Source organism: Mus musculus, chromosome 5 (assembly GCF_000001635.26).
Source record: "Mus musculus strain C57BL/6J chromosome 5, GRCm38.p6 C57BL/6J".
Taxonomy (NCBI): Eukaryota; Metazoa; Chordata; class Mammalia; order Rodentia; family Muridae; genus Mus; species Mus musculus.
Window position 1 is genome coordinate 103,189,120 of NC_000071.6, and position 144,179 is coordinate 103,333,298.

The 144,179-nt window shown below is 42.0% G+C and overlaps 1 protein-coding gene, 1 long non-coding RNA gene and 1 pseudogene across 13 annotated transcripts in view; 1 reads left to right on the plus strand and 2 right to left on the minus strand.

The window, feature by feature from the left end:
- The window catches only part of Mapk10 (mitogen-activated protein kinase 10), a 304,058-nt gene extending 280,573 nt beyond the window's left edge, over nt 1-23,485 (minus strand). For 8 of the 12 annotated variants that reach the window (XM_017320886.2, XM_006534950.4, XM_017320889.2 and 5 more), the window contains exons 1-2: nt 21,771-23,485; nt 16,707-16,821 (exon numbers count right to left, since the gene is read on the minus strand). The gene's annotated coding sequence lies outside the window, so the exon portion shown is untranslated. The remainder of the gene's footprint in view (nt 1-16,706; nt 16,822-21,770) is intronic. The other 4 variants (NM_001081567.2, NM_001318102.1, NM_009158.3 and 1 more) reach the window with 1 other exon arrangement.
- A 17,770-nt stretch (nt 23,486-41,255) lies between these two features.
- 4930429D17Rik (RIKEN cDNA 4930429D17 gene) lies at nt 41,256-109,910 on the minus strand. The gene is made up of 7 exons (NR_040699.1): nt 109,839-109,910; nt 99,053-99,181; nt 97,907-98,046; nt 93,365-93,465; nt 65,265-65,307; nt 51,601-51,680; nt 41,256-42,314 (listed from the first exon to the last, which is right to left on the minus strand). It is a non-coding gene; the product is annotated as an RIKEN cDNA 4930429D17 gene (long non-coding RNA).
- Nucleotides 84,754-85,377, plus strand: Gm18702 (predicted gene, 18702; annotated as a pseudogene).
- Nucleotides 109,911-144,179: the final 34,269 nt, after the last annotated feature.

Sequence of the window (144,179 nt, forward strand, 5' to 3'; positions counted from 1 at the left end):
ATCTATGAACACAGTAAGCCTGTCTAACTGCCTACATCTCAGGTCTTACAGTGACTAAGGGGAGCAGCAAGAAAGAGGAGAAGGGATTGAAGCTAAACGGGGCTGGAAGAGATGGTTCAAAGCCCAGTTCAACCCTTTCCTCTAAACCAGCTTTTGGTCTTGGTGGAAAGCTGGAGTATTCCCTGCCACACCCACACTTGTCTCTCTGTTTTAGTTCTTATGTTACTAGGGATTCTTCATTTTAAAGACTGGTAACTACCCCTACAGTTAGGGACTAGAAGAGGCCAGGACACAACCAAAACCTTGGTCATTAGACTAAGGGTCAAGTTACATTCTGCAAATATTACAATCAGATCTGGTCATTATTTCCATTGAGCAAAGCAGCATGAATTCTATTCTACCACCATACCCCACCCCCAGTGCTTTGGACCTTCCCTTCTGTGCCTAAACTCATTCATCTATAAAATAAAGACAAGGTGGGCACTGTGCCACAACAGGCAGGGCACTGGACTTCAGAAATAGGGGCAACAACAGCACCCTGTTCATAAAGAGGAACTGTGAGAGACTGTGGGGTGCAGAGGAATCCCTGAGTGAATATGTGCTAGTGACGGATAGGGCCGTGCCAAGGATCCCTGTGCCTCAGACCCATGGAAGTGGCAAAGCCTTCCCCAGGTGAGGCTCTGGATAGCAAGGCTTTCCTCGGGAACAAGTGCAAATGTTGGCAGTGTGTGCAGAAAATGTCTATGTTAGCTTCCTACCCTTGGGTGTCACAGCCTGAAGGCTGTCACCCTACACACGCTGTTCCCACTGAGACTAACTAAACCTGTCTCCTTGTTCACTGTATGCAATAACCCCATCCCCTGTTCAACTGTGTACAATAAACACTGGGAGTTTCAAGGATGTGGAGGCTTTCCCATGTGAGATCCAGATCACCCAATCCCATCTTTTCTGTATCCACATGTCTGTCCTTTCTCATTCCTTCATCCTCCTAGTTAGAGCTCCTACAGTGAAGCATGCAAGGACTTGGCAAGACACAAATGAGGTCACACATGTGATAACCTCAGATATCACCTGCCGCAAAAGTAACTTCTACAAGCATTTTTTTTCTAATTACTACTTAACAATCAGCCTTCAGGAATGCAAAATTATCTAATAATCCCATGAGAAATTAGACCAAGCACTTTCCACCTCTTCCTCCTAGGAAGGCTGTGAAGAAGACATTATTACTGCTATTTGTAAAATTATTTCCAATTTTTCAAAAAGATCACAAAGGACACTGAATTACCAAGGCAGCAAATGTTTTAGGCCAGTGGTTCTCAACCTGTGGCTCACAACCCCCTTGGGCTTCAATGACCCGTTCTCAGGGGGTCAACTAAGACCGTTTGGCTATCAAATAGTTATATTATAATCCATAACAGTAGCAAAATTGCAGTTATGAAGTAGCAACAGAAATAATTTCATGGTTGGGAGCCACCACAACATGAGGAACTGTTCTAAAGGGTGGTATCATTGAGAAGGTTGATGTTTAAACAGTAATCAAGTCTAACTCTATGCCCAAAATGTTAACTTGTTACCTCATGTTATTATCTCTTTTGTAAACTTATGAGCTACAGGAAACCCACTCAGATCCACCTCTCATGGACCAGATAGACTCCATCCGGATAAGTACATCTGCCTAAAATTCCCACTTATGACCTATTACAGACGGTGATTCCTCTGATTTTCAAATGTACATCTTAAGAAAAAAAATGTCTTTCTTCCAAACGTACTTAATCTCTATCTATAATAAATACGTATGTGTGTTTCAGCATCTTGTCAAGTCCAGGCGCTTGCTACATCTAGGACAGCTCCAGAGAAGCAGACTCCAGATGCTCCAGGACCTGTTCCCTCTGACCTGTCCTCAGATGGCTCCACAGACCCTGGACAGCAGGAAACAGCCAACTCTCCTAAGACTGGACAAGCATCCCCCATACCCATTCTTCTAGGTTCCCTAGAGACATGTTGCCCTCCCAAAGCCAGCTGGAAGTAGCCAGATATCACAACGACCCTATTCCTGCTTTGCCATCACTGCTCTTCCATTTTTTTTCTTTTTTAATTAAAACAAAATGGGGGAATGTTAGCATTCTGTCTAACACAGTTAACTATCTAACAGTTACCTGGCAACAACCAGGTAGGCCTGACCCACTATAAAAGGGGCTGCTTGCCCCTTCCTCCCTCTCTTTTTCTCTTGCTCTTTCCTTCTAGCTCCTACTCTGTCCCCTCACCCCTTCCCCATTCCATTCCTCCCTCTCTCCACATGGCCGGCCTCAACTCCTCCTCTACTTCTCTCTCTCTCTCTGCCTTCCTCTGCCTAGATACCCTGTATCTCTCTTTCTTCAATTAATTCTTTTGAAAGTAGTACAATTAATGTTCCTATTTTACAAATGAAAAATAAAGAAAAAGAAAATGAGAGTAAAACATTAGGTAACACAGCCAACATTACACATCTAGAACATGGTCACAATATCCTCATCTCATACAAAAAGGTAAATGAAAGCGAGGTCCTGGATTCTGACCTCTATGAACTCCCACCAGAGACAAAGGATCACGATTTACTGAGTACTCCTGCCTCGAGGTTCATCTCAAGTCTCTGAGCCAGCATGACTAAGAGAAATACTGAACTGCAGGAGCCTTGGAGGAGGGGGCAGAAGAAATGCTAATGCTTCTCATTAGCATTCCTATCCGATCTTCCTGCCACTTTCACTAGCAGCTGTTTTCAGTAGCCCTTTTCAACCCCTCTAGATAATTTAAAAAGGATATGATTTACTGTTAACAAAGAGGGATCAACTTTTCATGGGAAGCAAACCTTCATTTCACTCCTGTCCGCAAGAAGTTAGATATAATACAGACAAGGTAGTCACTCACCATACAGCGGCTACAAAGAAGAGAACCTACCAATCATGTATTTAGGCAAAACCCACAAGAAAGTAAGACTATCGCCTCCCAGTGCCTAATGGCTAGTAACTGATAGGATGCTCAGTTAGAACACTCACTGGCAGAATTAGTCAACTCTTAGCATCTTTGTGCAGATTAGGAAAATGAGCCTTGACTTGGTAAGCAGAACTAAGGTCGTCGTTGGAAGCCTAGTCCCACCAAGCCTCAATGCTACATACCAAGGACATGGTATATGTCCCATGGAGAGCTGGGTGGACCAGTCATTGCATAGGAAGGTCCTTTCAACATTTTAGAGACGCTTGATCAATATGGAGATGCATACTATTGTGGATCTTCAAAAAGAAAATCACAGGACTCAAAATTGAAGGTTCCTTTGCCAGCAAAGGATCCAATGGCACTCGATAGCTGCTGGAAGGAGAAAATTAGCTTTTGTTTTAATCATAGGTTCAACGCAGCATACGGTCAGTGCCATACTCAAGAGCAGTTGGGCAATACAGATTGGACTCAATGGTTTTCAAAAACAGAGAAAGAGAATGCAAAGTTGGGTGGGTAGGGAGTCAGGGGATCTGGGAGGAGTTAGAGAGGTGACTAAATCAATACCACATATGAAATTCTCAAATTATTAATAAAAAATAGTTTTTAAAAGAAGGTAGAAGCAAATTTTCTTCATAGGACAATTTTGTGGAAATCTACTATAGGAGGGATAACTAGTCAATAGAGCAAAGTTATTGGATTCTCTATATTCATGGCTGAAACAAGTATCTGTTTGCCTTTACTGGATGATGAAAAAAAGGCCAACTAGAACACATGAAAAGATAAGTAAAATGTAAGAATCTGCATGTATTCTTCAGAATGTTGATGTTCAAGTATGAGGCCCTGAATTAACTACTGACCAATTAATACAGAATTCATATATATATATACACACCCACACACATACGCACATACTCACATAGATACGCATACATACACACATGAACATGTGCATGTGCGCGCGCACACACATATGCACATGCACACACATGCACACATACACCCACACATACCTGCACACACATGCACACATACACACATACATACATACATACATACATACATACAATGCACACAATCATGCAAATACACATGTACACACATACACATGCACACATATACACACATGCACATACACACATACATACATGTGCACAAATGCGCTCACACACATGCACATAGACTCAAACACAGGCACACATACACACATACCCCCTCACACACAAATAAGATTCTGGGAAAAGAGGAAGACATCTTAATATGGATAATAAAATGCGACCACTGGGTCACATTGAGAAACAATGTGAAAGCCCAGCATCACGGCACAGTGGGCGGTGTGGCTATCGTGCTCATTATTCTCACACAACTCTGAAAGCATCACTAGCACAGCTACACGTGTTAGGACACTGAAATTTCAGAAGTGTGACATCACCAGGATCTCTTAAAGTGATGGGAATTAAGGTAACAGGCTAGCTCCAGGCTCTACAGAGTTGACAGGCATGCTATGCACAGTAGGTTAAATTAATGGACCCAAGCAACAGGGACAAGCACATGGGACACAGCAATGTCACTCTTCCTGTACACAGGGAGAGTAACGGCACGTTTATGGTAGGCATGGAACACCTGACAAATAACCCGAAACATTGAAGCTTAAACACTATGGAAATGTCAGCTCTACTAACTGGGCAATTCCTTGTTAACCAGAAAGCTTCATAACAAACAGAACCTAATGGACTTTCATGCTTGGCTCCACCTTCCCTCTTTGGAAATGACTAAGCCCCGGGGTTGCTGTGTAGGCATTTTGTGGTAATGACTACCGTTATCAACAGTGGCAACAGCCCTGTGTTTACACAGCAGCCCTCAACATAGGAGCAAAAGCACCTGGCAAACATTTGCATTTTTATTATTGATGGCTTAGTTTAATAAAGTGACTTTCTGTCAAAGAGCTTATTAATCATTACACACACTCCTGTGACACACATGGGCAAACAGTCCATTTCTACATGATGTATAGAGAGAATCCAAAGCCCCAGAGCTGGCCCATAGCGGCTAAACAAGACTGACTGAGCCTAGAAGAAAGCCATAAGGAAGCCAGTTTTGTTCTTACTGTGACTTCCAGCTTCTTACTCTGAACCACCTGAAATACAGCCGCTTTCTTGCCTACTGGGCCCTCTCCACACTTTCTCACTGGATTCAGTCTTCCTCCTGTGACCGCTTACCCTGCCTCCTGGTAACACTCACACACACACACACACACACACACACACACACACCACAGCACACATACACACACACCACACCCCTCCACCACACACCCCCACCTCCATCTCCAGCCACACACAGCGTTGCTGGCAGGACGATTTTCTTAAACCTGCTCAGAAAAACCACAGCAGCCCATCATCTACCAAAACAGACCCAGGTCCTTCCCAGCCCATTTGAGGCTCCCTCCACCCGGATTCATTTATCTCCACAGCCGGATTCCTGACTGTCATCTCCTGTGAAGGTCACGCAGCCTAAACTTCTGAATTCCAAGCCCACTCTGCTCCTGTACATCCAGTTCCTCTTCCCAGAAACTGTCTTTCTAACTTTGGTACTACCAAAAATATTGTTAGTCCACCATCTGCTGCCACAGCCAACGATGCTACTCATAGACAAAGAGAGCGAGTTAATATTCGACTCACAGTTTGGGAGGTCTCAGCCTATGATGGGTGAGCTTTTCAGCTTTGTGCCTGTGAGATCATCTCATGGCAGGGGCAAGCATGAAAGCAAAAGCACTCGTTCAATGGCTGTGAAGACAGAGGAAGAGCCAGGGTCCCACCCACCACCCCTTCAAATACTGGGAAGACCTCTTTCTTACTCAGCATTACCTCTCACTCCTAAACAACAGGTTTCGGGACCCGGGCTTTACCACACACAGCTTTGGGTGACCGTCCGGGTGGAAACTATAACAAATATGTTTACAGTTGCGTTAGAGTGCTTGCTCCTTTTGTGAGCGCAGTGGCCTGGTGCCCTAAAATCCTAAGACATTCTCAGGGGTCACCCAAAAATATTCCAAGCCCCATCTTCTGAGTTCAGGACTCGACGCTGGCATGCTCCTCCTCTGGCAAAGGTGCAGCCACCTCCCAGAGACAGCATAGGGGATGACGTGAAGACAGCAAATTGCTGAGCAGTCAAGAGGACTCCACTGGCTCTGGTTAAACCAGTCATTAAACAGATTTGCAGAAAAGGTGAAGCAGTCCACTTTTTCCTCAGATGGTTTTCATTCCATAAAAAAGCAGCTGGTGTCATTTATGTTAGTCTGAAATGGGCTTCATATTATTGATTTCTTCAATGAATTAAATGTACAAACTTGATAGTTTATTTTAATTTTTAATGTGGAAAGCACCAAGAGAGCACCAAGAGTCCCTTTCAGTTACTCAATAATTTTTCTAAGTGTGAAGATACCAGGAAAACTGGTACCTTAAAGCAGAGGGCACATGGCCCTCTACAGAACCCACGTAAAAATGCCACTAGAAATAGAGCCAAATGGTTGTACTGTTTCCCGAGCTTTAACTCTGTGAAAGAAACTGTGTGAGAGGCATTTGTCACGTGTTTTCCCCCACTTCCTATCTCACCCCCAAAGGTCTAGCTTTGACAGCAATATGTCTACAGCAGAGACAAGTTAAACATTATCTTTGCTTCTTTAGTGCCCAGCACGGTATATGTTTAGAAGAAGGAGGTGGGGAGGAGGAGAAATTTAAATAATCTATTATATCTTGGTCATCCTTCAGAGACCCTGCTACCTTAATCTGGTGTCTGAAAGGGGCTGCTAATCTTCATGCAAGCATCTAATATTGATGGCCTAGCCTAACTGACTCAGATGTCGATAACTGGACCTGCTATGTTGATGAATCTCAGCACAGCTGAGAAATCGTGTCTTCTGAAGGTAAATGTTAAAAAGTCAATCTCACAAGTAAACTGGTGAATGACCATTTGTGTACACCAGTCCTTTAGCCGAAAAAGATACGGATGTGGGGAATGGACCGAGTCAGTTCAGTTGGCTCTGCCTAAACTATCTACCTGTTATAAAGGATAATGAATCCTCAATAATTAAAAATGACTTCTTGTAATTGAACTATCACAGGGGTTATACAAGGGAGAATAGGATTGGGCACAACTAAACTAATTACAAGAAAAGGGGTCAAGGAAGAAATGCACTTTGGCAAGTGCATCTTTGCGTCCCCTCTAAGTCTCCACTGCCCAGGAGTCTGCTTCTCATCCCCCCAGAGTCCTTTACCAGCCACCACCTCCCTCATTGTGGCACTTCACTGGACCTGAGCCTTAGGTGATATCCCACGCTTTGCTTCAATAATTAGGAAGAAATTTAAATAATCTATGACAACCCTTTCATACACTGTGGAAGTTCAGCTACACAAGAACCCACACCAGACAGTATTAATTTAGGGGTGAGCTATGGTAAGAATCCAGCATCAGGTTCTCTTCCTTATGACTCTTTCATTCTAGGCAGCATTGGAGCACTCACTCCCCCTATGCAAAACATTTCCTGTATATGCCATACTCAAAGTCTCTGGCTTTCTTAACGTAGATTAGCCATTAATCCACAGGAGGACACTGTCTGTGCAAAGCCTGTGGTCCTCAGTTTGCACTGTGGGTTCCAGGTGTTCCAGACAATCAGTTTGCTGAACGGAGGTCTATTTTCACAGAAAATGTTAACACTCCTTAACCAGAGGGATAAATGGAGATGTCACACTCAGCTGGGTTCAGAAACAGAGATGGTTAGCAAATTGAGGGTGCCTCCATCCGAATTCAATGCCTTGCATGTATGCAAGTAGAAAGCTAGAAGTCTGTCCACTAAAGGAGGTCTTATTGACTGACGTTCCCTGTTCCCAGCCTGAACTGTTGTGGGAAACAGGATAGTCAGTGGGCCCACAAAAGGTTATACTGATGGAAACTCACAAATTTTAAAAAGACTTTAAATTGTTTTCTGGTCAGTATCTCATGGTCTCACTCCTTGGCCCCAGGGTACCAACAAGATAGATCTGTGGGTAAAGGTAATTGCTGCCAACCCTGATGACCTGAGTTCAATCCCAAGAGTACACCTGAGGAAATGAGAAAACCAACAGCCACATGTTGTTCTCTCTTCCTCACACATGTACACACACACACTCATACATACTCACACACACCCTTGCTCACACTCATACACATTCTCACATACTCACACTCTCACTCATACCCACACTCACAAGGACACTCACATGGACACACACACAGACACACACTCACACATGGACACAAACACACACTCACACATGGACACAGACACACACACATTCACACATACACACATAAACACACACTAAGTTGTACTCCAAAGTTGAATTATGTTGAGTCTCAAATTCTATCATTTTTCTAAAAACACGACCATCAAGGTTGTTCATATTCTAATCTGAAGCAACTTAAAAGTGGGTCACAGAATTTAAGATATCCACAAACTACACCCCAAAAAAGGATAGCTAGAAAGAAAACATTGAATCATCTAGCATGTATACTTTTTTATACTCTGATTATAATTAATAAATTGGTATGTGCAACAAATACTACTAGATTACAAACCAAATTCTTCAAATCCTAATGTGAAAATAATTTCCATGTTACACAAACTCTTATTAGCATCTCAAACCTTGGTTTCAATAATAGTTCCTCTAATGCCAGTTATCAGAATACAAAGAATTTTTCATGAAACCCCTGAGAGATAATGAAAGCTTTGGAGACACTAATTTCCTCTCTAAATCCGAGCCAGGGAAACCCAGCTTTCCCTGAAACAGTAAAGCATGTGAGCTGGTGTGGATTATTTAGGGACCTTCAGTGACTCAGCATCCACCATCCTTAGAGGCCCATAGCCTGAGGGGGAGTATCAATCAGTATAAAAACCTCTCCAGATTGTGTGCAGAACTGGGGAATCTTGGTCCACTTGAGCTGCCCTAACAAAGTAGCATATGGTAGGAGCTTGTGAAACAAACAAACAATGCTGGCAATTCTGCAGGCTGGCAAATGGATACAATCAGATTTGGTGTCCTGACTCATTGCCAGAAGAGAGTAGAGGATCTCTGGATTGTCTCACAGGAACATTTTTCTCAGAATGAGGACTCGCCCTTTTGATCTAATCATCTCCCAAAGGCCAAATCTCCTAACTGTGGGGCAATGGGCTATGCATAGACAACCTGGTCTCTAGTTGAGCTGAGGTCTTGAACCCCAGTGGTACCCAATGGGTGGTAATTTCCCCTACATGGGACTGTAGGCGTTCGACCATGTCTCCTGGACCCCCAGCTCCTGTTGAAGTTACTGCCCCCATAGCCCCCCACAAGAGAAGTATGTGGCTAGCAGTCATGTAGACAATGTCCCAAGCTTCTGGCCTTCTGGCTAGACTCTTTCTCACAGTTACCTAGCAACAGTAAGATAACACTATAGTCCACTATAAGAGGGGCTGTTTGGCCCCTCCTCGCTCTCTAAGCTCTCTTACTCCCTAAGCTTTTACCTCTCTCTCTCTCTCTCTCCCTCCCTCTCTCTCTCTCTCTACGCCTTCACCTTTCTTACTCTCTAACTCTCTTTTTCTCTTTCCCTTCCCCCCTCTCTCTATGTGGCCATGGTATGTCTCTCTCTCTCTCTCTCTCTCTCTCTCTCTCTCTCTCTCTCTCTCTCTCTTTTCTCCTTTCTCCCTGCCTTTCTATAATAAAGCTCTAAAACCATAGACTGTCTCTGGCCAGGACTAAGTACTCTAGCCTGCATGGGAACCACCCAGTGCCACCCTTCTTTCCCCCTGCCCTCTCTTCCCGAATCTCCAGTGCCTAGTGCCGCCCCGGATCCCCTATTGTGTTCTCAGCTCCTCCACCACTGCCATATCTAGCATGGAACTGAGAACCTGGTGGGGGGCTGCCCCTTGTCCACCCACCCCCCGCCGTGTGGGGTCAGTGGCTTCACACAGCCAGACGCTCACCAGGGGCCATGTCTGCCCACCCAGAGCAGCGGAACTCTGGCAAGACGAGGGCATTCTCCCACTCCCCTCTTCCCCTATACCCACAGCCCCACACCTGACAATGTCAACTTAGGAGATAGGACTTAATATATGAACTTGGGAGGAAAGCAGAGCATGGTGGCACAGGCCTTTAGTCCCAGCACTTGAGAGGCAGAAGCAGACAGATTTCTGTGAGTTTGAGAGCAGCCTAGTCTGCAAAGAGTTCCGGACAGCCAGAACTACACACAGAAACCCTGCCTTAAAAAGCAAGCAAGCAAGAGAGAGAGAAAGTAAGAAAGAAAGAGAAAGAATTTGGGAGGGAGAAATGAGTATTCTGATTGGAATACTTCTCCCAGTTTCATGGAGTTAAAACAATCCTAAGAATTTAGTTTGCCATCTCAGTTGGTTGGCAGTTATTGACAATCGAGACAGAACAGCACTCAGCATGTGAAACTTCAGAATAGTCCCTAATCTATCTCACTTATAAGGTGTTTGGTTCCACAAATTTGTGAGAATAGTGTCTCTTACTTTAATTATTATGTATTGTTCCTTGGAATTCTTGTCTCCGTGTTTACCCAGAATTTAACTCATCAGTGCTTTAAGGCTCCATTCAGGCCCAACTTTCATCTTTGTATTTAGTTCAAAGTAAAAGTCACTCAACTCTGCCACCACTACTGCCATAACCTGGGGAAAGTCACTAAATATTTTACACTTCCTTGTCACTGTTCGTGAAATCAGTGTGTTCAGAAGGGCCTCGGGGAGGACGGGATGCTCTGGCATAGACAAAGCACTTCATGCAGTGTTTGGTATGAGGTAGTCAGCCATGACAGCTGGCATCTTCATTTTACTGTGGCTTCCCTCTTCCTGCTCTTGTCTGAGCAACTGTAATTCTGGGGTCCTAAGGATCTCACGGCTCAGAGGTCCTTGACTTCCTTTTCCCACACAAAGCAAGAGAACCCCTAACAAGCCCTTCATAGCTGGTGAGCTGGTGAGCACGCCCCCTGGGAGGGACATCTACTCTCTGTTCAGCAGGCTGTTCTCCATTTACAATTGAAAACCAATCCTGTGCCTTCTAACTTCTCCCCAAAAGCCCTCACAGTATTTTAAAGCAGCTACCCAGTCTCAACCCCCATTTCTCTCCTCCAGACTAAACCGTGTAAGGCCTCCTGATTATGTATCGTATCTTAAGGCACACTTTCTCAGTCCTCACGATCCTCTCTCCCATATTCAAGATCCACTTCCTTCCCAATACTCCCAGGTCCATATTCCTTCCCATTAGCAGCTGCACCTGACCTTCCAACAGCCTTCAAATAGTAAAAAGAACAGTGGGTACTTGGTTTAGGAAACAAAATCAACTTTCGCAAAATTAACCAAGGTGTATAGAAACGAAATTAAAGTCATCCGTTCTTCTGAGAGATGTGTCCAACAATGCAGGTCATCACATCACCTATTTAAATGAGACTGGGACTTTTCCCAAGCCATTTTCCAGATTGTATCGAGGTACAGTTTCCGATGCTTTTATCTAGCTTGATTATGTCTGTGTGTAAATGTATACTTCCCCCCTCAGTCTTCCTGGGTCCCGCATCTGTCGCTCTGTATGTCTGTTTCTGGTATTGCCTGTTTCTTTTTCATTCATATTTCAAGAAACAATCATTCAACAAGTATGAACTCGGTGCCTGTTATGTACAGAGCAGCAAATACTGGGCTATATAAAGGACCTTCAAGGGTAAGCAAATCTGGCTAGGATTGCTCCCTTGTTGATGCAGAGTCACGAGGAAGAGGCATAATAAGGCACAGTAGAGACATGGCGAAGGGATCTGCTCAGATTGCTCCAAAGGAACCGGGAAAGAACGCCAAGTAGAAAAGAGAAAAGATCGCCTCTAAGAGAAGACACCAGAAGAGGGCTAGAGCCAACGTACACAGTATCTCTTAATGTTTAATGTGTGTGAAACCACTCGAGTCTTGTTAAGGTACATATTCCAAGTGAGTGAATCACAGGGGGACCTGAGTTGTTGCAATTCTGTTCAGCATTAGAAGAGGCCATGCTGTGCCTTCTTAATGTAGCAAATGTTTGAAAGGATAATGTCCTGGTTGGAGTTTGGAATGTCCCCCACAGGGCCATGGATTGGAACACCTGGACTTCCTGCACTGGACTTCAGGAGGTAGGTCACTAGTGCAGACCCATGAGGGTAGCATTCCAGCGCAGCCCACTCTACTTCCTGATCCAAACACCATGAGAAGACTACCGTTCTGACGTTATGACTGAAGCTCTTCCAACATCCTTGCATGTTACGATGGACCCTTCCTCCTTTAAATCACGTCTGTCAGGGGTGTGGTCAGAGTGATGGGAAAGCAGCCAACACAGTAAGCATGGGCCAGTGTCCATATTCTTCTGACAGTGATGACCCCTCCAACAAACTGATTGCAAGCCAACACCGTCAGAGGTCCAACGCACCCTGATAAACCTGACCTTCCAAACATCATATCTTGGCTCGTCTCATCTTACATGGACTCAAGATACTTCTATAAGCCTCTAGTTGGCCCAAGTCATCCAATTGTGAAGCCTATTTTATAATAAAATGTTGTGTATCTCATGCAGCTAACTGGGATCCGAAGATTCCTGCTGCTTTCAATCATCACAATTAAGAACCCTACAACATACCGCCAGCTGGGCAAAAGATCAAGCCTCAAAATCTGAAGCAGGGTTCTTTTTAATGACTTGTTTTGTTTTTTAAATTAAAATATAATTACATCATTTTCTCCCATGTAACCTTTGCTCTCTCAGATTCATGATCTCTTTTTCTTTCATTGTTGTTATACACATACATAAATACATACATACATACATATATATTATATTTTATGTATGTATATATTACAAACACCATACACATACATATATATATATATATATATACATATTTCTAAGTATATAAATGTAACTTGCACAGTCTGTATAGTGTTACATGTATGTATATGCTTTCAGGGATGACAACTGGTACCGGATTAGCAATTGGGAAGGTTCTTCTCTATAAAAGACTATTTCTCCTGTCTCTGCATTTCTTGGTTTCTGAAACAAAGTTCTTAGTAGATATATACTGTATATGCATTAATGTGAGGCAAAACAAAAAACAAAACTCATAAGTCAATGCATTGTAAGTTGGAGCCATCTGCAAGCAACAAACAGTGAATACAGTCAGAACTGAGAAGATGCAGCAAACCACAGAGGAAAAGGACCCCTGGGTATGGGGTGGATTGAGACACATTGGAGACCCCAGCACTGTTAGGTGTCAGGAGCCTCTGAGATGGGCCTGGGCAAGAATGTGGTGTTCTTTAAGGAGAACAGAAAGTATTGCATTGGCAATAGAGTATAATGAAGAGCCCTTATGCAGGCAGGTCATATAGAAATAACTGTAAACTAAATAACACATGTGTGGTTTCATTGGTAGAATCATTGGCAAAAAGATATGACGGTGCCAAGCTACTTGAATAAGTCCAAAAAAGATGACAGCGCCTACTTGGTAACAGAGATACTAGACTTAAACCAAAGGGTCCGATCCTGATGAGCATTTGATTTTAGCTTCACTTATGAATTTTAAAACTAGGCAGTTGTGATTTGGTCTTTCTTTGCTTTTTTTTTTTTTTTTTTTTTCAGTCCTAGCGTCTATCCTTAACATGATGCTTAGTGATACGTGATCTCAAAAAAGCCACCTGCTTTCTATTAGCAACTTGTACCACATTCTTTAGAAAGTAAAGAATTAGCCTAAATAAACACTGTGGTCTCTTTTTAATCTTAAACTTTAAAACCCTACAGGCTTTCATTAATTTCTTATTAAATATCACAATCATAAGATATATGATTAGAGGCTCTAACTATAAATCTATAAAGACTCTAAGATTATAAGACTATAAATCTATATATATGGCTGATATGGGATCTGCCTAGCCTACAGATACGGAAACCCGCAACATTTCCCATCCCTACCTTCTTCACCCCTGAATGACACTCATCTTCAGGGCCACTCCTTTGGTGTGTAACCACGGCCAGCCATTCTTTGCTTTACGCTCTCGGTATTTTTGCTCCTGCAGCATCCCTTTCAGAGTTCCCTCTAGCCTCAGCCTAATCTGCCCCTGAACAAACTCTGAGAAACTAAAGAATTTGCAGGTCAGGAAAGCTTAGTGTTGAGCACTAAGTCCATTGCTTCTTCACTGCGCATCTATCTTAAGTTTTTGACTCCTAAACTCTGCCTTCCTCCCCTGGTCTGTAAACCACAGAGATGACTGAAGATTAATATTTTTAAAGTGTTCGGTATAGTGCTTATTACACAGTAAGAATTCAAAAATGATCCAATTTTGAGAGATAAATCTTAAAAAGGCTGGAGCAGGCACTTCACAAAAGAAGAACATCAATTGGCCGCATCAAGAAAAATGGAATGATATTCATCGTTAGTAATCAGCAAAATGCAAATTGATACTTATATGAGTATAATTACACATCCACCTGATTAGGAGAATATAAGAACTTGCAAATGAAGAACAGGGGAAAGCTCTGAGCTTCTCCTTCACGATCGCCGTGAGTACAAATTGCTGTGTCCAACTTAAAAATATTTTCTGAATTATTTATTAAAATTAAAGGCACATATGCATCAAAACTTAGCAATTCCTTCTCTTGATATTTATTATTCTAGATATACGTGATACAGTCTGAATGTCAACGGCAAAGGGACAAGCAAATTTTTAGTATATTCCTACAATAAAATGCTGTGCACCAACTCACATAAATATGCTCTATGTGTGAACGTTATCACTAGAGGATTAAGACCGCAGAAGCTCTAATGACAATAATGTGGAACTGAAGTGTAGACAAACTGAGATACGTATTGAAAAGCCACGTGGTTATACATTCTACAAAGAACAGCAGCAGGTGAATGACAGGTAGGACTACTGTGCTGTGGAGGGACAGGCACATGATCTGGAGTGCGCAGGGCTTGCTGGGAGCCTGTGAAGTATGACGCATGATTATCTTTGCCTTCCATTTCTGATTATAATATATGTTACATTATATATAATAGAAGATATAATATATTCTTCTAGTGGATGAAATATCTACAATTTTAGAATAAGCCAGTTGCATCCCTCTCTGACTTAAGATCTCCAAAACTATTCATTTTAGGATAAAACCCAAACACCTTAGCTTTGTCCAAGAGATCATGTCTGCTGTAACCCTCTCTATCCATGGTGATCAGTGTCCCCGCCATGTATTGATTGTGGGTTTTCCTCTGGCTAACCTCTTACTACACATAAACATCCACCAAAATATCCCTTGCATGAAATCTTCTTGACTAATTTTCTCTGTATTTGTGAGATTCTCTCTGAAATCCCTTTGAACCCTATGTCTGTCTATGGAACCACACTTCACAAGTATACAATCTTGTCCTGATAATAGCACATCATGTAAGTGACACATTCCTTAAACTGAGAAGTCCTGTAAGACAGAGAATTCCATCTAGCCAACAAATCAATAGCATATCTACACAATAGATTCTCATTAAGTATTAGCTTAATAAATAAATGTTTAACCTGGGGATAGAGCACACCTTCTAACTACATAACATATAGCAACATATTATAGTCAACCATATAAAACTGTCATTGTTATAAATCATAAGTGGTTGGTTATTGGCAATTATCTATGATTCTTCCTTCATAATGAACACACAACACATTTTTGTAAAGCACCCTATAGTGGACCTTGGATATTAGATTTGCATCTTCAGTGGAATGGTTGGTAGATTGTAAAAACCATAATGTAAATCACTATAGAATTAATTTCCTCAGATTTCTGCAGCTATAAGAGCCACATTAAGGCACAGGACAGCCTTGCTCTGAAGGAGCCACCAGGCAAATGGACATGAGACACTGATCGCCAACACCAACAGCTTCCTTTCACAGAGTCTTCCAGGCACTGATCCTGCATTCTGTTCCTCAAAGATGTTATTTGGCAGACCACAGCTTCCTTATCTCGACTTTAGCTTACTAACTGCTGACTTTGGTGACTGACTATGAAGCAAGTGTAGATTTGACTTTAGATATTGAATTTGGGTGCGCTAATCTTTTATAAAATAATACATTTTTTTCAGATTATTCTAAGTAGGCAGAGCAACTAACTATACCTTTAATGTTGTTTCCTGAGCAGATGAATTTGTAGCTGAAAATATCCACAAATGTGATGGAGTTCTCTTCCCTGTGTGTCTGAAGAGCTAAATGACGTGTGTGAGGGGGTGTGGGGGTGGGGTGGTGCATGGAGGTTTGGTTCTGGAATCAACCACTCACAATTTAGCTCAGAACCAATTTATCTACTGAGAGAGTTTAACCACTAGAGTGACATGCTGCCTACAAACAAGGCCACTTAAAAGAATGCTACCCAACCTTTACTCTATAACATGGAGTTATTAACCGAAGCTATCCTATGTAGACTGGGATGGCTCATAGAGGAGATTGCTGTGGTGTATCTCAAAACCACAGAATAATGCAGAACAGTATTAGAAGCACCACACCATCAATTAATATACATGTTCTTTTCCAATGATTTTTGCCTAGATCGACTCCATTTTGAGCAGTGCTTCTTCAAATCCATCTATGAGGCGATATGTGGCAATATGGTAAACGGGTCTTGTTGACTCTCAGCATCCTACTAAGGAATACTTGAAGATGCTTCACTTACCACTGCTTCTGTGGCTTCTCATCTATGGGAAAGGGGTCTTAACTCAACAGCGTCTTGCCTGAGTGGCCATAACCAAGATCTGCGATGATCCTGCTGGTGCTGTTCTCACAATAGCCTAAAACCAGAGCAGAACGATGCTTCAGTTGCATTTTAAGATTCCACACTCAACTTCATCTTCATGACTAAAACCAAAATACTAACATCAAATACAATAGAACAGTTTCCCCGGGGTGGCAAGGAAACAACATAGGACATTTGAGGTAAGAGTTTCTGTTAGAATCTGTTGCAAATGAAGAAACTTTTGGTGGCCTCTGTAGCAGAACAGCTAGAAGTTTGTAAACTCTGACCATGGAACTCAGTTACTAAGTATCTGAATGGATAGGATATTTACTTCTCTAACTGTGGACTTTCAATCAGTTCAGCTTCCACTGGAACACAGTCTTCTTTTTACAGCACAGTTCACTGGAAGAATGGCTACACAGCTACTAACAAAAAGAATCCCCTGGTATCCACAACATAAAAACTAAGCAGATGCTGTTCTGGAGGCAAAAGAGGCCACTATAGTAATCTGATCTTATTACAGACCCACTCCTTATCCTTGCTGCCTTCCTTATTTTAGAGCAGAGTCTCAAGGCCCATGCCAAGTTTTTAATGTTCTTCCTACTGTCAAACCTCAGGCTTGATATCCAGCTTAACAAATATGGCCGCCATCTTGAAATTATCTCCCTTTCTGGTCAAATAAGGGTCTCATCACCGTCCCTGGTGTTAATTTCTAGGAATACTTTCCCCACCATCCTCTCATCTACTTCTAACATCCAGGCATGGTCTGCTTCATCATACATAGCCATTTTAAAGCAGAGTGTATCTTCCTCTTCTTCATTCCTATTGTACTGACCATCAAACTGTCCTGTCTTCACTGTTTAAGTCAACTCCCCACACGAGCATTGACTCCAACACCTGAAACCCATCTCACCGTCTTTCATGCATTGCATTTTTCAATTAACAGACAACTATTGTGTGCCTAGTGTGCCCACTGTGTGCTAGGCTGATATGACACAGTATCTGAAGGGACAGGAAATTACTGTTTGGTGAGGTGGTTGGTGTGAAGAGAAAAGCTCCCCCTAGAGACACAAAATAAACACAGCCAAGTAAGTAGTCCTAGGAGCCTGCCTTCATACTCTGTGGTTTCAGGACCCATTTCCACATGGAAAGAGAACAATGACTCCAGGATCCCACACTTAGGAAGCATCTAGTACATCCAGGCCAGCCACTAGCCACACACCAGGACTTGGTTTTATTTCTATGAGGAAAACCCACTGACATGAATTTTTAGAGCTTTTAAGTCTCTGTTGCTTATGTTTTGTCTTGATCCTGAAATTAGGGAGGAAGAGGGAGGAGGAGTAAGGGGAGGAATTTGTAGAAACCTGTCCCTTACTGTGCAGGCTGCTTAGCAATGCCTGGTGCCCTGTGCCATGCCTGGTGCCCTGTGCCATGGCTGGTGCCCTGTGCTCTGCCTGATACCTTGTACCATGCCTGGTGCCCTGTGCTCTGCCTGGTACCCTGTACCATGCCTGGTACCCTGTGCCATGGCTGGTGCCCTGTACCATAGCTGGTGCCCTGTGCCATCCCTGGTACCCTGTGCCATGCCTGTTACTCTATGCCATGCCTGGTGCCCTGTGCTTTGCCTGGTGCCCTGTACCATGCCTGATGCCCTGTGCCATGGCTGCACCTTCAGTCTGCACACCACTCAGAGTGTGTGAGCAGTTGTGAGTGGAATAATTCCACCAGAGCTCGCTATCATTTATCTTTCTGTACAAAGCTTGGCTTTCCATTCCCACCAGCGCTCTTCTATGAAGTCTATGGGTTTTGTATCTTGGAGGCACCAGGGATGACAATGGTGAAAAAGGCCAAAGTAGCTTGTTGTGGGTCCAAAATGTCAATTAGACTACAAAATTCATTGCTGAAAATAGGTGTGTTTGGAAACTGCTTGCATACATATAAGTTTGATTTAGAGATCTTTCACTGTTACCCAATGTTGTTTCCACTCATTTTACCAAGATTCACTATTAAAAAAGAAAAAGAAAAAAAAAAGGTTTTTCTATGTTAAAGATGAGGGAAACAATGGTCCTCAAAATACACAGATTTTTAACTTTCCTTTCTCTAATTAGCTGGAGAGATTGAAATGTACTCAAACTGTGGGTGTTGCGGGGGTTGGGAGGATCAGTCTGCTCAAAACACTTGAACTTCAGTGTGAAAGCCAGTAAGGAGTAACTAACACACAAGCTCCCTTCTAAATGACAGCTTCTCCTCAAACAATATGCAGCAAGCCCTCTTACCCGAGCCGGCAGCACCGGGTCTCAACACAAGATTATGCAATGCAATAAATAATCTCAATATGCTGAAGACACAAATGGATTTTGTTCGCCTTGACTGATGATACAGCTGCCCTCCCGGGAGTCTGTAGGCCGCTTTCCCCAGGAGCCCTCCCCTCCTCACTAGCTCTAGCTCGGGGGAGAAGGTGCAGTCACAGATGCCTGTATGGAGGGAGCTCCTTTGCGTGCCCGCAGCCAGGAGAGCACTGCACTCCTTTCTAGTTGCTACTGGACACTTCTGCACCCCTCTATAAAAGACTGCCACCATGCCAAACAAGAGCTTGGGAAGGAACCTTACAGGAAGCAGGGCAGGGGTACAGGGATGAAGTCCTCTACAGTGTGGATCCGTTTGCTTCTCATACAGACTGAAGGCAGCCTTCGCCAGCAGCCCATTTTTCTGACAAGCAACCAAAGACTTGCTTGGCTTAGTCACAGCCATACCACTCCAGAGCTAGCCTCTAGCTACAAATAACACCTGAGGTCAGCTCTGGTGCAAGAAGAAAACACACCTGACCCCGTGCTTAATAAACAAGGAAACCTCACTGGGTCTTTATCTTGTCATCAGGATGGAAAGGCTTTGTGGCTAAGCTTATATTCCAAGAGACAGGTTCGTTTACATGAGCCTAGAATATAACTTTGAGTATATGTATATTCCTTTGAACACTTACATTTAGGCAAATCTCCTTTGCTCCTGATATTCCTATAGCACAACACTGGCAGCGAGTGAGTTTCGCTGTAGATTTCAAATAACACTTCTATGGCATCCGTGTCACCTCTCAGTTCCTCTTAACCTTGAAGCATCTTGACCACATACTATGAAACCGTAGTACTAGCTGCAGATGCGCCAGACAATGACAGAGAGAGCACACTCGGTCCCTGGGGGATCCGTTTGTAATCACCCCTTCAGCATGCAAACATATCCCCCTCCCCCAGCCGATGCTGTTTTGGGGGAAAGCAAGCAGGAAGCTGGAGGCAGCTGAATCTGCCACTCCCCAGGTAGTGTCTCAGCTCCCCTGTCACTGGGAACCTCTTTTCATTACTACTGCAAAAATCTTGCCCTGAAAAATGAAAGCTATGAAGGACCAAAATGAAAGCTATGAAGGACCGGAGGGAAGAAGAAGCCAACAAGGAAGCTGGAAACTCATGCTTAAGGTCAACCGCCTTTCTCATCTGCTTTTCTAGTACTTTGTGTCAATTTGAAGGGTAAGACCTAGACACCCCCCCCCCCAACGAAAGAGAGGAAACACACAGCAGAAGCAGCAGGACTGCTACATCAAACTGTCTAGCCCTATATCCCCATGATTCCAAAGTGGAGTTGGAGGCTCCTGAATCCATTCATGAGCATGGCTCCTGTGCTGACATGCTCACTGAGGACAGCCATCTACTGAAGCCTCTCTGAGAGAAGTGGCTATTACCGCAACCATTTTAAATGCATTGACCAGCATCCTGCAAACCCATCCAGGATTGGCAAAAGCAGCATTAGAAAGAGGCAGAAATTGGGCAAAAGAAAGTGGTGCCTGGTAACGGCAGCCTTCCTTCACTCCCGGCTGTGGCCTGTCCCATATGACTTAGCCTGTGTTCATGAAAGTTATCTCCGTCACACAGACACATCGCTCTGCAGCAAACGCAGAGCATGTAAACAACCTTGTGGCTGCTTCAAAACCTAGTGCCCTGGGGTAAGCCATTCCTTTCTGTGGCCAAATTGCAATGCCCTTGAAAGTTATCTGCAGAAGAGAGTCAAAGCAGCACCTAGGTCCTTCTATTTAAATGTCGGAAGGAAAAGGATATGTATTTTTTTCCTTGAAATATCCATAACCTGATTTACTTGGAGGTTTTTCAAATAAAGCACTCTTATTCTCTGAAGCACAAACACATAAATTCTGATAACTGTATCATCAAGCTCCTTTCCAATGACAGCTTTTTTTTTTCTTTCTGAAAATGCTCTGACATTTCTAGGGGACACAGTATCTCAGCACTGAATACCTGGGAACCTTGCCATAGAAAAATGCTGCCTGCTGTGACTGAGAGATCACTTTCTTAAAGGGACCTTCACCTGGGTGGCTGCGGTGCCGCCGGTGTTTGCTCCTTTCCCTGGTCTGTTCCCTGTCCTGTGTTCCTGTCTGCAGCCCAAATTTAGCTCAGGGTCTTTCTACAAGAGGAACATAGTTTCTAATATTTTGGTAAATACCTCTAAACTGCAAGAATGTATTCTAGAATATTTAAAGTTAAACCGGTCTGGAAATAAACATTTATGTTTACTAATAACATTTTTGAATGTTTTATGAGACCCATAGCATTTCTCAGTTAAAGTGAGATCCAGACTCCTCTCTCTCTCTCTCTCTCTCCTCTCTCTCTCTCTCTCTCTCTCTTTCTCTCTCTTTCCTCTCCCCCCTTACCCCCCTCGTGTGTGTTTCTCTTACTCTGCCAAGTCATAACAATAATGGTCTGTCCCACCTTCTAGAATTCTTCACTCCAAACAGAAAGATTTTAGCCTCCATCTGAGAAGAGATGCTTTGCCCAGAGAGAAACACCAGTTTTCTGCCTCACAGATAGTACACTTGATTAAACCGGCTCTCCAACACCATCACTTCCTACTTTCTCATGCTCTCTCCCATTCCACCAGGAACGATGACAGATATCATCCACCCTCCCAAACCAGGTTAGAACCCAGAATGAGCAAGGAGCCACCTACCATTCCGTGCCTGAGAACTAGGATCCTGGTCCGGCTGTTTGCCCCAGAAATCCTCCCTACTGGGTAGTCATTAGCCACATTCCAAACCGGAGTAAGGAGCAGAGTCTTTGGAGGTGTAGCGATTGTTTAAAAATAATAACAGACAGGTGATTTCCAAGAAGACCCAATCTTTAGCTCACTCAAGCCCCTAGTAATTGAGGAGTGAGGAGGAAAAAGGAAATTTGTAAAAATGAAAATAGAAAAAAAAAAGGGTAAGCATATAAGAAGCACCACCCACCCCCCATAAAAATAAACTGAGACGACGAGGAGGCTTAAGAGAAGAGAGAGCGGCTTGCTGAATCACCCTCTCACTGCCTGGAAACCATTGTGCAGCGGGAGGCTGCCTGTACCATTGTGGAACCTACCAGAGGAGACGGACAGAGGGCTTGGGGAATGGGGTTGCTATGGCAACTGAAAGGAGCACACATGACGTCAAAGCCCAGAGAGGTCTAGGGAGGGGTAGGAGGAGGAAAGAGAAAAAGGAAAAAGTCTATCTGTGGCTACAGCTACCTCGTTTTCTGGCAAAATGAGAAGCAGGCTTCGGAACTTGGCAACCAAAATATGCGAATTCAGCGTGCGGGGGGGGGGGGGTGGTGGGGGTGGTAGGGGGGGTGGAATTCTGCACGAAGCCAAAGAGCATCCTCCCTGCTGCTCCAGCTCTGCACAGCACCAAGGGCAGATCAAACAGCCATTGGGAAGCCAGTCACCCCGGATTTTCAACTACCTCAGCTTTTTACAAACAGCGAAGGAAGGCAGAGGTGTACCATCTCTCTGAATGTGAAAACAAACAAGAGATGAATTCAACCTCAGAAGAGATGCAAGATTGGACCTGCGTCTGGACCATAGAGGTCATTTGTCCAACCCCATTTCTTCTTAGTCTCCCTATTTTTGTACAAACCCTGCATAAATATCCGCTAAAGCAAACTGGCTAGACCGGTATTTATAGTGCAGTTTAAGGTAGAAAGAAACTACTGACAATTTGAGTTAATAAATTAAGGGTACTGTGGTATTCTTTTTCTGGTTTCAGAAAATTCCATGGGAAACTAATACAAATTGAATTTACTACATATCTAATTTTTAAGCAAATTTTCTGACTTTGCTATATGAAATTTTAAATCATGTATATATGTGTGTGTGTGTGTGTGTGTGTGTATAGATATAGATGATATAGATATGGATGATATAGATATAGATGGAATGATCCCTAGAGTACTTTCACTATTAAAATGTTTACCAAAACAATTTTCACCTTATTTCACATATAGCATCATTTCAATACATATTTTGAAAGTAATCCTAGTCTTTGGACTTTTCAAGCTACACAATTAGATTCAATGCTGGTTTTTCTCAAACATCTTTTAGATGGGTTTCCATCTATTGAACCAAAGTGATGCTAAAATTCATGTTTTCACACCGTGCTCTGGAACTGGCCCACTGACTTGAGCGAGGAGCCCCTGTCCCTCTGCCGTAGGGTTATGAGTAAGGTTAAACAGGTGTAAAGCCAGCAGAGATGGCGGACCCTGCGATGCATCATGAGATCCTGAGGGACCACATCGAGTTTTCAGTCCCCGAGATGTTTTACCCGAGAAGAAAGCCCAGAAAGGAAAAGTTGTGTGAGCTCTCGCTCTACAACTCCCAACATGTTGTTGGTTGTTTCTGTGTTCTGAATTCAAGTCCCATGAGAACCAGTAGCTGACTGCTAATTTTTACTCTCCACTTGGGTCTACTTATACATTATGACTGCCTGGTATAAACTATGGATGAACAGCCAAGCAACTTCACAGTAGACAGCTTCTAAATTATTGGTCTAAATGTCCTTCCTTTCCTCTGCTTCTCTCTCTCCACCTTTTCTGTGCTAGGAACCAGAGGTCAAGGCCTACATATGCTAAGCCAGCCCTGTGCCACCATGCAGCATCCCCAATGTGTTTCCATGGCAAAGTCAATCCCAATAATGACATTGACAAGGAAACACTGGACTTCGGCTCTTACCTTGCACTCTGAACAAATACTAAAGCAAGAGAAGTTATATGCCACAACATGAGAGTTAAAAAAAAAATCTGTAAAGCTTGTAAAATAATGTCTGTCCTCTAAATGAAAAACAAAATTCTGATTTTGGAGTAAGATTTTTTTTTTTTTTTTTTTTTTTTTTTTTTTTTTTGGTTTTTCGAGACAAGGTTTCTCTGTATAGTCCTGGCTGTCCTGGAGCTCACTTTGTAGACCAGGCTGGCCTCGAACTCAGAAATCCGCCTGCCTCTGCCTCCCGAGCGCTGGGATTAAAGGCATGCGCCACCACGCCCAGCTTGGAGTAAGATTTCTTAAGGCAAATAAATGCATTCACTTTGAGGGAAAAAAAAAAGAAATAAAGAAAAGAAAAGAAAAAGAAAAAGAGAAAAATACTTCATCAATGCCAAAAGCTTTTACTTGCCCACAGTCATCCGTGAGAAAGCAGACTAAGAGAAAATATTGACATCCCTGCAAAAATATACTTGATGTATACAAACTCCTGATTATATGAACATTTACAATCCGGCAATGACAACAAACAAAGATGTTTGATGAGTAAGAGGATTTCAGCAGACACCTGAAGGAAGGCTTATCAATAGTCCATATGTACATGAAAAGGCACTCAACATGACTAGTCATCAGGAAAAAAATGCTAACTAAATCCACAGAGAAATTCCACTCCATGCCTACAAAAATGGCTACAACCAAAAGCACCCATACTGGAGGAGCTATGAGAAACCAGAGCTCTCTTCCTTGCTGGCGAGAATAGAAAGTGATAAAGCTACTTTGGGAAGCAGGTCAGAAGATTTCCATCGTGATAAACAGACACCTACAGTGTGACCCAACAATTCCATTTCTAGGCATTCATGCAAGGGAATAGAAGCATGCGCACAAAATGTGCATAGATGTCATACCAGCTTTATCTGCAATAAGTAAAAGCTATAAGCAATTAAAAGTGTATCCACAGAACAGATAAGCAAATGATTGTATATTCATGGAGCAGAATTTCACAAATGATTACAGCCATGAATAGGTTAAAGCCAGCCATTTTCATGTATTGGATAACACTCTTCATGGCATTAGTGTCCAAGAGTGATGGATGCTGACCTGATGTGGAGAAGAGTAAGATTGTTTATATCTTTAATTCTCAACTTGCATATGTCAGTGGTGTTTGCATTATTAACACAGTATTTAGAGTCTATTCTATTCACCTCATGGAATAATTTCCTATAATTTCAGTATGAAATAAATACAAGTGATTTTTTTTTAAATAAGACATAGATAACTTCCATTCTTTTTGGAATAAACCAAAGCTTTATTCAACATCCTTGATTTTAATATATTCCTATACTGTCATATTTCAAGCCAACAAAACAAGTTTCAGGACCTCTTATACACTAAATTAATGCATGATAGAAAATATAATAGAAGCAGGGAAGAGCAGATGATGTATGGGATGACTGTGGTTTCCATGTGGTTTGCTCTTTCAGTTGAGAAGGCGCAAGCTCCTTAAAATGCTTTTGAATGGAACCATTTAAAGAAGATCTGAGTCGTTTCAGTATTACAAATGTTATGAATCTTTTAATAACTCTTACTCAAGTAAATGTAAATTCTCATTTTAAAAAGTTAAACATGTAAATTCTCATTTTAAATGGGTACCACCCATTGTTTACAAGTCTCTGCACATAACGGCAGGTGTATAGTGATACTGCTAAGGGTATTGAGGAATGTCTGTCTCTTTCAAAATAAGCTGCTAAAACATGCAACGGTGTAGATAGCTCTCAAAAACCCTGTTCTGGCTGAATGATGTTTTTTCCATGAGACTGAAGGGTAGGCATACCTGCTCTTTTGTGATAGGAATCAGAGCAGTAACTGCATGGGTGAAGCAGGCAGTGAACAGTACAGAGTAAGAGTTCTATAAGTAGTGATGAAACTGGCCTACATCATGCATGATAGAGATGTGAGCTGCTATATGTGCACATCAATTTGTCAGAACTAATGGAGGTATAACTCTTTAAATGTGTGCATCTAATACTGTTAAATTCTAATTTCAGGGGGAAATTCTTGTCAATCTCTGAGAAGGAAATTGATAAAGGACAATAAGTTAGAGTTCTAAAACTTACAAATGTAAATGTAACTTTTATTCACCAGATATAATTGTCATCTTGGAGGCTAACTGTTAAATAAGGTCACCCTTTCTAGCTCTTCCTGAATTATGACTGGCTGGTTGAACTCAGTTGTTCTGGCTTAAACTCCTCTCCAAGCTGACTGACTCAAACTGGCTTCTCTCAGCTTCTGACTGAATTGCTATGCTTGGCCTCAAACTAACTCTGTCAGTCTGTTCTAATCTGCTGGCTCCTTTTTATTCTTTAGCTCCTTCAATCTTCACCTGCAACCTGTCTCTAAAACTGTCCAGGTAAAACTGCCTTCTCTCCCTCTCCCTCTCCCTCTCCCTCTCCCTCTCCCTCTCCCTCTCCCTCTCCCTCTCCCTCTCCCTCTCCCTCTCCCTCTCCCTCTCCCTCTCCCTCTCCCTCTCCCTTTTCTCCTCTCCCCCACTCCTTTCTCTTCTCTGTGCTATTCTCTTAAGTTACCTCTCTTTCCTGTCTTTCTCATGAGAGTTGGGTGTATCTTAGCTCTATCTCATTCTGTCAAATCTTTCTCTGGTTCATCACTTTGTCTTTCCCTTAATTAAATGTCATTTTCAAACATGGCTGCTTCCTTCTACAAAACAAAATTACCTTCATTGTTTGGGATTAAAGGTGTGTGCTGAGGGTGTGTCTGTATTCCAGCCAGAGGTATTAAAGGTGTGTGGTTCCAGCCAGATCACATAGACTTAGAAGACCTTTGGATGTGAGCCCTTACCAGAGCAGCCATGTTGCTGGATTAAAAGTCCTCTGCATACAAAACTAGTGCTTTGCCCTAAATCTTGATTTTTCTTTTCAGACTCAAACACATCCAATGTAGAAGGACAGGTCCATGTACTCACAGATAAGCACTAGAGAAATTAGAATTGTTAGTTACACAGGTTTTTTCCTTCAGTAGGAGGTACTGACACTTATTCACCTGGAAGGCTGGAGTGCATGTTGTTTAATGACTTGGTGATTTGCATTAACCGACGAAGCCAACTATGGTGGCTATTCCTGATTGTCAACTTGACTATATTTGGAATAAACTACAATTCAGAACTGGAGAGCATGCCTGTGGTACAGATCTTGAGCTGGAAGACACAAGTTTCTGACCTGGATCTTGACATAGAGATCTAGATGTATAGTGGCAATGAAAAGCTTAGGCAAAGCAAGGTAGTACAGACCTTTAATTGCAGCATTCAGGGGACAGAGCCATATAAATCTCTGAGTTCTAGGTCAATCTACAGAACAAGTTTCAGGGCAGCCAAGCTTAGGCAGCGAAGGAATGGGAAAACAGAAGCCTGATGATAATGTAAAAGAACAAGAGGACCAAGTTCCAGCCCCAGCAAGCAGCAGAACTAGGCCACTTTGGCCATGTGGCTCCGGCTTTAGAGTAAAAAATAGAAGGAACTTCTGGGACAATTGATGCTGGTTAGCTGGAGCCAGCATCACTGAGGTGAAGTCTTCTAGGAAGTGTTTTCTGAGAACATGATGAAGCTGTGTTCCAAAGATAGCCAAGGCTGTACCTTGTGCTGCAGCTGGACTTGGTAATGTGTAAAAGTCACCCAGGTGGTACCAGTTTTGAAGGCATGAAGGTGTCATGAAAAGCAGCTAGGCTTGGCACTGTCAGAGGACATGGAAGGCCATTGGTGAAGGTGTAGCCTCAGTTGCAACTGATGGTCCAGGACTGAAGGGGTCATGCAAAGGAGTTGAGCCTTGTCACCATGAAGGCAGCCTATAAGAGCCTTGTCACCCATGAGCCTATGGGTGAAACATAGTTGCAGTGTAAGACCCTGGCATATAGGAGATGCCAGTGCCATGGGATGATCAACAACAGCGGCAGAGGAGTAGATTAAGCTAAGCTTAGATTGCTACAGAGGGCAGAACTGGAGAATTGATGCCATCCCTTTGGGGGAGCCCAGAAGATCATGTGTAGATCCCAGACATTGGAACAAGAAACTGTAAACTTGAAGTTGCCTTGAATACCCCAAGTTGTTAGAGATGTCAGAGCTATGGGATACCTGCCGAGGAAAGCTGCTAAGAGGGAGTAGAACCAGCCCAGAAGAAAGAAGTTTGTTATATTCAACAAAGATGAAAAAGGAGTTGGAGATCTGAAGACTGCTTTGACATCAGACATGGAAATGCAGAGTTTGGAGTTTGCCCAGCTAGTTTCCTGTCTTGCTTTGGGGATTACAGTTAAGTAATTAGATGAATCTCAGAAGAAACATTAAATTTTGGGCTTTTAACATTGTTGAGACTGTTATAGACTATGGAGGCTTTGGAAGTTGAACTAAATGTATTTTTTATTATGCTACAGCTAGGTATGGCCCCATAGACTCGTGTATTTTAACAAGTCTAGGGGGGCCAGGGAGTGGAATGTGATGGTTTTTATATGCTTGGCCCAGGAAGTGGCACTATTAGGAGGTGTGGCCTTGTTGGAGTGGTGTGTCACTGTGGGTGTGGGCTTTGAGACCCTCACCCTAGCTGCCTGGAACCTAATCTTCTACTAGCAGCCTTCAGATAAAGATGTAGAACTCTCCACTCCTCCTGCACCATGCCTGCCTGGATGCTGTCATGTTTCCACCTTGATGATACTGGACTGAACCTCTGAACTTATATGCCAGCCCCAGTAAAATGTTGTCCTTATAAGAGTTGCCTTGGTCATGGTGTCTGTTCATAGCAGTCAAACCCTAACTAAGACACCAGACCTCACCCAAAGTCCTCCCAGAATCCTGAGTACTGTTTCTCAGTCAATAGAACTCATCCTATGCTTATTACAGACCCTTTTACCCTAGAGCCTTACATTGTATAGTTTTTCAATCAATAGAACCTATTCTAGGGTAAAGGTCACAGATGCTTTGCTAAGGAGATGTAGCACACCTTAAAGTTTATTGTGATAATGGCCACAAGAAAACTTTTTTTTCAAAGTTTTACCTTAAGTATGTAAAAAAATAGCGTGCCTGGTATCAGACTCCAGAAGTTTGAACCAGCCTGGCTCACTAGGTCATGCTGAGCCAAGTTTCCTTCTTACTTTGCCTGAATCATTTTCCTGAAACTTGTGATGCTATGGGGACTCCCATAGTCCAGCGATAGGTAAGGCCCAGTCTAGGGTCACTGAGATCTTGCATAATCTGACACCTACCTGAGAGGAGAGCGATAGGTGGTGGAAGTTTGCACAGCATATAGAGATGAGAATTTGGACATTTAAGAAACAGGTTTTTCAGGCTGCAGTGAAGCTTTGGTGGGTAAAGTGCTTGCCACACAGATATCAGGCTCCAGTGGCCACACAAGCCAGCCATAGTGGCTAGTGCTGGATGGAGAACCACCTTGGAACTCGCTGGCCAGCCAGTCAAGCCAAATCCTGGAGACCTAGGTACAGTGAGAGACAATGTCTGAAAGGAAGGGAGGGAGGGAAGGAGAGAGGGAGAGAGAGGGAGGGAGAGAGGGAGAGAGAGGGAGGGAGGGAGGGAGAGAGAGGAAGAGAGTGGGGAGAGCGAGAGAGGGAGAGAGAGAGGGCGGAGAGGGAGAGAGGGGGAGGGAAAGGGGGAGAGAGAGAGGGAGAGGGAAGAAGAGGGAGAGGGAAGGAGAGGGAGAGGGGGGAGAGGGAGAGGGGGGAGAGGGAGAGGGGGGAGAGGGAGAGGGAAGGAGGGAGAGAGAGGAGTGTTTGAGAAACATAGCTAACATCAGGCCTTAGCTTCCACACACAAGTGCACATGCATCCCTGAACACATGCACACACACGTGCAAACATGTGCACACATACCCAAATACATACACATGCATACTTACATACACACACACACACTGGCATTTTCAGAAAACCCTACTAATAAGAAAACCACTGGTTTCAGCTCAGGGCTCAAACTCTAAACAAAGTGACAACTAAGACTTGACTTTCCAAACAGGACATGGCAAGTTGCTTAGGAACAGGAGACATGAAGGAATAGAGTCTATAGGAACAGGGTCCCAGGTGAGAATCCGATTTCTGAATCTGAGTCTTCAGTTCACTAATTAGACAGGAAGGAAAACCAACCAACGCTCTACCTCCCTTGTCAAAATTGTCCCAGAGCTTGTCTCCACTTGGTAGATGTTCTCCAGGTTCTATAGGGAAAGCCTTGTCACCCAGGAAGACTGTCCATCCCAGAAGAAAACAGTACTGCCCCAAACAAAACAAACCCTGCTGGCTGTTCTGAGTGTTATATCAGCAGGTAGCTGTATCTTTGTGACAGTCCTGTCACGAGGGACCTGTCCAGCAATGAAATCAGCAAGCTATGAATTAGGATGGTGGCAGGAGAGCAGAAAAGGTATGGGGAAAGCAAACCCAGTTATGAATTCTGAATCAACAAAATTGGACTGGTGATTGGATGTGGGGCCATCACAGAGAATCAACACACCTTCTTGAACTACGTATTATTTCCCAGAGAGATGGGATACCATCCTGACAGAGTCAGTCACCTGTCTTTCATCATGCTGCCTTTTTAGATATCCTCTGCCTGGTAAGTACTCATCCTCAGAAAATAAAGATTTCATGGCTGAATTCTCAAAAATGCTATAACCAACATTTTCCTTTTGGAAGCCATATTACATGTATTACACATAATAAAGTATTCCACGTAGTGGAAAAAAAGGCAATGAGAAACCCTGAAGTTAAAATAAAATCTCAGCTTTTTAATTAATGACTTTTATTTTTAATTAATATGTTAATAGTTTTTAATTAATATCTTTTATATTTCTATTGGGATAGAAACCACAGAGCCAGCTGATTACCATGGTCATAATGATGCTTTGTGTCATGAATTTAAAAACTAATAATTCCAGGATGGTAAATTTAGTGATCTTTCAATGGTAAGAGAAGGATTCTACACTCACTTTATTATTATTATTATTATTATTATTATTATTATTATTATTATTATTATTATATGTAAGTACACTGTAGCTGTCTTCAGACACTCCAGAGAAGAGGGAGTCAGATCTCGTTACAGATGGTTGTGAGCCACTATGTGATTGCTGGGATTTGAACTCCAGACCTTCGGAAGAGCAGTGGGATGCTCTTACCCACTGAGCCATCTCACCAGCCCCTCTACACTCACTTTTTAAAGAAGGTTTAGGTTTACGGGGGGGGGGGGGGGGGGGATGTGAGGTGACATTCAGAGAATCCCTGCGGACTCTACGCCTCCCCCACGCTTCCTCTTATCAGTAATTTCGTGTGTGTCTGTTATAATTGGTGAGCCAATAGGACTCACACATCAATATCAGGATTCACTCTTGGCATTGAGCAGTACCGTAGGTTTTTGAAAAATGTTTAACATTGCAGTGGTGTACTCGTTTTTACTTTTTTTTCTTCCTAAAGAGTTCATTTTATATTCTGACAACTGTGTTCACATCAAAAGAAAGCAGACAGAATTAGTCTCCTGGAAGTTCTTCCTGCTGGGGGCGGGGGGAAAAAAGCACTGATGTTAGAATTCAATAGCAAAAAAAAAAAAAAAAAAAATGTGCCTTGAGCTGATTTTTATTAAGTTTATAGAAGCATTGATTTTTTTTTTAGGCTGTGGCTCATATAACCAAGAAAATTCTGTCTGTTTGTGGTTAAATATACTTTGGTTCTGAATACAGACTAACCACCCCAACAAAAGCAGGTATTCACCAATTTCCAGCATGGTGCTTTTTGTTTTTTTTGTAAGTGCACAATAGATTTAGTTCACAAAAGAAAATGGTAAGGAAACCTATTTAAAAATAATATCAAAGAAGCTTAAACCTCTTCAGGTAACATCAGCTTTAAAAATCTAATTAGCTTGTTTGTCATGTGAACTGCAGTATTGATGGAAAACTGCCTTGCCTCAGAGCCCAGCAGACTCTGGTTTGTGAGATAAAAAGTTATTATTCTTGTCAGACATCCTCGGATTTGTGCATTTGTCCATCCACGCTCAGCTACCAGCCTTCCTATCCCCGCTTTGCTGCAGAGTCTCAGAAACCTGACAACAACATGAAGGTACAGTGGATTACTGTGAGCTCTGCCTAGAAATGTGATTTCTTACTCTTCTGTAACAACAACTATCTGAATTGAACAGCTAGTCTCACCTCTGATGGACTCGCCTTTACCCTGCTCAGAAAGCAAGCTCACTAAGGCAGACATGAGGCCAAAGCGGTGAGCCCAAAGGTATGCAACCAAATTTTTAAAACATTCTTTTTATAAACGCACACTCAACCATCACCACTAGGTAACATTTCCCAACCATATAGAGACTATCTTTAACAGTCATGGTGAAAAGATTTTGTAATTCCTCAAGTGGTGAGCAGTAATGTAGATAAGGATGGCTCCTGGTGATAGCTAGCATCCTAACATCAGAAAGAGTAACAGAGTATAACATCATGCAAAACTTGCAGCATATAATCTGGCATTCTTAACCAGGTACTTACCACCATTCCCTAGCATAGACAGCTCATGCCAAGACTCAAACTATAATGGATTTTCCAAATTAATAGCATCAAGAAAATCCATCAAATATCCTAAACATGCAGCTTAACATTTGTTGCAACATTGTATCCAAGAGGAAGAGAAAGAACTATTAGGTGTCTCTATTAACAGAGACAGCTTATATACATATAACACACACACACACACACACACACACACACACGTGTGTGTGTGTGTGTGTGTGTGTGTGTGTGTGTGTACTATTTAAAGGAAAAAATGTGATTTGCCAAATTGTGAACATGGAAAAATGATGATAGTAATTAACATCTGCACATTTCTCATAATATACAAGATATCTAAAAGATTTTCACTTTAAATGTTAAAGTTAATAGGAAATAAACCTGTATAATAAAAGATATTGAATTTGTCACAGATCTTGTTTAAATCACAGCTAGGATGTTTCCTGTCTGGGTGGCCTGAGCAGAGAGCATCGCCTCTCCATTTCCCAAATTAGGCTCAGACTCAATGGAGACTCATGGGAAAGAGATTAGATAATGTAACTGACCAAGACAACCACAGGCCTTGACTTGCAGAAGTCGTTCAGCTAATACTGAACAGTTAACTGAATCTGTGTCTCATGAGAGGGGTGCAACCCTCACTAGAATTCTCCTTCATGCATTGACTGAGTAACCACATGCACCAGCCACTGACTCAGGGGCACCCCCTTTCTGTGACTGGGAGACCTGAAAATATAAACACAAAAGAAGAAATAGTTGATCTCATGCTTGTTTGTGTTGAAGGGCCTCTAAAGAACCAATAACGACCATGAAGAAATGTGAGACTTTCTATACTCTTCAGTTGAGACAGACATTATCTTTCACAATAGCTAGGAACTATTAGATATCTCTATTAATAGGGAGAGCTTGGATGTCTGTCAAGAGCTGAATGGATAAGAAAACCATATGCACCATAAAACATTCCTCAGCTGTAAAGAAAAATAAAATCATGAAATTTGCAGATAAATGGGTGGAAGTAGGAGGAAGAGCTAGCCCAGAAGAAGAATATATTTTTTAAAGCTATGTGGAAATCTATTATCTGGCAACTTAATTAAAAAATACAATTGGAGGGGCAGCAGAATACATGTGATATGAAATAAGAGGGGGTTTAAAGGATTAAGAAGGGACCAGGGACAAGGTCTGGGAGAAAGGAAAGAGGGGGAGGTAGTGGGTGGGCTCACAAGGGATGTTTAAAAAGGAAATTCACCAGTTAATAAGCTAATCTCAAAATACAACCTTTTAAAATGAGTTCAGGGGGCTGCAGAGATGGCTCAGCAGTTAAGAGCACTGACTGCTCTTCCAGAGGTCCTGAGTTCAATTCCCAGAAATTCCCACATGGTGGCTCACAACCACCTGTAGTGGGATCAGATGCCCTCTTCTGGTGTGTCTGAAGACAGCTACAGTGTGCTCATATACATAAAATAAATAAATACATCTTTAAAATGAGTTCAGAGATACATTGCATGAGTAGATAGTGATTCTCCAAGAAGACATGGGTTGTTAAATGGAAAATGTAGTGCAAGGCAGGTTTGGGGGCAGGAAAGCCCCAGAGGTCTCCAACACTACACAAACTATCTCTGCTGCCTATGGTTGCCCTCTACCGTAACACTGTAAGACCCTATTGCTAAAGATGCCACACCTTGGGGCAGTAGGACATAGAAATATCAAGCTCAGTCTCCCTTCTGACTAGGTTTCTTAGAGGTAAAAGGTGGTGTGTATGATTCTGGGGAGAAATGACATGAATGGTCTTCCCTAGCCCTGGCCCCTCTATGCTACCACCCCAACCTGCCAGGTAAAATGTGTCCACAGGTACAGCAGCGGTAGAACCATTTTCTGATTGGATCTGAGATGGCCTTCTCCACAAGAGAGATTTCATCCCGATACTGAAATCCTGGTCAAACGCCCATGGCTGGGAAGGTCATGGGCTCTTAGGTAGAACCTGCTGTTGTTATTTTGCTAAATAATCGTGTTGTCAGATTCCTTCTATATAGATGTTTAGGCTTATAGCACCGGGTGTTCTCAGTTCTCAACCTGCGTGGGAGACGCTTCTTTTTACAGTGGACTGTGGTCAGTACAGAGATACATAACTATTCAAAAATGCTAAGCAAAGCCACGGGTCAGCTCAGAATTGGGCATCTTCATTAAGTCTCCATCCCCATTAAGGGGATATGCTGTGAAATGCCGTCTTCTGGATATAGCATGGCTGTTGGGCTCATGAGCTCATAGCACCTGTGGTTACCTCCACCAGACCTGCAGAAGATCAAGCCAACCAAAATTCCCACATGATGTAAGAGATGACCCCCACCCCCCAGCCACCATCTTTTACAGAGAAACTATTGGCATGCTAGAGAAAGAAGGCTTGCTTGTCTGTGAGGATGAGGCCACTGATGGGTTCCTCCATGCTCCAGTGGACGGTCTCACACCTCAACACATGTAGGCAGCACTAACAGGATATAACAAATTTTCCAAATAATAATATAAAGAAGAGATGAAGTGGGGAGGGGTGTGTCGGATAGGGAAATAGTATGTATACAATTTTATTTCATGATACACATGCATGGAATTCTCAAACAATAATTTTTTAAAAATCAATTATTCTGACCAGACACACAAAGTCATTGTGACCCTCATTAGGAACTTCCTCGAGAAAAACCAACTACTTGATTAGCAGCTATTCCAAGACATGCTCTACCACAAGAAATAGAGAAGTATATTCAGAGAAGGAACTAGTCTACAGGAAAACAGTGCGACTACCATTAGAATTATGCAGAGCTCTTAGGCTGTAACTGAAATGATTTCATCCACCCAGCTACTGAGCAGCATCGGCATTCCAACACTGTCTTAGAGATTACAGGGTTTGAAGCTTGATCCCATAGAAAAGTCTCAATCTTATCTCAAGACAGCCTTTTACAGATGCATTCATGAGTGTGTCCAATGCAGAATGAAAGCTATAACGTCTGGTCTAGTTCAGAAAAAGACACCATAGCCACGAGCCTATGCTGAAAACATGGTCCTTCGGCCTGTATTCATTCGGGGGAAGCTGCACAGCTAATCGCATTGTAAATCCTTACCAATGAGGTACTGGACAGGCAGTAGCCCTCTAAACTGAGTTTCTGCGTCCCAGTTGCATCAGGGTCTAGATATCATGATAACTGTGCTCTGACACCGCGTGGAAAGTCATAAAAGGATACTTGAGTGAGGAGTAGAACTTGAACAATTGGAGATTTAAAGTGGAAATTTCTGGTTTCTTTGGAGGCTGAGTTAGGTTATAATGATGGTTTGTTGGGGCAGACAGGTGAAGGAATGCTTGGCTACAGCAGACACAGGTGAAAGGATGTTTTGTTATGGCAAACACGTGACAGCGCGCATGATGTCTAGAAAGAGTATAAATATGACCCCACAGACAATGGGAGCTCAAGCATTGGTTTGATTTGGTCTGCCTCTCTGGTCTTTGCTGGAGGCAGGCGTGTATTGGTTCACCTTTCATTGTGCCCGTCTGCGGGCACTGTCCACAGGATCTGAAGGGGCACTAGCCTGGCTGGAGAGGCCAAAGAGTTACAGCTCTCTGAGGGGAAGCCGAAGCAAGGTGGGCTGCCTGGTCTCTTCCGTGCCACCTCTGCCTTGGAGTCGGTAGCCGGAAGTGGCTGTGGTCAGGCTGGCTGGGTGGAGATCCGGCCACAAAAGCCTCTGGGTAGAAACTCTTCCCTGGAGCGTTACAGCTCAATGAGACAGGCACTCTCCGATGATCTTACTCGAGCACTTTACGCCTGTGGACAGGATCTTATAAACATTTGGAGTTGGGGATGGGATCTAGAGGCAGATGCTTTCTGATGGCCTTGTCTGAGATGTTAGGGATGCCTCATCTGCATGTAGAAGGACTTCAGGTGTGGTCCCTATGTGACTGATTGTCACAGTCTTCTCAATGGGGTGTCATGGTCACGTGTTCCAGGACAGGATCCCGGTCCGGAATAGATTTAAATATCTACCATTCTCAATTATGAGGATTTCCCGGGTTCCTGAGTGTACTCGACCTTACCAGGTTTTCTTTCTGGGGGTCCACTGCCCCACAACATTTTGTTGCTGAGCTTCACCTGTAGAGACTTCATAAAGAGAAACTCTCCAAAGACCTTCTCACGAAATTCCTGCAGCTTCTTGCTACTTCCACAGACTAGGGCGGATTGGAGAGTCTCAAGGTTTCTTCTGGATTGGACTGCCCTTGCTGATTCATGTGTGGTGTCTGCCAAGTGCACTGGACTGCAGCTTCTGATTTGTGTTTGGTGTTTGCTAGTGGACTGAACAGAGAATAATGAAGATTGGAATCTCCCCCCCCCCCAAAGAACTGTTTCTTAACAGGACCACTTCTCCTGTATCTTAATTACCTTTCTTTTCCACTGCTTCTGGTGGGTGGTGGGCTAGAGGGAAGGTTGAACCCATATTTAAGTAGGTTGTGAAAAATATATGCCTATAGAGGTTTGATGAGAATAGTCTTAAAAGTGAAGGAAATCATGATGTTTGGAGGAGAAAAACAAGATAACACTTCTTAATTGAAGGAAGAAGGTAATGGGAGAAATGGAAATTCTCGTACCAAACCGGTTTCTAGGCAAAATATGCAAACCAAATGTTTACACTGCAAATGCAAATGTGAGCCAGAGAGTACTGAATCTGCTGCTGGAGTCAACTAAGGCATTGTGAGGTCCTTAACAAATGTTATCCAACGACAATAAAGGTTGCAATCACCTTACCCGTATCAATAGCTTTGCAAGCATCACCACTACCATGATCATTATTACTATAGCCTCTCTATTGACAGCTTACTCTGTGCCACTAGATTACATTGACAGCCATCAGCTCTAATGGTACAGCATCTCTTCATCCTTATCTCAGCAGCATGCATTCACTAATCTACCTAAACCAGAAAGGACAGTCACTGCTTCTTTATGTGCAAGAAAACTTAGTCTTAGTGAGAGTTAAGGCCTTTTGTTCACAAGGACAGATGACCACTGGATGTGACATGATTGGGATCTGCCTATTGCACTAAAATGCTTATCTTTTGGGTGGAGGGGGTGTTAAGAAAAGTGTTAATGAATTTTCTCTTTAAATATCATATCCCCACTTGAACATCTTTGCCCGCTCAGACTGACAACACTGAATCACTGTCCATTGTTATTGTTAAGTTGATGGTCAGAGAAGGTACGATCCCCTGAAATAAGGCAGAGAATCACTAGAAAGGGAAAGCAGAGGTGGCCTTTCTACGATGTGATGTAACACAGCTTGTCAAAAGTATGGTACAGCTATGAAATGCATAGAAACACTGGCAGCTAATAGAGCACCTGGTGTGTGTGCAAGAGATGATCGAACTTCTGTGGGCAAATGCTTGAGGCCAACTGTGAATTAGGAATAAAAAAAAAGAAGCTAGTTCCTTCAAATAGCTACATTTTCTGAACTGAAAATCTACTTCCTATATGCAATGTGGAAGAGACATTGACAGCTTTCTTTTCAAACACAGCTGCATGTTTTGATTGGAGACATTGTCCTTGGAAATAAAAGGCAAGGGTGCAAGCAATGCAAGTGTGCACACACCACCATGCAACCGTGAATTCATCCAAGCGGCAAATAGTCACTAAATATCTACTGTGCATGGCACAGGAAAAACGCCTGCTTCAATTCTTTTGAAGGGTTATACGTGGCTGTGGGTGACCACCAAGCAAGACCTTTTTCCATTATTGTATCAGTGTCATGGCATTGAAGCAAAGGAAGTTCGGGAGATTGCTTATCTCTGGCTAAAGTCACCAGGAAACATAAGGAATTTACACACGTATACAGACACACAACACAACCAGTAATTAATTGAGTGAGCAATTTCTAGTAAGTCACAGAGTCAGCCTGGGATAATGGAAGGGTCCGTGACCAGGTCAGGAAATGGTTTAGTGGGTAAAGGCCCTCACTGCCACTCCTGATGACATGGGTTCAACTCCCAGTACCCACACATCGAAGGAAAGAGTCAATTCCCACAAGTTGTCCTTTGACCTCCATATGTGTACCCTAGCACATGCACCCACCCCTTCCAGTGCACAATAAATAAAATATATTGGCAAGTAATTACTATTATGTTAACCAAAATAAGAAGGGAAGTTAGACCCTTCATATAAACATGATGTGTTCACTGTGAACACAGCACTGACTCACCGTAACACATAATAGTCATTTGCTAAATGAATGAATTAGAAAGGGTTCATGACCAAAGGCCTATGGCACAAACAGAGATATCCAGGCCACTCACTACACAACTGACATGGACTAAACAAGCCAGAAATGAGGTCCAACTCTCAAAGTACATAAAAAGTAAGTGAAAACAGATTCATCTATGGTAACTATATCAGTAAAACAAGAACCATCCTCCCAGTCCACACAGGTGGTCCTTCCCTGCCGTGCTATGGGCCTCCCAGATTTTCTTATCATTAACTCTGAATCAGCCACCATCCTAATTGAGTTGGTATGTAAGTGGAAATTAACTCTCTCAGTCCCACAATAATTTATCAGTAAATAATTTCCTACTAGGTTGCAAGTGTTCTCTGTGGTTTTTTTTTTTAAACACTTATTCATCTACTCTAAATCTTATTGGTTGCAAGTCACACTTGGCTTGTAGAGAAAATGAGATCTACAAACTAAAGTTTAGTGACTTTTCAATTATATCTTGCTTCAAAGTAAAGGAAGTTATTCCATTTTTTTTCTCTCTCTCAGTAGAGAGTCTTGGCTTTTATCTTTGGAGCTACTCAGATACTATTAAGTAATATATTTATCTTTTCTTTTCAGAGCCTGAGGTGTGACCAAATATAGTTCAGAAAGCCATTATCTTGTCTAAGTGAATAATATACTGATGTTTATAGATAGAAACTAAGGTTTAAGGCCAAGCAAACACTTTGGAGCACATAAAACATCTCCTACAATCTGAGGCCTCCTATTTACCATATTAAGACTTCAAAAAATCCGGGCAGTGGTGGCACACACCTGAAATCCCAGCACTAAGGAGACAAAGACACTTGGATCTCTAAGTTCAAGGCCAGCCTGGTCTGTTGAGTGAGTTTCAGGACAGCCAGGGCTATGCAGAGAAACCCAGTCTCAAAAACAAAAGCAAAACAAAACAAAACAACAACACAGACTTCAATAAAGAGAAATTGTAAGCTTGAGACAAGTCTGTTTTCTTGTCAAAACTGTATAGATAAGCCCAGTGTTGAAAAAGCTTCATCCTTAACTGGGCTTGTTGAAATCAGCCTCCGAAAGTCACACCTCAGACAGTGCCTTATCACCCACAGGTGACATAACTTCTTGCATAAATTGTTAAAGATTTCTGTGGCTGAATATACCCATTCTAAGATAGTTCTTTAAAGTTTCCCAAGATTCATTATAAGCACCAGCTACTGACTTTCCAAGTCTAACTTAAGTCTCTCATTATGAATCTTTTGCAGAAGAACATGGGTATTGAGAAATGAAGAAAATAATTTAAATTCAACATACACTTTTCTGACACTAAACCACCCATGTGAAAACTGCTCCATTTTAAACTGCCTGTGGGAAGTCCTTGCTGTGACCCTCCTGACCCTCGGGAGGACAGGGAGGCCTCCAACCATCAGGGTCAGTAATTCAGAAACCCAGCAGTGTTATAGAGCAAGATAGGTGTAAGCTTGAAGTGTGAGTCTCTCAAAAGCAAGACCCTCCCCCTGTTTACACTGTAACGACTGTATCTACAAGAGTTCACAGTAAAGATTCCATGTATTCACTGACTGCATAATGCCTTTGCATCAGATGACAAAACAAAACAAAACAAAACAGTAGTCTCACAGGAACTACTGTTGTTCCCCAATAGTCTATTCTTCCCAGAGCAACTACAATGATAAATTGTGTTCGAACATGATTCTTCCCTTCACAACTTTCAGCATACTGGAAGTAAAAGGCACACTCCTTTGCAGCTGACTCAGACGGATGCAGACACCCACAGCCAAACTGGTGGAGCTTAGGGACTTCTTATGGAAGAGTACGAGGGTGGGGATGAGAGGGGGAAGGGGGGAAGGAATTGCAGCCTTGAAGGAGATAGGAACTCCACAGGAAGACCAACAGAGTCAACTAACCTGGACCCTTGGGGCTCTCAGAGTCTGAACCATCAACCAAAGAACATACATGGGCTGGACCTAGGCCTCTCCCCACATATGTAACAGCTTGACCTTCATGTGGGTCCTGAACAACTGAAACGGCAGTTGTGTTCTTCTAGCTTGGCTGTCTTGTCTGGCCTCAGTGGGAAAGGGTGTGCCTAGCCCCCCAGACATCTCAACCCCACACACAAACCCCATCAGAGGAGAGAGGGGATGGGGGAAGGATTGTGGGTGGGGGTGACTGGGAGGGGGCAGTGAGGGATGTGAACAAACAAACCGCAAACATTCACATTCCCTGGCATTTCACAGCCTCCTGGGCCCACTTGCTTTACCCCAGCTCCCTCTCTGGCCGGCCCTCCTCTCTAACCTCTCCTCCCTCACTGGTCTCTTTTGCTTTGACTCAGAAGTGACTTCTTCTGGCTTTTGGCACAGCTGTTCTTGTCTCCAACTCTGCTTCTTGCTCTTTTCCTAATTTGTAGCTTCCTCTTTTCCAATCTCTGAAAAGTCTAGAGAGCTTTTTGATGGATCTCTTTAAACCAGAACCCCTGTGACCCCTCTCCCTTCTCTGGGGGCTTTTAATCTTCACAGTAGTGTGTTACTTTTCCTGCTGCTGTGATTAAAACAAAAAAAAAACAAAACAAAACAAAACCAAAACCAAAACAAACAAAAAAACCAAACTTGACAAAAGCAACTTAAGAGGGAAAGGTTCATTTCCATTCACAGTTGGGGAGTGCAGCAGCATCATAGTGGGAAAATCACAGCAGCAAGGGTATGAGGCACCTGGTCTCATGTATGTATGCATAGTCAGGAAGAAGGGAGATAGATGTTTGCAAGCTCTCAGTTTGCTTTCTCGATTTTAATCATTCTGTTGCAGGTCCAGGAGTCACACCACAAACCATGCAACCATCTTAGCGAAACAGGGACGGTTTATAGAATGCACAACCTAAGATCTATCAATCAGGGCCATAGCTCAGAATTCGGCTGCTGAAACAAGCTTGAACATTTCTCAGAGCTGGCTTATAAGTGATAAAACCACAATGAGCTCACGTGCAGGTGCAGGAAGTGCTGCCTAGTGGTCAGCTCTTGACTCAAGCTTTTTTGGCTAACTAGACAGAACAGTTCTAATTGACCTTTTTTTCTGACCAGCCCTAAGTGAAGTTTATGGTTGTCAAATTTCTTAAGATTAACAAACCTCAGAATGTGCAGGACATAACGGGGTATGTGGTCAGCATGGCCCTGCTCTGAGCCAAGTTATTTTTCTGTATCGATGACTGGCGGGCATAGTACAGCAACAATACAAAATAGCAGGCATGCATGGAACAAAATGGCTACAGCTGTCAGAAGGTGAGAGACGCAGGTCTTTATACATTCCAGGACCCAGCCCAAAGGCTGTTGCTCCCCATATTTATAGTATGTCTTCCCACCTGAACTAACTTGGTATAGAGAATCCCTCCCACCCGCCCAGAGGCTTGCATCTCTCTCCTATCAGGCTGACAGTATCAACCAATGCAAGCATGTTAACTCTGGCATGTTAAACATTAGTGTGTTCATCTTCTACTCCCCACAGTGAAATGTGTGATGAAACAATGCTCTGTTTACTAGCGGGTCATTGGTGCTTGAACAACACGGATACATCATATATAAAAATTAGTTGAATGACTAACTCTGTCCATCTTCAAATTCACTGTGGTGTCCTTGAACATTCTGTAGAGAACTATCTTCTAGTCACTGAGCACTGGACACTGCTTTTATACCTAGGATCAGTCGTAGGGAAAGAAGGGGAGAGAAAGAAAAAGGAGGGAGGGAAAGGGAGAAGAGAAGAGAAAGTGTGAGTGTTAATTTCTTACACAAAGGACCTGGAACTTTATCCTGAATCCCAAAGTATCCTCAAAACCCATCTTGCAGGATCAATACTATTAAGGTCCCATAGGAATAAGACGTAAATCTCTATGGTAGCTCTGCTGTGCTGGAAAAAAAAAAAAAAGTCATCTCATGCATATAATCCCTAAAGGACACACAAAACTAGTTTTATTTGGAGGTCAGAGCTCTGGTGGTTATTTTATTGACATTTAATTTAATCTTTTCATTGTTTTATGCTGTAACAGGGCTGGGTGAGCTGTCCCTCAGCCTGTCTTACAGGTTTTGAGGGCTGTTCTGATAGGGTTGCGGGACACACATCACAGACTCCTCCAGGGCAGATGCCTTGTCATTGTCTTACAAGCTCAGCACCACACACTCACAAGCCTAGGTGAGAGAGGCGAGAGGATGGCAGCCTAGAGGCTCTGCTGAGTCATCAAGACAGCCACCATTCCTAGTCCCTGATTCATTGCTATGAGTCAGAAAGAACAACACTGACCTCTCCCTGTGTTGTGTGACTTCCTTTAAACTTGTCTTAGAATGGTTTGATTGGTTGAATGGGAATGGCCCCTAGAGACTCATGTGTTTGAATGCTTGGCCCATAGGGAGCGGTACTATCAGGAGATGTGACCTTGTTGGAGTACGTGTGGTCTTGTTGGAGGAAGTGTGTCACTATGGTGTCAGCCTTTGAGGTCACATGTGCTCAAGTTATACCTGATGTGGCATCCAGTATATTGGACTATGGTCACCCCTCTGGGTAGGTCTGAATCGCTTGGCATGGCTGATCCTTGAGAGATAGATACCATACCAATAACATTTGTCAACTTTGCTTGCAGCAATTCAGTTCTAGCACAGGTTCTTCACAAGAACAGTCTAAGGTGAGGATGTCCCAGCAGCTTAGATTTTCTAACCATGTGAGTCCTGAGACGTGGGCTTTCTGGTTGTAGGTTTTCCAACTGCAAACATTTCATTTATTTTCATAGTTTATTTGTTTTGTAATTAATTTTTTCATTGTCCTCAACAAAACCTCACACAGAACCTGGAATATATAAACAATAATGTTTTATTAACAATTAATACGGTATGCACATTTAAAGTTGTTCCGTGTGTTGTAGTTAAAGTGAGCAGTAAATACGGGGCATTACTTTGAAGTTTTAGTCCTGACATGGATGTTAATTGTCCTGTTCTAGAGTATCTATACTTTTTATTAGAAATTAGTTTTAAATGGATCAACTCCCCTAATCGTGGGTTTAAAGATAAAAAATAAAGACCCAGAGGCACAAAAATAATCTATCAGCTTGTGATCTATGGCTCAGCCATAAGTCTAAGCAGGTTGCGGTCGCAAAGTTGTCATTCTCCATCTAGAGTTGAGAGCTAAATCCAGTTTAGTTCACTCTGTCTGACTGTTTAACTAATTGTTATGCTTTGGAAATTGAACTCCTTTTCACTTAAAACCTTGGATTTCTGTCTTCTGTTAAAATCTTCAAGGTTTTAAGAATTCTGAGGCCACAATCCAACCTAACAATGACTTTCTTTGTTTGCCTTTCCTGGTGCACGTGTCTACCTCTTCCCAGCTTCCTGCCCGGAAGCATTAAGTTGCTCCTTAAAGAATATGACCAAAGGCAGTGAGCAGCTGTCTTCCTCTCTCTGTCCCTGGTCCCTCATCCTACTCCATGCTAACATCAGGGTCTTCATGCCACTGTTGCAACTCACCTACCAATTCCTTTATGCAAATCCTGCTTGAATTTGTTCTTGGGTCCATTGCTTGCTTTTCATTGACTGCCACAGCCAGCATTTAGCTGGGCTCAGCCATTGGGAAACACACACAAGACTGAAGGTAGGGTACATGGAGAATCAGATGTGTGGGCCCCTTCCTCATAGCTTTGTGCAATACCTCTAGCAAGCTCATACCCACCAGAGTCCATTTGCATCATTCAGGAGCCTCACAGTATAGAGCTCATATCTCAAGAAGGATAATCCAAGGCAGAATTATTTATGAAGAAACTATAAAGAAGTCTGAATATAAAGTAACTTTAGAGAACATTGTTTAGAATCCTAGACAGATAGGAAGAGCCTGTACATAGTAATCTATTTGAGCCTGACAGCTTCCAGGCACCTTCAGGCAAGTGATGCAGCCAACCAACTGTTAGTAATTATACTGGGAAGGAACCAGGGAAGTAATACCCTTGGCATTGCTTGCTGCCATTTGTCCATGGCTTCTCACAAAAACATTTGATAAATCAGGTCATTGCTTCTTTATTGGTGAAGTGGAATATTATGTGTACTATAATTTTATAATAACAACTACCACCACTCATGATCACAGCCTTCCAGCCACAAGTTGAATTGTCTCCACCGACTATCTCAACTGTATCCAGGGCAAGAACGGATAAGAATGAGGGTGACTGATTCCTCAAAGAGACTCATTTGCTTAACATTTTGGGGGCTCTTCCAATGTGTTAGGTACAATTCCAGGAATGGAGAAAAAAGAAATAACAAGTCGCTGGTACATAAAGCTTATATTTTGATTTCAAGGACAGAGTGTACATGCATTCATATAGAGAGGTTTGAATATTCAAGGCAGAGAGGAGAAACTACATAAGAACTCTGAGCCATGATGGATGGAGCCCGGAGCACTCAAACACAAGCAAAGAGACCTGCTACAGTGAAGAAGTGTAGTAAACAAGGCCCACGGGGCCCCCAGGGGCATGATGGAGGCTTAAGAGTTTACTTTGGGTAGCTGAAGCCATGGAGAGCTGAGAGTCAGGAGGTGATAGAGCCTAAGATAGACTGAAGGGCCACTTTGGTGACAGACGACAAGAATAGAGCAGAATCTGGGTACTGAGCAGAGTGGAATACTGGGACATCAGCTGAAGCAGAGAGTGACAGTAACAGGGGAGGAGAGACACAGGAATGGGAGGTGGTGAGATTCAGAAATGCATGTGGCTTTCCATAGCAGGGTTCTGAATCCTAGTCTTAGCCAAGATGTATGTTTGGTTTTTTGTTTGTTTGTTTTTTGAATTAGGTATTTATTTCATTTACATTTCCAATGCTATCCCAAAAGTACCCCCCGTACTGAGGCATATAAAGTTTGCACGAGCAATGGGCCTCTCTTTCCACTGATGGCCGACTAGGCCATCTTCTGATACATATGCAGCTAGAGACACGAGGTCCAGGGGGTACTGGTTAGTTCATAATGTTGTTCCACCTATAGGGTTGAAGATCCCTTTAGCTCCTTGGGTACTTTCTCTAGCTCCTCCATCAGGGGCCCTGTAATCCATCCAATAGCTGTGAGCATCCACTTCTGTGTTTGCTAGGCCCCGGCATAGTCTCACAAGAGACAGCTATATCTGGGTCCTTTCAGCAAAATCTTGCTAGTGTATGCAATGGTGTCAGGGTTTGGAAGCTGATTATGGGATGGATCCCCAGATATGGCAGTCTCTAGATGGTCCATCCTTTCGTCTCAGCTCCAAATTTTGTCTCTGTAACTCCTTCCATGGGTGTTTTGTTCCCAATTCTGAGAAGGGGCAAAGTGTCCACACTTTGGTCTTTGTTCTTCTTGAGTTTCATGTGTTTAGGAAATTGTATCTTATATCTTGGGTATCCTAGGTTTGGGCTAATATCCACTTATCAGTGAGTACATATTGTGTGAGTTCCTTTGTGATTGGGTTACCTCACTCAGGATGATGCCCTCCAGGTCCATCCATTTGCCTAGGAATTTCATAAATTCATTCTTTTTAATAGCTGAGTAGTACTCCATTGTGTAAATGTACCACATTTTCTGTATCCATTCCTCTGTTGAGGAGCATCTGGGTTCTTTCCAGCTTCTGGCTATTATAAATAAGGCTGCTATGAACATAGTGGAGCATGTGTCCTTCTTACCTGTTGGAATATCTTCTGGATATAAGCCCAGGAGAGGTATTGCTGGATCCTTCGGTAGTACTATGTTCAATTTTCTGAGGAACCGCCAGACTGATTTCCAGAGTGGTTGTACAAGCTTGCAATCCCACCAACAATGGAGGAGTGTTCCTCTTTCTCCACATCCTCGCCAGCATCTGCTGTCACCTGAATTTTTGATCTTAGCCATTCTGCTGGTGTGAGGTGGAATCTCAGGGTTATTTTGATTTGCATTTCCCTGATGATTAAGGATGTTGAACATTTTTTCAGGTGCTTCTCTGCCATTCGGTATTCCTCAGGTGAGAATTCTTTGTTCAGTTCTGAGCCCCATTTTTTAATGGGGTTATTTGATTTTCTGAAGTCCACCTTCTTGAGTTCTTTATATATGTTGGATATTAGTCCCCTATCTGATTGAGGATAGGTAAAGATACTTTCCCAATCTGTTGGTGGCCTTTTTGTCTTATTGACGGTGTCTTTTGCCTTACAGAAGCTTTGCAATTTTATGAGGTCCCATTTGTCGATTCTCGATCTTACAGCACAAGCCATTGCTGTTCTATTCAGGAATTTTTCCACTGTACCTATATCTTCAAGGCTTTTCCCTACTTTCTCCTCTATAAGTTTCAGTGTCTCTGGTTTTATGTGCAGTTCCTTAATCCACTTAGATTTGACCTTAGTACAACGAGATAGGAATGGATCAATTCACATTCTTCTACATGATAACCACCAGTTGTGCCAGCATCATTGTTGAAAATGCTGTCTTTTTTCCACTGGATGGTTTTAGCTTCCTTGTCAAAGATCAAGTCCATAGGTGTGTGGGTTCATTTCTGGGTCTTCAATTCTATTCCATTGGTCTACGTGTCTGTCGCTATACCAGTTCCATGCAGCTTTTATCACAATTGCTCTGTAGTACAGCTTTAGGTCAGGCAAGGTGATTCCACCAGAGGTTCTTTTATCATTAAGAAGAGTTTTTGCTATCCTACGTTTTTTGTTATTCCAGATGAGTTTACAGATTGCCCTTTCTAATTCGTTGAAGAATTGAGTTGGAATTTTGATGGGGATTGCATTGAATCTGTAGATTGCTTTTGGCAAGATAGCCATTTTTACTATATTGATCCTGCCAATCCATGAGCATGGGAGATCTTTCCATCTTCTGAGATCTTCTTTAATTTCTTTCTTCAGAGACTTGAAGTTCTTATCATACAGATCTTTCACTTCCTTAATTAGAGTCATACGAAGGTATTTTAAATTATTTGTGACTATTGAGAAGGGTGTTGTTTCCCTAATTTCTTTCTCAGCCTGTTTATCCTTTGTGTACAGAAAGGCCATTGACTTGTTTGAGTTAATTTTATATCCAGCTACTTCATTGAAGGTGTTTATCAGGCTTAGGAGTTCTCTGGTGGAATTTTTAGGGTCACTTATATATACTATCATATCATCTGCAAAAAGTGATATTTTGACTTCTTCCTTTCCAATTTGTATCCCTTTGATCTCCTTTTGTTGTCTAATTGCTCTGGCTAGGACTTCAGTACAATGTTGAATAGGTAGGGAGAGAGTGGACAGCCTTGTCTAGTCCCTGATTTTAGTGGGATTGCTTCCAGCTTCTCATCATTTACTTTGATGTTGGCTACTGGTTTGCTATAGATTGCTTTTATCATGTTTAGGTATGGGCCTTGAATTCCTGATCTTTCCAAGATTTTTATCATGAATGGGTGTTGGATTTTGTCAAATGCTTTCTCTGCATCTAACGAGATGATCATGTGGTTTTTGTCTTTGAGTTTGTTTACATACTGGATTACGTTGATGGATTTCCGTATATTGAACCATCCCTGGGATGAAACCTACTTGGTCAGGATGGATGATTGTTTTGATGTTTTCTTGGATTCAGTTAGTGAGAACCTTATTATGGATTTTTGCATCGAAATTCATAAGGGAAATTGGCCTGAAGTTCTCTATCTTTGTTGGGTCTTTTCCTGGTTTAGGTATCAGAGTAATTGTGGCTTCATAGAATGAGTTACGTAGAGTACCTTCTGCTTCTGTTTTGTGGAATAGTTTGTGAAGAACTGGGATTAGATCTTCTTTGAAGGGCTGATAGAACTCTGCACTGAATCCATCTGGTCCATCTGGTCCTGGGCTTTTTTTTTTTTTTTTTTTTTTTTTTTTTTTTTTTTTTGGTTGGAAGACTATTAATGACTGCTTCTATTTCTTTAGGGCATATAGGACTGTTCAGATCATTAACCTGATCTTGATTTAACTTTGGTACCTGGTATATGTCTAGAAACTTGTCCATTTCATCCAGGTTCTCCAGTTTTGTTGAGTATAGCCTTTTGTAGAAGGATCTGATGGTGCTTTGGATTTCTTCAGGATCTGTTGTTATGTCTCCCTTTTCATTTCTGATTTTGTTAATTAGGATGCTGTCCCTGTGCCCTCTAGTGAGTCTGGCTATGGGTTTATCTATCTTGTTGATTTTCTCAAAGAACCAGCTCCTCATTTGGTTGATTCTTTGAATAGTTCTTCTTGTTTCCACTTGGTTGATTTCGCCCCTGAGTTTGATTATTTCCTGCCATCTACTCCTCTTGGGTGAATTTGCTTCCTTTTTTCTAGAGCTTTTAGGTGTGTTGTCAAGCTGCTAGTGTGTGCTCTCTCTAGTTTCTTTTTGGAGGCACTCAGAGCTATGAGTTTCCCTCTTGGAAATGCTTTCATTGTGTCCCATAAGTTTGGGTATGTTGTGGCTTCATTTTCATTAAACTCTAAAAAGTCTTTAATTTCCTTCTTTATTCCTTCCTTGACCAAGGTATCATTGAGAAGAGTGTTGTTCATTTTCCACGTGAATGTTGGCTTTCTACTATTTATTTTGTTATTGAAGATCAGCCTTAGTCCATGGTGATCTGATAGGATGCATGGGACAATTTCAATATTTTTGTATCTGTTGAGGCTTGTTTTGTGACCAATTATGTGGTCAGTTTTGGAGAAGGTACCATGAGGTGCTGAGAAGAAGGTATATCCTTTTGTTTTAGGATAAAATGTTCTGTAGACATCTGTTAAGTCCATTTGTTTCATAACTTCTGTTAATTTCACTGTGTCCCGATTTAGTTTCTGTTTCCAAGATCTGTCCATTGATGAAAGTGGGGTGTTGAAGTCTCCCACTATTATTGTGTGAGGTGCAATGTGTGCTTTGAGCTTTACTAAAGTTTCTTTAATGAATGTGGCTGCCCTTGTATTTGGAGCATAGATATTCAGAATTGAGAGTTCCTCTTGGAGGATTTTACCTTTGATGAGTATGAAGTGCCCCTCCTTGTCTCTTTTGATGACTTTGGGTTGGAAGTCAATTTTATTAGATATTAGAATGGCTGCTCCAGCTTGTTTCTTAAGACCATTTGCTTGGAAAATTGTTTTCCAGCCTTTCACTCTGAGGTAGTGTCTGTCTTTTTCCCTGAGATGGGTTTCCTGTAAGCAGCAAAATGTTGGGTCCTGTTTGTGTAGCCAATCTGTTAGTCTATGTCTTTTTATTAGGGAGTTGAGTCCATTGATATTAAGAGCTATTAAGGAAAAGTAATTGTTGCTTCCTATTATTTTTGTTGCTAGAGTTGGCATTCTGTTCTTGTGGCTGTCTTCTTTTTGGTTTGTTGAAGGACTACTTTCTTGCTTTTTCTAGGACATGGTTTCCATCCTTGTATTGGTTTTTTTCTGTTATTATCCTTTGAAGGGATGGATTTGTGGAAAGATGATGTGTGAATTTGGTTCTGTGGTGGAATACTTTTGTTTCTCCATCTAAGGTAATTGAAAGTTTGGCTGGGTATAGTAGCCTGGGCTGGCACTTGTGTTCTCTTAGTGTCTGTATAACATCTGTCTAGGCCCTTCTGGCTTTCATAGTCTCTGGTGAAAAATATGGTGTAATTCTGATAGGCTTGCCTTTATATGTTATTTGACCTTTTTCCCTTACTGCTTTTAGTATTCTATCTTTATTTAGTGCATTTGTTGTTCTGATTATTATGTCTTGGGAGGAATTTCTTTTCTAGTCAAGTCTATTTGGTGTTCTGTTGGCTTCTTGTATGTTCATGGGCATCTCTTTCTTTAGGTTTGGGAAGTTTTCTTCTATAATTTTGTTGAAGATATTTGCTGGCCCTTTGAGTTGAAAATCTTCATTCTCATCTACTCCTATTATCTGTAGGTTTGGTCTTCTCATTGTGTCCTGGATTTCCTGGATGTTTTGTGTTAGGATCTTTTTGCATTTTGCATTTTCTTTGATTGTTGTGCCGATGTTCTCTATGGAATCTTCTGCACCTGAGATTCTCTCTTCCATCTCTTGTATTCTGTTGCTGATGCTTGCATCTATGGTTCCAGATTTCTTTCCTAGGGTTTCTATCTCCAGCGTTGCCTCACTTTGGGTTTTCTTTATTGTGTCTACTTCCCTTTTTAGGTCTAGTATGGTTTTGTTCATGTCCATCACCTGTTTGGATGTGTTTTCCTGATTTTCTATAAGGACTTGCAACTCTTTAGCAGTGTTCTCCTGTATTTCTTTAAGTGAGTTATTAAAGACCTTCTTGATGTCTTCTACCATCATCATGAGATATGCCTTTAAATCCGGGTCTAGGTTTTTGGGTGTGTTGGAGTGCCCTGGACTGGCTGAAGTGGGAGTGCTGAGTTCTGATGATGGTGAGTGGTCTTGGTTTCTGTTAGTAAGATTCTAATCTGCCTTTCGCCATCTGGTACACTCTGGAGTCAGTTGTTATAGTTGTCTCTGGTTAGAGCTTGTTCCTCTTGTGATTCTGTTATTCCCTACCAGCAGACCTGGGAGACTAGCTCTCTCCTGAGTTTCAGTGGTCAGACACTCTCTGCAGGCAGGCTCTCCTCTTTCAGGGAAGGTGCACAGATATCTGGAGTTCAGACTTGCCTCCTGGCAGAAGATGAAGGCCGGAAACAGGACCTGTCCCAGAAGCTGTTAGCTTCTGTAGTCCACACTCTCACCTGTGCAGACTAGTCTTGGTGGAGTCCAGGAACCAAGATATCTCCCACAGATGCTCAGGCAAAGCCCTCCTGGGCTGGGCGGACACCTATCCTCTGGCAGGGAAGGTGCCCGGATGTTTGTGCAGACTAGTCTCGGTGGAGTCTGGGAACCAAGATGTCTCCCACAGATGCTCGGGCAAAGCCTTCCCAGGTCGGGTAGACACCTATCCTCTGGCAGGGAAGGTGCCCGGATGTCTGGAGCCCGAAAACGGGGCTGTCTCAGAAGCTCTGTGGCTCCCGTCTGTCCCAGAAGCTGTTAGCTTCTGTAGTCCACACTCTCACCTGTGCAGACTAGTCTCAGTGGAGTCTGGGAACCAAGATTTCTCCCGCAGATGCCAGCCAAGATGTTTTAAAAGCTGCATCTGTATTGAACAAGAACAGTCATCATTCTCCAACCAACATGGGTATCAACATCCAGCATTTACATGGTAGTAGGTATTACAGGTAACCTAGTACAATGGGAAACATTATAACAGAGGGGGTGTTTAGGGGATGTGCCAACTTTAGGGGAACATTTTACACAAGAGATTTGAGACCTATAGTTTCACACACAAAGAGAATGACAGTGTTCTGAATTTGGAAATATTGATTTGCTGATAGACAGGGTACACAAGATGCACTTGCAGTTTTACTTGTGAATATTTCACAAAAAAATTTATAGCAATCATTTTTAATATAGCAATAGTTTTAGTAGATTGAGAAATTAAATAATGTATACCTATGTTTAAAAACATTTTAATATTTTTCACTTAATATTAAAAGAAAGAAAAGTAGATTTCTAAATAAATATGATAGTTTCTCATGCATAGACTCTTCTTGGGTGTGGCATCCTATGAGCAGCTAAAGAGAAGGAAGATCTATCTGGGAAGAGTTGAGGAGGGTAAATATGATTAAATCATATTTTACAACATTCTCAAAGAACTAACCAAACATTTTAAAGGACCAATAATAAATTATTTAACTTGTAAGTTACCTCAAATATTTCTGAAAAATAGACATTTTTCATACACACACACACACACACAATTTATATATGTGTAGCTTAAATAAAACATGCTATGGGTACCATATGGCCTGAATATTACTCATTTTATTGATATATCTATAGCTCATAGCAATGACTAAGGATTCAAAAAAATGTGTGATGGTTATTGCTGTAAATCTCCTCCCAAATATGCCTCGGCAATGAAAACACAACACAGTTAATATGATTACATGCTGTGCACCTAGATTGGGCAGATCTACCGCTACACTACCATCTTCTCCATCTATGATACCCCTTAGAACTTGTGGTTTCTCCAGACCATGTGCTTCTGCTCTACTTTTCTTCTTCCTCCTCCTCCTCTGCATCCTCTCCCTCTTCCATTTTCTCCTTCTCTTTCTCACCTTCTGCTCCACCTTCCCTTTTATCTGCCCAATCATCAGCTCTCCTTTATTTTACAAATTAAGGTGGGAAGCAGGTTTATAGTCAATCACCTGAGTGCTGACTCATTCCTTGTTCTCAACCACTCACAGGAGAACAGAATTAACATCAAATATAATTCGCCCCAGGGCTATCCACAACATGGTGGTAGTAAGTTTTGCCTGTAATTCTTAAACAACTGGCAAACATTAACACTGAAATATAGCAAATATAAAAATGGTGGTAAAGAGACCCCAGTAAAGTACTCAGGACCAATTCAGTTCTGGGCTTGATAACGTACAAGGTGAGTTTCATCTAACTGCTCTCTATGAGAATTTGAGTACATGAAACAGTATTTGTGATTTGTTATCACTGGAAATCCTCATCACTGGCTCAATGTCACAAAAACTTGTCTGTCATATATGAGCACTGAAGTGTTAACCCAAATCATTCAAGAACAGAAAATGCATCCATGTTATTTAAAAAAAAAAAAAGATACTGTACAAATTATCTTGTTAGGTGACTGTAATACAAGCAATCACATATATAATGTTATTAAACAATGGAAGATGCCTCATTGTTCACTTTGCTACCTTGTCAGGTGATTAGACACCAGGGATTAAAAGACACTTGATGGAAGAAATAGTTCATTTTGTTTTCAGTTTACAATCCATCATCAAAAAAAAAAAAAAAGCCAAGGCAGAAACTCCCAAAAGAATGCTTCCTGGCTTGCCCCCTTTGGTTTGCTCAACTACCCTTAATACACAATCAGGGCCAACTTGCCTAAGGATTGCATCACCCAGAGTGAACTGGCTCCTCATACATCAATTAGGCTGAACTGTTCTAGGTCATTCCTCAACTGAGGTTTCCTCTTTCCTGGTGACTCCAGGTTGTTTCAAGTTGACAAAAGAAAAGCATAACAAATTATTTTATTCAAGTTTCATATAACACACGAGTTTTCATAAATGATAAAAAAGACCCAAGGCAAGCTGTCAGATTTTATGCTTAACTTTGATGACAATTGAACAACTGTCCAGATCTATTGTTGGATCAAGGTTATGATATAATGGTATGCCCAGAGTCTTTTAGATGGTCTGTGTGCGCTCCTTCCCTCAATCCTGGGTATGAGACAAATGAAAGGGCAGAGACAAAGAACAAAACCTGAAATACAGCACAATGCTGTATTGAGTGCTTATTTAAGGTGTATCTATGCTGCCAATGTGCAAACTCCCCAAGCAGAACCGACTTGAAGTAGCATAAGTCATCTGCAAAGCAGGGGGTTCAGTGACCAGCAGATTTACCACAGCAGAAGAGGCTTGGTATTGGCTGTGGAGGCACACTATGGCCGCTGTAAGAATTTGTTCTCTCAGGAGTTTGTTCATCTAGGGAGTCTAACTGACTCAGAAGGAAAAGCTGTCACCAAAGAGATAGCTTGGAGGATATGCAGTCACTGAAGAGAGCAATCATTGTTTAATGTGCTTGGGTGGTCATGTTTTTCCTTAGCTATAGAAACAACATTAATTGATTAAACTAGTCTATCAGAAGTCCCAATGGTTTACTGTTCCTGGGACTAAAAACCAATTGGCTTTTACTAAGAGTCTGAAAACTCATTCTCAACCCTGCTGTGATGGTTGGCATTGATTGTCACCTTGACAGAGTCATATAGAAAACACTTATTGGGTAGGCCTACAAGGGAGTTTCTAGACTGGGTTAATTAAGGTTAGATCTACCTAAATGAGGGCAGCACTCCCTATTCCAGGGGTTGAGATTACAAATAAAAAGCAGAAACCTGGCAGATATAAACTTTTATCATTCTACCTGCTAAAAGCAGATACAATGTGACCAGATGTAGCCACCCCCTGTCCTTCCCCACTGTCGTGGATTGTACCCTCTCAATTATGAAACACCACAGCACTTTCCACTCTTGTTTCGGGTCAAGTATTTGGCTACATCAGTGAGAAAGATAACTTATAAGCCTCTCATTTGGTCTTCCCTCAGCCAAAGGTATAAAAGAATTTCAAGGTCTACATCTTGTTATTGGTGCTCCCTGAAGACAAAGTTTTATTTGCAGAAATGTCACGTTCCATTTGAAAGTGACTGTTGGTCAGTGGTTTGCCTCTGTCACAGAAACTTCTTACAAAGGAATTCAGATTCATTCATTAACTAGTTGATTTGGAGAACAAGGCATCCTACTTCAGCTTAGTTGTGACAAGGACATCATAGCCAAAGATAGAAGATAGAATATATGAGAGAGTAAGCCAATGGTTAGATAGAGGTCACCAGGAAAGATGGGATGGGATGTGCTCAGAGATTTCTTAGTAACATTGAAAATTCAAGGGCTCATAGACTAACTTCTGAGACCAGGGCTTCAAATGATCTCAGTTCCTTGAGGATCTCCCACTAGCCTCCACTTCCTAATAAATCCACCACCTATAGTAAAACCACCCAAAGAACCAAGCCTTTAACAGGTGATCCTGAACACTGCAGTGAATTGAAGTTTGGTTTCTTTTAATGTTTGGATCATGTTAACAAGACAATGGCTGCAAAGAAGAACTTATAAGACTCTTTACAGATTTGAAACATCACCCACTGAAGAAAACCAAAAGTGCTATTAAAATGAACTCTAGAAACGTAGTTCAGTACTTCTCCGATTGACCAAGAAAACAGGTTCCAACACCCTGAGGCTACCTTAGCCACGTGGCCTTCTGTTTTAGTGGGGAATTTTTACAGGCTGAATATATGCCTTCAAAATTATAATGTCAATACCATAATCTAATTACCTTAGGATGTAAGGAGATGGTGTTAAATTTTTAAGATGGACCAAATCTTGATTTAATTGATGGATGTCCTCATAAGAAAAGGCATGATGAGGCAAATGCAGACATGAAACCATCTGAAGACACAGGGCACCATCACCCACATGTAGAAACTGGGGCCTCAGAAGAAGCTAATCCTGCCAACTGGTTCAAACTTCTATACTTTAGAATTGTAAGAAGATGAGAAATCTATTGTTTGAGACATTCAGTCTGCAGTAAGGTGCTATGGTCCAGTAAAAGCTGGTTTCTCTTCACCTGCGTGAGTCCATTACAGTAGGAAAAATTGACAATGTTTTAGATTCTGTGGTGATCCAAAAGAGAGATCAGAGTTCTTCAGTTTCCCATAAATACTGAAGCTAATTAATTGAACTCTTTCGGTGCCTTTGTTCATGTACTATCTAGATTCCTAGTTCAGTCAGAGGAGGCAGCAAAATTTTAGTAATGACTCAAGTTTTCTAATGCTTCTGATTATACCAACATCTTCGGAAATTGCATACATTGATTACTTCTAATTTCACCAGTAAGAGTTTATGGCTGCCCCTTTCTCTTGTTGAAAGCTGAATCCAAGACTTTGTCCACACTAAAATGCTACCACTGAGCCCAATCCCAACCTTTATCCACATCTTAGAGCTTAAAGCTCTGAGTCATTTCTGAATCTGTGTCTCTTAAATGCTTTCTCTCTTGTTACTGAGCCCAATTTCTTGCCTTCTATGGGTCTTGTAATTGCTTTACTTTAATTTTGGGATTATAATTACATCATTGATCTCTTCCCTTTCCTCCCTCCAAATTCTCCCATATATTCCTTCTTGCTTTCTTTCAAATTCATGACCCCTCTTTTCCTTAATTGTTGCTACACACACACACACACACACACACACACACACACACTCCTAAATGCATGTGTACAACCTACTCAGTCTGTATAATGTTACTTGTATGTACATTTTCAGGGCTGTTTGGTATTGGACAGGCAATTGGAGTGCTCTTTCCTGGGGAAGACTATTTCTGCCACTCTCCGCATCCCTTACTTGCCTGTAGTTCTTTCTGTAGGACTGTGACCTGGGTCTTTCCCTCATCCATTTTAGCAAATCTATTGTTGTCTTTGTTCTGCTCCTGTTTCTGCAATCATGTGCATAACACTTTATGGGTGTAGTTTCTGACATTCCCAGGATACCAAAAGATATTTATATCTCATTACATCAAAAGATATTTATTACTCATTGCAATCCCAACCAAACTCCTCATCTCATTCTTCTTAGAAATAGTAAAAAATATCCTAAAATTCATAAGGAACCACAGAAGACCCTGTATAGTCAAAACAATCCTGAGCAAAAAGAACAGTGCTGGAGAGATTTTTCATTCCAGATCTCAAAATATATTACAGAGCCATAGTTAGTATATGGCTATATGGTCAGTGGTGGTGAGATAAAAACAGATCTGAGTGTTTTCGGCCAGCCTCATCTATAGAAGAAACTTCAGGACAGCCAGAGCTACACAGAAAAACCATGGCTTAGAAAAAATTTTAAAAATCTAATGAATAAATATAATATCTAATGCATACATACATACACACATATATAGAAAAAAACTGAAGACCCAAACATATGCACATGTAGACAAAGACAACAAAAACATATGCTGAAGAAAAGGAAGCACCTTCAACAGATGTTTCTGGGAAAAATGATTGTCTATATGGAAAAGAAAGAAATTAGACTTATATAAATGACCATGCAGAAAACTAACTCCAAATAGATCACAGACCCACACATGGCATCCTGAAACCTGGAAGTGCTAGAATAGTCACAAATAATATAAAGTATCTTGGGGTAACTCCAGCCAAGCAAGGGAAAACAAAAACCCTAGGATATCTGAAATAATACTGAACAATAAAAGAACTTCAGGAGGGATTACTATTCCTGATTTCAAGCTGTATTACAGGGCATTAGTAATAAAAACTGCATGGTATTAGTATAGGAACAGACAGCTTAATCCCGGGAATTGAATTGAAGACTCTGAAATAAACCCACATACCTATGAAAATTTGATTTTTGACAACGAAGCCAAAACCATACAACAGAAAAAAAAAAGAAAAAGAAAAGAAAAAAAAAAGCATCTGCAGGCAGAAGAATGCAATTAGATCCATATTTATCACCCTGCACAAAATTCAAGTCCAAGTGGATTAAAAACCTCAAAGAAATATCAGATACACTAATCTAAGAGAATGCAAAGTGAGAAATACCCTTGAACTCCATGGTACAGGAGACAACTTCCTGAACAGAAAACCAATGGCTCAGGCTCTAAGATCAACAATTGACGAGTGGGAACCTCATGAAACTGAAATGCTTCTGTAAGGACACTGTCTACAGGACAAAACAGCAGTGTACAGTTTGAGAAAAGATCTTCACCAACCCTACTACATCCAACAGAGGTCTATTATCCAAAAATATATGAAAGACTCAAGAAATTAGACACCAACAATCCAAATAACCATATTAAAAATGGGTACAGAGCGAAACACAGAATTATCAACAGAGGAATCTTGAACGGCCAAGAAGCACTTAAGGAAATGTTCAAAGTCCTTAGTCTTTGGGGAAATGTCAATCAAAACAATTCTGAGAGTCCATCTTACACCAGTCAGATAGCTAGATTGTTTTCAGTTTCTAGCTATTACAAATAAAGCCAGTATGGGCATATTCAAGCAACTGTCCCTGTGGTATAGCAGGACATCTTTGGGGTATATGCCCAGGAGTGGTAGAGCTGGATCTTGAAGTAGAACTATTCCCAGTTTCCTGAGAAACTTCCAAATTGATCAAATTGATTTCCAAAATGATTGTACAAGTTTACACTCCCACCAACAATGGGGTTAGGGGTGTTCCACATCCTTGCCAGCATGTGCTGTCACTTGAGGTTTTTATCTTAGCCATTCTGACTGGGGTAAGACAGAATATTGAGTTGTTTTGATTGGCATTTTCCCAATGACTAAGGACTTTGAACATTTCTTTAAGTGCTTCTTAGCCATTCAACATTCCTCTGCTGAGAATTCTGTGTTTAGCTCTGTACCCCTTTTTTAATTGGGTTATTTGGTTGCTCAAGTTTAATTTCTTGAGTTTTTTATACATTTTGCATAGTAGCCCTCTATCAGATGCAGGGTTGGTAAGATCTTTTACCAATCTGTAGGCTGCTGATTTGTCCTGTTGACTGTGTCCTTTGCCTTACAGAAGCTTTTCAGTTTCATGAGGTTCCCACTTGTCAATTGTTGATCTTAGAGCCTGAGCCATTGCTTTTCTGTTCAGGAAGTTGTCTCCTGTGCCAAGGAGTTCAAGGGTATTTCTCACTTTGCATTCTGTTAGATTTAGTGTATCTGGTTTTACTTTGAGGTTTCTAATCCCCCTGGACTTGAGTTTTGTGCAGGGTGATAAATATGGACCTAATTGCATTCTTCTACATGCAGACATCCAGTTAGACCACTTATCACCATTTGTTGAAGATGCTTTCTTTTTTCCATTTGTATGGTTTTGGCTTCTTTGTCAAAAATCAAGTGTCTGTAGGTGTGTGGGTTTATTTCAGGGTCTTCAATTTGATTCCCTGGATTAAGCTGTCTGTTCCTATACTAATACCATGCAGCTTTTATTACTAATGCCCTGTAATACAGCTTGAAATCAGGAATAGTAATCCCTCCTGAAGTTCTTTTATTGTTCAGTATTATTTCAGATATCCTGGGGGTTTTGTTTCTCCTTATGAAGTTGAGAATTGTTCTGTCAAGGTCTGTAAAGAATTGTGTTGGAATTTTGGTAAAATTTTCGGGATCACATCTGTATACTGTCATAACATCTGTGAATAGCAATACTTTGACTTCTTCTTTCCAATTTGTGTCCCCTTGATCTCCTTTAGTTGTCTTATTGTTTTGCTAGAACTTCAAGTAGTATATTGGACAGATATGGAGAAAGTGGGCAGCCTTATCTTGTGTCCAGTTTTAGAGGAAATGCTTTAGGTTTCTGTGCCCTCCCCTGCCCCCCAGCATTAAGTGGGCTGAATCAGACCTTGCTTCTGCCACAGTCAACTAGCCCACCTAGGGTGGAGTCTTTCGAAATAGGTAAAGTCTATTGTGTGCCACATCTGCAGCTTCCTGCAAGAAGCCACTACCTGCTGAACAGCCTGAGCTTGCTTTCCTAACCAGATCCTGACACAGCAAGGGGATCCTGGAAAAGTGAAGGATGGGTCTCCCCCCTTTTAAATTCAAGACCCTACAGTTAAAGACTGGGCCTTGATCAGAGAATTTTGTCTTGGCCCGTTATTTCTCTCACTGTCCTTCCCATCCATCCCCAGCTTTCCTTTCAGGAACCCAGGAACCCAGTAACCCATGGTTGCTGTCACCTACAGGTTTCTCTCCATTTAATTTGATGCTGGCTATTGGCTTGCTATATATTGCTTTATTGTGTTTAGGTATACACCTTGTTTCCCCACTCTCTTGAAGACTTTTATCATGAAAACTTGCTGCACTTTGTCGAATGGTTTTTCCGCATCTAGTGAGATGATCATGTGGGATTTGTTGTTGTTGTTGTTTATAAGATAGATTACATTGATAGATATTTATATATTGAATAACCCATGAATACATGTGATGAAGCCTATTTGATCATGGTTCATGATGTCTTTGATGTGTTTTTGGATTCAGTTTGTGAGTATTTTATTGAGTATTTTTGCATCAATGCTCATAAGGGAGATTGGTCTGAAATTCTCTTTTTTTTTTTTTTTTTTTTTTTTTTTGTTGAGTCTGTTTAGCTTAGGTATCAGGGTGACTGTGGCCTCATAGAATGAGTTTGGTAGTGTTCCTTCTGTTTCTGTTTTGTGGCATAGTTTGAAAAGTATTGGCATTAGCTCTTCTTTGATCATTTGGTAGAACTCTGTACTAAAACCATCTGGCCCATGGCTTTTTAAATGACTGCTTCTATTTCCTTGGGAGTTATAGGACTATTAAGATAGTTTACCTGATTTTGATTTAGCTTTGGTAATTGGTATCAGTCTAGAAAATCATTTATTTCATTTAGTTTTTCTAATTTTGTAGAGTACAGGAAGGCTTTTGAAGTAAGGATTCTTTGAATTTCCTCAGTGTCTGTTGTTTTGTCTCCCTTTTTGTTTCTGATTTTGTTAATTTGGGTACTGTCTCTCTGCCTTTTATTTAGCTTGGCTAAGTGTTTGTCTATCTTGTTGATTTTCTCAAAGAACCAGCTCTTGGTTTCATTGATTCTTTATATTGTTCTCTTTGTTTCTAATTAATTGATTTCAGCCCTAAGCTTGATTATTTCCTGCCAGTCTGTGTAGCCATGAATTAGTTAAACTGCTTTGGATCCCAGGCTGGTCGCATACACTGCACCTGCCCAAAGCTCTCTGGATTTACAAATGAAACATGCACACGCGCGCACGCACACACACACAGAGAGAGAGAGAGACAGAGACAGAGACAGAGACAGAGAGAGTTGCAGCTACAGGGAGCACTTTGAAGCTTTTCTGAGTAGACACATGGAAATTCTACCCTAGGCCACCTGGGAATGTGACCCTAAAAACTAACTCTTCTCTAACTAATTAGTTCTCTAACACAGGATGATGGTGCACACATATAGTTCCAACACTTGGAGGTCTGAGCCAAGACAAATTTGGTTCAGCCTATCTTAGGCTACATAATGAGATCATTTAAGAAGAAGAAAAAAACATCACACTCAACTAAATACTTCTCTCTCTCTACATTCCAACTTCTTTCAAGTCTTTCTAGCAAAAAAGATATTGTGATAGCTTTGTTATTTTTTTTCTTTAAAAATCCTGCACCCTCTCCTTTTTACTTTAATCAGAATTTATTGCAGTGGCTTTCAACTATATCCAGCCAACACGTTGTTTTAATAGCAGCTTCTTTATCAGACTCCTTTGCCACCATGCAGTGAAATTCATATATAATCCATCCTACCTACATTTATAATTCCAAAGAACCAATGCACTGCTAAAAATATGAAATGGGGAAGAAAATAAAACTTTATGGACATAACAACAGTATGCAAATACCCATGCATGACTCCACCGAAGAAGAAGAAAAAGAAGCTAGATGCTTGTCCTTACTTAAAATGATTACATTTAGATGTAAAGTGAAACAATATTGAACTCAGCATCACCATCCCATTTGTATATTTCATATTTTAAAATAAGGAACTAAGGGCAGTATTATGCCCAGATTGTGAGGTTCCCACAGATCACCAGCGACCCCCAGGAGTCCATCTCGTGTGTAAAAACAAAGAGTCTTTATTCAAGGTCGAGCTTGGAGCCTCCAACCCCTCCAGCACAGTGGAAGGTACTAAGTTCCTACAAGCCTTGTCCGTTTATCGTGGTTGCTGTAGCAGAGGGAGGGACTTTCCAACTTGGCAGTTACATGATTGGTTGACATTCAATTGGTGCACTTCTATTGGCTAATAATGATTTCAGCTTAGTATAAACATTGGCTGCTAGTTTAATCGATCTACTTTAGATGTCAGGTACTTTCCCCTTAAGAACTGATTGGTTGGCACAGGCCTTTAATCCCAGCACTTGGGAGGCAGAGGCAGGCGGATTTCTGAGTTCGTAGGCCAGCCTGGTCTACAGAGTGAGATCCAGGACAGCCAGGTTTATACAGAGAAACTCTGTCTTGGAACAAAAAACAAAAAACAAAAAAACAAAAACAAAAAAAAAAAAACCTGATTGGTTGTGTTGTTAGAGGTAAAGTAGCTATTTGCTCAGAGGAATTGTGATTGTTACCAGGGTAACATGGCTCCCTGAACAAGTTGAATTTTTTTCCAGTAGCTAAGTTCATTCAGAAAGCAAGTTAGAACTAGAGCGATGGCTCAGTGGTTAAGAGCACCGACTGCTCTTCCAGAGGTCCTAAGTTCAATTCCCAGCAAACACATGGTGGCTCACAACCATCTGTTATGGGATCCAATGCCATCTTTTGGTGTGTCTGAAGGCAGCTACAGTGTACTCATATACAGAAGGCAAGTTAATCATAAAATGGAGTTTGTAATGTAAATCTGGGCCCTTCACACAGATGTAGAGTTCTTGTAGCATTAACAGCTATAAATACAGAATCAGCTATCTGAATTTGCAACCATCCCAGGTCCACAGGTGAGGATGCTTTCAGTAATATATTTGGGAGCCTTGACCAACCCTTAGTATCTCCTTAAAGAAACATAGTCAATGTAGAGTGTGTGCACTTCTCACAGCCAATATCCTCAGCAAATGAAGAATCCCTGCATCACAGGCACCACTTGCAGGATAGCCGAGAGTTACACAGAACACAGGGTGAGTTTTCTAATGCATGGGTCTTTGCCAGTGGGGTGTAGCATCTGGCCTCCTTGGTACCATCCTTGCAGGGTGTACTGGCTAGTTTTGTGTCAACTTGACACAGGCTGGAGTTATCACAGAGAAAGGAACTTCAGTTGAGGAAATGCCTCCACAAGGTCCAGCTGTAAGGCGTTTTCTCAATTAGTGATCAAGGGGGAGGTCCCCTTGTGGGCGGTGCCATCTCTAGGCTGGTGGTCTTGGATTCTATAAGAAAGCAAGCTGAGCAAGCCAGGGGAAACAAGCCAGTAAGAAACATCCCTCCATGCCCCCTGCATCAGCTCCTGCTTCCTGCCCTGCTTGAGGTCCAGTCCTGACTTCTTTGGTGATGAACAGCAGTATGGAAGTGTAAGCTGAATAAACCCTTTCCTCCCCAACTTGCTTCTTGGCCATGATGTTTGTGCAGGAATAGAAACCCTGACTAAGACAAATTGGTACCAGCATAGTGGGGTATTCCTGTGACAACCTGACCATATTTGGGGGAGGACTGTGGAAGGACTTTGGAACTTTGAGCTAGAAGATCCATTCGGTGTTAAGAGCTCTGTGGGATGTTGTGTAGGAGCTTGGAAGAAAATGCTGAAAACAGTGCAGAAGATGGAGGTCTGGTTTGTGAAATTTCAGAGGGAAGATTAAAGACTCTTCAGGGCCATTGCTATTTTGATTGTGAAGATTCTGTGGTTCTGGTTAGCTGGGGCTGAAGAATCAGCTGTGATTAACAAGACATCAGAACTACTAAAGTGAAAACTTTGCATTACTGGGACTATTGATGCTGGTTAGCTGGAGCTAAGAAATTAGCTGTGATTAAGAAGAGACCAGCATCATTGAGGTGACATCTTCTGGGAAGTGTTTTCTGAGAGCACAGAGGCTGTGTTCCAAAGATAGCCAAGATTGTACCTTGGGCTGTAGCTGGACTTAGTAATGTGAAAGAGTTACCCAGGTGGTACTGGTTTTGAAGGCATGAAGGGGTCACGCAGAGCAGCTAAGGCTTGGCCCTATGAGAGGCCATGGAAGGCTATTGGTGAAGGTGCAGCCTCAGTTGCAATTGATGGCCCAGGACTGAAGGGGTCATGCAAAGGAGTTGAGGCTTGGCACCATGAAGAGAGCCCATGAGAGCTTATTGTTAAAGCCAAGTTACAGTGGAAGACAGCAGCATTTTGGAGATGCCAGTACCATGAGATGACCATCAAGAACAGCAGCAGTGGTGTATAGGCAGCTGAAGCCTAGAAGATAACATGTGTGTTACAAAGGGCAAGGCTGGAGAAGTGACCCAAGCCCTTGGAGGAGCCCAGAAGATTGTAAGTTGGATCCCAGACATTGGATGATTGGAGATTGATTTTTGCTTTTGATTGTGTGCCCTGATGTTTTCCCCTCTTGAAGGAAGTATTTGAGTGGAGCCCACAGTTAAGAGACTTTTAATTGTAAAAAGACCTTGGATTTTAAAAGATATTGGATATTTTAAAAGGATTGAACTTTTAATAAGTAAAGACTGTGGGACTTTTAAAGTTGTTTAGATCTTGGGAATGAATAAGAAACTAAGGGTTGAGGCTTAGTAGTGATGTGTTTGTGTGTCAAGTTGACAAGGGGTCAATTGTACTGGCTAATTTTGTGTCAACTTGACACAGTCTGGAGTTATCACAGACAAAGGAACTTCAGTTGGGGAGATTCCTCCACAAGATCCAGCTGTAAGGCGTTTTCTCAATTAGTGATCAACGGGGAGGTTATCTTGTGGGCGGTGCCATCTCTGGGCTGGTAGTCTTGGGTTCTGTAAGAAAGCAAGCTGAGCAAGCCAGGGGAAGCAAGCCAGCAAAAAACATCCCTCCATGGCCTCTGCATCAGCTCCTGCTTCCTGCCCTGCTTGAGTTCCAGTCCTGACATCCTTTGGTGATGAACAGCAATGTGGAAGTGTAAGCTGAATAAACTCTTTCCTCCCCAACTTGCTTCTTGGTCATGATGTTTGTGCAGGAATACAAACCCTGACTAAGACACAGGGCCAGGATGAACACCAATCACTGTAACATCCAATAAAGACCAAAAAAAAAAAAAAAAAAGTCAAAGAAATTCCTGTGTGAGCATCTATTTGGTGAGCATCCCATTCTCCTCCCAAATGAGACTTCCTCAGCCATTGCCTCGCATTGCCTCAGCCATTGCCTCAGCCATTGCCTCGCATTGCCTTGGTCAGAACTCAAGTGCACGACCTGGTGGGATGTCAGGGAGAGTAAGACCTCGTGAAAAAGAACAAAGGGGAAAACCAAGTCTTCCTTCAGGACTCGGTTTTCTGTAGTTAGTCCACTCTGACTCACTGATGTCACCAGAGGACCAATGCCGAATAGAGATGCTCAGTTTAACACGTATAACCTTTCTAGGCTTCTTACCTGAATTTCGACAGGTAGAAGAAGGCTGAGAGGTGAAATCCACCTTTAAAAAAAAAAAGAAATACACATGTTGTTTTTATGTTTCTTAGAACATAAAATAACCAAAGTCACTGTGTCTATGTAAATAATGCCTGTGGTACTGATTTTCTAATATTAAAATCCTCCTAAATTTATATTTTCCAAATATAAGTTTTTAATGATGAAATGCCTAAACTGGCCTTTAAAGCTAAAGGCATCTTTAGAAACATAGGCAACTCTTGTTAATATATATCCCTTGTATTTATTCTTTATGTGATTGGTTCCCATTCAAAAGCAATGAAGTACAAGTAATGAATACCTCAAGTGACATCCCATGAATAAATATGTCCTCACACCTTGACAGTGCATCATGAGAAAAGCAGGCACATGTGTTCCCTGAAGTCTGACCAACCCTAACCATCAGCTTGTGTGAAGCACTATTGACATGGTTGCATTAAGGATAAGCAGCTGAAAGCTGAGGCCTTGTGCTAATCTGAGGCGGTGTGGAAGCACAGTTTAAAGCTATCTCTTGCAGATCCTTCAACCCCAGCAGAACTCCATGAAAATCGCCTCCTTTCTTTGTTCCGTCTGGAATTAGTGGCTGTAGCAGTTCAGTTCTGTTACCCTGGAGTACTGCGCAGCCCAGCACGGCCTGGTGTGTTTGAGCATCCAGTGTTGTCTATATGCTAAGACCCTTCCAGGTGTTCCTCGCCTTAAGCAGTCCAACATTAAGCAACTTCCAAAAAACCTGCTGCTGGAAAAGCTACAGCTCTTCTGCTCATGTGGATGTCACTTATGATGCTCTCCTGTGGAAGGTGAGATCTTGGAGCCTGGCTACACATCTGCTATCAAACAGGTTGCATCATGTTTGATAGTGATAAAATAATATTTAAGAAAGATCTCTTTTCTTCTCAATGTGTAAATCCATTATCAGATACAAAAGCCTACACACAAACCAACTATGAAACTGAGGGCAATAAATCTAGAGATTCACTATTTGTATTCCATTCTGTCTACTTAACAGCTTCTTCCTTAAACACAAGTTTTAGTGGCTGAAATTATACTTGAATTTCTTAAAGTTGTCTATCAGCAGACTGCAAGGCTCTGTAAATATTATTATAGATCACCATTTAGCTCAAACTTTAAAAAATAAATCCTTCTTAAAATATTATTATTTAAGGAGCAAATACAAGCAAAACCCATGAATATGACTTGATTTGTACTCTGGTCATATAAACCAGAGCAACTCAATCTTTAGTTGTGACATGCATGTATGTACATGTGACTTGTGTAAGATCCCTATCACACACCCCTCTTATTCTGAAGAACAGACTCTAAAGCTACCTGAAGTCAGTGCTCAGCACTATTAGATCCACTGCCTATCAAGTCACGTGGTAGCAGGAAAAGCAGAGGCTGATTCATGCTCCAAGAGACTATGTCTTGAAGAATTGAACATTCCATCACTGATGACACTCAAGGGAGGTGTGTGTCTCTGGGGACTATGGCATCTGAGAGTCCTGCACTGACATGAGATTAGATTGGATGATGCTAAACATTAATATGTAACAGGATGCACGTTGTTCATTTAACAAGAGGAAAGCTTCGATCCTGTAGCACAAAAGCATTAAAAGCAGCTGCATGGGTCATGATGTCTTTGACTCCTGACAACAACTACCCTTTCTAATATCCTCAGAGCTGCTCAATGCTAGCTCCAAGTGCAGAGCAAGGGTGAGCAGCCCATTCAGTATCCATGGTACAGTGATGGTATCACAGCTGAGAATCAGCCCAGCACTGATCAAGTTTGAGCAATGAACTCAGTTCTAAGGTTTCCCTGCCCGGGTCCTGTACTAGTCAAGTGGGAAGTATCCCTCACATTACACTGGGTGTTGCCATACGGTAAGCTTGCAGCTCTACCCAGCCAGCTGGGAAAGCTGGAAAATGAAGGCAATCAAGGCGATGTTGGATAGCTAAGAGGACTCTACACATATTGAGCTCTGAATCAAAGCTTGCCCACTCGGTTATGTAAGACATCCAAGCCATGTTCTTCTTTCTGTTAAAGGTTTTTTAAATTGAATACTTACAAACTTTCCCCAACCAGAGACAGACAGACAGACAGATAGAGATAATGAGAAGGAAAACGGAAGGAAGAAAGGAAGAAGGGAGGAGAAAGGGAAGGAAGGAAGGAAGGAAGGAAGGAAGGAAGGAAGGAAGGAAGGAAGGAAACACTAACATAAAATGGAGATTATAGTTTGCAAGTGTAACCTCTGATAGTGTTAGTCACACAGTGAGCACCCACACTGCTAAATGTGAGCATGAGTACTGCTATCCACAGGAAGGGCTACAGGTCACTGCCAAAGAACAGAGGGGAAAGGAAAGTAACACATTTTTCTGTATATAGCGGGAGGGGGGGGGTAATGTGTGTAAGTATATATATATGAGTGTATCTATGTGTATGTGTGTGTATGTGTGTGTGTTTGTGAGGTATATGAAGTGTATATGTTTATGTGTGTGGGGGGAGGTATATGTGTGGTATATGTGTGTATTGTGCTGGTGGGTGTATGTGTGTGTATGTGTATGTAGTGTATTGTGATAGGGTGGTGTGTGTGTGCATGTGTATGTGTATGTGGAGGTATATGTAGTATGTGTGTATGTATGTATATATGTACGTGTATGTATGTATATGTGGTGTCTGTGTCTGTGTGTATGTCTCAGGGGTATATTGTGGCATGTGTGTATGTGGGGGACAGTATGAGTGCATGTGGTTTGTGTGTGTGTATGTATTTAGTGGGTATATGTGTAGTATGGGGGGTGTATGTGGTATGTGTATGTATATGTATATGTATATGTATATATATATGTATGTATATGTATATGTATGGTGTGTATGTGTTATATTGTGGTGTGTGTGTTTTGTGTGTTTGTGTGTGTGTGTGTGTGTGTGTGTGTGTGTGTGTGTGTGTGTGGTGTGTTTCTCATGTTTTTTCATGTTTTTTGTTTCTGATTTTTTAAAATTCCGAGTTTTGGGGGATTTTTATTTGCCTGTTTGTTTTCTAAAAGGAGAAAGAAATTGGATGGATGTAGAGGCAGGGAGGATGTGTGAGGAGATTGAGGAGAAAAGAAACATGACCAAAATATTTTATATAGAAAATTATATTCTCAATAAAATATTAAAATATTTTAAAAATGAAAATGAAAATTTTCCTACAAAAGAAATATAGAAAATTTACACTGTACAAAGCAAGCAACTCATTCCAAATAAAACAAAGGTTTATATATGACTATATGAGAATTCTCAACATTGATAAATTTTGTTCCATCTCATCATAAGCCAGAAAATGCTCTAAAAAATAAAGTCTATAGAAAAGTCTAAAGTGCTGCAGACGGACCTCAGTCGGGTCCTCAAACCGCAGAAAAACTCAGGATTCCGGTTACAGACAAGCAAGGACTCGGCGAGAAATGACAAACAAATACAGACACAGAGAGAATGCTGTATCTGAATGTAGTTTGTCTCAAAGCAAGCACTAGTCTTATAAGTGACTTTTACACAAAACAGAGGAATGCATACAAAAACCTAACAGGAGCCAACTGGGAAAAAAATCAGTGTTAACAACTGGGATCAAAAGCAGCCCCACCTAAGGTCAGCTTATTCTTAGAAGCCGGGGGGGGGGGGGGGGGGGGGGGGGGGGGGCAAGAGCTGCATGCCCTTGCAATAGTTCCAATTCTATTGTATAGTCTGCCTTCCCCCTAGGCCATTGTAAATTCCTGTGTATGGGAGTGACTCAGCTATCTATAGTTCTAAGTATTTACTCTAGTTCCTTCTTAGACCACAACCTTCCTTCTTCCTAGGTCATTGTAAATTCCTGTGTGTGGGGAAGTGACTCTGTTATTGTTCTAAGTGATTGGGAGGAGGGGGGACTTTCTACTAATAAGTAATATAGTCTGCTATACAAAACTATAATAAAAATTCTAAACTTACTTTGCTAAGCTTGCCCTGACATTTCTAACTCTATGTAGTAGATAGTAATGCCTGATTTCTTTCACTATCTCTCTTACAATACTAGAGGCAATTCTGAATGTCACTGAATAGGCAACATTCTTACTGAATTCCAAGCCCAGCGTCAACTCAAGGACTACCTAGGGCATTGGTGAAGGCCAGGAAGCAAAGTTCAATTTTGCTTAGGTATTTGGCAAGTCATTGCTTGGAGACACCTATAATAAAACAATACTGAAAGAAAGCAGACAAATCCATACTCTGACTAACACAAGGACAAAATTGGAGCATACGTACCATGGGATGCCATGGTCCTAGGATACTAAGTTTCCATGAACTTTTCGCCTCGGGACTGCTACCAGGTTTCTAGGCCTGTCACACAGGTCACTACTGGAGTGGATGTAGCACTAAAGGAAAGCGTGTGTTCAGAGACTGAGCTGAGGAGCAGACTAAGTCAGACGCAGGCTAAGTCTCTAGCAGCTGCTCTAACTTAGAAAAGACAGAGAAAAACACAGAAAATGGTCTAGAATTCTGCTCTGTGCACACAGATTTTCTTAGACAAGAAGTAATCTGGCCTCTATCTCCTGTTCCTCAAGACTGATGTTGCACTTGGGTCTGTGGACATGATGTTTCACAAAACGTAAGCATAAGCAGAACCTGTTGCTGGAGTCCTGAGGGTGGCCCATATGGATTTAAATTTCTTTATGCAGAAACCAACTTTAAATACAGTGATAAAAATAGATATCAATTGACCTTTTATCAAAAGAAAAAACAAAGAGCTCATTCTTTCAAGCATAATGATAGACAGAAAGCTAAGATTATTTCTGTTTAAAGCACTTTTTCACCCTGTATAGTGTGTTGATATTTACTTCTGAAAGATCCTGACAGAATGTAAAAGGTCACAGAAGCCCTGAAATTGGCAAGATAGATGTCATTGTTAGCAGAACTAGCTTCACTGATTTAGAAAAATAGAGGTACACAATGCTCTAGCCACTCCTTGAACCCGTGTGTCTGCCAATGTTTTGACCAGTCCTTGAACCCATGTGTGTGCCCGCTGATGAAGCCCATTGCCAGGTGTTTGTGATATTGGTTGCTGGGGAAGAGTCAGAAAATCTCCCCAGCAACCACAGCCTGGCCAATCCTGAGTTGCTACACCTGCACCAGACTCTTTCCTTGTACCCCTCCCATACCCATTTCTTGAGAATAGATATTGTTTAGATCTGGAAATCCCCTACTCTCCCCCTTCTCCTTTCTCCCCTGAGGGCCTATAAAAACTGGGACCTCTTTCCCCTCGAGGTCGACTCCTCTACCCCTGCGTGAGATATGAGTCATCCCCAGAGCTCTGGCTTTCCCCAAATAAGGCCTCATGTGGTTTGCAACAAGCTTGGTCTATTGTGAGTTCTTGGGTGTCCCCTATTGTCCTGAAGCCTGAGCGAGGGACTCCTTTCAGAGTCTTTCACTTCAATAAACACAACTCAATTTTTGGCTAACTTCATTTTTTTACATATTCCTCATTAAACTCTTTTAAATTACTTTAATTTGGGGATTATAATTACATCATTTCTCCCCTTCCCTTCCTCCCTCTAAACACCTTCCTTTTCTTTGTTCTCTTTCAAATTCATGGCCACTCTTTCAGTTTTTCAGGGCTCTGTCTGTTGCAAAGGGAAATTTTCTTGATGAAAAGAACTGCACTTAGCTGCAGGGATGAGGACTAATGTTTAGAATATGTGTTAGGAATTATGCTGGTTTAGTAAGGTGTCTCTTGTAGGTTCTCCTCCAAGATCCATGACTTCCCTAGTCCAGGGTAGTTGGCTGAGTTTCAAATACCAGGCATGATGTCTCTTTGGTTGAGTGGGCCTTCAGTTCAACGAGAAAGTTGCTAGTTGCAGCACAGACAAGCATGACACTACCACACCATTAGAGCATCGTGTCACACCATGGTGGTGGTGGTTCATAGCCATTACACTGGGTAGGACTGCTGGTGGCTTCCCTCCTTTGCAAGCTTGCACGGCACCTTCTGGTACCATGAAAGTGAGTCCTCAGGAAGGAGGCTTTTAAAATCAGTCCTTAGGCAGGAGTCGTTCAGGTCAGTTCTAACTCAGGCCTCTCTTGGTCCTGTATCTGAAATGCATGGTGTGTTCAGTGATGGGGACTTAGCTGCCATCTCTCAGTCCTGTACTTTTTTTTAATAAATTCAGGGACACATTCATGATTATCTATAACTCGCTATATATGATCACATGTTAGAAGCACTGCTTCTAAGAGAACCACCGATGGGCAAGCATCCACACACTATTTTTACATCATAACATTTATCACATTAAGCTATGTCTATTTTTTTTCCCTGAAGAAATCAAGGAAACTTTTAGCTTTCTAAAAAGGGGCCCTGTGTGTGTTGTGATGCAAACCTGAGCTTGCTTTACCTGGACTCCAGCCCTGCCCTTGCATCTGTAGACCCAGAGCTTCTTAGCTAAATGATGAGCTATGAGTGCACATTTAAGGACTCTCTATGACACCAGGGACAGCAGCAGCAATACAAAGGGATGTAAGTCCCACTGTGACTCTATCTGTGACCTCCAATGCCTTGCACATACTGCTTGTGACTCGGGAAATCGAGTAAGAGGAAGGACTTTCTTGAGGGCCTTAATGGAGAGTTCCTGTTGCTTGGCATGAAGAGCATGATAGTAAGGAGTGAGAACACCTGAGAACCAGTAAAAAAAAAAAAAACAGGAAGTGACAGTATTAGAATTCAATGTCCTTTGAAGAAATTATTATGTCATACTTGGCTTATCAACATTTCAAAATGAAAGCATTTTTCAGCAACTTTTTTCCGAGAATAATAAAACCCCAAAGACTATATTAGCTCTGAGAAGACATGTTGAAAATAAAACAACCACCCTTTGTTTAAATGCCCCAGGTTTTGTAACAAATAATATTAAAGGAGATTTTAAATCTTTAAATGATATGAAATTTTTAATGAGGAAACACTTGGTTTAATGTGCTTAAAGCAAAGATAAGGATAAAACAAATTCTGACAGAAACATGGAAATCCTGGGGACACAATCACCGGAGGATGCGTTTCCAGTAAAACGACACCATATTTCGTAGTCTGCTTTTCTGCTTGAGTGGGAGCCCCGTTTCTTCTTAGAAGTGAAGCGAAGGCTAGGGAGATGACTCACCACACAAGTGAGAGGATGGGACTTTGTATCCCCAGAGACCATATGAGTGCTGGGTAGGCCGGGCAGCTCGCCAGCTGCAATTGCGGTGCTCAGCAGATAGTGACTGGCAATCCCAGAGCAAGCTGGCCAGCTATACTAGCACACAGGCAAGCTCGGAGCTCAATTTAAAAGCCATCCCTCAATGAATAAGGTGAAGAGCAAGCAACTTTAGCCTACACACACACACACACACAAAGAGAGAGAGAGAGAGAGAGAGAGAGAGAGAGAGGAGAGAAAGAGAGAAAGAGAGAAAGAGAGAAAGAGAGAAAGAGAGAAAGAGAGAAAGAAAGAAAGAAAGAAAGAAAGAAAGAAAGAAAGAAAGAAAGAAAGAAAGGAAGGAAGGAAGGAAGGAAGGAAGGAAGGAAGGAAGGAAGGAAGAAAGAAAGAAAGAAAGAAAGAAAGAAAGAAAGAAAGAAAGAAAGAAAGAAAGAAAGAGCGAGCTAGAATGAGTTTGGATCTACTATCACAGAGCTTTCTAGCCTTGAACAATTCTTGACTCACAGAAAGCAGTGTTTGCCCCATGATCTGGAATAGTAGATAAAGAAGCTCCTGTTTGAAGTGATAGCTAAAGGTTCTGGGCCATACCCCCAAGCATTTTCACAGCTGCTGCAGTGGCTAAAAGGATCAAGATCTACATTTGTGCCAATTGTACCAGAACCTACAGGGACACTTTGCTGTCTAAAGTGAAAGAACCTATTAAGTTTTCTATCAGTTCTTTAAAACAGTTCAAACACATCCTATCACAAACCAACAAGCTAATAACTAGCAGGTGATCATCCTGAGTTGATCTGCCTCCGATTAAAATAATCCACAACAGATTTTCTCCTGTAGGCAAGGTCCAGGAGATGATCATTTTAGGAAAAAAAATCCTGCTATTAATATGATTTTTCCTATTATTATTAAATATATAACGATCGCTAGGTATTAGCCCACCTTTTGAGCAGATCTCTGCAGAACAATGAAGATGTACTGTCTTGTAATGATACTACATAGACAAATAGATGACTTCTTAATTCTTAATGATGATCCTATAAGAATTTCTAAAATTATATCAGTGATTATTAAGCTCTTTCATAGTGGGACTGCTATTAGGTCCTTTTCTGATAATCAAAACTGCAATAAGTACTCTGCCAGTCTCCCATGTGTCACCAGTTAATTGTTCTTAGATAGTAACCAGATTTTCTACTACTCAGAGCACATTCCAAGAGGTTGTAAAACCATTAACCAAAGGCCATAAAAAGGGAACTGACGATTTATTATAGGTGCTAGGACAGAAGATAAAATATTGACTGGGTTTATCTATACAAAACTTCACCAATAACTTACTTACGGTTTTGAACTCTCAATGAAACTATTGAACTGTGACAGGTGATGAATGTTTAGCGGGATAATTACACGTAATAATGGATATACATGTAAACATTCACTGTTGTAAACTTCTTATTCGATTTATGATTTGATTTTGTGTGTGAACTTGTGATGAAGTTTTTACCATGTGATCATATATTCTGAAAGATGTATACCTGCTGAGGACAAAGAGAGGAGAGCGAAGAACTTTTTCCCTTTTCCCCCATTTTCATTCATTCCGTTTTCCCCCTTTCTCTTAAAGAGCGTTCATAGGAAACTTTTTACAACTTGTAGATAAACACTAAAATCACTTTCCAAAGCATCCCTTTTTCTTCCTGTGACTTTGACTAGCAGGCTGAAAGTAAAAGCCAAGCAGATCCTGTAGTGATAGAACAAAGGCCCCGCCCACTTGTTAGGCTACAGGTGTCAATCACCTAAGCCAGTGGCTTTTAACCCTCAGAATTAGCAAGAAAGTTTTTAGGACTTTTTAGACATTATCATCAGCATTCAGTATAGTTAGAAGACTATCTGGAGACCATCAGTCTTTAAAGCCACAGCAGAGTCCTACGCTGCATCCCGTTTCAACCCTCTCCAGGTCAGAGGCTCTGGGCATCACCCATTCACAGGTATGAGTCAGCACTCTCCCACTGAAGCAAGTGTTTTGCACCAATGAGCTCAGACTTGCATACAAGGCACAAAGCTACCATCATAACAAAAACAAAAGTATTGTTGCATTTCAACTAAAGTCAAAGCCTTACGTGTGCTTGATATCTGATATATTTAAGCCCTGCCTACACCATATTTGGTTAATTACCTGAGGTGATCCCCCACCTAGAATTCCTATCTGTCTGAGCCAGATATCGTGACTATTAGCGATCATACACACTTCCAGAAATGATGCCTTTATGTTCCGCCAAGGGATCGAGAGGTGTTAATAAAGGATTTCTGAAAAAGCCATGAAGAATCATATTACTTTTATCTCCCTAAAATTACACATAATGCACGTAGGTGTATGTGTATATAGTTAAAATTAAATTTTCCCAACTAGGCTGAAAATGCTTACCCTCAATAGCCACAGACCATCTAACAAAAACCCTAGTGCCAGGCACAAGAGACTCCCGTTGATTTTTCATCAGGGATGCCCAGGAGACTCCCACAACAGTATAGGCTATTGCTGTTGCTCTTTGAAGCCTTTCAGAGTCTGAAGGTAAGTCCCTATTGTTGAATACACCATGCACTTTGGACACCAGAAGGTATGACACAAGCTGTCAAGGGAGGGAGGCAACTGTGATGCCTATGAACCACAAAGACTGACATGGCAACATATCAGCCTTAAAGTTACAGAAGTAAGACATACACATACATGCACACATACATGCATATCCACAGACACACAGACACAGGTGCACATACAGACACATACACTCATATACACATGTACATACATGTATATGCACAGACACATATACAGACACACATGCACATGTGTACATATACACACAAATACACATGTGTGCATGTACACACACAGGCATACATGCATGAGCACAGATATACACACATACACTTATGTGCACATACATACAGACATAGATGTGCACATATACACTAAGTGCATACACACACACTCAGAGTACTGGATTGACTATGAAGAAGAGGCCATAGGGCATATTGCTTAATGTTTATTGGCTCCTGATCCCATTGTTCCCAAATTCATGACCCTAAACAATTTGACTTCCAAACTGAATAGTAGACTTTTGGTGCCCAGTAACCTTGAGCAGAGAGCTGTCACCCAATCACAATCTTTGACAGCCAACAAGACTGTCATCATGGTTGATCCCTTGTTTTGAACATTTTACAGATCCCGTGAGGAAGCTGCACTGCTGTGTCAGCTGCTTACTGCCAAAGCACAGCTCTGGCCCCTGTTGCCACTAAAACTGTTTTAGTCAGCATTCACTGATCCCTTTGCTAGCCATAGCCTTGGTAAACACTAGTTGCCTTTTTCAGTTAGATGGACATTCCCTCTGGTGGTCCAGCCTAAGTGCTTGGCTGGTGCACAGACATCCTGTATTTCCGTTGACTGTGCCTTGGTTACTGCAGGCACAGCCCTCTCTTTATATGACGGACTTTGACATCATTGGTACAAGCACCCTTGTCCCAGCCCTTCTGACTATGTGTTGAAAATGATCAGCTCAAAGTCAGCCAGGAGATATGCTCTGTTGACCTTAATTGTAACAATAAAAAACCAACAAAGAGCTTTTCTCCCATGCCCTTTCCTTGTGGACTTTTTATCTTTATGATTCTTAGAGTAAGACAAACTGATAACAAGAAAAAGTGAAAGAAGCAAGTCAGTAATAGCATCAAAAGAGTAACTAAAGGGCTCCAGAGAGACAGCTGGGATAGTCATGGCAGGAACGCTGGCGATGGAAGAACAGAAGGAAGGGAGGGGGATAGAGAGCTGAGGCTGAAGATAAGAGCTGATAAAGAGCCATAGATGGCAAGATGGATTCAAGAGAGCTACCCAACTTAGCAGCCTGAGCACCAACATCCCATCTCTAAACCTACAGCACAAGTCTCTGCTGGGGGCCATACGTCCTGCTGTTGTAGGCACAAGAGCTAGATCCTCACCATGACAGAAATGGAAGAACTGGCCCTGAAACTTGAGGCCACTTCAGGAGCTGTAGCACTCCCTGGCTTTGCCTGCTGTAGGCACTCACTGCTGCTGCAATTACATAGCTGCCAAATGCCAGTGCCACTGGGAATTAAAGCCCACAGGAACAAGCCTCCAGGCTGGGTGTCTAGGGCCATAAGTCTCTGGCTTCTAAACCACGTGGGTGCACCCTGGCCATCAGAGGTCTTGGGCACAGCCAGCAATAGAACAATTTCTTCCCACCTACTCATGATTTTCATCCAGCCAGAATAGAGGGATCCAAGCTGGTTGGTGATGTTATAATTAAATTCATGTAATGTTGACTGCATAGAAAATACTTCAAGACCAACTCAGTTGTAGGGGTGGTGAATAATTCGCTGTTCAAAAAAATATGATTTTATTTTAAGCTTTCCAAAGATTATCAATGAAAAGGAAGCCAGTCTATGATAGCCTTGTTCCTTACCCCTGGGTATAAGATGTCTTTCTCCATGTGGTTACGCCTGCATCTTTTTCTCTGTGGGCACTTACCCTTAGCCTGCTGCCTCTCCATCTTCGTTTGGAGTTTGTTATCACAGCTGTTTATTTGGCTTTTAGCTTTGCACTTTTCCAGTCTCTTCAGATTTATTCACACATTCATTCAATTGTAAGAAGAAAGGGGCAGAAGTAGTGTGTGGCTTTAATTTACCAAATTGATTTCCCGGAGAGTTAAGTAAACTCTCACCTCTGTTAACAAATAATTTGTCTATTCCAATCACGTAACCAACGTGATTCCTTTTCAAAGGCAGCGTGGGGAGCGCTAACATAGGACAGACCTAAAACCTCCGATCTTCCTTCCCATTCCTGATCGCAATCCTGGCTCTGGCCTTCTAGCCCTGGCTTTGATTCCCCTCTGAAGAGACAGGGACAGAGAGATCACTCAAAAAAATTACTCGTCAAATGATGAAGACACACTGAACTGCACATTTTGGAAAGCATGACAATTACAGTATATTATTTCAGAAGCCTCTCAAGAAGCAACGAAGAAGACCTGAAATCCTATCACTAATTACAACGGTTAAATAGAAGCAGCTCCCCTCCACGCTCTAAGCGGACTGAGAAGCCCTGGTACAGGCAATGTTGCCAATACCTTCTTTAAAATGATGAACTCGCCCTCCGAGTATGAAGTCATCTTTCTGCAATCAGACTGCCAAATGTAAACTAAGAGACCTACTTAGCAGGTGTTTCTGTCTCTGGTATCAGTGCTCCTTACCGTTTGCTAATAAATACAATCCAGTCTCCATTTTTTCGCATAATGAGCATTGTAAGGACTAGAAGCATGGCAGTAACCGGCAGCAAGCGTGGTTTTAGCCCTCGGTTCATTCAGTAAGCTCACATCTTAGCACCTGCTATCCATTAGCACAGCTGAGCTCTGCGAGTGTAAGGTGCACAAGGCAAAGCTCTGACCTCCTGTTTTTAGAGTTGAAAGGTTATTGTCCGTAATAAACGGTAACAAAGACGGAGTTAGTGGCGCCGTATGCCATAGGGAGAACACAGGCGTGGAACATGTTCGCTTACCTATACCAGGAAAGAACGAAAGCTTCAAGGCTACAAAAAGACGTTGCTTTTGAAGTTAATAATCCATATGAAATAATGTCCTTCTTACCAAAATAGTACACTTAGATGAGATTTAAATAGTGTAGGAAACTATCACCTTGAAGCCGAGACACGGTAAGTGTGTTCCTGTGGACAGACAACCTATGCATCCATCCGTACATCACGCATCTGCGCATGCACACAGAGGATCGCATCCTGCACAGTTTACCGTCCTGCCGCACACACAATTAATGCTAACTGTTTTGCCAAGGTGTTAGAATTTTAATAGCACACCTTGGGCCGCCCAGACTCTTCACAAGGGTTCACCTCTTCCCTAAATTATTTGCTCAGTCTTTCCTCTTATTCAGGGCTGTTTCTAGTGAGTTTCGAATGCAGCTCCTTCCCACACCACACTTAGGACAGTTCTCCATGGTAAACTGACTTACTCTAAGGAAGGACACATCTTTCAAGCCCTGAGAACATTATCACAGACACGTGTATGGAAAATGTCTCCCCTTCCTTCCCTTCCTGTTCTTCCCAACTGAGTTGTTGAATATGAAAGTTGTGCTGGAATCAGTTCATGCTTTTCACAGAATAACCCATTAAAAGAAGCGTTCTAATTGCAGAAGATGTTATTCAACATGCAGCAGATGCCACTCCAAGAGAAGGGTTTAGGGTGGGATTTGTGCCTTGCAGTTGCTCTGGAAGTCAATTACTTCCAATTCACTGACATCCTGTCAGCCAAAGTTCAGAGACTTAAGCTGTAAGATCTGCTTAGTACATATAATTCCTCCATATTATGAACCGTATTATGCCATCTATTTTCTTTTCTATGAATTAACCAAATTCAATCACTTCAAGAAGAGTTGATTGTGAATGTGCACAAACACACTAAAAATATGTGGAAAAGTGAATATTGGTCACTAGGTCAATGGTCTCCTTAACAAGAAATTAAAATTTATAGAATCTAGAGCTAATAGGAAGACTATATCTGACTGTGTGCTTTATAAGATATTTTTGTTTCTTTTTCCTTCGACTCTTTAAGAAAATTAGCAATACAGTTAAGCAACAAACTGCAGAAAAAGGAGCTAAAATTTGAACATGAACAAAACTCAGTCGACACAAAACATAAGTGTTCAAAGCTTGCCTTTAACATGCTAGATATTAGTCACAGAAATGTGACATGGGATGTGTCTTGCACATCCTTTGCATCTGTGAATATATGATGTCAAACTTATGTTGCATCAGCAATGGCGTGAGCCTCAATTCCCATCCCGCACCAGGAATGGCTTCTGCTCCTTTGTACTTTGGCCTCAACTAAAAGCCAAGGTGAAACATGAAGTCATAGCTGCAATTGCTAGAAGGATGTTGTCCAGGTAGCCAGCCAGGGAGCCTCTAAGAATGTGGCATGGCAATTTCACTTTTCATCTTAAAGTCAAAAAAGCTTTAATTCCCCTTCAAAGCTGATATGCTTAGTTCCTTATAACCAGATCTCTCTTTCTACTTTGGCTACCTGTAAACTAATATCAAATGTGTGACATATACTGATTACATAGAGCATACATTGATTACATAGGATGTATATTGATTACATAAGACATGTTTTCACTATACTCTACAAACTCTAGTCAAACAGGGTTTTCTTTTTCCTTTTGTAAACTTCACTCACTCACATTTTGTACTTTATTGAATGTCTACACTGTGAAGTATAAAGTTGAATCAATGTTTTTCCTAATTGTCGTGATGCTAACCAAATCTTTTAATCTCTAAATTTCTATTTTCCCATTTATAAAATAAAAGCATTATCCATGCTGAGCAGTGGTGGTGCATGCCTTTAATCCCAGCACTTGGAGTCAAGAGGCAGGCAGATTTCTGAGTTCAAGGCCAGCCTGGTCTACAGAGTGAGTTCCAGGACAGCCAGGACTACACAGAGAAAAGAAACCCTGTCTCGAAAAAGCCAAAAAAAAAAAAAAAAAGTATTATTCATATAATAAAACTCAGAATACATTATCTGTACAACAGTGCTTTCAGGTCTCAAAGAAAAAACATTTATTGCTTCCCAAAAAGTACCGCTGAATTTTGTATTAACTCGTGCTCCCAGTATTAGTCATCTGCTATTCTTTTGAAATGTCTGCTCTGGAAAACTACCCAGCCTCTCTCCAACCAACCTAACCAATAACTCAGTCAGTCTGAAAGAGCATCTCATGTCCCCAGCCCCTCCCACACCATCCAGCCCCGCCCCATACCATCCTGACCAATGACTCAGCCTGTCTGGAAGAGCATCTCATGTCCCCAGCCTTAGTGATGATTGTACATGGACACATGGCTCAGGCTGGAACAAACCACACCGCACATATGACACTTCTAACGCTAAGAGGAAACAGTTTTCTTCACTTCATTAAATTCCCCATGGGGAAGTCGAGAGCGCTGAAAAGCACTTTTTTTTTTCCACTTTACAGGAGAAACATATTTTGTGGTAAAGTGAAGAGATCACAACTGGGATTGGGAGAGACAGAAGTGATATTCTGATAACAGACACTGCTTGCCTTCTTCCAAGTCTTGTGTGAACCCATCTGTACCCCAACCACCTGCGGCTGTCTAGTTCCCAACTCTAATTCAAGCAAATGCACAGGGCAGCAAAAACAGACGTGCTCACCTGTAACACTACTTTGAGATCCCTCTGTTACACTGTATATAGACAGTGTAACAGAATCCATGGGAAGGATACTAAAGAACCAGCCTTCTGTTATAAGGGAAACATTTGGAGATTTTGAGAGTGAAAATCTTCCATGCCCTTACTATATTGTCCAAGGTCTCCTTAGACATGGATGCTGTGATAAGATAAAGTTACCAAGCATTTTCCTAGACGAAACTTTGACAGGAAAGAAAATGGGGAAAGAGCCCAGCAGGAATAGCCATTCAACTATGATACTGTCTGACCCACAGTGAAGGAAAAGGAGAACAAGGCTTGGATAGAAGCTCCCTGCGGCGGGTGGGGGGAGGGCTGCTGTGCGGCTTCTGCCATTAGATGGTTCTGGTACCCAGTGTTTTCCCAGGCCTCCCAGGAATGGGCCTGCAGTGATGCCCTGAGTGCAAAAGGCAAGGGGCTGGATGCAGCCTGAAGGAAGCCTGCCCTGGGCTCAAATGTCAAACTGGATTTTGGGGTGCAGCAGCAACTAACTACACTCCCTGCCACTGGGGAGTTTTGCAGTCACATTGTGACAGCAGATCCCCAAAGTGAGAACCTGTGAAACAGGAGAGACAATAGGGGCCCAAGAATCCAATTTAATCTGGTACCGAGTGACTAATACTGAATTGGAAAAATGATGAGGGAAAATTCAATTTTCTACAGTGATCCAAAGCCAAGGAATACTGATAGTTCCACAGAGGGTCTCGCTGCTCGGCAGTATGGGACAACTGGTTACAAGGCATACAGCTCTTGCCAAACTTCTCAAGACAGAAATTGGATACCAACTTTCTTTTCCCCCTTTCCAATCTTCTTGATACGATTATTTGTCATCAGGGTAAAACTTACCATCATACCATAACTAATGCTAAAACCAAGATGATCATGACGTCAGGAGGTCAAGTCCAAACAGTTATCTATTTAATCCGTGGTGAATGTCTCAGCTCAGAGATGACTTTAGCTATTCCTTTTCAAAGATACTTTGTTTCTTTATTACTTCGTGTGTGGAGTGCATGCATATCATGGTGTAACGTATGAAGCACAAGGGACGCCTTTGAGGAATCTGTTCTTCCCTTCCATCATGGGTTCCCAAGACCAAGCTCCAACAGTCACGCTTCTCGCTGGCCCAGCTGTCTCTTTTGAATTCCCAGTCAAGGTTTAGGAATGAAAGTCTGGAGCAGAGCGCAGGGAATCCATTCTGCACTCCGAGATGTCCCTCAGACAGCGAGTGCCTAATGACACGCACCTGAGTGTCATGGAAGACAGTATTGCGACATTAAGCTGGAAATGAGGGAAAAGGTTTCAGTGACTGCTTTAGTCTTCTCCTACATCTAACTGCCCTGAGGAAAATTACACCCTGAGGCTGGAAGCAGACTCCAGGAGTGTTCTCCTGAGTTCCAGATTCTCACTCATGTCTCTAGAGTCATTAACTCTCCTTATGCTCATGTGTTTTAGGCCACTGATGAGGTGTGACCTGTTCTTAGTTTTATGTGCTGTAGAGAAAGCAATTCATTGCAGCCTAAGACCCTTACTATAGTCTCCTTCAATTCAATCTTTAAATTGAGTTCAAGAAATTAAATCTCACTATTAAAAGCTGCTTCTTTTTAAAAGAATCAAGGGTGTTTAGAAGAAAACATATAATCTATATGGAAGGGGGAAATCCATAGAAATATCTTACAGTGCTTGAATATGCCTTGCAATGTAACAGCCCTGAACCTAGTAATCTATGACCCAGTGTCTAGGTTTATCCTCGTGTCCAGAAAGTAGGACCTGTACAGGGGGTAAGGGAGCCGGATTTGGAGACATGCAGTGTGGCTAGCTCCCCCAGTACACATACTTCCTAACCTTGGATAGGAAATGGGGGTGGTGAAGACTCCAAGGAGACCAAAGACGATCCAAGACGTAAATCTGCAAGGGTGCCAAATATCTTCCTAGGCAATGGAACAACACACTGTCATAATGACATGGGCCTGGCACCACTAGTGGTCAGAGTACCTGCTGCTGTAAGGTCCTCTCAGGTGTTGGGCCACAGAGTAGCAGAAAGTCTGTCAAAGGTCTGGTCCCACTGACAGGAACCTCAAATAGTAAAGCAGCCCCCCAAGACGTCCCAGTTGATTCTGCCCAAAACAGAAACATCAAACCAAGAGGGGGCAACAAAAAGGGCACAGCCAGGGGTAGGGCACTGCCATTATGGAGCCATTCAAGTAAAGAAGCAACCAAGTATGTGAAATGTTTGTAAACATGTGTTCTACATGGTTCTAGGTGCAGCGCCTCTGGTGGGCTGGCTATAAGAGGGTCAAGTCTTTCACGTCCTGCTGTTTGTTTTAAAACACAGGTGTGAGCAGCACAGTACATCATTTCAGGCCTCAATCTCTGTGTCCTTACTCTACAAAGGAGGTGTTCCTATTACCCTGGTTCTAGATCCTTCTGGATTTGCCCATTGCCAAACAGACCTCTGTATTCATTGGCTGGTGAAGCACCAGTCGGTTGTCTTCACCATCAAGTTGCAAATGTGTATCCTCGGGACTTTTTGCTTACATGATTACATTGTTTACTTTGTTACATTGATGATTGGCTGGATCTGGGTACAAAGTCTAGACAGAGTTCTGCCCTCAAAGACTCCTCTGACACACCTGATGAGTTCCCACCATCTCAAGCTAAAATGCTTCTGTGCTATCTTGTCCATCCAGTGATGTCTTAGCTACTGTTGCCTTGTTATGAAGACATGCTGACCAAGGCAACCTACAAAAGAAAGCATTTAATTGGGGGCTTACAGTTTCAGAACGTGAATCCATGACCATCATTGCAGGGAGCAAGGGAGCAAGGCAGCAGGCAGGCAGGCATTGTGCTGGAGCAGTAACTAAGAATTTACATCAAAAGTAGGAGGCAAATAGTTAACTATAACAGCTTGGATCTTTAAACCTCAAAGCCCATCCCCAGTTACACACTTTCTCCAATAAGGCCATACCTCTTAATCCTTCCCAAACAGTCCCACCAACTGGAAACCAAGTATTCAAATATATGAACCTATGGAAGGCCATTCTCACTCAAACTATCACAGGAAAGTGGGTTCTCTCTGCTCCTTCATGTGCTTGGCACTCATAGAGGATGAAGATGACATTGTATAGATGTTCATGATGTGCATATGGTGTGACGATCTGACGTGAGGAGGGTGATGTGCAGTACTTGTTGAGACAACAGATAAAATGAGTATGTTCAGTTGTCCTCACAGACAAGCACTCCTTGTTGTACACAGGTAATTGCAGAATTCTTTGTCCCATTCTTAAAGTAAGATCCCTAACTAGGTATGGTAGTTAGGGATATATAATCCTAGAAGTTGGGAGGCTGGCACAGGAGGATCAGGAGTTCAAGGATAGCCTCACTTATAATAACAAGTTTCAAGTCACCTTTAGCTATATAAACCCTTGTCTCAAAAAAAAAAAAGTCCCTTACAGGTAGGATTAATTACATCATTCATTCATAAATGTTATAAACATTAATTCAATGACTACATGTCCAAATCTTGTTTGATTGGAATTTGAAGATAAAGTGGCTTTCCCATATAATTGGAAAGGAGGGTAGATGAGCAATTAATTCAATATGTTAAGTGTGATTGGCAACAATGGTTGCTAGTATAAACTCAGCTGGCAGACTGGACTTAAGTCTTAGTATTACTGCTTAGTGGACTGTTGGCACTAATGGGTTCCATGGGCCTCTCTGCACTCTCTTTCTTCTAAGAAAAGGACATGCTTCTCCCACTGAAGCCACACTTGCCATATGTTCTCTTGATCCTACTTCTTTTGGGCATCTTCTCATGAACATTTACTTTCAAAACCTTGGCTTCGTTTTTTTTATTTTATTTATGTGGTATTTGTGGGCACATGTGGAATTAGAAGACAACTATGGGGACAGTCTCCTTCTCCACGTGGGTTACAGGGATCAAATTCAAGTCATCAGGATTGGCAGTGAGCACTCTTCCCTGCTAAGTTATCTCAACACCTGAGATCGAGCTTTGGGGAGCTCTGCACAGCCTGGATGGCACTCAGAAGCAGAATGATGTCAACCATGATGTCAACAGGGAGCTTGTAGGCACTCAAGGAGCAGATGGAAGGCCAGCTGGAAAAGGAAGCAGCTGATGGCTCACTGCTCCCACAGCTCAAATTCCATGAAATAGGAAACAAAAGTTATGGAGTTTGAGAGGGAGATGGAGGAGACCAACTTGAAAGCACTTGGGTTTGACAAGGCAGAAGGTATGGGTGAGCTTTGTCCACCAGAGGACTGCAGCATGCTTGTCGCTAAAGTGGGTGAAGGGAGTAGTGCTGGTTAATTGCCCGAGGGTTAATAACAAACTGCTGAGAATCAACATCATGACCCTCATCAACAAACACGAGAAGCCAACCATCAAAGCTTTCCTCAGTAAAGACGACATCATCAACAGTTGTGAGGCAGAGGAAATCCCAGCATGACAAAGTAGCCGTGCTTTTAGTCATCAACAGAATTGACGCAGAGACAGTAGAATCAGTTTAGAGAATGGTTTATAGGCCACCTGCATGGTGCCTGGTAGCCAGCCCTGCCACACGGAGGAATTCTTCTCCTTGGGAGACAGGATTGTTTTGAACGCTGGCATTGCTTCAGTTAAGGATATCTTTCTTGACATCCTTCAATTACGGATATCTTTCCTTGCTATTGTAAGCTGAGGTTGAAGTTATTCTCTTCTAAATAAATCATCTCAATGCCTCCTGGCTTTTAGTGTTTCAAGTGAGAATTTGGTTGTTATTCTGCTGTGTTGACCTTTACTCTTGACTAACTCTTTTGGCTTTCAGCATTCTTTCTTTGTTCAATTGGCTCGTGCTTCACCTCTAATATGATATGAGGAGTATCTTTCATGATCCTGTCCTTCTGATATCTTAAATGCATTCTGTCTTAATGACCATCTCTCTCAACAGATTAAGAAATATTTCTGCTTTGATTTTCATAGAATATATTTTCTATGCCTTTGCCTTGTACTTCTAGTTTGGTGTTTCATTGGTTTGGTTTTTTTAATGGTATCCCACAGAGCCCACATGTTCTGTTTGTACTTTCTTATTATTTCAATCTCACTTTTTTGCGATCTTAAAGTTCTGCTTCACCTGTCTTGTCTCTGAGACTGATGTCTGGACTTCCACTTGATCCATTTCATTAGTGAGACTTTTTGTTGAGCTTTCTATTAGGTTTATTGATCTTTTTATTTTCAATTTTTTGATTGATTTTTCAGCCTTTTTGTCTCTTTCTGAATTCTATAATTCTAATTTCATATCCTGTATTGATGTCCTCATTTCATTCAGCCATTTATTGATAATTTGATTTTAATTATTCAAGGGTTTATTCATGTCCTCTGATTTTATTAGCTATTCTCTCCCTGTCTGTCTCTGTGCCTCCTCTCTGTCTCTGTGTCTCTGTCTTTGTCTTTCTCAGTCTCTCTCAATCTGTATTTACGCTCTCTCTCTCTCTCTCTCTCTCTCTCACACACACACACACACACACACACACACACACACACAGTCTCTCTGTAGTCCTGGTGTCCTTGGACTTGCTATGTATACCTGGTCTCAAACCCACAGCAATCTACCTGTCTCTGCTTCTGGGATTAAGGACATGTTCCACCATGCCTGACTTAATTATTGAACATTCCTAACTTTTAAAAACTATTTGTTTGTTCTTTGTGAAGTTCACATCATGCACTCCAATCCCACTCATTTACCCTCTCCTGATACCCACCCTCCACCCTTGCAACTCACCCCCAACAGAGAAATCTGTAGTGTTCCAGGGTATCCCATAGTATACCCTTTTGTCCACACTTCTTTGCTTACAAATGTTCATTGCAATGAGTCCTTGGTCTGGTTGAAGGCATCTGACTTCTGCTACTCTAGCAATACGGGAACCTCACTGGGATTCCTCTCCAATAGCCTGCTATTGCCCTGGTCTTGGAGATCCTGTAGTTTTGGATCTGTAGAAGCAACCTCTTTATGCACTCTGCAGTTCATCGATGGAGTAGCTATTGTGGTGGAACAATTCAAAGCCCTGGAAGTGGGCCTAAGATGTATCTGAACCAGTCAGCCTGCCAGTTCTCCTGCTCTCACGCCCTTGGGATCAGCTCACAAGCAGCCCCCACAACCAGGGTCAGCTCTACCCTCCTGCCCAAGTGAGATGCCAAGCCAACTACTCTCCCAAGTTTTGCAGCTGGTGAGGGACATGGCCAGTTCTTCTCTCAGGACCCCAGGGCCAGCTCTCCGGCCTGCCACAGATGGCAAGGGATGAGGGAGGGGAGGAGGGCATTACTCCTTCACATGTGTTGGGAACTAAAAGGAGAGCCCGGGGAAAGGGGGGGGGGGAAGTAGCTCACGTCCGGCCAGAGTTCCTCCTATGCTCTGGGCAGGCCAGACGCTTTCCACTCAGCCCTGGGTGGTCATCCAAACCTCTGACCCACTCAACAGGGGGTGGACAAGGAGTAGCCCCTGACCTGGGGGGCCCAGGGCCACATCCTGTAGCCCCAGGGTTATGGGAGAGAGGGATTAGGGAAGAGGTTCCCAACACTGACCAGAGTGCGTAGCGGATCTTGATGGAGCAGAGACTCTATGGTTTAAGAACTTTATTATAGAAATGCAGGGAGAAAGAGAAAAGGGAGAGGGGGGAGGGGGAGGAAGAGGAAGAGAGGAGAGAGGAGAGAAGACAAAGAGAGTAGAGAAAGGGTGAGAGAGAGAAAGGTAAGAGGGAGACAAGAGAGTAAGCAGTATGAGAGTAGGAGAGCAAAGGAGTGAGAGAGCATGGTCTTCACTGTTGCTAGGTAACTGGGGAGGAGTTTAGCCTGAAGGTCAGAAGCTTGGGCCATTGCCTACATGACTACTGACCATGTTTCTCTTGTGGGGGCTGTGGGGGCTGTGGGGGGCGGTAACTTAGGCAGGGGCCAGAGTTCCAGGAGCATGAGGGAATGCCTACCTTGTCATGCAGGTGAATTCTCACCACCGGGGTTCAGACCTCAGCTCACCTGGATACCAGCCTGAACTTCCCCACACACATGTGCTACTGCCCAGAAAATAACAGGCAAGACCAGCTCTCCTGCACTCATGCCTGTGGGCCAGCCCACCGGCCACCTCATATCTAGGGAAAGCTCTACTGTGCTGCTCAGGTGCAGTGCAGGGCCTGCTCACCCAAGTGCTGCAGCAGCTAAGAGGCAAAGCTAGCTCTCTCGCACTGATAACCTAGGGTCCAGCTCTCCTACCTGCCAAGTGCTGCAGCAGCTAAGAGACAAGGCTAGCTCTCCCGCTCTGATGACCTAGGGTCCAGCGTTCCTGCCTGCCACATGTGACAAGGGGTGGGGCTGGGGAGTATCTCTCTCTCCTCCTTGCCACCACAGCATAGACAAGTGGCTGGTCCAGCTCTCCCATGCTCACGACCTCAGGGCTGGCTCACCATCATCCCCTACCCCCAGGGTCAGCTCTGCCATGCTGCTCAGGTGAGGTTCAGGGCCAACTCTACCAAGTGCTACCAGCCTTGGACATTCTTACACTCAATCTTCTGGATTCCTGATTTGGGGAATTTTATCTAAATTCATTTTAATTAAGAACCTCAACTGTGGATTTGATAACCTTTTGAAGAATTGTATTGTCTTCATGCCTAATGGTTTTGTGTTTCTGCAATATGGTTTTCACATCTGGCTCTCTAACATTTCCTACCTTTCTTTACTACTGAGACAAGTGGGTTTTTCTGCTGTCACCTGCCTCATGGGACTACAGCTCTGCAGCTCTTCTCCAGGTATTTCCTCCAGACTCCAGTGGTTCAGACATGGGTGTCATCTGGCACCTTGTATGTCTGATGATGACCAGCAGCCTGGCTGGTGGCGTTTATTAGGAACATTCAACTTCACAAGCATTTGGTGAGTATCACTATGCATGAGATATCACTGGACATAGAACGGAGGGAGGGAGGGACGTGGTCCTATTCTTCCTGTATGTGTTCTTCAAAGCAACGCGGCCCCAGTTGAGAGGGAACACTTGATGACGTAAGGAACAGCTGATGATGTAAGGACTCCAGAACAATGGCTAAAAAATTTGGTTTATGTTAAATTGTTTGTGGGGCAGGCAGCTTTAACATTAAACCTTTACATTTAAACCTTACCTTGAGGTATTTGCATTTAGCACTCGTCTGCTATACTTATCATATGATGTTTGACAGGAACCTGTGGCCTGTGATCATGCCAATTCAGGAGTAGAAACTATTATCAGCAGCCCACAGCTGATCCTTCTTGTCAATCATAAACACACACACATACACACAAAACAAGCTACACAGAAAAATTAGCTTAAATTTCAGTGTACTTTTGCCTGTGACTTCAAGACTATTATTCCTTTGCGGGAAAATTGATTTCTCCTATAGAAACCTATAAAGCAGTATTATTATGCGATGGAGCTTTTGGTAACTATGAGGAAAAGATGGGAACTGTGAATCTCCAATGCTCTGCTCTCTTCAATAAAGAACTCCTTCAATCAATAGGAAATAGCAAGAGGACGTGGGGGAGATATTCCTTCTATGGTCTGATAAGAAAAGATATAGATTTAAAGCCATTAGAGAGACAGTCACTGCTTCTATTATAAAATACAGTTAAGACCTACAATTAGTTAGTCTACCCTACTCAAAACCATTTAGTAATTACTAAGTAATTTCTTTCACCATTTCACAAAGTAAAATGTTCAGGAAGCATTTATATATATATATATATATATATATATATATATATATATATATATATATATATACATATATATATATATATATATATATATATAATTTCAAAGTAACCTTGAAAACTAAACCTGAAAGACAACTTAACACCGGATGCTTAGAGGTACTTCTGGGCATCATACAGCAGAATACCACAATAAACAAAAAAAACTACACACCATGGTCTATCTCATGCCAGAATAGAACAGTTGTCTAGAATATGCGCTCTCAATCAGACAATGTTGGACCTAAATTTCATCTTCACCTAACTGGACAATCTTCTAAATGATGGTGTTTCTCAGCTGTGCAAGAGCACACCAGCAGCACCCCTGTCACGGGAAAAGCACAAACTCTAGTCTACATATCTGCCTGTGAGTATAGCCTTTAAAGAAGTAACGTTAAATAATGTCCTAAGTGTAAGATTCTTAGTCTTAGTCGAAGTGTAACTCACAGGAGCAATGTCCCAATAACAAGAGGGAAAGACACTGGATTTGCATGTGAAAATAAAAGGCCCTTTGAGGAGTCAGTGAGAAGCAGCCATCTTCCAGCTGAGGAGCAATGCCTCACCAAGTACAGCTTTTCAAGCACTCTCACCTAGGATTTTACACCCCTCTTATCACCAGATATAAGCAACTTAAAGGGGGAAATGTTTATCTTTTCTAAGGGTTTCAAAAGGCTCGGTGCATGGATACTTGGCTCCATGTTTGGGTGTAGCAGAACGATATCAAGAATCAGAGAAGATACAGGAAGGGGAACCAGACAAATGCAGCATGTCCTAGGACATGTCCCTGTTGACACTTCCTCCAACTGGTTCCACCTCCCACCTTGCACCAATTCCCTACTATGCCCTTATAATATAACCTTATCAAATGATTAACACATTCATTACAGTAGACCTCTCCCTTATAATATAACCTCATCAAATGGTTAATATATTCATTATGGCAGACCTCTCAGGATCTAATTCACTCTGACAACATCAATGCAGGTTCACCCAGAACTTGCTTTATTAATCTCCTGGGGATTTCTCAATGCAATAAGGTGACAGTTATGACTAGGCAGCTGAGATCCTAGCCTTCAAACTATGAGGGAAGATACTCTGTCATTTAAGCCACCCACTCTGTGGTATTTTGTTACTGCAGCTGACACAATCTTCAGAGTTTATTCTGAGGGTTTGATGCACTCTTGGGGATTACAGATCTTGACAAATAAACATCGTTGATATCAACTCACAAACAGAGACCATGTGTGAGAAAGGGTGGATAATCTCCACATCCTTCTTCAGCCTTTGACGAATCAGCCAAGAGAGATTAAGCTCTAGTTATTGATGACAAAGACTGGGTGGGTCAGTGTTGCAGTAAATCTCCAACCTCAGTAAGCCCAGGCAAAAACACACAACTCAGTTACAATATTTATAAGCTGTACATCAGATTGGGTGGATCTACTGCTACACTAATCTATTCCCCAGCTATGAGATCCCTTGCTACCTGTGGCTTCTCCAGGCCATGTGGTTCTGCTCCAGCTTCCTTCCACCTCTTCTTCCTCCATCTTTCTTCTTAGTTGTCCCTTACCCTTCCTCTCTTCTCTAAAACCTCTAGCCCCACCTTTTCCTTCTACTCCCCAATCGTAGGCTCTAGCCTTTATTTGATCAGTTAAAATGAGGAGAAGGTTCACATGAAACTACCTGGGTAAGTGATCCACTTCTTGTAAGGGCAGCCTCTCTTGAGGAAGCAGATTTTCAGAAAGCTTGAGGTAAGACCTTATGCCCCACCCCCATGTCTGTGCTTGCTGCCCTTGCTCAACGCACCTGTTGTTGGGAGTTGTGCGAGCCTCATCCTACGAAGCTCTCACTTCCTGGGAAGTCATTCATACTGTAGGGCATGAGCTATGTCAATGGAAGATAAGCAGCAAAATGAGCGTTCTACATAAGAACACTGGTTCGTTTAGATTTGCTTATGTGCATAGAGCATATAGTAGATATTCAAAATATACTGATGAATTTTAGGAAAAAAAAAACAAGACATATGCCAGATATAGTGGCGTTCACCTTTGATACCAGCACTTTGGAAGGCAGAGGCAGATGGGTCTCTGACTTTGAAGTCAGCATGGTCCACACAATGAAATCTAAGCTATCCTGAGATACATACATAGTGAGACTGCCTCAAGATGAAAGCAAGTGAGCAAGAGCAAAAGGAGGAGGAGGCAGAGGAAGAGGAGGAAGAGGAGGAGGAAGAAGAGGAGGAGAAAAGGAAGGAAGGAAGGAAGGAAGGAAGGAAGGAAGGAAGGAAGGAAGGAAGGAAGGAAGGAAGCAAAGGAGGGAGGGAAAAGGGAAGGAAGAAGAGAGGAAACAAAAAAGAAGGAAGAAACCAAAAACCTTTCCCGAGAGTTGGCCTAAATCATGGATATTTACCTTTGTTCCAAAGCTCCTCTTGCTGAAGATGACCGTACTATAACTGAGCCAACCCTTCTCTCTAAATATGCCATAGCCTATGTCAGTAAGCATTAAGCCCCGCCCACATATTCCTACAGCAGAGCCTGTGCTAAACAAAGTAACTATTATTCATTTCAAAGAAGTAACGCCCTCTACCACAGTAATCTATACACTACATGCTCAACAAAAGTTGTTAGCAGTGTGAACATTAAAGGTGCACATTGGTTAAGGGGCAATTATTGAATAGCCTGATTTAATGGAAGGTTGAGAATATAAACCTGAGGAAAAACAAATTAGGTTTGTTTTTAAGCATGGAGAGTTATTGCCTCTCTTTGTGTATTTGATCTCTCAAGTTACCATCTCATATACTGTTTGTGGGTGTTTTGTCTGCATGTATGCCTGCACACCACACACATGCTACATGCTCATGGAGGCCACAAGAGATCACTGGATCCCTGGAAACTGAAGTTACAGTTAGGAGCCGCCATGGTGCTGGGAATGAAACCTGAGTCCTCTGGAAGAGCAGTCAGTGCTCCCAAGTGCTGAGCCAGCTCTCCAGAGCCCTGTTTCCTCTTTAAACCTCAGATTTTAAGAAAAAGAAATATATTTATGGTTCCTATTGACATAGAAAATATTATATTTTAGATATAGCAAACAAATTTAAATAGCATATATGGAATATTGTGGGCAAAATCATGTTCTATTAATTGCATAAAAGCATAAATTTTAGAATAATCAAGAAGACCTAGTAAACTCCAAGCTAAATTAGCGACTGTGACTATCCAAGACATCTCAGCCTGAAATGCTTCTGGTTTATTTGTAACACTCTTTCCTAAAGCTAAAGCAATTAAACCTGCTTTTCACAATACAGGGATTGCAGTCTTTGCAAAGACCCACTTAGCAAGCCTTTGCAAGTTAGAAATCGCATTGCGTACCAGTTTTTAAGAATGGTCCTGACTATAAAAACATGTCCTTTTCTAAACACAAAATTACTTCTTATGTCATTGTATGTGTATACCAGTTCTATTGGTTTTGCTTTTCTTCTCTCTTTAAAGGTAGATAATAGTGGAAATACCAATCTACAAATTAAACACACATGCATATGTGATAATTTATCTCTATAGCATATATATATACATATATACACATATATATATTCATACACCAAAGATTGCAATGTATATAGCAATTTATGATTCATCATGACCTTACTTTAATTATAAGATTCAAATCAAGTGGTCTATCATCAGATTTAGTGTGGGGTTATTTTAAATCAACTCATTTCCATAATTTAATGGTCTCATAAACAGTGAAATTAAATTGTTTTCCTAATTTCTTGGTCTTTAGTTTTTAGATATTCTTGGCTTGAATTTCAAATTCATTACCAGTAATGACATTTTATGAAAATGAAGTGTTTTGTAAGAGAATACCTGTTGATACTAGTGAAAAATCCAGAAGGCTTCAAATGACTTCTTGTTGTTGTTTTTTGTTTTTTTCCTGTACTTTCTCCTTCAGTGACAGCAGATGACATCTATAAGAATGTAGTATATTCCTCTCAGACACTTCTGAAATTCCTGAGAGCAGAACAGAACCCCCAAAGGTGTGTCACCATGTCATGAGCACCAAGTGGTGTAGCCTCCAACAAGCCTGAAGCAGGCTGAGCCAGACCTTGACTTTGTTGCCTAAGAAGATCACCTAGGGTGGAGCCTGCCTCCCTGGATCACTCTATTGTTCAGCCACTGCCACTGCTGCTACCTGCTGGGAGTCGGCCTAGCTATTCTGGAGCCTACATGTGGTCACCTGCAGCTGGGCTCCAAGGATGATTTGGCGGTAATGAGCTTCCCCCCTCCATTATAAAGCGTGTCTGCATTAAAATTTTGAGTCTTGATTAGAATACTGTCTTGGTTCCATTTCTCTCTCTACCCGCCTAGATTCCCTCTTTTCTTTCAGTTCCAAGATGCCTCCCAGGCTCGAACCCAGACATGAGAGCCGCAGGTCGGCCCCAACAATGTGGCTCCTCAGTCCTCGGTAGATGTGGTGGTTTGAATATGTTTGGCCCAGGGAGTGGCACTATTTGGAGGTATGTCCTTGGAGTGGGTATGTCACTGTGAGTGTGGGCTTAAGACCATAGTCCTAGCAACCTAGAAGCCAGTATTTTGCTAGCAGCCTTCAGATGAAGATGTGGAACTCTCAGCTCTGCTTGTGCCATGCCTGCCTGGGTACTACCATGCTCCTGCCTTGATGATAATGGACTGAACCTCTGAACCTGTAAGGCAGCCCGAATTAAATGTTGTTCTTATAAGAGTTGCCTTAGTCATGGTGTCTGTTCAAAGCAGTAAAACCCTAGCTAAGACATGCTTTACCCATCTATTCAACCCCAACTGACAGAATCGAACATGTTCAAGGGCCATGCCAACCCCGGACATAAGCACAGGGTGAGACTGGCTCTTTGCTCTGAGAAGTATAGAAGCTGTCAAGGGATGTTGCCCATAAATAAGATAATATTAAATACAATATAAATGTTTGGGACACGTCTACATTTCACGTGCATGACAATGTGTCAGGCAAAATAACGAAGATTTAATCGGTGTGGCCACCTGTATCCATTCTGTGTACGGCCAACCGTCCATGCCTAATGTGTTTCCTAAATATTAGAGCATGACGTTAGCTAATAATAACTTACTCAGTAATGCCCATGGAGTAGAGCTGAATGTTTACCACTTGGTCATGAAGTACCTGTTCTCCTGCTGTTAAAACTCTTCTTAATGTCTGCCTCAGCTATTTCTACCCATGGCTTATGAGTAACTGACTATTACAAGGAATGATGGCATCCAAAAACTGAATAAAGAATAATACTATAGTAACTGTCTAAAAGTCCAAATTTTAAGTCCGCTTGTGAATGCAATAGTTCTTTGTGTATGTTAAGTTACAGTGTGAAGTAGGAAGTCCCAGCAGTCCCTTTGTGCCTTGAATATCTGGCTAACAGTAATGTCAAGCATGTGGTTCATACTTTAGCAAATATCTATATTCACATAATTCCCTTATGTTTATGACACACCCTCTAAAAATACTTTAAATGGCTTGGGCTTAAAAAGTGGCAAGATAAGCCTCCTGGATGAATTTATTTTGATAAACACCAATTATTATTACATTTGGATAATTCTTTTAATAAATTTTCATTCTTAGCCCTATGGAAATCCCGGGTTTTAAATTTGTTAAAAGCAAGACAAAACTAGCAATAAGAAAAGGTTATTTTTTAATTTTATCCTACAAGATTCATATTTTTATGAACTGAATAAAATTTTGCAATTGTTTCTGTTTGGGGGTGGTCCATCCTTGGTCACCAGTGTGCCTCCATCCTTGGTCACCAGGGTGCCTCTGTCCTTGGTCAACAGAGTGCCTCTGTCCTTGGTCACCAGTGTGCCTCCATCCTTGGTCACCAGGGTTCCTCCATCCTTGGTCACCAGGGTGCCTCTGTCCTTGGTCACCAGGGTGCCTCCATCCTCTATTTGTTTCCACCAAGAACAAGGAAGATATTTGGCATTGTAGAAAAATGTGGGATTGAACTGGATTTTCATTTCATTTTTTCTTGGTGTGACTCAAGAAATACACACATGCTTTCTTCTCTCGTGTGTGAAGAAGGTGAAATAGAAAAGGGGACTTTTATGTCTAAGGCACCTGTCTTTTTTTTTTTCTGCATTTCTGGTTGTTTTTAGAATTTACTGCTTACTGGACACTAAGCTGTAAACTAAAACCATAAAGGTGAATAAGTAGCATATGGCCCCTGCCCTATCGGAATCCACGCTTCAATAGGAGAGAAAGGCCTAGCGGTCAGCTGGAGTCTGCGTGACAAGGAGTTATAGTCAATATTTAGTGAGCATGAACTGTGAGCCAGTCTTGGTGCTAGGCTTTCTGTCTATATGATCCCCCAGCTTTCCCACAAGAACCACAAATCACTGAAGAAATATTATCATAACTCTTGCTGTACAAGTGAGGGCATGAAGCCTGGAAAGTTTATGTGACTTGACTATAGTCACATAGCTCAAGCAAGGGCCAGAGCTGCGATTTACACCCTGCTGGTTTGACTTAAGGACTGTGGCCATAAGCACTAAGCATACTGCATCCAAAAGGAGGAATGAAAAAAAAAAAAAATGGTCTAAAATGCTTCTAGCCTACCAGTGCAAGCAGGTGGGAAACAGGTGGCCACGAATCCTAGTTTGGTTGGAACTGTCTTTATCAAATATAGTCCTCTCCATACTCACAAATCACTGTGAGAGTAATAAATCTTAGTCACCCAATTTCAATAGGAAAAGACATCTAAGCTTGTATATAAAAGAGGAATTTGGACTGTCTAGCTATGGCCTGGTTCTTTCGTCTGGAGGAGCCTTGTGGAACTATGAATGTCCCGCCATTCCATAGAAACTTTTGGGAGCCACAAAACTAACCAGCTTGGAACCCTGCCTAACCACCCATCCTAGTTGGATCCACCCACCACCCCAACTGGTCTGCCTGGGACAGCCAGCAGAAACAGGAGCCTAGCATAGCAGCCCTCTGAGAGGCTCTACCTATCAGCTGACTGAGACAAATGAAGATAACCACAGACAAACATTGGACGGAAGTCTGGGACCCCTGTGGAAGAGTTAAGGGAAGGATTCAAGGTCCTCAAGGAGATGGCAACCACACAGGAAGACCAACAGCATCATCTAACCTGGACCCCTGGAACCTCCCAGAGACTGAACCACCAACCAAAGAGCATATACAGGTTGGTCCGAGGCCCCCAACACACATGTAGCAGAGGGCTACCTTATCTGGGCTCAGTGGGAGAGGATATGCCTAATTCTGCAGAGACTTGATGGGAGGGGGAATGTGGGGGGCACCCTCTCAGAGGCAAAGGGGAGGAGGGATGGAGGGGGAAGTCTACTAGGGGAGACAAGGAGAGGGGATCAACATTTGGGATGTAAATAATTAATTAAAAAAAGAAAAAAAGAGGAATCTGCCAGCTGAAAAATAAATACTTCAAAGGAAGATGGAGATGATGACAGAGAGAAGGAATACCAGGTACAACTGCAAGAAACCAGAACTCAGCACCAGGCAAACTTTCAGGGCACTGGTACAAAATACCTGTGGTCAGATCTCAACCAACTAGTAACTACAGTGGCTCAAATATTCTCCACGTCAAAGCCAAGCCAGACTGAAAAGCATGAATGAATCATCTGATGGGATCTGAATAAAGTCTCCATTTCATGTCACACCATCCTAGAAGATGAGCTCTCTTCTCTATCCCCTCAGGTGTCACTACCCCGCCTTCATTGTGCACTCCAGCCTCGGTGGCCTTCCCCCCATGATCCCAAGTAGGGGATCACTGTCTTCCTAAGACACTCATCACCATCCTCTTGTCTCCACATCGCCCTGCTTAACTCCTCCATCCCACAGGCCAACTACCTTTTACAACAGTCGTTTAAAAGTCATTCAATTCCGATGTTGAAGGCTGTATTACACCTGTGAGCAAAGAAAACCACAACAGGCCGGTGTGTTGGTTTGTTATCCGTGCCAAATGAGTGAGTGAATGAAGTGTTGGGGACCATGCTGAATACATTTCATCACAAGAGTACCACGTTCATAAAGGAGATGAAAACACAGAACTGACTAATATCAATACAGCAGGCATAGCTCAGAATGAAAACTACACTTTGGGAAAGTGGTACCCTCACTCCACTGGCATCAAACAAGGACCTAGACATGGAAATAAGAAAAAAATGGCTTTCCTCGGCTGCCACCAACAGGCTTGGACACTCTGAGGAAGCTAAGACTGCGCTGGGGTGAAGCCTTCATTTCATCCTGCATCTAGCACCCTTACAGCCAGGCCAGTCAGCATGCTGACCTCGGTCTGCAAACTTGTGAGCACCCACCCTCGTCACGCCCTGAGGATGAGATCAGGACCCTCGTTAAAGCAGCTGATGCCAATGTCGAACCTTTCTGGCCTGGCTTGTTCGCAAAGGCCCTGGCCGCTGTCAACACTGAGAACCTCATCTGCACTGTAGGGGCTGGTAGGTCCCGCTCCCGCTGCTGACGTCATACCAGCAGCTGCCCTGCCTGTTCCTTGCTGCCAACCCTGCAGAAGAGAAAAAAGAGGACTCAACGAAGGACGTATCTCAAGAGCCTGGCATTCACATGAGCTTTGGTATTATTATTATTATTATTATTATTATTAATTATTCCATTCATTTACATCTCAAATGATATCCTGGTTATCCCTCCACAAACGCCCCCATCCCACAACCTCCCTCCCCTCCCTCCCCTTTGCCTCTATGAGGGTGCTCCCCCATCCAACCACCTACCCACCCACTCACCCTCTCCTGCCCCACTGCTCCAGCATCCCCCTACACTGGGGCATCCAACCTCCACAGGACTAAGGACCTCCCTTCCCACTGATGTCAGACAAGGCCATCCTCTGCTACATACATATCTGTAGTTATGGATCACTCCCTGTACACTCCTTGGTTGGTGGTCTAGTCCCTGGGAGCTCTGGGTGGTCTGACTAGCAGACATTGTTCTTCCTATGGGGTTGCAATCCCTCTCCACTACTCCAGTCCTTTTATTAACTAAACCTCTTTTGTTAATGTGTCCAGTAAAAAGATGAACCTAAATTTTTAAGGAAGGAGGGGGGTGGGAAGGGAACGAGGGAGGGACAGAGGGAAAGAAAGAATGGCTACCTCTCTGCTTCCTGGTGTGCCTGTGAGGGCAGCTGAAAGGCTTCTCTTTTGCTAGGTAACAGTTTTAAACCTTGCAGAGATGAATATGATTGGTACTCTCAGTAAATTGACACAGCCATGCTAGTACATCTTTAGCGTGCTAATACAAAGTAAGATGTTTAAAAGTTTCGCCAAAATAAGCTTCAGAGAGGCAGTCACACAAACAGGTGAAAAGTTTTAAGGGGTCTATGAAGAACAGGGGAGGGGGGAGTGGAGGGAGATGAAACTCAACTGGGAGTCTTATCAAAACGAGAACAGCCTGTACAGATAATGAAAACTGGAAAAGCCTAATGAGCAGGGATCGTATTAGGAGGCAAAACACATTAGCAAAAGCATAAGATATCTTTAATGGGTTCTAATTCTTACCCCGGTCTTTGTTGTGATTTGCTAGCATGCTTTATGGTGGTTCTGAACTTCCATTTGTATCTTCATTAGCATCATTCTTTTCCACTGGCAGACATCAGTTCTCTTTCTGTGGACCCTCACCTCAGAAATCTATAGAAATAAAATGAATGTGGGGGTTATAGTCCCCTTATGACACTTACATAAACATTAGCACAGTAATGAAGTCGAAATACCTTAGAGCGCCATGTATATTATCTGCAGAGGTAATTATCAAAAGAGACATTCTGGGACAGGGACATTCTGAGAATTTCCCTTATTGTAGTTGAGAGAACATTTGTATGGAAAAAAAAATCAAAAACAAAACAAACAAGAACAGGTAAAGCCAGGTAGAAAAAAATACCAAAGAGCTAACTTTTGTGACCTTTCCGACAGAGATCATCAGTACAACAGCAATCCACAATGACTGAGTCACAGGGCTGGCGAGATTGCTTGATGGCTAAGAGAACATACAATTCTTGCAGCATCGTATCTGAGTTTGGTTCACAACACCAGCATCTTTAAAAAAAAAAAAGAAAAGAAAAGAAATCTTTCCAAAAGAAAGATAGAAAGACTGACTGACTGACTGACTGACTAAGCCTCTCCTATCCATACAACACTATGTCTACGCCTCAAGAATACCAAGAATTTAGTGACAGTGAGCCACAGCCCCAGAACCTGACTAGGGGTCCAGGACTTGAACATCCATGATACGGCCAAGCCCATGTCGACAACACACATTCACTGGAGACTTCATCTGCTCTCCACAGTGATAAGTAAGGATGGAATATGGAAGCCAACTAGTGTGGTTGAACTACTTAGCATTTGAGAAAAACCACAAGGGCTGGGTGTGGTGAGCCATATTTTAAGTCCCTGCACTCCAGAAAAGGGGATAAAGGGGCAGAGGATCTTTGTGAATTTCAGGTTAGCTTGATCTACATAATGAGCTCCAGAACAACCAGAACTACATAAAGACCCTGTCAGGAAGGAAGGAAGGAAGGGAGAAAGAAAGAAAGGAAGGAAGGAAGAGAGAAAGAGAGAAAGAAAGAAAGATAAAGAGAGAGAGAAATCTCAGTGGGAGAGGTAGCACCTAGTCTCCCAAAGACTTACAAAGTGCCAGGCTGGGAGATACCCAGGAGTCCCCACCCCTAAGAGAAGGGGAGGGGAATGGGGGAAAGATTGTGGGAAGGGGTGACTGGGAGTGGCAGTAAGCAGGATGTAAAGTGAATAAGTTATTAAAAAAAAAAAAAAAGTTAACCTCCTTTGTCAGGTCTACCCCAGATGGTCATGGGTCCCTTTCTGGTCTATGCTTCTGGATTCAGGTAGCTCCTGTGAGACTCTGCCTGCTCAAATCGCATTTCCCGGGTCTAAGCTGGAGGCGACACTAGTAGCTAACTCACATGTCATTTGACAGTGTGAGTTGTTTAGGAACATAATGCACTCAGAACTTAGTATTCTATAAATATAAAAGAAAGTACAAAAAAAAATAATAATAAATCCAGAGAAAGTGGGTATAATTACCCTCTCTTTCCCCCTGGGCTTTCCACTTCTACAATCGATCTCCATTTTCAAGAAAAAAGGGAATATTTTCCCTAAAGGGTCGAACGCTGTTTCTGAGCCAGTGAAAACCACCGTTGCTTAACATCACACTATTGCAGTTGCTCTCTCAAGCCAAGCGCCCTCCCGTCTCTGGCTGCACGGAGCCGCCTCCTTCATTCACATCCCACAGGCCAGCTCTCCACCTGTCAGCATCCAGACCTTCCTTCCTTCCTTCCTTCCTTCCTTCCTTCCTTCCTTCCTTCCTTCCTCCCTCCCTCCCTCCCTCCCTCCCTCCCTCCCTCCCTCCCTCCCTTCCTTCCTTCCTTCCTTCCTTCCTTCCTTCCGAGCCACTGGAGAGCTGGACCGCAGCTGGGGAGGGATGTTTCAGTTCACCTGTCTCCAAATCCGCAGAGTTAGCGCTTAGCCCTGTTCCTCGTTGTATGTTTGGTGAGGACTCAGAGAGAAATGAAAAAGAAGACAAGGTGGGGGCGGGGAGGAAAGAGTGATCAAAAAATGTCTTTCTCTGGGACATGGTAGTTACTCAAAGCTCTCCAATGCACGCTTGGATTAGAAAGTTGGACCAATTCATTTAAATAAATTTCTTCCTATTTCTTTCTCAAAAACATTGAAAATTTTCACATTCTATTTTTCCTCTTTTGATGACAGCCCTGAAATACAAAGCATATAATTTCCTAATATCAGAAGATAATGCTCTCTTCTGCCTCTCAATTATTAAAAAGACTTCAAAGTCTTACATCAGACCACGCCTCATCTTGAAAGCTACTGTCTTCCAGCATTTTAACTAACCTTGATCTTTCTTACTTCTGTCAAAAGACAAAATTACAACAAAGATGTAATTGACTTCTCAGTCCTAGAGTAGAGCAAATGTTACAGTGAGCGGAACAGAAAGGTTGGCTTGAGAGAGAGAGAAAAAAGGATTGAAGAAAGTTCTAGAAACAGAGCCAAAAACATACTATTTCTCTCTGCATTAGTTTCCTTATAGGATTAAAACAGAGATGGCAGCCGGGCGGGGTGGCGCCCGCCTTTAATCCCAGCACTCGGGAGGCAGAGGCAGATGGATTTCTGAGTTCAAGGCCAGCCTGGTCTACAAAGTGAGTTCCAGGACAGCCAAGGCTACACAGAGAAACCCTGTCTCGAAAAAAACAAAAACAAACAAAACAAAACAAAAAACAGAGATGGCTTCCTTGCCTTGCTGACTTGGCACTGAAATCAGCTCATGCCTATTCTATGTTACTCCACATTTAATAAAATGGTGTTTTTTCAGGTTGTGCAGTTCCCTGGGAGACTCCATCTTACAAACAACTTTTGATTCCTTTGAGAGAGGAGGAGGACTTCAGCCATTTATCAGACACCACAATCCAGCAGACTGCTCAGTGACATTTCTGGGCATAGAAGGGGAGTCTCTCTTTAAATTTATGGTTGAGAACTGAAACCATGGGGGCACATGGCCACATTAAATTCATGTAATGGGAGCCAGGATCAAGAATTTACCAGACATGCCAGATCAGGGAGAGGGTATAGCCCCCTTACGCGGAGCCCATACAGTGGCAAACACCTAACCCTGAGACTGTAGGGTTCAATACCAATCTGTCATCTGAGCTTTGTTGTGTGCGTCAGGAACTCCCCAACTTGGCTGGGTCCTCAGCTATTGACACAGCTTATCAAACTCTGTCTACTTGTCTTGTTTACTGTTCTGGGCACTGTTCAGCCATCCACCGATCTGCCAGCTGCACCATACTCAGCCGCCTCCACCGACCGCAGCCTCCACCGCAGCCTCTGCACCTCACAGCTTCAAGAACTGACCTACTTTATCTGTCTCTGGCCTCTTCCACAATAGCCTCTTCAACTTCCATTCACTCCATAACCCAATTATACATATATAGATATATATTTACTGTGTCATGTGTGATATGAGAGTTGATATCCGTAATTAAAATTGGAATAAAGAAGTTGTATTCGCTTTGGACTGATTACTAAGGAAGGCAGGCTTTATGACAACTTGTTGTTATCGAAACTGCCAAATCTCTTGAATTTGTGGTCCTTCAGTATATGCTGATGCGGTGGAAAAACACAATCATATTCAGTTGTGCTTCTGGCACAGCGTGCTCATGACCCTTGGATTGTCCTAGACTCTCCTAGTGTTGAAAACCTGGACTCTTCACATTTAATTTGATCGCATGAACTCTGAATGTCTGCATTCTCCTTTGGCCTGGCCTGCATCCACTTGTGACAGAAGACGCTGTAGTCCAAACTGTGGGCGTTCTATAAACTGCTCAGGGTGCTATAAAATGAACGTTGCTATTTTATTGATGAGGGATGTGCCCTGACAGGTGTGGAAGTCCGAGGACAGTCTACATGTGTTGTTTCTCAACGTCCCACCGTGTTTGAGCTAGCTGTTCCTAGAGCCCCTGACAGGGTCCTGAGTCTTCACTTCACAGCTTCCTGCAACAGTGGGCTGGGATCACAGACATTCACACTACTGTGTGCAGCTTTTACATGGGCTCTGAGACGCAGAACTACATTACCCATAGGGCTAACATGGCAAGCACATTGCCCACTGAGCCATTTCCCCAGACCCTGAAACTGCTTTGGATGTTCAACATGCTCAAAATAGATTTTTTTTTTTATGAACCTTTGCCTACCTGTTTATTTTCTCATTTTTGCTTTTCCCTCGTCTCTGTTTGTCCTTCTGATCTTATTTTTGCATCTTTTTGAAGCAACCTTTCCAGCATTTCCCCTGAAGAATATACTATGCTCTTCAAAGAGAGCACATACGACACAGAATCCCAAGTCCCTTAAAACTTTCAGGGCAATGTCCCTGGCCTTGTTGTTGCTAAGTAACTACCATGAAGTCCTTGAAAGCATTTGTCTTTGGGATTTACAGTCTCACTGGGTGTGTTTCAGTTCAGACTTATTTCAAATATCTTTGTGGGGTGTGATTAGACCCATAGAATTGGGGTGTTCATTCTCTTTACATGATCCATACTGTTTCTTCCAAGAACTATCTCCCACTTTTCGCTAGACTCATTCTGAAACTCAAACTAGATGCATCTATAATGTAAAATGTGCTATGTATACAGTCCTATGGCTTTCTCGATAATTATTTACATTTCAATTCCAGAATCCTGTTTTTAGAACTTTTAAAAATCTAACCTGATTATCTGGGGTAGAATGCTGCCCTTGCTTCTACTTTCCAGAGTCTGCCATGTCCCCTCTGAAACGTCAACCCGCATAGTGTGCACTGGCTGCTTCTGTAAGATGGCGTTCCTACTGATGCCTGTGATTTTGCACATACCCTCCAGCACTGCCACCATGTCCTCTTCTGCACAGGAATTCCATCTGTGAGATTTCTCAGACATCCGTGGGGGTGCAGAGTAGGAACAGCAGAAATCTGAGCTTATCTTAGCTTCGAGATGGTGGTCTTTCAATGACAGGGTAGATTCTTTACAACAACAACAAAGAGGATGTGATATTGGGCCTCGGGTTGAAGACGTCTCAGGAACTGGACTTTGTGCAGCTTCAAGTAGAGACAACTAAATGTCATGAGCAGATTGTACTTATACATGTATGCATACACATGTAACAATAGCATGAGAGGAAAGGAGGCCATGATCTCAAGCATTCCACTCTTAGGCACTTGTGGGCATTCTTCACCAGGAGAGTCAATCCAGACATATGTCTCACTGAATCATTAGAAATAGAACTTGCATCTCTGATGCTACTTTAGGTCCCTCTGCACAATGTCTGGCAGTACACATACATACCCACACACTCATGCATGTATGCACATGCAATACATGCATGCACACATATACACACATGCACACACATACACACACACTCATGCATGTATGCACATGCATTACATGCATGCACACATATACACACATGCACACACATACCCACACACTCATGCATGTATGCACATGCAATACATGCATGCACTCATATACACACATGCACAACACATACACAAGCATGTATGCACATGCACATACACATGTATGCACATGCACACACACACACACACATTGCTCTCATTGAACTAAAATCCCATAAACCCATGAATCATTCCTATGCGTGAAAATGGTCCTTTTTCAAAACGCAGTAGTGGCACCCAATCACCCAGTCACCAGCGAGACAGCTAACATGTAAGGAAACAGCTGACAGCCAGGAGGATATGCATATCATATCAATTAGCCAACTAGGACTTGTCCTGCCTTGGAAAACAAGAGAAAATTTTCTTCAAAAGAAAAAAATAATAGAGAGAAAGAGAGAGACTGCATGTTGATTAAAGTGTTTCCACAATGTAAGACATCAACATGGTTATGACATCATTCTAGTGTCATCTTCTGAAGTCTCCTCAGAGAGAAGGCATGTCTAATAGTAAGCAGAATGCAGCTCAATACTGGAATCTATACACTGCACAGTAAGGAAACTGCTGTATAACCTGGCTATCATCAGCGTGCCCTCTTTGTCATTTCTCAAGCTGCAAATTCCACTATTCCACAGGATTTGTTCTGTGCCTTAAACAACATCGCCCACAGTTCCGTGGGCCTTTTTGGTTTTGATCTTAGCCTAGAGGACTTCTGAGAAGAGAAGCCATGTGTGCAAATAATATTATCAGTCAACAGGCATTAGAAGAATTGCTCTCCCTTCTCCCTATAATGCCGATATTTTTCTTTCTTTCTTTTCCTTTTCCTTCTTTTTCTAAAGATTATCTGAGCCCGCCACTTGGTTCCTCAACACAATTGAACACATAATTACTATGTAAATTTGGACTTCCACATGCTTCAGGAGGAGCGGAGACCATTTGGCACTAGAGATTTCAAAGCATTAATCATTTGAAATATGGTACATTTGACTTAATCTGTAAAATGAAGATAATTCTTATCTGCCTTGCAGGGCTTACTGTGAGGATTAATTACTTAATTTTGGTTAAGCAATTTGAACATAAAAGGCATTACTTAAATGAAGGTGAGGTCCTGCTATTCAAAACAGGAATTTCTAATTCGTCCTCACAGAAGCAATTGTTCCTTTGTTTATTGTTTTGTTACTATTATTCTTATATTTGATCAATAATAATCTAATCATCTTATACTAATAATGTAATATACCTTTTCTGAAGACCTAGTATGCATTATTGTTGTTCTTTAACTAAAGTAGTATTGATCACAACATTACTATTAAAGTCTGTGAAACCCCAATACTGTGATATTAGCCTATTTCATAGAATTTTGTGTTACAGCTCAAGGCCCACTGAAGTTATTTCAAGTTAGGAAATTATTGGGGGAAAAACAGAAATTCTCTTTGAGGAAATCATTCCTTAGCATAAAATAAAAAATAATTTGTATGTATAGAGATTCACTTTCAAAATCAAGGACCTAGACCAATTTAGACACAATACAATCTGGTCTAACAATTAAAAATGTCTCCTTGTGTTCACTGTCAACTCCTGGCCATACATGGAATACTCAAGAAATAATTATTCAATAAAAGTTGAAGTTTGGTCTGCAAGCTTGGTCTTCATGTGGGTCCCAAACAACTGGAGGAGGGGCTATCCCAAAAGCTATTGCCTGTCCATGGGATATGTTCTTCTAGCTGGCTGCCTTGTTTGGCTATGCCTAGCCTCACGGACTTGATGTGCCAGGGTAGGAGGGATAAACAGAGGGGTCCCCACCTGCTCAGAGGAGAGGGAGAGGGGGTAGGGGAAAGGATTGTGGGAGGGGTGACCAGGAAGAGGCAATGAGCAGGATGCAAAGTAAATCAATGAAAATAAATACTCTACAAGAAGAGAGAGAAGACTAAAGCAAAAGTCGGTCCTTGCTGCTGTTTTCCAGACCCATTTTCTATAGCAAAAGTTTGAAACCTCACTCTTTCCTTCAACAAACATTTTAAACAATTCTTCAGTGTGTACCTAATATATACGTGCACCTCCCCCTCCTTTTTTTGAGAGAAAGAGAAAAACAGGAACAGAGACAAGAGAAAAACTACTGAACACATAGTTTAAACTCTAGCAGGCGATACAACCAATTACACGTGTTTTATAGTTGGGTCAAAGCTACGAGAGTCATGGTAGAAAGTAGCACGGGCATATAACCAGAGTCCAAAAGTTGTCCAGGAAATACCTCACAGGAGAGAAGACCACTGACACTGTATGTTGGTTTCTCAGGTGGGTGCAGACAAGGAAAGAGCCATTTTAGGGCCTTTCCTAAGAGCAACAAAAGAATAACTGAAGTGTTGAACAGTCACACAAAAATATGTTTGCTACAAAAAGTTGTATTCCTGCAATGTATAAATCAATAAAGTACTAGAATCTCACATTTTTATATTTAAAATATGATATGTATTCATTAAAATTAAGCTTTGCAGACATATAAAAAGGTGCTTATAAGCATATTAAAATTAAAATGTCATATGCTGCTTACCCTGTGAGACATACAGAAGTCCAGTTGTGCTCCAGTGTAACTTGGGCATGAAGGTAAGTATGGCCTGACAAGACCAAGACGGCAAAATGGGCTTTTTACCCAATATTCTACACTCTGATTGGGTCTTCACACTGCTCTCTCCCATAAAGGGTACATAAGATCCTTCAGGGAAGACATTTTATTTAATTCAGCTTCACCAAGAATTTCAGATTGAGTTTTCTCTAACCGACTCTAAGATGGACCAGGGCACATGGGAAGTTTATGGAGTAATGGCTGTCCTCCAAGAACAAGGGTCAGTGTTACAAAGCCCATATTCACTGAATGTGAGGACAGATGGAGCCTAGAGTAGCAATGCCAAGTGATGTGACTTGATTTCTCAGGTGTCAGATCAGCATAATCTCTATAATGAGTACAACATCACTGGGCCTCATTCCTGAGACCAGTAGAACCACAAATGAAGCATGGAGGTCTGAGAGAGACAGCAGCCAATTCTCCAGTGGCCAAAGGAGATACAAAAGGATACATAAAGCTAAGGAAGGCCCCGAAAAGGAAAGCCATAACTTTTCCAATTTCTGAACCTGAGCCACCTAAATATTCCACAGTTGATTAGTAAGACCAGACCAGTATTCCTCACGCCATAGAAGCATGTGCTCTCTAGATTCAAGAGCAACTTCATCAGCGTATACGGATGTGAGCAGGCGCACACTCCTATGCATGCATCTGCAGATGACAAAGGGAAATGCCAGGGTTCCTTCTCTTTCTCTTTCCTCCTTGTTTCCTTGAGACTGAGCCATTTTTCAGCTTTCTGGCAACCAGTAAGCTCCAGAAATCCTCCCTGGTCTGTCCTTGCCCGAAGCACTAGGGATACAAATGTGTGCTACCACACCGGGCTCTTAAATGTGGATGATATGGATCTGAACTAAGTTCCTCGAGCTTGTGTTGAAGTCTTTCTCATACACTGAGCCATCTCCCCAGTTCCTCCTAGTGACACTTTTCATGGCGGTCTAGGTCATCCTCAACCACCATCTTCAAACTAACGAGCACATTCTCACTTGGCATCCCTTTCCACGAATAAAGGAGCATGGCGCTTCAGAGGTGAATCGGGAATGCGTGAGCAGTCTATCCTGCATGTGATTGGACACTAACTCATTAATTGGGTGATGAGAAAGACTGCTAGATCTAATCCCAGAAGAGAGATTAAAACTCTCTATGGAAGATTCAAAATGTGGTATAAACAACCTTCATCTTGGCCCAGATAGTCTGCCAAATCCCAGGACAGCCTCTTCAGTAAAGAAAGATAAAGTCATTTGGGTCGATACGGACCAGGAAGCAAATGCTGAAGAAGGTAACAAGAGATAGGATGTCAGGCAGACTCAGGCTCCGAGTATAGACCTTAGGTTCCTAAAATAAAGACATGTCTTCTACAACTGAAGACAAGGTACCAATTTAAAAGCAGCTTCTAGAATGTTCTGAAGCACTAATAAGACTGAAGATGTAGAGGTGGGATGTACAGCTATAGTCACCAGTGTGACTCTGGATGCTCAGACATGTCCCATGCCATAGGTGAAGATGGCTGAGGTAGACAGTGTGCTCCTTCAAGGCATGCCTTGCTACTGATTTAAAAACTAGCAACCTCTAGCTATTGAGTTACTTGGGATCTAGCTCTACAGATGCATAACCATTCGCAGGTCACACTATTCCCAAGGCCTACGTCTGACAACTCATACATAAGTGCACAGACCTGTTTCAGGGCACACCAACAGACACCATTTACTGCAGAGCTTTCGAGCTAGTTGAATGAGGCTTTGGCATATTTACATTGAAGTTTCATTTCCTCCTCTGCCCAATCTTATTGGGTTCCTCTTCTTTACAAAAATGTGAATTCTTTTCATTAAATCTTAGACTTCAAATTTCCTCCACAAAATAAGTTCTGGGTAAATTGCATACAATAGAAGTGGTGTGTCTAGAGTTGTGGTCAATTGGTTCAGAAAGCATACACACACACACACACACACACACACACACACACACACACAAAGCTTCAAGAACATGTGACCCAGTCCCTAGCCACCAGTCATCAGTGTTCCTCCGCTCATACTTGAGACCTGATTGGATGTGGTTGGAATTGTCCTTGTGATGAGCTGAGTAGTCCTGTCCATTATGTCGGTGTGAGTTAATAATAGACAATTGCTGGTTTACACAGCCTCATGGGCTGGCCCTGAAAGACAGCAGTGGGAGGAAATTCTCTGAATGGGCCAACCTGTGGGCAGAGGAGCTGGCCATAAGTGTGGAGAAGAAAGCAATAGAAGACTAAAGACATTCCTACTGGCAGAGGCTTTGCTTAGTTAAGTAAAGATCGCTAGAAACTATTCTAGTTTCTTGGTCATAAGGAAGAAACACATGTGAGGACAGATAACAGGAGAGAAGATCTGTGTAGTTCACAATAATTCCTTACAGGAAGCAGGTACTGAAAACAAAGAGGACAGAGTTATTCTGTCACTAAATGGTAGCCACCTAACCCTTGTTAGTTAACACTAAGTAAACAGAATTCATAATTGCAAGTTAGGGACTGTTTAATTATGACCTCATCCGCTCAGGTTCCCTCTACCCCAGAAACAGAATCTCACAATGTAGACCAGGCTGGCCTCAAACTCACAAGAGATCCTCCTGTCCCTGCATCCCAAGTGCTGGGATTGAAGGCATGCACCATCACATCAAGCTTCAAGAACATGTGACCCAATCCCTATGTCTGCCACCAGCCATCAGTGTTCCTCCGCTCATACCTGAGACCTGATTGGATGTGGTTGGAATTGTCCTTGTGATGAGCTGAGTAGTCCTGCCCATTATGTTGGTGTGAACTAATAACAGACAGTTGCTGTTACTGGAAACTTCCCAACATAACAATGGGGATGCTATTCTAAACTTCTAACATAGAACCATCACAAACCTATCTACTAGTGGAAAGTTGATTGCATTGGGGCCTTCTACCCTGAAAAAGACAATGATTTATCTTGCTCAAGACTGACAGTAATTCCAGTTATGAGTAGAGATTTCTCATGACATCGTGTAGGAAGTACAGTAATATGCCCACAATAATGAAATCCACTGGTCTCACACAGACCTCACTATCCAAAGCTGCTGATGTGGAATGGATTGGAATGGCTTCTTGAAGACACAGCTAAGGGGAGTTAATACTTGGTCTGAGATAATTAACCTTGATTGTTAGTAACCCCATTGTTGGCTATTCCAGCCAGTCTCCTAGACTCCCTTTGTTAACTTTGTATACTTTGTTAACTTTGTAAATCCTTGAGGCACAAAGTGTCCAGGTCCCCACCTGAGAGCTCCAGGAGTCAGGCAGCTCCCTCTGACCTCCCTACCTGTCATAAAGGCAGTTCCAGCCTCTATAATGTAACAAAGGTTATCTCCAGTCCCTCAATAGGACCCTCTCCAGATTATGCTAATTTTAGGTGAAAAGTCTGAACAAAGGCCTCCAATCCCTGAATAGGAAAAGCCACCAATCCCTGAACTTCTCACAAAAACCCACCAATCCCTCAGCTCCCCCAAACTCAGGACATGAAATTCCACCAATCCTCACCCTGGAAATCTCTGCTCTAGAAAGCTCCACCCCCTAAGAAACGTTATGCAAACACTGTATCTCTTCCGTTCTCTGCTGTTTACTCCCTCCCACCTGGATTCATTCCTCCACATCCTGAACCTTCCAATAAATCTCTTTCATGAGCTTTGCTGCCTGATGTGAGTCATTGGAAGAAGACAAGCAAAAAAGAAAGAGAAGGGGAAGGGGAGAGGGGGAGGGGAGAGGGGGAGGGGGAGGGTAGGGGGAGAGGGAGAGAGAGAGAGAGAGCAACAACACCCAGATATGCTGGCCTAAAACTTTTTAATTCTTTAAAAGTGTGAAGGATAAAGGGGACAGTTACAGATAAAGGCAAGTAGACACTGAGCCCACAGGTCACCTCTCTCCGGTATTCCTACACCCAGTTTCAACTCTAAATGGATGGATTGGGGACCAATCAGCGTACAGTCATTAGAAGCTTGGCCTTTTCAGATTAGAAATGTGGATAATGATGTTGGGAAGCCCACAGAGCAGTGCAGATAGGATGGTGGGTGTGGGGGAGGGGAGGGTGATAAACGCAACGGAGGGAGAGGCGGGTATTATAATCTTGAAATGATGATCCTGCCACAGCTGAACCTACCTGTCGCACTAACTCTCTTCTAGTCAGATCTTCCGGAATCCTAGAGAAGTAAGCTCACAGTGAGCAGCACAGGCTCTGAGTGGGAGAGGCAGGCATCTCAGCACTGCAATGTCCGACCAGGTCCCTTCAGCTCCGATGCTCGGGTCCCTCAACTGTCGTAATCACTGTTAATGGCTCATATGACGCCTGCTCTCTTGAAAACCACCCCGTGTACCTCTGTAAACATACAGTAGTAGATCGCTCTTCTCTTTACCCCTAAAAGGGTTAAGTTCAAGAAACCTAAGTGATAATTTTGTATTCCATTTCTAAATACCTTCTTCTCTCTGCCTTTTGTCTTTACATGTTGAAATAACTTTTTAAAGGTTTTTTTGTCAGGGTAGCTAAGGGAATATATATATTCATAACTTTCTGGCGCCTTAATATAGACATACCACAGTGTCACACTAACTAACTATATTCTACTAAACAAAGTTCTTTGTAAAGTCAGCCCAGTCTCAACTGGAAGTTTGTGGGGCAAACTGATGGCGACTACTCAACCCAAGACCCTCCCACATGCCAGGCAGGTGGACCATGTTTCCATCCCACAGACGTCAATGCTTTGATAGAAGGGACAGCAAGCCTTGTTTTAGAGAGTTATGCGTCTAAGGATAGGCAGAACTGTTTGGGTTCCTTGCAAACACTTTCTCAGCCTAGCCTCTGTACCGCTGTCTCATATAAATCCACTCTAAACTCTCTTTGTTACCATGATCTAGAAGAAATATTTTCACTTTCAGTGCACAAATGCAGGATCTCTGAAGGAGGCTTCCATCCCAGTTTCTGTTTCTGAATTATTTTATTACAACCTTCTCTGGCCTGTGACTTTATTTCAATCAAATTGACCAGTCTATCAATGATTTAAAAGTAAAAAGTAGACTTTTTGGTGAACAAAAAAAAAAAAAAAAAAAAGATATACTACTAACTATGCATCTTCTCATTTTTCCTCTTCTGGTCCAGGGTCAAAACAACCTCACAGTCTAGGTATTCTTTTATCAAGATGAATAGCTGATGGGTTGAGGTATTTATAACTGAGAAACCGTAGCTGGGTTTGGCTGGCAGAGTGCCAGGAATCAAACTCGAGAGCGCATCATAGAAGAGAGTGATTCTTAAGAGGCCACTAAATTGGCATTTTTCAACTAAAGCTTGTGACACATTAATAAGCATCAAAGCTAAGTTAGGGAGCTGCCACCCACATCTCTGAAGGGAAGTGTAACAAATTACAGTAAGGTAGCAATTATCAATGCATATTGCCTGGAATGGAAGAATGGAAGTAACAGTTTCCTCAAAAACTTTACTTCCAGTAGGTGTGTGTGTGTGTGTGTGTGTGTGTGTGTGTGTGTCTATGATAAGTCACAATATAAAATATATTTTCAACAAAGGATTATAGTTTATGTAATTTAAAGTTACCAGTTGTCTTAGTCAGGGTTTCTATTCCTGCACAAACATTATGACCAAGAAGCAAGCTGGGGAGGAAAGGGTTTATTCAGTTTACACTTCCACACTGCTGTTCATCACCAAAGGAAATCAGGACAGGAACTCACCCAGGGCAGGAACCCAGAGGCAGGAGCTGATGCAGAGGCCATGGAGGGATGTTACTTACTGCCTTGCTTCCCCTGACTTGCTCAGCTTTCTTTCTTATAGAATCCAAGACTACCAGCCCAGGGATGGTACCACCCACAATGGGCCCTGCCCCCTTGATCACCAACTGAGAAGATGCCCCACAGCTGGATCTCATGGAGGCATTTCCCCAACTGAAACTCCTTTCTCTGTGATAAGTTCAGCCTGTGACAAGTTGACACACAAAACCAACCAGTACACCAGTCTAGACAGAAAATATTAGAAAATACTAGAACACACATGGGTTGTGTCTTGAGCTCCAATATTTAATCATATAGTTCTATGAGCCAACTCAGGTGGCTTGTCATTGGTCCCCACTCCCAAGCCTTCACCTTAGCGATAATCACTGCTCAATGGATTACACTCGCCTAAAACCCAAATACAAACAGGAGACCCAGATAATTACTGGCTCAGTTAATTTGTAGTATTTATTTGGCTATAATCTTCTTTACTGAGCTAAGTCAAATTCAACTAATATTATTAGAAACAAATTCTCTTAAAGCCAGGGCTAATTAACTGATACAGTGTTCTCTAAGAAGCACTGTGCACCTTAAATTATTTAAGAGTCAATATCTAACTTTCACCTTAATGCTGAAGTCTACGCCAAATGTTTGCCCAAAAGAACACAATCACAATGTTTTATTTTAAATGCCTTAAACACAAACTAAAGCTGATTTTCCTTTTACTTTACAAGGCAAACCATCTCTCAGAAAACCACAAGAAGCATCAGATACAAATGGAGAAAGATTAGATTTCTGAAAGAAGGGGCAGTTAGGACTGGAGAGACGGCTCAGCAATTCAGAGCAATCCTTGTTCCTCCAGGGGATGAGATTTGGTTCCCAGCATCCAACATCCGGTGGATCATAAGCTTCGGTTACTCTCTCTTCAGAGAGTATGGCGCCCTCTTCTGGCCTCCACAGGAAGCTGCACACACGTGCATACTCTCATATGTACACGCACATACACAGAAATAAACATAAAAACTGAAAAGACAGTACACTCAGAGGAAGGCGTATGAGTGCAATAGCCATCCACTCGGTGAGTCCAGAACTTAGTAAACCATCGAGATTTTGAGAAGACACAAAGCACGCAGCAGCTGAATACCATTCAGAAACACCAAAGCAGGCATTTCTGAGAACCTTCACAAGGCATTTTCTAAAACTCTTATTCTAATCAACTAGTTGCTGGTATATTAAAAACAAGATTTATTTTATACGCTGACATTACATCCTATAATCTGACTAACCTCTCTCCCTAAGCCTAAAATTCTATTGAGAAGTCTTTTTTGACTAAAGGCGCCCGTTCATGCTCAGCAGCCTGCAGAGTATGGTATGTTTCCTTCCAGTGCCATGTCTGTTTTTCTTGCCTCATTTTCTTGGCTAAGACATAAAACAAAAGAATAAGCAGAAGTGGTGAGCAAACATCTAATTTTCTTTTTTTGTATCAGGTGAATATCTCGCCTTGACAAATGACACTTGCCACAGACTCATTATAATATTCTCCATTAAACAACAGGCATTCCCCATGCAGTCAACCCAGAGTCTACTGTTATTGTTTTACCGTGCTTGTGTGTTCATCTTTGTCGATTTTTTTTTCCTTTCTGTTTATATAACTGAGTTACTTTTCAAGTGTATTCTATTATTATGGGAAATTACACCAATTTATAATTCAAGGGAGAGACCTATTCCAGGAATAAAGCAAATCTGGTTGTTAATGTATTTACTGTTTTTGTCTACTAGTTCAAATATGTTCATAGCAGCATTATTTGGAGTAAACAAACTGAAAACAAAAGCAATTGCCAGTGGGAGAACAGAAACGGGTTGAGCACACTTAATAAAATATTCCGTGTAGTGGCCGTTCCTGGTAGTCAACTTGACTATATCTGGAGTGAACTACAATCCAGAATTGGAAGGCTCACCAGTGATCCTAGTCTGGAGACTTGGAGATAGAAATTTCTGACCTGGATCTTGGTATGGAGATCTTGAGGCATAGTGGCTATGGATTCCAGAAGATTAAGACAGGGAGACCTCCGAGTTCAAGATCATCTGGGACTAAAGGCGTGGTGGCATACCCCTTTAATTTGGGCTACACCTTCTGCTGGAGACCTACATAAGGACATTGGAAGAAGGAAGATTGACTCTCTTCTTCAACTGCTTGTCTTCTGGGACTGAGCAACTGCTAGATCCTTAGACTTCCAGTCACAGCTGCTGCTGACCATTGTTGGGAGTTGGACTGCAGACTGTAAGTCATCAACAAATTCCTTTACTATACAGAGACTACCCATAAGCTCTGTGACTCTAGAGAACCCTGACTAATACATTCCATAAAAGTTGAAAGGTTATTGATCCATGTATCAGGATGGGCTGAGCCTCAAAGATATGACATTAATCAGAAGAGGTCAAACTAAACATTTCTGCTGAGGATGTCACAGCTACGTAGCATATATATTGCACCAGTTTGATAGGTATGCAAAAATTTAAGTATCTATACATTGTACCAACTACACATAGAGTTCAGAAACAGGAGGCAGATCATGATAGCAAGAATTCAGGGCTCTTTGTCTTTAGGAGTCTGTTAGCCACTGGGGGAGGGCTTAAGTGAGGGAGGAGGGAAACTTCTGGATAAAAATAGCTTGCTCAGTTTTGATCTGATGGTATTTTTCATTTGTGGGAACTTATAGAATTGTGCGTTTATATTTAGTGCCTTTTTTAAGTACGTTACATTTAAATAAATGTTTTAAAGGGGTGGTCAAATAAACGTAATTATGTATGTGTGTGTGTGTGTGTGTGTGTGTGTGTGTGTGTGTGTAGGTATTTTATCTTTGGTGTGGTATGAAATTGGGAGTTCTGTTAGTTCAGATCCTTCAGATGGCAGATGCTAAGATATGATTAAATGTTCAAAGATTTTATTTTTAAAAATCTCTCTTGAAAGACGTTGAGAGTGGTTAAATAAATCTGGGAGAATAGTCAGTGTGAGTCACAAAGACAACATGAGTAGAAGCATCCTACATTACCATGATGTCAAAAATACTCAGAAAGGCTACATGGGAATCTCCAGGGTCCTGGAAATCAACCTGTACAGCATCCCAACCATGGACTCAGTCAGCAGCAGGACCTCAGCATGACAGCTGGGTCTCCCACAGAATGACTGCTCCCACAATGTGCATTCTTGTGGACATCAAGACATTCCAGCCTCATCTTAGTTAGGTTTCCATTGCTGTGAAGAGACACCATGACCACGGCAATTCTTACAAAGGACAGCATTTAATTAGGTCTGGCTTACAGTTTCAGTGGATTAGGCCATTCTCATCATGGTGGGAGGCATGGCAGTGTCCAGGTAGACATGGTGCTGGAGAAGGAGCTGAGAGTTGTATATCTGGATCAGCCAGCAGCAGGAAGTGAACTGGCTTGAGCATCTGAGACCTCAAAGCCCACCCTCTAAGTGACAAACTTCCTCAAACAAAGCTACGCCTACTCCAACACATCTCCTAAAATTGTTGCTCCCTCTGGGCCAAGCACTCAAACACATGAGTCTGTGAAGACATTCCTACTCAAACCACCACAAATCAATAGCAGTATATTTTTCTTTTTAATATAGATGTTTTATTTTAACATGTTTTTAATTTTTAGCTCACTTTTAAAATTTAAATAAAGAGAAATTAATTATTGGTTTATGGTTCTATAGAGTTGGGCAAATGCACAGAGTTGCCCCTACAGTTAAGATATTAACCAAGTTCCTGACACTAAAAATCCCCTCATAGGTCATATCTAAAGTCAATCTCTCACCCTCACCATGGCAACCACTGAACATTGCTTTCTAGACTATGAATGGTTTCATACATATTGTGTAGCCTACCGACACAAACACAAGTATCATCTGCATACTTTACCTGATAGTCTGCATATGTCTTTTGACATTAATTTGCATTGCTTTTGTATCATTTCTTTTGTATTGCTAAAAGGCATCTCACTGTGTGGATATAAATACTATATTTTTAAGCAGTTTGTCAGATACTTGGATTGTTTCCAATTTGGGGCATTTCCGGGGGGGGGGGGACAATCAATGTTTATTCTTCTCCTAGATATTAATCTGTTTATAGAATTTTTGAGTCAGATTATGTATCAAATGCAAAAAATAAAATGTGTTGCCACACAGTTGCACCATGTGTGCGTTCCCTCTAGTCCTGTGTGCAGCTGCTGCTGGCACCACACTCTGAGACACGTGGTGTAGTCTCCCCTCCCCCAGCCTGAAACCTGCTTGCTCAGGGGTGGAGCTTCCTGATCATTCGTTCTGCCACGCTCACTGCTGGAACCTGCGGAGCCACACACGTGCTCACCTTTCTACTGGATCAGAGATTATTCGGCGGGAATCGGGTTCCCTCCCCCTTCCTTCATAACTAGTGTTGCAACAATAAAATTTGAGCTTTGATCAGAATGAATTTGTCTTAGCTCCGTTTCTTCTTTCGCCCCGTCTAGATTCCTCTCTTACAGCTCTAGTAGCCATATCAGTCGAACCGTTCACGTTGCGAGCTGCTGGCGGCCGCAACAACATGGTATCGCTGCAGGGTTTGATTGCTGAACTATTTTACCTGTTCTAATATGTGCAGTGCCCTTGCTTTTAGTTTAATTACATTTCCCTCAGTGGCTAATGAAAAACACCTTTGCGTGTATATGTTGCTATTTACACATCTCTTCCTTAATTATTTAGTTTGAGATTATAACATAATTAATTATATCATTTATAACTTCCCTTTCTTCCCTCCAAACACTCCCATATACCCCTCCTTTCTCTTTCAAGCCCGTGGCCTCTTTTTCCATTAATTGTTGTCACATACACATATGTCTATACATATCTATTCCTAAATACAATTAATTGTTGTCACATACACATATGTCTATACATATCTATTCCTAAATACGATTAATTGTTGTCACATACACATATGTCTGTACATATCTATTCCTAAATACGATTAATTGTTGTCACATACACATATGTCTATACATATCTATTCCTAAATACGTAGATACATCCTGCTCAGGCCTGATGTTCCTTGTTGTGTGCGGTCAGGGCAGAGCTGGCCAGTTGGTATTGGGTAGCCAGCTGGACTGTTCTTCCTTGGGGAAGACTGTCTCCCGCTCTCAGCATTCCTTAGTCATCTGTAGCTCCTTGGCTTGAGGCCTCCTGGGCTTACCCATTCACTTTGGTCTGTTGTATGTAGATGAATGCGATGAGACTGGGCTCACAACTCTGCATTTTGACTGGTTGTGCTTTTGAGTACTGGTCTTCTCTTGCAAAGAAACATTTCCTTAAGGGTGAGGAGTATACTATCTGTGCATATAAGAATAAATACTTAGCGGGGCGGTGCTGGCCCATGTCTTTAATCCCAGCACTTTAGAGGCAGAGGCAGGATTTCTGGGTTCGAGGCCAGCCTGGTCTACAGAGTGAGTTCCAGGACAGCCAGGGCTACACAGAGAAACCCTGTCTCGAAACAAAACAAAACAAAACAAAACAAAACAAAAGAATAAATATTTAAAACGTAGTAGTTAGGATTTATGTGGGGTTAATAAAGTAGTTAGGATTTATGTGGGATGTAGGTTTTTCAAGATTCATGACTTCCCTGTCCCTGGGTAGTTGGCTGTGTTTCCAGCAACAAGCATCATTTTCCTCTTTTTTTTTTTTAAGGAATTATTTATTTATTTTATGTATATGAGTACATTGCAGCTGTATTTAGCACACCAGAAGAGGGCAGCAGACCCCATTACAGATGGTTGTGAGCCACTATGTGGTTGCTGGGAATTGAACTCAGGACCTCTGGAAGAGAAGTCAGAGCTCTTAACCTCTGAGCCATCTCTCCAGCCCCCATTTCCCTCTTGTTAAGAGTCCATTTATAGAGCTGTTGGTTACTGCCAAGGTGTGAGCACCACTACTGCACCCTTAGGGTTATCATACCATGCTGATGGTTCACAGGCATCCCAAACAGGCTTTGCAATTGCTCTTGGTTGCTCACCACCATCAGAGGTGGGAGCTAAGTCCCTATGTTAAAGACTTCGTGCACTTCATACACAGGCCCAGAGGCCCCTGTCCTAGGATGGGTTTGAAAGATTCCTCCCTGAGGACTAGCATTCAAGGTACCAGAAGGTGCTATGCAAGTGTTCAGTTGAGAGAAGCAGCTAACAGTCCAATCCAACTATGATGTCACACATCTCTCTTAGGGAATAGCTATTCAAATAATTATAAGGACCATATATTTCAATCTATGAAGAAAAAAATCAGATTTCTAATCAGAAAGTTTCCAAACTTTTTAGTTTGGGGCCATTCATTTTTATATGAGAATAAACACACAAAAAAAAATCTTTAAGGATTTTATCTCTTCAAAATGTAAATCAGAGTAAATATGACTAACTTATAGGAGTCAGGTGCAAAATTATATATTCAAGACATTTAACAACCAGTGTAGCATAGGCATTGAACAGGCAGAACAAGCGGCTACAGCTGAAACATGTACAGATGAAACAATGTCAAGAGACATTAGGTGGGTGATAGTTACGGTGACAGAGCATATTGGGAAGTAAATATAAATTACATATTAGAAGTCTATCATAAATACCTTCTTAATTAGACACACACAGATGCATGTACACAAATGTATCAAAGCACATATACATTCAAATTTTGTGTGATACAAGAATGTTTAGCATAATCTAGCTCTTCAACAAAATTAAAATACTGTTTAAACATTAAAATATGAACTAGTGGGCATTCACTTAATGATATACCATATTATCATTTTAAACAATATTTTAGTGGGGCATGGTGGCACACATCTGTAATCCCAGAACACAGGAGAAAAGGGCAGAAGATCACAAGTTTAAGAGCAACCTGTGCTGCTAGTAAGGTCCTGTCTCAAAAATAAAATGCCCAGAGATGTTTTGTGGCATACACTTGTAGTCCCAAAACTTGCACGACTGAGGCAGAAGGATAGCAAGTAGGAGGACAGAGATAAACCTTTTTTCAAATAGTACATATATTAAAATTATTCAGGTGTAAGGTGGGAGGTGGTGGCACACACCTTTAATCCCAGCACTTGGGAGGCAGAAGCAGGTGGATTTCTGAGTTCGAGGCCAGCCTGGTTTACAGAGTGAGTTCCAGGACAGCCACAGAGAAACCCTATTTTGAAAAAAAAAAAAAAGGAGAAGAAGAAGGAGGAGGAGGAGAAGAAGAAGGAAAGAAGAAGAAGGAGAAGGAGAGGAGAGAAGGAGAAGAAGAGAAGGAGAAGGAGAGAGAGAAGGAGAAGAGAAGGAGGAGGAGGAAGGAGAGGAGGAGGAGGAAGAGGAGGAGGAGGAAGCACAAGAAGCGCAGTAGCTGATGTTTTTCTTTGTGTGTTGTGACGGCTCTTACTTTAGTGATGAAGAATTGAAAAAAAAGAAACTAAAGCATAGAGAGAAACAAGACATGCTGCTTAAATATTAATAGTGATGGAAGAATCAAGAAAACAGTAAGCTATGCTGGGTATAGTTATTAAAGAAGGTGGATTCACAAACGATATCAAAGCTCCGTACCTGATTAAGTTTCATGTGTATAGAGAAATCCTCACCCCCAGCACTGCAGAGCAGCTACAGAAGAGTGAACTTATTTTTGAGCTCATGTTTGCCTGTGTAAGCCATGATGGGCAAGTGCCTGAATGCTTTATAAGAAGTGAACCTGACTATCTGGACTTTCTGGTCAACATAGAGAACACAGGGCACTGTCTGGTCCATCGAAAGCCTGTGTCCAGAGCTGCTAAACCACCCACAACTCACTCTTTGCTCCCAGAGTTCACAGCAGAGCTCACGCTTCACGGTCTCCTTCACTCGGCCTGAGATCTACTTCTGTGTTCCATAGTTACAGAAGCCAGAGGAGCCTCTCAGTCACAAAGCACATGTCCTGGGGATGTGCTATCCCAACAATAGACATTTCAGGCTTCAAGCCGTGACTTTCATGGCTCGTATGGCTGTGTAGATTTCTTTCACACTAAGCTGGAAAGATGATGCCCAGGGGGCCTTATCTTTCTTAAAGAATGTCAACCTTACTGACAACCAGACACACACAAGCATTTTCCTAAACAGAAGATATTTTCCTTGTCATTCAAAAGCCCTGGATTTTTCTAGCCAATCTCAAGAAAAGTCACAGCAAGCTAATACCTGTGAAGATACTAGCCATTTAAAACCCACGGGCTAGGATGCCAATCAGATCAGAGACACCACCCACAGTGGGAGACCCAGAAGTCACAGGATAGACATGTGACCTATTCCAGGAACGCTGGCGGGGGGGCGGGGGGGGGGGTCCCTCTATTGTCCCTATTGAACACTCTCCTGCTGCTTCCTGGTATCTCATTAATGAACAAAAACTGTAGTACATTCCACTAGGAGAGAGGGGGTTTTTTAATTCAATCTGTGGGCACAAAGGGGCATCTCTTTGTGAGCTTCTAAAGTATGGAGACAAAAATCAGGACAGCCCTTCAAAGAGTGTTATTAACACATTCCCTGGGGAATGCTGATGGAAACCAAGTCACAGCCTGTCAAGTCCCAGGACACAGAGAGTGAACTCTCTGCTTTTCCATTGTGCCCTTGATCAGGTGGTAACAAAAAGCAGAAATATTCATGACATTTTTAAAAATAAAATGGTGGCCACAGTAAGGAACAGGAATAGAAACTTTTAAATATGTATGTGAACAGATGCATGGATGGATGGATAGGTGGGTAGATAGATAGATAGATAGATAGATAGATAGATAGATAGACAGACAGACAGACAGACAGACAGACAGACAGACAGACAGACAGATAGATAGATAGATAGATAGATAGAGATAGACAGACAGATAGATAGACAGAGATAGACAGACAGATAGATAGATAGATAGATAGATAGATAGATAGATAGATAGATAGATAGATAGATAGATAGAGACAGATCTCACCCCTCACACAACTGTCTCTGAGTTAATAAGAAAAGAAAAACCCATGGAGTTTAGCTTTCTTTGGGGCCACACATATTTAACTAGCATTAATACTTTGTCATAGTCACTTTAAATATTTGGTTCTTTTCAGAGTAAACTATTTCCCACAGCATTGAAGTCAATTTTGTTCATTGTTGGTTAAACCCTCCTTCTATCCTCCAAAGCACTCTCTGTCCTTACACTTGTGGCTCCTTCTGTCACATTCATATACTTTGCCTGTGTGTGGTCATGAGTAGAACGCTGTGGTTTCACGTGGCTCATCCTCCATCTACTCTGTTCACTGTGGTTTCACGTGGCTCATCCTCTGTCTGCTCTGTTCACTGTGGTTTCACGTGGCTCATCCTCTGTCTGCTCTGTTCACTGTGGTTTCACGTGGCTCATCCTCTGCCTGCTCTGTTCACTGTGGTTTCACGTGGCTCATCCTCCATCTGCTCTGTTCACTGTGGTTTCACGTAGCTCATCCTCTGTCTACTCTGTTCACTGTGGTTTCACGTGGCTCATCCTCCATCTGCTCTGTTCACTGTGGTTTCACGTGGCTCATCCTCTATCTGCTCTGTTCACTGTGGTTTCACGTGGCTCATCCTCTGTCTGCTCTGTTCACTGTGGTTTCACGTGGCTCATCCTCTGCTCTGTTCACTGTTTCTGTTTTAAGCTGTATACACCTAGTCTATCCAATTACCTGCATTACAATTTTTCATTATACGAATGTCCCATAATTTAGATATCATGTACCCAATAATGGAAATTTAGGATGTTTGTAATATATAATTAACACTAATTCAACCACTATAAATAGCTGTAGCAGCCCTGCCGACTTCACAGTCACTGGGAATATGGATATAACTTACATTAGCTAGTACATCCAATATAATTTTTGTTTTAAAAAATGATACTATAAACTTGGTGTGTACCCCTTTAGTCCCAGCACTTAGGAGGCAGAGGCAGGCCAGTCTCTGAGTTCGAGGCCAACCTGGTCTACAGAGTGAGTTCCAGGACAGCCAGGGCTACACAGAGAAACCCTATTGGGTGAGCTATAAATGCTCTTGCAGGAAAGAGCTTTGAACCCTACCACCACTTTATATGTGATATATACTACTTCCCCTATCCTCATATTCTTTCCAGCAGACTTTTAAATTAGAGCTTTGAAATGACATATCTCACATTAATTTACTACCCTGAATTATTAATGTAGTTGGCAATTGTGTGTGTGTCTGCCTACATTCCTCTTATGTGAATTATCTTTTCATATCTTTGATTATTCTGTTGGAATTTTTGTCTTTTCCTTAGCAGCATTTAGCATCCTTTGTACACCCTAGGTAATACCTCTTTGTTGGTTCTGTGTGTCATAAACACCTTCTCTCCCTTTTCTGGAAGTCATCGTCTCACTTATTTATGAGCTGTGTTAAATTTTTATAATATAAACTGTCCTTATTAAGCAGAAGTGAATTACGCACACAATCATATGACATAAATGGGGCTGCTGGGCGCTTCTTTCCTGGTGCACAGCTGAACCACCTCTCATTTTTCAATTTATTTCCTTTGATAGAAAGCATATGTGCCTAACACAAAATTCAAAACTTGCAAAATAACGAACAAAATCCTCCTCCTCTTCCCCAGGACGCTCACTCAGTTCCCTCCTCCCTCCTCACATCCAGGAGGGGCTGAAACGTCTGTATCTATAAAATTGTGTATTTCCACGGATTTATCAATGTATTCTTTTTCCACGAAAATGGTAACACGGTTCATTAACTCATAGTTTTATCACATGCTACTCATCTTAGAAACATCTGTGTGCGTTACAAGACAATATCCATTATCAGTATTTTACCTTCAGCGTGACTTCCTTTCATCGGTTTTACACCTGTTTACATTCCATAAACAAAGAAGAAACACGGCCTCGTGAGCGACAACATGCCAACCTGGGCCAGGACTGAGTTGGAGTTCCATTTGCTTTCTCCACTAGAAGCAAGTTAACCGTCTTCTCAGTGCCTTACTAGGTTTCCTCTTTGTAAAAGGAGAATAATAATAATGTTTCCCACCCCATATAACAGGAGGAGCTATACTACCCAGGTCCTGAGCTGCCATAACACCTGATACATAGTAACTGCTCAAAACCTCAGCCTCCTTTCCCTTACCAGCTGGTAACCAACACTCTACTGAAGAACATTTGAATTACTCCCCAAAGGTTTTCAATATGCGCAAAGCTGTTAAAGGTATCTTTATACATGTGTTCATTTTATATATGTGAATGTGTGTGCACGTATGCCTAGGTATTCACACATTACAGTCAATAAAGAGGCATACGTAGCAAGACCTAAGGCTGTATCTATGAACATAAATATCGCAACTGTCAAAAAGTTGACATTAGAGAGCACAGGGGTCTGCCCGGCCGAGAGGTTTCTGCCTCAGGCCACGGCGGGAGCCTCCTTGGCTCCGGGACTCCACGGAGGGCAGGCTGCACGGTGACGGTGTGGAATACAGAGGCCAGCCGTTTCTGGGACAGGCAAGAGCCAGAGAGCTTCTGAGGCGGCGACATCTTCGGCTCCAGACAACCAGCCACCTTCCTGGCCAAAGCAACACAGCTTCTGGGAAAGATCCTGTTTTGGGCCTTCATCTTCAGCCAGGAGGAGGTCCAAACACAGATAACTGTGCACCTTCCCTGAAAAAGGAGAGCTTGCCTGCAGAGACTGCTCTGACCACTGAAACTCAGAGGAGAGAGCTAGTCTCCCACGTCTGCTGATAGAGGGTAACAAAATCAACAGAGGAACAATCTCTAAACAAAGACAACTATAACAACTAACTCCAGAGATTGCCAGATGGCGAAAGGTAAACGTAAGAATCCTACTAACAGAAACCAGGACTACTCACCATCATCAGAACCCAGAACGCCCACTTCGCCCAGTCCAGGGCACCCTAACACTCCTGAAAAGGTAGACCTGGATTTAAAAGCATATCTCACGATGATGGTAGAGGACATAAAGAAGGAATTTAATAACTCACCTAAAGACATACAGGAGAACACTGCTAAAGAGTTACAAGTCCTTAAAGAAAAACAGGAAAACACACCCAAACAGGTGATGGAAATGAACAAAACCATACTAGACCTAAAAAGGGAAGTAGACACAATAAAGAAAACCCAAAGTGAGGCAACGCTGGAGATAGAAACCCTAGGAAAGAAATCTGGAACCATAGATGCAAGCATCAGCAACACAATACAAGAGATGGAAGAGAGAATCTCAGGTGCAGAAGATTCCATAGAGAACATCGGCACAACAATCAAAGAAAATGGAAAATGCAAAAAGATCCTAACTCAAAACACCCAGGAAATCCAGGACACAATGAGAAGACCAAACCTACGGATAATAGGAGTGGATGAGAATGAAGATTTTCAACTCAAAAGACCAGCAAACATCTTCAACAAAATTATTGAAGAAAACTTCCCAAATCTAAAGAAAGAGATGCCCATGAACATACAAGAAGCCTACAGAACTCCAAATAGACTGGACCAGAAAAGAAATTCCTCCCGACACATAATAATCAGAACATCAAATGCACTAAATAAAGATAGAATACTAAAAGCAATAAGGGAAAAAGGTCAAGTAACATATAAAGGCAAGCCTATCAGAATTACACCAGATTTTTCACCAGAGACTGAAAGCCAGAAGAGCCTGGACAGATGTTATACAGACACTAAGAGAACACAAATTCCAGCCCAGGCTACTATACCCAGCCAAACTCTCAATTACCATAGATGGAGAAACCAAAGTATTCCACGACAAAACTAAATTCACCCATTATCTCTCCACGAATCCAGCCCTTCAAAGGATAATAACAGAAAAAAACCAATACAAGGACGGGAACCACGCCCTAGAAAAAACAAGAAGATAATCCCTCAACAAAACTAAAAGAAGACAGCCACAAGAACAGAATGCCAACTTTAACAACAAAAATAACAGGAAGCAACAATTACTTTTCCTTAATATCTCTTAATATCAATGGTCTCAACTCCCCAATAAAAAGACATAGACTAACAAACTGGCTACACAAACAAGACCCAACATTTTGCTGCTTACAGGAAACTCATCTCAGAGAAAAAGATAGACACTACCTCATAATGAAAGGCTGGAAAACAATTTTCCAAGCAAATGGTATGAAGAAACAAGCTAGAGTAGCCATCCTAATATCTGATAAGATTGACTTTCAACCCAAAGTCATCAAAAAAGACAAGGAGGGGCACTTCATACTCATCAAAGGTAAAATCCTCCAAGAGGAACTCTCAATTCAGAATATCTATGCTCCAAATAAAAGGGCAGCCACATTCATTAAAGAAACTTTAGTAAAGCTCAAAGCACACATTGCACCTCACACAATAATAGTGGGAGACTTCAACACACCACTTTCACCAATGGATAGATCATGGAAACAGAAACTAAACAGGGACACAGTGAAACTAACAGAAGTGATGAAACAAATGGACTTAACAGATATCTACAGAATATTTGATCCTAAAACAAAAGGATATACCTTCTTCTCAGCACCTTATGGTACCTTCTCTAAAATTGACCACATAATTGGTCACAAAACAAGCCTCAACAGATACAAAAATATTGAAATTGTCCCATGCATCCTATCAGATCACCATGGACTAAGGCTGATCTTCAATAGCAAAATAAATAATAGAAAGCCAACATTCACGTGGAAACTGAACAACACTCTTCTCAATGATACCTTGGTCAAGGAAGGAATAAAGAAAGAAATTAAGGACTTTTTGGAGTTTAATGAAAATGAAGCCTCAACATACCCAAACTTATGGGACACAATGAAAGCATTACTAAGAGGAAAACTCATAGCTCTGAGTGCCTCCAAAAAGAAACTAGAGAGAGCACACACTAGCAGCTTGACAACACACCTAAAAGCTCTAGAAAAAAGGAAGCAAATTCACCCAAGAGGAGTAGATGGCAGGAAATAATCAAACTCAGGGGCGAAATCAACCAAGTGGAAACAAGAAGAACTATTCAAAGAATCAACCAAATGAGGAGCTGGTTCTTTGAGAAAATCAACAAGATAGATAAACCCTTAGCCAGACTCACTAGAGGGCACAGGGACAGCATCCTAATTAACAAAATCAGAAATGAAAAGGGAGACATAACAACAGATCCTGAAGAAATCCAAAACACCATCAGATCCTTCTACAAAAGGCTATTCTCAACAAAACTGGAAAACCTGGACGAAATGGACAAATTTCTGGACAGATACCAGGTACCAAAGTTGAATCAGGATCAAGTTGACCATCTAAACAGTCCCATATCCCCTAAAGAAATAGAAGCAGTTATTAATAGTCTCCCAGCCAAAAAAAGCCCAGGACCAGATGGGTTTAGTGCAGAGTTCTATCAGACCTTCAAAGAAGATCTAATTCCAGTTCTTCACAAACTATTCCACAAAATAGAAACAGAAGGTACTCTACCCAACTCATTCTATGAAGCCACAATTACTCTGATACCTAGACCACAAAAAGATCCAACAAAGATAGAGAACTTCAGACCAATTTCCCTTATGAATATCGATGCAAAAATCCTCAATAAAGTTCTTGCTAACCGAATCGAAGAACACATCAAAACAATCATCCATCCTGACCAAGTAGGTTTCATCCCAGGGATGCAGGGATGGTTTAATATACAGAAATCCATCAATGTAATCCAGTATATAAACAAACTCAAAGACAAAAACCACATGATCATCTCGTTAGATGCGGAGAAAGCATTTGACAAAATCCAACACCCATTCATGATAAAAGTCTTGGAAAGATCAGGAATTCAAGGCCCATACCTAAACATGATAAAAGCAATCTACAGCAAACCAATAGCCAACATCAAAGTAAATGGTGAGAAGCTGGAAGCAATCCCACTAAAATCAGGGACTAGACAAGGCTGTCCACTCTCGCCCTACCTATTCAACATTGTACTTGAAGTCCTAGCCAGAGCAATTAGACAACAAAAGGAGATCAAGGGGATACAAATTGGAAAGGAAGAAGTCAAAATATCACTTTTTGCAGATAATATGATAGTATATATAAGTGACCCTAAAAATTTCACCAGAGAACTCCTAAGCCTGATAAACAGCTTCAATGAAGTAGCTGGATATAAAATTAACTCAAACAAGTCAATGGCCTTTCTGTACACAAAGGATAAACAGGCTGAGAAAGAAATTAGGGAAACAACACCCTTCTCAATAGTCACAAATAATATAAAATACCTTGGCATGACTCTAACTAAGGAAGTGAAAGATCTGTATGATAAGAACTTCAAGTCTCTAAAGAAAGAAATTAAAGAAGATCTCAGAAGATGGAAAGATCTCCCATTCTCATGGATTGGCAGGATCAACATTGTAAAAATGGCTGTCTTGCCAAAAGCAATCTACAGATTCAATGCAATCCCCATCAAAATTCCAACTCAATTCTTCAACGAATTAGAAAGGGTAATCGGCAGATTCATCTGGAATAACAAAAAACCGAGGATAGCAAAAACTCTTCTCAAGGATAAAAGAACCTCTGGTGGAATCACCATGCCGGACCTAAAACTGTACTACAGAGCAATTGTGATCAAAACTGCATGGTACTGGTATAGTGACAGACAAGTAGACCAATGGAACAGAATTGAAGACTCAGAGATGAACCCACACACCTATGGTCACTTGATCTTTGACAAGGGAGCTAAAACCATCCAGTGGGAAAAAGACAGCATTTTCAACAAATGGTGCTGGCACAACTGGCGGTTATCATGTAGAAGAATGCGAATTGATCCATTTCTATCTCCTTGTACTAAGGTCAAATCTAAGTGGATTAAGGAACTCCACATAAAACCAGAGACACTGAAACTTATAGAGGAGAAAGTAGGGAAAAGCCTCGAAGATATGGGTACAGGGGGAAAATTCCTGAATAGAACAGCAATGGCTTGTGCTGTAAGATCAAGAATCGATAAATGGGACCTCATAAAATTGCAAAGCTTCTGCAAAGCAAAAGACACCGTCAATAAGACAAAAAGGCCACCAACAGATTGGGAAAGGATCTTTACCTATCCCAAATTGGATAGGGGACTAATATCCAATATATATAAAGAACTCAAGAAGGTGGACTCCAGAAAATCAAATAACCCCATTAAAAAATGGGGCTCAGAACTGAACAAAGAATTCTCACCTGAGGAATACCGAATGGCAGAGAAGCACCTGAAAAAATGTTCAACATCCTTAATCATCAGGGAAATGCAAATCAAAACAACACTGAGATTCCACTTCACTCCAGTCAGAATGGCTAAGATCAAAAATTCAGGTGACAGCAGATGCTGGCGAGGATGTGGAGAAAGGGGAACACTCCTCCATTGTTGGTGGGATTGCAAGCTTGTACAACCACTCTGGAAATCAGTCTGGCGGTTCCTCAGAAAATTAGACATAGTACTACCGGAGGATCCCGCAATACCTCTCCTGGACATATATCCAGAAGATGTCCCAACCGGTAAGAAGAACACATGCTCCACTATGTTCATAGCAGCCTTGTTTATAATAGCCAGAAGCTGGAAAGAACCCAGATGCCCCTCAACAGAGGAATGGACACATTTACACAATGGAATACTACTCAGCTATTAAAAAAATGAATTTATGAAATTTCTAGGCAAATGGGTGGACCTGGAGGGTATCATCCTGAGTGAAGTAACCCAATCACAAAGGAACTCGCACAATATGTACTCACTGATAAGTGGATATTAGCCCAGAAACTTAGGATACCCAAGATATAAGATACAAGTTGCCAAACGCATGAAATTCAAGAAGAACGAAGACCAAAGTGTAGACACTTTACCCTTTCTTAGAAATGGGAACAAAACACCCATAGAAGGAGTTACAGAGACAAAATTTGGAGCTGTGACGAAAGGATGGACCATCTAGTGATTGCCATATGCAGGGATCCATCCCATAATCAGCTTCCAAATGCTGACACCATTGCATACACTAGCAAGATTTCGCTGAAAGGACCCAGATATAGCTCTCTCTTGTGAGACTATGCCGGGGCCTAGCAAACACTGAAGTGGATGATCACAGTCAGCTATTGGATGGGTCACACGGCCCCTAATGGAGGAGCTAGAGAAAGTATCCAAGGAGCTAAAGGGAACTGCAACCCTATAGGTGGAACAACAATATGAACTAACCAGTACCCGGGAGCTCTTGTCTTTAGCTGCATATGTATCAAAAGATGGCCTAGTCGGCCATCACTGCAAAGAGAGGCCCATTGGACTTGCAAGCTTTATATGCCCCAGTACAGGGGAACGCCAGGGCCAAAAAGGGGGAGTGGGTGGGTAGAGGATTGGGGGGGTGGGTATGGGGGACCTTTGGGATAGCATTGAAAATGTAAACGAGGAAAATACCTAATAAAAAAGAAAAAAGAAAAAAAAAGTTGACGTTAATATTCACTACCATAGGTAACATACGTGTATGCCACAATACATCTCACTAATCCTGTGTTATCAAGATTCCAACTTTGTCCAGTTAATATATTTTAAAAAATAAACAGTGAAAAGATGAGGCCTGCACACGCAGTTTGATGACAAGAGTGCTTGCCTGGCACACGAAAAGCCCCAAGTTCAATCCCTGTCACTGACAGCAGGGGAGGTTTGACTGAGGCTTCACATTTTGCTTCGTGTTATTATGGCAAAAGTGTCTTCAGCTATTCAGGTCATTTTCAGTGTTTTTTTGTTGACATATACTCACTTCTACAACAGTTCCAACCTTTACATTCATCAGTTCATAGGATATTTTAGATAGTTAAAATTTACCACTTTGGCTTAATATGTCTCACGTGTTTTTTACAGTTTTGCCTTTCTTGGGTTTGTTCATTTTGGTTTTTATACTTTTCATTATAGTGAATTTAATCCTTTTTTTCTGGATTTTGGATACAGTTTTGTATCATTTGTAGAAAGAGTCTACAAGAAGCAAGTTTCTGGAACATTCTCTCATTACTCTTTCTTGTGCTGTCTGGCTTTACTGTGCTAACGTGGTGCCTTTTGACTATCTTGATTTATTTGGGGGAGAGAAGGTCTCACAGTGCTTTTTCCAAGAAGCTACCCAAGAGCTGTACTCGGGCATCCTCTGGAAACTGAGAGTTGCCTTGGTAACTTGGCCACTGAATTCTGACATCCGTCACACTGGAAGGGGGACTCTGAGCCTTGAGAAACAATGAAGTCCATGTGTCCTTCTCCCTGCAGTCTCAGAAAAACCTGTCTGAGCTGCACCTGGACCCCTAATCCACGGACTGCAGTGCCGGTGTGTTGTTTGAGGCCTCTGAGTTTGTAGCAATCTGTAATCACAACAAGGGAGAGTAAACCAAGTCAAATCCAGGTCCAGAACAGTACACACACAAATAGTAAATACCGCTTAGCATATAAACTTACAGCAGAGGGCAGAGCTGAAGGAAATGCCAGCACAATGCCTGCCAGTCTGTCCCTAAGTTTACAGTGCGGTGCATCAACGATTCCAGACTGTCATCCAACACTCCAAAGTTCAAAACTTTGGCATAACTCTTTTACAAATCACAAATGTCAAAGCCTGGACTAAATGCTATTTATTAGCACTCAGGACTTGTCTCGATTGGAATCTTCTGAGTGCAGAGCCAATTTGGAAAAAGTAGTATAATGATTTATATCCAAAGATGAGAAGGATTGTTTTTAGAATAATTGAAATTTTTCATTTCTCTCTGCCTCTGTTCTTCGGGCACCCCTGGCGTTTGAGCCTGAGTGATTTTCTTTTTTATGGTTGGAAATGCAACCACAAAAGCCTGCTCCCAGCCATAGCTCTGAGCACATTGATAGCAAACCAGTATTCTAGAATTTCACACATTATAATAAGCTGAACACATGCAACCAGGTGTATAATTTCCAACTTGACATTAATTGTCTTTGTCCCGAAGCAAGCTGTTCTATCTTCTTCGAGAAGGTTGCTAAAAGCTGTTGGTTTATGAACTAAAATGTTGATTGACAAAATCTGTTTCACACTCTCAGATCCAAAATTCAAAAGAATCATTTTCATTAAAATCTTCTTTTTCCTTTTAGATCTGGTTAATTTGGGTGTGTGATATTTTTATTTATGTGCAAGTTTTTTGATATTTAATAAAGTTTATTAAACATTTTGAAAAGCTTCTTTCTCTCCCACGATATGATCTTAACATCACGTTCTTATGGCCTACTAAGCACAATGGCTATAACCTATTTTGTTTAGATTTTTTTTTCTTTGTTGAAGATACCACACACCTGAAAGCTGGAACCATGCCAGAAGCACCTACCCTGCTAAGTAGCTTTCTTAGTGCCAGAAGGTTCTGTGCAGTTTGATGGGAGGGGGAAGCCTACTGTTTTGTAAAGAACTGGGGTTGCTACCCTGCCTTTAACCCTTTAGTTCCTGAATAAAAGACACATGTAGTCATTATATTTACAATAAGCCTTAAATGGAACAAGAGCTGGGTGAATACCTACCTCTATGCTATTAGAACCTACTTTCCTATTGATAGCCCCAAATTATCACTTAGTACTTACTATGTCTTTTCTGGGCTGCTCTTAACTCTAATCGGCTGGCCCTCACGGCCACCTTCTTATGGCGGCTTCTCCTTCCTCCTCCTGAACCTTCTTCCTCCACAATTTTGTTCATAAATGTCTCTAAATTTTTTTCTAATGTCTGCTTCCATATTTTATCCTTTTCCTTTTCCTGTTCTGATGTCCTGTGTACTGAAAAAACACAGCAAACTAGAATGCTTATTAAGATAAGGTGGGGGTGGGGGCTGGAGATGGCTCAGCATTTAAAGCACTGACTGCTCTTCCAGAGGTCCTGAATTCAATTCCCAGCAACCACATGGTGGCTCACGACCATCTGCAATGGAATCCGATGCCCTTTTCTGGTATGTCTGAAGACAGCTACAGTGTATGCATAAAATAAATAAATCTTAAAAAAAAAAAAAAAAAAAAAAAAGAAGAAGAAGAAAGCTTAACAATGCACAATTGCAATAATTATAACTGGCAAGATTTTCATTTCCTCTAGATACATCTCTTTTGAGATGTTTGGAATAGTCTTACTTAAAGTCCAAAAGGTCTTTATTGTGTTTATCATCATCATCTGTCTATTTTTTACCCAAAATACCAACTTCCAATCCTATTGTCTGAAGTTTTCTGTGCTTTTGTCTCCCTTTGGACTCTGCAGTGGCCTCTGATTCTTTTATTCATAGTGAGGGAATGATAGCAGAAAAGACCTGGCCCTGGTGCTCTGGAGATGGTGTTGTCCTCTGTATCCTATGCATGACCTGTGAGGATCGAGAGAGGAGAAGGAGGCCGCCATGAGGGGAGAGGAACCATGAGCACACATCCAGGAGAAACAGCAAGTATCTGGTACACTGATGGGGAGGTAGCCAGGCCTGCACTTAGAAAAATAGATTGGGGTAATCCCCAGGAATTGTCAAAGCCAAATAAAACAACCATAGTATGAGTCTCATTTATTTGTTAAAGTAGTTGGGGATATGTCTAAATTGTTTATACTACAAAAGCTGTCAACAGTCTTACCTGCCTGGGAATCCTTTCAACTTCAGTAAGAGCCCACCTGGCAAGATATTCCCATTGGTACAAAATGGCATGAATGTTACAGGGGTAACAAACTGCTTTCTGGTTGTATTTAAGACCCTCTACACAGGAAGGAATGCATACCTGGTAGAAGCCTAGCCAAAACCCAGTGGCTGGGGAGGTTGTATGCCCCATAAGAGACTCTACTGCTGTTATTTTGCCAAATGCATGCAGTAGCATCACCTTGCTTTCTAAACACATCCAGACACCCACAGGTTAATAACCCTTATACCTCCTGTCTGCCGCTTCCTAACTGTGGTTAGACAAGGTGGCTTTGAAGTGTTCACAGCCAAGTGGGATCTGTGTACCACCCCTTCCCTTAAGGCTCAGGGAACATCACAGAAAGGGGGACAAAAGACTAAAAGCCAGAGGTCTGGGGGCTCATGAAAAAGAACACCTTCTAGACACAATGGGGCTGTTTCACTCAAGAACACACAGGATCGAAGTGTGTAAAACCTCAACAGGATCCAGTAGGTTCTAGTAAAGACTAGCCAGGCCCCAGCCCTAGCTGAGAACTATTGGCAGCTGCTGGCTGCTGAAGAAGGGACAGTCAGCCCAGGTGTTATGGGATAGCCCGGTATCCACGTGGACACAGGCAGGGCAAAGTGAACTCTGCATCACAAAGGAAAAGAAGATGAGAACGTGAAGCCAGAAGGTGAACTGGAGGTGTCCCAGAGGAGCTGGGGGTGGAAACAATCAAATACTCTGTTCACTGTATCAGATTCTCAGCGACAGGCTGAATAATTTTAAGGTTTGGTTTTTCTGTCATCTCCCACATTTTGTAAAACATTTTGAAATCAGTGTCTGACTTCCTATCTGGATGTAAATCTAGAACTTGAGTCACTCAAAGAACAGGACCGATCCAAAGTCAGGTTTTATAAGGATGTTGTGGGTAGAGACAGATTTCCCAAGGGATCAGGGACCTACAGAGTCACCAAGAGTTAATAGCACTTCTCCCACTGCATGTCAGAAGAACAAGCCACAAATCAAGGAAATGAGACCACACATAATTATATTCATCATCTGGTTTCTAAGTGCCAGGGTCGCATTGTTATCCCCAAACCTTCCAGAAAGCCAGCGTACAACAGCCTTCTGATATCAACCCTGAATTGTTAATCAGAAGGCTCTATACTTTCTGGTGAGGGGGCAGTAGGGAAAAGGGGCCTTCACCAGACCACCTCGCCCCGGGCCGGTGTAGTAACAGTATGAGTGATAACAGCTGACCTTTACGGAACATTATGTACAATGCACTTTTCAGACGTCAGGCTCTGACACAAGGACTGGATGAAAATGATAACTGACAAGTGTTTCCGAGGGGGGAGGGGATGAAGTGGTCCTGGAGGAGTCACCGGGTCGCAGGCCTCAACAAAGGCAAGGTAACAAGAAAGTACAGAGAGCAAGCAAGCCTCAGAAAGTACCTAAGGCCTCGGGAGGACCAGGACTGAAGGGCTGTGGTCACAGAACGCCCATTGACCACGAAGTGTTTCTCAATCCTGAGCACAAGGCAGACTTTGGCACCAAAAAGAGCTGATGGAAGTAACACAAGGGGTAACTTGGGGGTGACAGCACCTCAGGCCTGTATGCCAAAGAATGCACACACATGTGCACACACACACACACAATAATAAATAATAAATGTAATAATTAACAAAAAAATAGACCACAGGGCTGGCAAGATGGCTCAGTGGGTAAGAGCACCCGACTGCTCTTCCGAAGGTCCAGAGTTCAAATCCCAGCAACCACATGGTGGCTCACAACCATCTGTAATGAGATCTGATGCCCTCTTCTGGAGTGTCTGAGGACAGCTACAGTGTACTCACATATAATAAATAAATAAAGGTTCCAGCCCATGGGCCAGCTGGATATATATATATATATGTATATGTATGTATGTATGTATATATATATATATATATATATATATATATATATATATATAAAACAATAACAACAACCAGCCCATGTGAATGTGAATAATAAATATTTGGGCTGCAACAAATGCTAAAGTTTGGGGGTTTCTGTGATGCTAGTATGATTTAGCTTAAGCTAAGGCACTGGGATTGGTGTAGAAACTTGAAGAAGGTCGCTGTTTGAGGTGTACACCTGCAATGAGACACACACACACACACACACACACACACACACACACACACACCAGAACAAACCAAAAGGGAGTGGCTTGCAGTGAGTGCTGCCAATCAAGGAGAACTCTGACATGAGCCTTTGTCCCTCAAAACAGGCTCACAGACCAACCAAGACAGACTGTGCACACCTGATCCAGCACAAAAGGAAGCTATAACTTGTTCAACCTCAAAGGAGAGTGAAGTGATAATTGGGTTTTTATTTGCTATTTCTGCTCTCTTTGCCTGTTTTTCTACCTATAAAGCCAAGCTTCTCTGTGAGTTCACTAGAACATTCTATCTCACAGAAATGGAAGGTGCCCTGTTCTAGATTCATGAGCAAAACAGTGAATTTGGCTTCATCTGCTGTCAATTTTCTCTTTTGATAAAATTTTAACGTGAAAGTCTTCTGTAGTGGGATCTTAAATTCAAGGGCAGCCTGGGCTAGTTTAGAGTGAGGTTGTCCTGAGAGACACAGCAGGGGCGTGTCTTGAAAAGGAAAAAGAGAAAGCAAGAGCAAGAACAGGAGGAGATAAATATGTGAATATGTACACAAGCAAATTGTAATTATATATGTGTGTGTGTGTATATATATAATTAACATATTAAGATCATGAAGAACATCTACAAATCAAGAAAAGAAATGACTCACATGAAAAATGACTATAGAATATTTACTAAGTGAAGAACTTGTCTATTAAAAAAAAAACTATAACAAGGAATAAGGAGTTGGGGATTCGGTTCAAGAATAGGCATGGGTTCATTTCCCAGTATGGAAAACAAATCATTACATATAATAACTAATACTAGCATAAACTCAATATCATTGCTGCTCAAGACAAGCAAGCCGGTGTGCCACTTCACCCTCAACAATGTGGACAAATTTGGTCCTAACAACACAAAGTATTATTAAAGGAATGGGGAGCGAAAAAATGCTGGGGTGATGAGTGGGTGTGAGCTGAGAGTTGCTCCAGAGAAAAACTTCACAGTGGCTGGGTCAGCTATTAAATATTAGCAGCTAGATGGACACACACAGCACCAATTATAGATTTTTAAATTTGAATATTATAATTGTATAATTCCATATAATTAATAATTAAATGATCTAGAGGGATGTGGTCTAACTTGTACGAACTTGAATGTTCAACACTGTGTAATATATGTGTGTGTGTGTGTGTGTGTGTGTGTATTTAAACTCTAACATACCACTTATAATACACTTAAAAACTATATCAAAAGGGACCTGAGGTATAGTTTAGTGGAAGAGCACGCTCAAGACACCCAGTTCAATTCCTCAACAGCAACAAAAATAAATAAAGTATATCAAACAATACAGGGAGGTTGCGAACATGCATGTGTCTGTCTGTCTGTCTGTCTGTCTGTCTGTCTGTGACTGGTAGATCACATGCAAAATGTTTAAATCCATAGAAAAGAAAAACTTGCACACGCTTCATCAGAGTGCCAGCTGGGAAAGAAGAAAAGAAGTAGAGAAGGTGGAGGTGGTGTCACTGTGTCAGCCACAGGGCACACTTCTATTTTTTACACATACGTTCTGATTATGGCTTCCCCTCCCCCAACTCCTCCCAGATCCTCCCCACCTCACCCACCCCACCCCGAATCCACACACTTTCTTTTCTCTCTTTTTTCCAAACGTTTTTTGAAACAAGTATTTCCTCCAAAAAAAAAAAAACTACAAGCATGTGTGTTAAGCTGGGTTATACACAGAGGAAACACGGAGCTCCTGTAGCCCTGGGGCCCCGGGAAGCAGCATGGTCACGAAGAGTGCCACACGCCCACCTCTGTGCTCTGGAACGCCTCGGAGGAATCACCCACCCGCCTGCCTACAAACCACAACTCTCTCATGTGGTCCTCTTCTGTCTGAGTCCCATGGAACACCACGATTCAGGTTCTTATTCTTGCTACCCTCCCCCCAAATGATAATCTGAGCTAAGGAACTAGTCTAAATTGGTTTAGCCTCCTCCCTTTTCCCAGGTCTCTTTACCAGAGCCAACATGTCTCCCTTATAGAAGCTCCCATTAATATTCTGACAGTGGGTTGGGGTGAAATATTCCCTAACCTACATCTAGCCTTCAGCTCTGCTCTTCACACATGGCTCTTCCTGGACTTTTCACTCCTGTCTGTTGGGATGCAGGAATCACCCTACAAACCATACAAACACAGATCTCAGTTAAGCAATGATAGTTTATTGAATGCACACCCCAAGACTGAACGTTCAGGACCTCAAAAAGGGCTTGGGAGTCTAACTGTGGCACCAGTCTGTCCTGAAAGCAGGAGGTTTGTTTTTGTTTATGTTTTTGTTTTGTTTGTTTTTAATAGGAAAACCGGGTTCAAATGTTTAAAAGGCAAGGAGGGCGGCAATCCTACATTTTGGCTTACTAGCCAGAGTATTATCAGCCAACTTTTAAGCTGATCGGTGCTGAGTGAGGTAAGAAGGGGCTGAGGATGGGTGGCGGTGAACAGGGGAATTGTAGGACATGGAGATAACAGAGCACAAGTAACTCAAACATAGCTTTTTGGCTTGTTATTAGCAATCTTCAGTGTCAGCTGTGGATAATCACTTCTGGAAGTGGAGTCTGAAAACCTGAGCTTAATTTCCCCTTAGGAGCAAAATGGAGACTGAATCCAAAATGGCTGCAGCGATGTTATAAGGAGCTGGCCTCGACACTGTCTGGATGGGAAAATCAAGTGCCCACAGACCTAATGGAAATCACCTTTTCCCCATCACGATATCCATTTTCCAGCTCCCTTTTCAAATAGTCGTTATTAAACCTGGATCCAGAGTTTCAATATACATGTGATGGTGTATATATGCTCGGCCCAGGGAGTGGCGCTATTGGGAAGTGTGGCCTTGTTGGAGTAGGTGTGTCACTGAGGGTATGGGCTTTAAGACCCTCATCCTAGCTGCCTGGAAGCCAGAGTTTTTCTAGCAGCCTTCAGATGAAGATGTAGAACTCTCAGCTCCTCCTGCGCCATGCCTGCCTGGGCTCTGCCATGCTCCTGCCTTGATGATGATGGACTGAACCTCTGAACCTATAAGCCCCAATTAAATGCTGTCCTTTATAAGATTTGCATTGGTCATGGTGTCTGTTCACAGCGGTAAAACCCTAACTAAGATAATACAGTAGAGATATACATACTTGTTTGCAACTTGAGATGTTTCAAAAAATAAACTGTGAAAGCCTTCTTTTAAATGGAAAGCTAGACATTTAAATATTTTTTGAGAGAGACTTTTATTTTCAGAACATCCTGACAAAATGAGGAGGAAAATCAAAATGAGAACCTTATCCACAGTCACTTTCTGCTTATAGGAGAATCAGAATCTCCTATTGATTAGGCCGGTCAGAGGACTCAGTGTGAAGCACACAAAAAAAGAACTAGGAGAAAAGACTAAGAGGCAGCAGCTGGGTCCAGATACAAAGGGCTTGTAAGAGAGGAAACAGAATAGGAAGTTTCTGTGTGTTACCATTGGAGTTACAGTCAATAAATGGAAACTGGGGGCGAGGGTGGGGTAGGAGGGCAACAGCACAAGCTTAACAACCCAACAAGGCGGAATGCATATCTGACAGGTCAGGGACTCCTCACCAAGGCCAGCATCAAGGCAGGACACAGCTGCCATGAGATAAAGAATGATGGGCAAGCAACCTCTGGCTCTCCCAAAGGTTAATTCACAGAGCCCCGAAATGAACTTGACCTTACCCAGCAATCCTTTATTGCCAAAATTCTCTAATTATCAGTAATTTCCAACAAGGTTCAGCCTAGGTGGCAGAGAGAGAATGCTAAGTGCCACTGTCTCGCCAGAGGCATGATGACAGAGGAAACCGATCCTCGAGTCTCAGGTAGAGATTACTCTACATCATTCCCCCTGCTTTCTAGAGGAATGAGGAGCAAAGCCGGGCAGTGGTAGTGCACACCTTTGATCCCAGCACCAGAGAGACAGAGGCAGACGGATCTCTGAATTTAAGGCCGGCTTCCTCTACAGAGAGAGTTTCAGGATGACCAAGGCTACATGGAGAAACCCTATCTCAAAAAGAATTTTAGAGAAAGAGAGAAGAGAAGGAATGGGGAGGGAAAAGGGAAGGAGGGAGGAGGAGAAGGGAGGAAGGGAAGGAGAGTGGGAAGGGAAAGAAGAGGGGGAAGACAGGGGGAGGAGAGAGGAGAAGAGGAAGAGGAAGAAGGGGAAGGGAGGAGTCGAAGAAGGGGAGGGGAAACGGGGGAGGGAAAGGACAGGGGGAGGAGGGGGAGGGAAGGGGAAGGGAGAGGGGAGACAAAAGGATTAAGGAGCAGACAAAATTGCAAATTTAAGAAAGCAAGTCAATTCTCCAGCAAAGAAAAGTTTGATGGCTTTGATTAAGGCAAAGAGAGGGTTTTTCTAAACATTGTAGCAGAAACAAAATGGATTCACCCATCAGTCTGCTATAATCTTTTTTTTTTTTTTTTTTTTTTTGGTTACACTGATTTTTTTTTCCATTTTTTATTAGGTATTTAGCTCATTTACATTTCCAATGCTATACCAAAAGTCCCCCATACCCACCCACCCCCACTCCCCTACCCACCCACTCCCCCTTTTTGGCCCTGGCGTTCCCCTGTACTGGGGCATATAAAGTTTGAGTGTCCAATGGGCCTCTCTTTCCAGTGATGGCCGACTAGGCCATCTTTTGATACATATGCAGCTAGAGTCAAGAGCTCCGGGGTACTGGTTAGTTCATAATGTTGTTCCACCTATAGGGTTGCAGATCCCTTTAGCTCCTTGGGTACTTTCTCTAGCTCCTCCATTGGGAGCCCTGTGATCCATCCATTAGCTGACTGTGAGCATCCACTTCTATGTTTGCTAGGCCCCGGCATAGTCTCACAAGAGACAGCTACATCTGGGTCCTTTCGATAAAATCTTGCTAGTATATGCAATGGTGTCAGCGTTTGGATGCTGATTATGGGGTGGATCCCTGGATATGGCAGTCTCTACATGGTCCATCCTTTCATCTCAGCTCCAAACTTTGTCTTTGTAACTCCTTCCATGGGTGTTTTGTTCCCAATTCTAAGGAGGGGCATAGTGTCCACACATAGTGTTCCTCTTTCTCCACTGCTATAATCTTGACAAAATAAAGCTCTGGAAAGCCAGAAGACGCAGAGGGCTGGGCAGAGCATTAAGCAGCCTCCACACAAAACACCAACACTGTTCTATAGTGTTCTCAAGGCCTCGCTTTCCTACCGAAGTCTCGTGACTGTGAAAGTCACACAAGGGGCATAATCACATCTCACAGAAGCCGCTCTTGTTTGAAATCTGCCCTTAATATAAGGCAGGCAGCAGAGGAAATTCTATTTAATAAGGCATCTGGCTTCTAAATGAAGATACATCCCATTTTTATTCTAAAATAATTTTAATTCGGTTTGTTATTGAAACACGAAGTTGATGTCATTTGTAGTTTCCTGTCCCAGAAAAATTGTGTTTCGGGGGAATTCTTAAGTATTTTCCTAGTACAAGGTCTTGCTTTTCTCTTGCGTGACACGTCTGAACAGAGATTCCAACGTGACCATTCTCTATGGGATTTTCGCCTCTTAGGCATGAAGTTGTTTGGTTTAACTAAAATGAGTGGCTGGACGCTTGCTTGTCTTATAATCTTGCTACTTCACTATTACCTCCGTATTTCTAGTCCAGTCGCTGACTGCAAAGTACTTAGACCTGAAAATCTCTTTGTCTTATACCATTTCTTCACCTAGGTCTTCTTCCTTTTCTCACATCCGGTATCTTGTTCCTTCTTTATTCTGTCTTTATACCCAAAAGGATTCGCAATTGTCCGGTGTAAGAAGAGAACAGGGAGTGTGAGATAAAGGAAGGGAACCTTGGTTTTAGTCCTAAAATTTAGGAAGTGTTTTCTGATTGTTTTGTTTTGTTTTGTTTTTTTAAAAAAAGAACCATACAAGAGAAGTTAATGGTAATATGAAAACCATCATAAAAGAATGCCAAAATTGGGCTAGTGAAATGGCTCAGTGGTTAAGAGTACTGACTCATGCTTCATGCTGGAGGTCATGAGTTCAAATCTCAGCAACCACATGGTGGCTCACAACCATCCATAATGAGAAGCAAAGAAAAAAAAAAAAAAAACCTATGTGCCTGAGCGAGTGGAGTGGACCTGAGTGGGTCCAGAGCTGGACTGGAGCAGGCCATAGTGAGCAGCCTGGAGCAAAAGGGAAAAGGAGCAGGGGAGGGGAGAAGAATGCCAAAATTAACCAAGGCAAATACAGGTTCCATGGCAGTGTCAGTGCGACACAGTAGTAGGACACATGGCTTGTGAACATGGGGATCGGGCTCCTTCTCCAGCACCATAGCGAGAAACAGACAATGTGGGGGTCATCAGAAGGCAGAGCTTACCGTCCATGAGCACGGCACAGACAGACAAAGCCAGCTACACATTCTATTCTTACTCAGATGCATACTGCATCTTATTATAAATTAATAATTAAAATAGTTAGCATCTATGAAACCATCAAGATGTGATATTGTGGGTAAATTGTTGTCAGGAACCAATTTTACTTTTCTAAGCATTCCACTTACCTCCCCATTTCTCTCTTAAACCAAGAAACTCACAACTGAATTTACTGAAAGCTGCCACCCTTTAGGTAAATCCTTCTCCAAATAAAAGGCCTCCTCACACCACCTTTAAATTATATATAATCATATGTCATTCTGGAGCTTAGGTATGAAAAGAGAAACATATTTATAATTTAAGTAGACACTGATTATGTGAAAATGTTTATAGCCCATATACAGCACATTTTACTATGCTATCTTTATCACATGAACTATAATATAGATTTGAAAAAACAAAACAAAGCACATTTGCTCACACGCAGGGGACGCGCACGCCGGGGGTGGGCTTGCTGGGGTGCAGCTGGCTTGATTAAAATGCCTACGAGATGGTTTTTGCCTACTGGAAAAAATTGTTATATAATTACTCTAATGCACCTGCTACGTTTTGTTTTTGTTTTTTAATAAAGATGAGTCCAGGTAATCTCTGAGCACCTCTCTAATGTGAAGTCAAGGCAACAGTTATAGGACAAAAACTGCAAATGGAATATGTAAAAAGCAAAAGTAATTCAAGAACTTAGCCTTTGGCGAAAATGACAGACATTTGTTCATTAGGGTTTAGAAAGTCTGTTGTGGTTCTTGAGGAAATGTCAGGGCAGCGCCCCGCCATTTGTCAGAAATAAACCAATTCTCCTAATAAGCATATTATGTATCCCAAACTGAGTTATAGTGCAGGAGACTGAGTAGGCCATATATCAAATTCTAACATTATTTCAGCTTGTCTAGTCTTTAAATTAATGCACATCCCAAGTTAGAGAGTTCCTGTTTCAAACAGTCCCTTTCTAAGGAAAACACCAAATGCCAGCATCTCAACAAGAGTGTGCTACTTCAGCTCCCTTAAATATCGTTTTTCAATGGACTAAAAGTGTGTCTTCCATCAATTTTTTACACTGATATACTGTTTATGCTTCTAATTATGAAGTCTGCACTTGCATGGAGGTTGATTATTAGTACTCAGTTTGCTATTTGTGAACATCTGGGATGAGTGATTTATTCAATGAGTGGGTTTTCTAAATTTTAAACTAAAAAAAAAAACTAAAGCCAAACACTAGAAATACAAGGTTTACGTTCAAGTAACATTACACAGACTGAGAAAAATTATATTTATGTGTTATATTAAGCATTATATATTAAGGAATACATATGTGTGGTGTGTGTCTTTGTGTGAGTCTCTGTGTGTGTCTGTATGTGTGAATCTGTTTATTTCTGTGTATGTTTATGTGTTTGTATCTGTGTGAATGTGTGTCTGTGTTTATGTCTGTGTGTGTATCTGTTTAAGTGTCTATATATGTATATCTGTATGTCTGTGTGTGTGTGTATCTGTTTAAGTGCCTATGTGTGTAAATCTGTCTCTGGGTGTGTGTAATTGTGTCTGTATGTATGTGTATATGTATGTGAACAATTAAGGAAAAGGTAACTAGATGCTATGGATTTGAGAGACAGCAGTCTTAATAGCTCAAAAATAAGAAATGCTTGACGTCCAATGAAGATGTCTGAATGACTGAGAATTCCATTCATTCATATTGATCTGAGTATGCAGTGGGTTGTTTGCTTTAAGAAAACATAGATGTGTATCAAAAGTCTCCAAGATAGACAGGACAGTGTGATTTGCACAATTCCATCTTAGAACTGAAACAAAGCAGGAACTCATCTCGCTTGGAGCCCCCATCCCTTGTCTGATAGAGATCCCCATTCCTAGCCTCATGTCTCCCACCTCCAGCAAATCACTCAGCTCATTGATCTTTCCTGTTCCAATTCTAGATCACTAGTAAGGAAGATCTAAGTCATGCCATCCTGGGAATCCAATGGCTTCTCTAGGTTCTGATTCTCTCTGTTGCTATCACTGAGGTCAGAGAGAGCCAAGGACTTGTATGTATGACCTCAGAAGGCCTGGAG